The 143,313-nt window shown below is 44.0% G+C and overlaps 4 protein-coding genes across 4 annotated transcripts in view; 3 read left to right on the top strand and 1 right to left on the bottom strand.

Moving 5' to 3' along the window:
• The first annotated feature begins 8,728 nt into the window (after positions 1–8,728).
• On the top strand, positions 8,729–24,674 carry RBP3 (retinol binding protein 3). Its single transcript, XM_075155443.1, has 4 exons — positions 8,729–11,776; positions 19,352–19,542; positions 22,370–22,512; positions 24,346–24,674. Exons 1-4 carry the CDS (start codon positions 8,729–8,731, stop codon positions 24,672–24,674), a joined length of 3,711 nt encoding a protein of 1,236 aa, XP_075011544.1.
• Positions 24,675–32,671: 7,997 nt separating this feature from the next.
• ZNF488 (zinc finger protein 488) lies at positions 32,672–51,475 on the bottom strand. The gene is made up of 4 exons (XM_075155442.1): positions 51,329–51,475; positions 40,382–40,604; positions 36,008–36,236; positions 32,672–34,086 (listed from the first exon to the last, which is right to left on the bottom strand). The coding sequence occupies exons 2-4, from the start codon at positions 40,595–40,597 to the stop codon at positions 32,915–32,917; spliced, it is 1,617 nt and encodes a 538-aa protein (XP_075011543.1). The 5' UTR covers positions 40,598–40,604; positions 51,329–51,475; the 3' UTR covers positions 32,672–32,914.
• Positions 51,476–55,424: 3,949 nt separating this feature from the next.
• On the top strand, positions 55,425–121,207 carry ANTXRL (ANTXR like). Its single transcript, XM_075154597.1, has 18 exons — positions 55,425–55,998; positions 68,197–68,268; positions 68,401–68,472; positions 70,616–70,697; positions 70,801–70,834; positions 73,144–73,223; positions 73,333–73,401; positions 73,605–73,685; positions 73,792–73,852; positions 80,691–80,789; positions 83,092–83,161; positions 84,300–84,378; positions 88,621–88,716; positions 89,436–89,474; positions 92,633–92,731; positions 94,401–94,568; positions 95,681–95,761; positions 116,037–121,207. The coding sequence occupies exons 1-18, from the start codon at positions 55,838–55,840 to the stop codon at positions 116,262–116,264; spliced, it is 1,671 nt and encodes a 556-aa protein (XP_075010698.1). The 5' UTR covers positions 55,425–55,837; the 3' UTR covers positions 116,265–121,207.
• A 13,467-nt stretch (positions 121,208–134,674) lies between these two features.
• LOC142084595 (annexin A8-like protein 1) overlaps positions 134,675–143,313 on the top strand; it is a 14,027-nt gene continuing 5,388 nt past the window's right edge. The window contains exons 1-8 of the mRNA XM_075155441.1: positions 134,675–134,749; positions 134,860–134,906; positions 139,098–139,188; positions 139,454–139,548; positions 140,773–140,886; positions 141,740–141,830; positions 142,462–142,541; positions 143,172–143,231. Coding sequence (XP_075011542.1) covers positions 134,886–134,906; positions 139,098–139,188; positions 139,454–139,548; positions 140,773–140,886; positions 141,740–141,830; positions 142,462–142,541; positions 143,172–143,231 — 552 coding nt within the window. The 5' untranslated portion in view covers positions 134,675–134,749; positions 134,860–134,885. The remainder of the gene's footprint in view (positions 134,750–134,859; positions 134,907–139,097; positions 139,189–139,453; positions 139,549–140,772; positions 140,887–141,739; positions 141,831–142,461; positions 142,542–143,171; positions 143,232–143,313) is intronic.

The raw sequence follows: 143,313 nt of genomic DNA, 5'->3' as shown, positions 1-143,313 counted from the left end.
AATTGTAGCTGTGTGCCCTTAAGTTATCTAAACACAAGGTCCTAGTTATATTTTGACTTCACTGAATATAGGACTTTGTCCATAATTAAATGAAAAAATGGGGAAGGGGAAAGACCAGACCCCACATGCTCACAGACAGAAATTCTCAAGAATCAATTTTTCTTTTTTTTTTTCACATTCTGAAGTCAAACTTTGATCTTTGTTTCCCAAGCTTACTTGGAGGGAAGGAAAAAAAAAAAAAAAAGACCCAAAGCCATTTTTGGCTCAAAAACTCTGATCCTAACTATGCTATCAGAATTCCACAGAAGCTCTACAGATCACATCCCAAAACTGTACTACAAGTCGCTTTTGTATTTAAACCAAAAAAAGCTGCTCTTCCAGCCAGGTTTAACAATCACATTCCCATAGGCTTAATATTTTGGTTGGTACGGAAGTAAAACAAAACATGAATCTTTCCTGATGATCAGGGTCAAGAAGAAAAGAGAACCCAGTAGCGACTACAGATGCTACCTACTGCATGGCTGACGTGTGTGTCAAATTGATGTCGGGTTTTACATTGTAAATTTAGCAACTTGATTTATGTAGTTTTGAACATCTGATTTTAAACAGTTTCTTGAGTTCCCTCACGTTTCAACTGCTTTGGGATGCAACGAATGAGCCAAGTGGCCAAGATGTGCTAGAGAGTATACAGGTTGCAAAGAGCAGGCAAAGCTCCTTGCCCCCTGCTTCAAGCTGCTGCTACTAAGGAGCAGGCTGGGGCTTGTGCACTGTTCTGCAGATGTACAGTTGAAATTAAAACTTTTTTGTTTAACACAAACACGTGGTTGGAGTATGCCCTTGTACTCAGGCCCATTAGCTGTCTGTGTAACAGCCCTGTAGCATCGGAATCACCAGCTGACTCCACAGCCAATTTTAAGGCTACCCTATAGCACTTCAGTCTTAATAGATAAACTTGGTAAGCTGGTGGAAGCTGGTCAGGAGATATAGCTGTTGCTATTTTTATATAGCTTCGCACCTTGTCTGTGTACACAGCAGCTACAATATCCTCTGATCTCATCCACTCCTCTGTGCCATGTCCCAACACAGAAGAAGAGCAGACACAACTTACCACTTAACAACACACCACCAGCCATCACTAAAAGTCTAAAAGATCTCCATCTTCACTATTCTTTTCTACAAGTGAAGAGGCAATGGCCTCATGGGAATCTGGAGGTGTTCAGCTGGTATCTGCTCAGACACCTTTATACTGGAAAGATCCTGACAATATAGAAATGTTAAGCTAGAATTGCCAATTCCTGATATTCAGAATAATAGGTTTTAGACTGCCTCTAAGGAGGCTTATCATTTCAGACACCATTAATTGCTCTAACACAATTAATGCTCCTCCCAGACCACAACTGATTGTTCTCTCCAGTCTCCTCAGAGCCTGGCCATTACCATGTAGGTAATGCACGTAGGTGCATAGCCGTGCACCGTGTAGGTCCACATAGGCACACACTGTGAGCTCCAGGAGGTATCAGTACCTTGCTGTAGCTCCTCATAGACAGCACTGAATCGAAGTTTGTTACCGTGAAGAGCTGAAGGGTACAGATGGGAACACAGAACAAGCTGGCAAAGCCAACATGTAGTAAATAAACAATGTCTGTGAGGCAAGTCGGCATCCTCAAGCAGCGTAACAACAGCTCCACATGCCCTCTGGCTGCTCTGAACAGCTAACAGGACACTGCATCTGACTACTAACCACCTCCCTTCTCCCCGTGTTAACTCCCCAACATACCATTTGTTGTGTGTTTAGCAGAGACAAAAACAGGGCAGGTCCCTCTGAAGTCTCTAGAGAGCGAGGAGCTCAAAGAGCTCTGCCCCTCCGTCTGCAGGGCGGGAGGCTCTAACCGCAGGTGCCTGAGGTGCAGATCTCCTCAGTGCCGCCCCGGGGCTGACCGAGGCCTACAAACCACCTTTGGCCTCTCTTCAGCCTTCAGTGCTTTCTCTAAACCCTGCCTCCATGCTGCCTCGGTGCCATCGTCGGGCTGTGACAGGCGTCCAGGCTGCACCCGCCGCACCATCTCTGGGCTGTGAGGGGCCTCCATGCTGCCTCGGCGCCATCTTCAGGCTGCGTGGTGCTTCTGCGCCAGCTCTGTTCGTTACTCCCTAGCCTTCCTCACCCATTTTCTTACTCTCCCTCACATGGTACCTTAAAATCTCTCAGCTTAAAGGTGCCTCCTGCCGTCTCCCTCTGGGCTGCCCACAGCCTGTTTTGCTCTCTCGGTGCCTTCGAGCTGCCCCACTGCCATGTCTGCAATAGATGCTGCCTCCAGGCTGCCTCAGGAACATGTCATCCCTCCGAGCTGCCTCAGAGCTGCTCCTGTTTCTTTTTTGTCCTCTCCCTTAAAGCTTCTGCTGGACCATCAGTCATAATTTGGCTAAAAGCCTCACAGGAGAATGGCTTCAGTGTAGCCCTGGAAAATGGGGACCCTGAGTCAGTCCCCTCACCGAGGCACGTGGTTTGGCTGGAGCCTGGCAGACCCACTGTTAGCCCTCACAAAAGCCTTGACACTGGCCCAGCACACCAAAAGAGCTGAACGAGCAACGTCCCGGCAGCCTGGGCCTTGGTACTGGGCCTACAACCAAAACTCCTGATCCAGCAACGTGGGAGAAACCTAGTTCTTTACAACAAACTCGATAGCTTAAGATGCCAACAGCTGGCCAGCCAGGACACGCTGGGCGCTTCCATCCTACGTCAGCATGGTGGACAACAGCGCCAGGACATGTTTGAGCCGTCATCAGAGGTGTCAGGCCCTCAGCAGCACAGTCGGTAGGAACTGGATCAGTTTGGTGGCAGCCATTCACGGTGCCTGGCCACTAAACAAAGGCTACCGTGGATGACTGGAGTTCTCACTCTTTCAAATAATAACCTCAGGATAGGAGGGGTCTTGATGCAGTATTTAATATTCACTATTTATTATTGGCTAACTCTGGTGCACTATGCTGAACAAACATGTAAATTTATCAGAAATGTCGGATCTAGAGGATACAGATAATATAATGGAAACACATAATATACCAATTCTGCAAGGACTGCATGCCATTTTCCCCTTTTTGTTGAAAAATTACTTGCCAAAATTCAAAACTATGTTCCTGAATTAGTTCAGGTTGGATAGCTGCAATGCATTTTCCTGAATCTTCTGCTTAACTAGAATATGGCAGTTCATCTGTTCAGCGGAGTTGGTCAATGTGAATTTATCACAGCTGTGCTCTGTGAGCTGTGATGACTCTCCACCCGCTGCTGGCTGAAATGAGAGAGGTTTCAAAACAGGAATATACATTTTCTATCCTCCCACAATCTTTCAATAAAAATATAGATTGTCTTCTCATTCTTTTTTTTCCTTTTCTCTTTCTTGGTTGCTGTAAAAAGAGAGAAGGGAAGGGAAGGGAAGGGAAGGGAAGGGAAGGGAAGGGAAGGGAAGGGAAGGGAAGGGAAGGGAAGGGAAGGAAAAAGGAATATTAACAGAAGAAAATAAAAATCCAACACATTTTGGATTTAATTTTTTCTTATTACAAATGTAATCGTTAAAGAACTCACTTGAAGTGCTATTTCCATTTTCATAAAATGGAAAGCTTTCAATATTAAAAAAAAAGGTGAAAGAAAACTTCCAACAGCTTTAATTTAAATCTATACAGGCTTGTACAGCATAAGAACTGAAAAACTTAGGGACAAAGACTTAACATTACTTCTTTTGGCATGGGAATTACAAAGGAATCTAAGGGTGATATTATTCATTATTTGTATTACTAAGGGGCCTAGAAAGCCTACTCAGGGACAAGGCTTCCTTTGTACCAAACAGTACAAGAACAGAACAGAAAAGACAGTCTTAGACCATACCTATGCAATCCAGTCATGCCTGTCGCAGACAGCCATGAAGTAGCACTGACCCAGACTTGTACATCTATAAAAGGCAGTGAAGGTTTGTCTAGAAATACTTACCAAAATCCTGGAAGCATTAAATATTTCATTAGCATAGTCCTGTGCTTGAGCTAATAAACCCTGCCTCTCAGTATTTAGGAGCCCAATATCACCTTTACATTAATTCTAATTCATACATATAATTTAAAATATGGCTGTATTAGAAGGCCCTACTAAAACCAAAAGTAGTTTATTTCCACATTTCACCTTTATCTTGTTGGCATTTCTGCCAGTGAAAAAACTGCTCGTGCTGCCACCTTCAGATGCGCCTCCTGCCACTGCAGTTCATCAGTGACCAAATGGTCTATCTGGGCCTGATGAGGGAATGGCGAGATCAGCCGCAGATGAGAACCAGGGAGTATTGGAGCGACATATATAAAGCAAAAAGCATATAGCAAAACATTTAATCTTGCTCTTGTGGAAGCTTTTTAGCATGTGATCCGAGTGATGCAGATCGTGCATGCAGACTAGTTTTGGGACAGATAAAAGAAAATACCTCTTCTCAGAGTATGTGGGAATTTCATACCCACAGGAAGTCAGAAAATGAAATACTTGTGGACAGAATTTAAAGGATCATAAAGTTTTATGAGTTATAAAAGCTAGAGCTAGGCCTGAACTATTGAGTTCAGTTCAAAACTAAAATCAAAATAGGAATTTGGCTTGGGTTATATTAGAAATTAGAATTGATGGTAGAGTTACATTTTGGATCTAGGTACTCAGAGTTCAATGAACAGACTTGCATTAAATAACATGTTTGATAAAAATTTAAGCTATGTGTATCAAGAAATGAGTAAGTAAATAGTCATTCTCCAGAGCCTGAAGAATCCATACCACACAAGGAAGGATTCTTACCTTCTAACACCATCTATAAAGAATTACCAACGTAGCAGTGAGCAAGACATGTCATATTGAATTCAGGGCAAGAGAAATAGATCACTGAACAGATCCAGTGTGGAAAAATACTTTTTTCCACCATCCTAGCTTTTAAAGTCATGCATATTGGGAAAAGCATTTATTTTACCTTTACATTGTGAAGTTAGTTTTGTTTCTGTGTGCTAGTGATAAAGCGCATGAGGAAGAATATGTATCTGAACTTGAAGAATAAATTGAGCTGCGGAGTGTTGCCACATCTTGGCTTTTACTGGGTAAAAATAATCAAAATCCTGTATATATTTCTCAAAACCCTAGCTTCATAAAAACCTCAGCTACAGTTTCCAGCCCTTCTGATATGAAAATCTTTAGAACATGATACAATGCACAATAAATGTTAGAAAAACAGAGAAAAATTTTTTTTTTCTTCTTATGATTTTACAACAATCACAGGCAGGAAAGGGCCATTTCATTATTTTTAACCTCTAAATAAGGTCTCATTGGAGAAGAATATTGTGAATCTGTGGAAATACTTCCTTAAACACTAGGAAAAAATGATGCATATCATAGTTTAGCAGTGGATATATAGAACTCATTTAGATATGGAAGGTAATTATCTGGCACATACGCTGATTAAAAATGCTCAGTTACTGTCTGTTACTGTCTCCTTTCTGAGTATGATCTTCATGGCAATTCATCTATGTCTGTTACATTCAGAGTAAGATGAGGTGACTGTTAACACCTCGTATATAACATCTGTAACACCCTATAACACCCTTTGCACAGCAAATTGAAACTGAGGTACTTTGAGTAATGCTTTGTCATCTCAAGTTATATCAATTTATATTGTAAAAGCAGAAAGTGGCAGAGAAGAATAGAGTGAAAAAGAAGGCCCTTCTAAAAAAAAAGTTGGTTTTTAAGACTTGCTGTGATTTAAAGAGCAGAATGAAATTACTTTCAAGAAATTCCAGAAAATATTAATTTCTCTAATTTTTATGGTAAATAATTTAACCTTATTTCCACCATTATCCCGTACTTGGTAAATAGTTTCATATAAATATAAGTGTCTGTTATGTACTATGTACGAAGGATTAAAAAAGAAGGTACTATGTGTACTCCATAAACATGCAATGTCATTCTTTTTTCTGGGATAGAAAGCTGCATGCTTAAAGCTACTGTACAGACAGACAGAAATAGAGATCCATCCTGACATATTCTTAGGGACATGGATTATTGCACTTTTTTTCCCAATTCCTGTCACAATGGATCCATTTTGTAACCCTGCTCCTTGGCTCCTGGGCATGCCTTTCTCCAGCACCCAGCAGGAGTAAAAGGAAGAAAGAAATAAGAAACAAAAAAGGGGACCCATCGAACAACCCAACCCCCTAGCCCAGCAGGCGAAATATCCAACCCTTCCACGTTTACACATTTTTACTTCATTATTTTAGATCAAACGTGTTTTCTTTATCGTTATGCTTTGTTTCCATCATAACAAAGTTAGTTAGTCTATATCTTCCCTTTCAAGTTAATTAAAAGATGTTGGAACACAAAAAAATTGCAAGTAACATTAAAATGTTAAGCACTCCAAAGTGGGAAATGTCAAAATTAAGTTTATCTATGCATCATTCCCTTCTTGGTCGTATGCATTAATTACCCAATCACAGCTCATAATGTTTTTATTTCACATCTCCCCTGCCTCAGTGCACAGAGCCTAGTGCTTAAGAATTTAGTGTACTGAAGTACAGTATCTTGTCTATTGAACTGTTTGTCTTAACGTAAGTGTGTGCAATTATTCCTGTGGTAATAGGAAGAGACACTATCACAGGTTGGAAGTAAAGGTAGGGTACGTTTTAGATATTAATGCAGCAAAAGAGATCCCTTACCCCAAAAACTTTCCAAGCTAGACAGACAGAAGAGCCGTGGGTTAGAAAAGCAATAGAAATCGATTTGCCCAGGATCCTGTCCACTGTATTAGCCACACGAGGAATTAATGCAGCTCTGACAATAAGTCCTGTAGCTCAAAAGTCAATTTCTGGACAAAGTGTGGTTATGCTGGAGAGTTTTTGTTCCAGCTACCTTTGCCCTAGAGTGCTGGATTATTCTTTGCAGGAAGAAAGCAAGAAGAGCAATTCAAACTGGTGATAATGCCCTGGAGTAAGGTCTGTGATGGATGTCACATATTGTCACAATATAAAACAGCCCCCCAAAATTAAGAAGATACAACAGATCCAAATCTCACTGCTTCTTTACCAATAAGGCACACTTGGAGCTTAATTATTTATTTATACAGTATAAACCACAATTTCAACTATATCCTAGGCCTCTCCTTTGGCAAGGGAAGTGGTAACATTTTTTAAACTAGGGTTTTTTACAGATGGTAGCACAGCCTGGTTGCCAGAGATACCTGTGATTATATCATCAAGATTTACAGCTTTTGCCATAGAGCAGTCCTTTCTCTAATGGACTCTGAGAACAAATTAATTGTTCCCTTTGATGGATTTACATTTGTACATCTACATACACACAGATACAAATCAACCATGGGATGAAGTAGTACCTGCATATATAGATGAGGCTATTCCTATATGGACATGTTAAAGGAAGGAACTTCAGAAAACTCCTTTATTGCTACAACTGAATGACCCAGAAAGAGGACTGCACTAAACTTTTCTCGTGTGAGTGGCAGGCTTCACTCACGACACTCACACATGACACTGAGCCAGGGTAGACCATCTTTAGACTCTTCCCTCCACATGTATTCATATGTAGCAACAAGTGACATTTTGAAAGCAATACCAAAACATGCTCTTCCCAGATTCCCTAGTCTATTCTTGCAGCTACCTCCAGCAAGCAGAAATGCTGGGGTAGCAACTAATTTCAGACTTAAAGCCAAGAATCTGTTCTTGTATGTCTTTGGCATGTCATACTGGAGCTCTGAATGTTGACGACTCACATGGGTACAGCCTGCAGCTTCATCCTGCATATTCTGATCCTCTTTCAAACTCTTAATACAATAGGGTCTTGAATACATTGTGAGCAGAAGAAAACAACCCCCCACGTTCTATTTTGGTATATTGAGCCTAAAGTCTATTGGCTGGGAGCTGTCATCAGACATGACCATATGTTACTCAATGGTATTACAAGTAAATCCTAATTGAGTGCAAATTATGAAGATTAAAGTCACCTCAGATTTAGCTGTATTATGTTGAGGCAAATGTATTTCAAAGTCCTGTTTAAAATGCTGGCAATTCTCAGCACAGAAATTAACAGGCTGTCATTACCTTGGATTTTATGAGCTGTTCTAAATGTCTGGAGTTCCTTGTTTGGAGCCCTTAGTCATAGAATGTAAGAACAGTCCTTCGCAGCTCAGATTGAAAAACACCAAAGACAATGTATTGACAACAACTTTTGAAAAAATATTAAATATTGATACAACTAAGTCACTGAAGAATCTCCTGTTATAAGCTTTTCATAAATAATGGTAAAAGACTGGATGACTGCTGCTCTAATTGTGGTTAAAATCAAAGTTTTGCGTTTAAGCAATCCACTGTCAGGATAAGCCAGGACCAGTTTATAAGAGTTAATGCATTACCTTTCGGAAACAATTAACTGCCAGAAAGATCTTCCTTGATGATTGAAGTTTATTACTGTTTCATAAGAGGGCTGTGAAGTAGTAAGAAGCTGAACTTCATCTATTGGTGCACTTCGGATGATGCACTCCATTTTAATGAGATTAAAGGTTTAATGCAGATAAAAGATTTTTATCTGTTCAGTGCACCTGGATTCAACACAGGGATTTCAGTGTGATTCACAGAGAGTCGTCAGAGAGCTGTGTTCATCTTGATCAATAAGAGCTTCTGATTTCTTTCCTTCTTTTCTATTTCATATAGAGACAAAATGATCAGGACACATTTCTTCCTGTTTTCAGCACTGATCATGTGGAGCATACCTGCTGAGGAAATCTTTCAGCCAACTCTAGTGCTGGACATGGCTAAAGTCCTTCTGGATAACTACTGCTATCCTGAAAACCTAGTGGGAATGCAAGAAGCCATTGAACAAGCAATCAAAAGCGGGGAGATCCTGGACATATCAGATCCAAAAATGCTGGCCAGTGTCTTGACAGCTGGAGTGCAGGGTGCTCTGAATGATCCAAGACTGGTGATTTCCTATGAGCCATCACTACATGCAGCTCCCAAACAAGAAGCTGAGGCTTCCCCTACTCGTGAACAACTCCTGAGTCTTATTGAGCATGTGGTCACGTATGACAAGCTGGAGGGCAATGTTGGCTACCTGAGGATTGATTATATCATAGGACAGGAAGTTGTGCAGAAAGTTGGAGCTTTTCTGGTGGACAAAGTGTGGAAGACGCTGATAGAGACATCTGCCCTGGTGATAGATCTTCGTCACAGCACTGGGGGACAGATTTCTGGCCTCCCCTTCATCATCTCATACTTGCATGAAGCAGACAAGATGCTGCATGTTGAGACTGTATACAATCGGCCCTCGAACACCACCACAGAGATATGGACACTGCCAAAGGTGTTGGGAGAGAGGTACAGCAAAGACAAGGATGTAATTGTTTTGATCAGCCACCACACAACAGGAGTGGCTGAAGATGTGGCCTACATCCTCAAGCACATGAACAGGGCTATCACTGTCGGGGAGAAGACAGCTGGGGGCTCACTGGACATCCAGAAGCTGCGTATTGGCCCCTCCAATTTCTATATGATGGTTCCCGTGTCACGATCTGTGAGCCCCTTGAGCGGGGGTGGACAGAGCTGGGAGGTGAGTGGGGTGATGCCATGTGTGGCTACTGAGGCAGAGCAAGCCTTGCAGAAATCCTTGGACATCCTGGCAGTGCGCAGAGCAGTGCCTGGCACCCTAAGCCACCTCACAAACATATTAAAAGACTATTACAGCTTAGTGGAGCGGGTGCCAGCACTTCTGCGGCATCTCGTCACCTCTGACTTCTCTTCTGTGCAATCAGCAGAGGACCTGGCCACCAAGCTCAACACTGAGATGCAGACCTTATCTGAAGACCCCCGCCTGTTAGTCCGAGTCATGATGCCAGGTGAAGCTGCTGCCCCCGCTGCTGAGAAGCCAATTGCAGTTGCAGCCAACTTACCTGACAATGAGCAACTGCTGCATGCCTTGGTGGATACTGTCTTCAAGGTGTCAGTGTTGCCAGGCAATGTTGGCTACATGCGCTTTGATGAGTTTGCAGATGCCTCTGTGCTTGCTAAGCTGGGACCTTACATTGTCCACAAAGTGTGGGAGCCCCTCCAAAATACAGAGAACCTGATCATGGACCTGCGTTACAACCCTGGGAGCCCTTCCTCCTCTGCTGTGCCCGTGCTACTTTCCTACTTCCAAGATCCTGCTGCTGGCCCTGTCCATCTCTTCACAACCTATGACAGGCGCACCAACCACACACAGGAGCACAACAGCCAGGCAGAACTGCTAGGCCAGCCCTATGGGGCTCAGCGTGGCATCTACCTGCTCACCAGCCACCACACTGCTACAGCTGCTGAGGAGTTTGCTTACCTCATGCAGTCCCTAGGCCGTGCCACACTGATTGGTGAGATCACAGCAGGAAGCCTCTCACACACCCGTACCTTCCCTCTGCTGCAGCCTGAGCAGGGAATAACCCATGGCCTAACTGTCACAGTTCCTGTTATCACCTTCATTGACAACCATGGGGAAAGCTGGATGGGCGGAGGAGTTGTGCCTGATGCCATAGTGTTGGCTGAGGATGCACTGGAGAAGGCTGAAGAGGTGCTGGCTTTCCACAAGAACATGGGAGTACTTTTGGAGGGTACCGGGCAACTCCTAGAGGCTCACTATGCCATCCCAGAAGTGGCTAGTAAGGCCAGTGCTATGCTCAGCACCAAACGGGCCCAAGGAGGTTATCGATCAGCTGTAGACTTTGAGACGTTGGCTTCCCAGCTTACCAGTGACTTGCAGGAAGCCTCAGGAGACCATCGGCTTCATGTCTTCCACAGTCATGTGGAACCAACACCAGAAGAACAGCTTCCCAACAAGATTCCCAGCCCTGAGGAGCTGAGCTACATCATTGAGGCACTCTTCAAAATTGAGGTATTGCCAGGCAACCTGGGCTACCTTCGCTTTGATATGATGGCTGAGGCAGAAACAGTGAAGGCCATTGGGCCCCAGCTGGTGCAGATGGTATGGAACAAATTGGTGGACACGGATGCCATGATTATTGACATGAGGTACAACACAGGTGGCTACTCCACTGCCATTCCAATACTTTGTTCCTACTTCTTTGAGCCTGAGCCTCGGCAACACCTCTACACTATCTTCGATCGTAGTACTTCCCGCAGCACAGAGGTGTGGACTCTCCCCCAAGTCACTGGCAAGAGATACGGCTCCCTCAAGGACATCTATATCCTAACAAGCCACATGAGTGGCTCAGCAGCTGAAGCTTTCACTCGCTCTATGAAGGATCTACACCGGGCCACAGTTATTGGTGAGCCCACAATAGGTGGTTCCCTCTCAGTGGGCATTTATCGTGTTGGTAACAGTTCGCTATATGCGTCCATCCCCAGCCAAGTGGTGCTCAGCCCAGTCACTGGCAAAGTATGGAGTGTGTCTGGGGTGGAGCCACACATCACCATCCAGGCCAGTGAAGCCATGGCTGTAGCTCAGCACATTGCCAACCTGCGTGCCCAGGTGCCACAGACACTGCAAACTGTAGGCAAGCTTGTGGCAGATAATTATGCCTTTGTGGACATTGGGACTGTTATAGCATCCAACCTCACCAAGAACATCAACAAAGACAGTTATAAAAGAATTAATACAGAAGAGGAGCTGGCCAGGAAGGTGACTGCCAACTTGCAAGCTCTTTCTGATGATGAGCACCTGAAATTACTCTACATCCCTGAACACGCCAAGGACAGCATCCCAGGGATCACGCCAAAACAGGTACAGTTCTCTTGTACCCAGCTATACTGATGCCAGCTAGAATGGGAGCACAGAGTCAGATATCTTATTTTGTTTCTAGTCTATATCATAAACCCACCAGGATTTACCTGTACCCAGAAGAGAAGCCAGTGCCTGAGTGGGTTTTGGAGGCTGAGCTCTCTCTGACACTAAGGCAAATCAGGGTAGTAACTTGTGGTAGTAGATGGTAGTTCTGGATGCATGCATTTTGGGAACAACATTCAGGCTGTGAATCTCTTTCAGTTGCCATCTGCCACAAGCAAATATGCAGGGCTTCATAGTTAGAGGGAAGATATCTCATTGTCTCTGTGATCGCCTCTCTTTCAGTGCTATAATAAATTCAAGCTGTAATAAATTAATGCAGAAACCCACTGGTTACAAACCAAGTTTGTAATTTAAGAAAAATTTGATTGGACCAGAGTAAATGCATACACCCGCAAAACATGCAGCCACATACTCTTTAATGGATTTTCTATATAAAATTGCTCTACCTGACTTCTATTACACCAGAATAACAAGCAACTCCTTTGGTAGTGACAGTGGAAAGTTGTTCTGATTGTATCTCATGCTCAGCATCAGACAGTTTCCCAGTGACCTAGAAATACTTTGGAAGAAGTATCTGGGTGGAAGTTAGGTGACCCCAGGGAGAAATTGATTTTTAATAATCTACTTTTGCCCTTGCTGTGTGGTTTGCATAACAGTCTGTGCTTTGTTCTGAGCCTGGGTATTTATACATTGGTCTGCCTTGGCAATCTTTCTTGTTCATTGTTGTGCTGGAGGGAGCTCCCAGGAGCACTTGTTAAAATTCCATCTTCAAATTAAAGGGAGGGTTAGGATAACCTGATCCCTTTCTTGGATGGAGTTAGCTCCTTTCTGGCTACTGCTCTAGCATGGCTGTCGGAGACATCTTTTCTCCAGGGACTCATAAAATTACTTTTTGAAGAGAATGCATTTGCCTTTGCAATGAACCAGAGTATACCAAGTGTCAGATAACTATTAAATGTTTCCTGGGGGAGGAAATCTGTGGGCTTCCACCCTCTCAAGTTTTCGGCATGCATGATTTAAAGTGGGCATGACCTTTGTGGTATTATCTCCAACACTAAGGTCAAGGACAAAGTCTAAGCATTGCCAGGGGAGGGTATTTTTTTCAAGTTTGTTAACCAAGAGATGCTGGCCCCATTCTTGCCTCTAAGCTTAAATGGAAATAACTAATTAAAGGATTTTTCTATTCCATCACTCTCTTTTCCTCCTACATTTGTTGAGTGTAGAAAACTTCACTCTAATGATGTTTTTGAGAGAGCTCCCTGCTAAATTATTAACAACATATTGGCAGTGATACATCATAATTTCTCCCCATTCTACGAAGTGGACTCATCTTAAAAATTAGTCACTGTTTTCACTGAAGCCTGTTAATGGATATTGTTGGTTATTTTTACTTGTTCAAGCCTTACTTACTTTATTCAGCCCTTGAATGTTGAGAACAGGATGTACAGGACAAATATCTTATTTGTCACATGATGTGAAATTCTGATCCTGATAGAGCTAGTGAGGAAATGCCATTATACTAATTAGTGCCTCTGTTTACCTCAGTTCTTTGTCAAGCAAAATGATTGGAAGAGGTCAGGGATACATCCATAAGAAGGAAATCACATAAGTGTGGATGAAAATCAGGACAAATGTGAGCTTTCTTTAAGGGGAAATAATGTATAAATAGCAGAGGAGAAACACGGGTCTCGTATAAGGCTAAAATAGTTTCCAAAGATGTATGCATTCCCTCGTAGTGCTTGAGGAAATTGGGAGGCAGAGAGACAAGAGAGCGGTGTTAAGACATTTTAAGGCAAAAGAGGGTGAGTGAACGAAGACACTGAAGTCACTGAAGTAAAGGCTTTTCTTTGTGATAGAGGTAAAAGAAAATTCACCTATTCCACAGAGCACTGGGCAGCAAGAGTACCTTCATTTCCTGCCTTGCTTTTGCAGGGCCAAGAGGGATGCTTTCTGTGGAACATTTCAGGACTACCCCCTACCAATAGCCCAGGAGCAAATGCCTTAAGATTACAGTGAAGCTTACATGATGGCACTAATTGCATTTGTAAATCTTTTTTTTTTTGACAGTCCTGTACATGGACATAGTGGCTTTTTTAATTTGTATCACATTTATTCTTCAAAAACCTAAGAACTAGTTTTTCTCTTGTGCTACCTACTTTCCAAGCCACCCTTTCCCTTGACAGTGGGATTTTCTTGATAATGACCTTGACAGTGAAGCAGATCCAACGCAATTAAATGAAAGTGATGATGAATAACTGCAGGAAGGATAGGATGGGACATAGGAGACAGACAAGTGAAATGCATGTAGACCTCTGCATCTGCTACACTAGAATAGCTGCTGAAGCATAATACAGGGTAGTGGATATGTCTCCTCTATGACAGCAGCAAGGTCAATGCTAGCTGGAGTTGTGCGCTGCATAAATGCCACTTTCCAAAGTCAGACTTCCCAGAGGCAAATGTTGTATATATTGTTTATGATTCAGAAAATAGCATTTTGCTTATAAGGCAGAACTCTGTAAACTTGCTGAAGCGCAGTTCAATAATCCCTACTTTTATTCTTCTCTTTGCCTCTCTCTCCCTCCAGTCATACCTTCCTTTCCATACTGAAACATTTGTGTTCATGAATATCTGAGTATTGTAGACTACCTGTGGAAGAACTGCTGCCTGATTTTGGCAGATATGTTATGCCAATTTTAAGTGACAAGAGTCTCCCTGAGTGACTCTTTTGGCCCTTTGATAATGCCCAAATACTTTTAATGCAGTCTTCACACCTAAGTGAATTTTTCTATTAACGTTTCAGATAAGCAGCTGAAAATGATGATCAGAGTAAAAGACAAAAAGGAATCCTTTATAAAGAGAAATTGTTCCTGCATTTGAAGTCCTCCTTTTCCCAGATAAATAATATGTGTCTATAGCAGAATATTGTACTTGCTGAAGGAGGCAACAGTTACAGATGTTTCAGCAGAAAGGAGTAAATTTTGCTTATGTCCCTTCAATAATGAGTGAAATCAAAATGCTCAGCCTCCAAGTGTTAAGATAGATAATCGAATTGCTGCATCTCTTGCTAACAGGAAAAAAATTGTTGTGCGCCCATATGATGCTAATTTAGATCAACATAACCACAATAAAGTCAGTGGAACTAAACAGGCTTATGCAAGCCAGAAAAATGTCTCGTGTTTAACTCTCATTGACTCTTCACCTGTTGCAATTCATGCTTGCTTCTTGTATTTGGTGCAGAAAAGAATATGACACTTTGTTAATCACTTTTGTTCTTTTTCTAATACCTTTCATCTTCCGGTCCTGATACTCAAGCTCAATGCAGTTACGTTTGCAGTTATAATCCCACCAAAGAGATCTGTTTGTGCTCATTTTTTTCCATTGACATTAATGTTACAGTAGATTTGGCCATTAGTTTTAAGAATTTTCAATGGGTTTTAGATGAAAATCAAAATTTAGCCATGAATCGTGTTTTCAAATTTTTGCTTTCAAGTGTAATCTTCCAGGGCATTGACTAGAAAATAACTGCTCACTGGCTTGCAATGAGTATGTTACAAGCTGTGTATTGTCAGAGCAGGCTTACACACCGCTGTGCAGTGCCGCCCTTTGCGGGGTGAAAGTACAGCTTCTCATTCTGCCCTGCACTCCCTCAATGGGGACTGAGAGCCTTAAATAACCTCTTTTAATCCTTTCCAGAGCATCGTCCCAGAGGCTTTCAGCTTTTGCTTGTGGTAACCCCCCCCATCCTGGCTGTCTTCGTGCGATGGAGGGCAGGATTAGAATTCAAAGCTACAGTTCTGGAAAAACTGGAGAAATGATGTATGAAAAGCAGGATGAGGTTAAATAAGAACACATGCAGGGTTCTTACACAGTTTCTAGGGTGATAGTAATTGACTGTACAGGTCTGGGAGGAAAACAGCTTGTTTAGGGGGAGTCCTGTAAAAAAGTATATGAGTTCTTCAAAATTCATAAACTGAACACATGTCAATAGAGTCAAGTTGTTGCAGTAAAAAATAATCATCATCAAAGTGGAATGGATAAGGAGGAATATAATCAGTAAGACGTGTGAAGTCTCCTGCTACATTCAGCGCTATACTATGCACAGTCTTGGGCAATGCTTTTCTGGAAAGATGTGGCTCAGGTGGGGAGATAGCAGAAAAGAGGAGCAGGAGTAAAGAAAAGACTGAATAAGAGTCATCCTGAAAAAGTTTAAAAGATTTGAGTTGTTTATTCAAGAGAGAAGAAAACTGAGAGGAGACATGAAAACAGTCTTTAGATACGTAAGAGGCTGTTTCAAATATGAAGAGAATAATCTGTTCCCTTGTCCATGGTAAATAGGCCAAGAAGTAATGCACTTAAACTGTAGAAAGTAGTGAACTTAGACTGTTTACACTAGATGTTAAAAACATCTTTGTAATAGTAAGGCTAGTGACATACTAGACTGGATTGCCTGGAAATGACCTAGTGATATGGGTGTTTTTAAGAGCAAGTGAGAATCAGCTGTCAGGGATATAGCTGATCCTGCTCAGTCCTTAAGCTGGTGGACCTACTACGATGGATGGTTCCATTCCAGCCTATGAGGGTACACAAGGAACCCAAATGTTATTCTAAGAAAGAAGGGTGCAACCCCGCCACCCAGCCTCCAAGATCTCATGGTTCCTAAACCAACCAAGGATTTGCAGTGGCACAAGGGTGTTGGCTGATAATATTTTAACAGCTGGCAGTTGACAGCACTAGCAACGTTAATGGAAATTAGAGTTACATTACAATGGTCAGCACAAAATTAGCTAGGAAAATACAGTTTCCATCTAAATAGACAAAACAACTTAGGGGAGAGGTGAAAGGGGAGAAAAGAGGGAAGAGAGGAGCAGTTGGAAAAGTAGTTTGCTCATGATTGGGGTATGTGTCAGTAGCAGAACCAGGGATGAAACTCCATGCACAAGTCCCAGGGCAGCATTTTAGGTCCTATTTTGTGTCACATCACTTGTTCCAGTTAGGCCACTCACGTGTGGAAGGAGACTGCAGAATAGGGCTGGAGACCCTATATAGTTAACAAAAAACAATTCTTCCTTGGCTTAAGTGGTGTTAGCTTGGAGGTCCTTTAGTCTAGCCACATTGCTTATAGTGTGCTTACTAAGGCACCTGAGGATTTATATTTAACATCAAGTCATTTGTATGTAAACATTGCCTGACTGAGCAGCAGGATCTTACTCTCAGCTGCATCCTGTCCCAGCTTGTCCTTGGCCTGCAAACAGAGCCCTGCCTTCCAAAAGAGAGCGTGCTGTTGCTCTCTGAAGCTAGACTTACCTCCTTAGGTACCAGCAGCACATGGCCCATGTGCCAGTGCACTGAACCTGCAGTTTTCCAGGACAGTAACTCCGTGCTGTCAGTCCCAGCCTCCTCCCCTCTTTTGCTTAAAAATTAGGAGGCTTCCCCACCCTCCCAAAATTACATTCTGAGTGTTTTTCATCTGACTTCTGGTCTTAGAGCCTTTAGAATAGATATGTTTTCATACCTTTTCCTGCAGCCATGAAGATGAAGAAGAGTTTCTTTGAGACCCTTGCATATTCATTTTACTGCATGAGTCCTGAGGTTTTAAGACCTACCTGCCCACCTTGAAATCTGTAATGGATTTCCAAGAGTTAGCAACACCGCTAGCAAGTACTGAAGTCCTCAGTGAACAAAGATGTGATGCAGCACAGTAAAAGAACAAGTAGAAAAAAAATTTACCAGACATAGACAGAGAGGTTATTCTTAATCAACATGCTTATGGGTATGCATCTAGCAATTATTGTTGGAGACAGAGCTAACAAATCTGTGTGTTCAGTTAAAATATCATTAGTAAGTGGCTGAGAGTAACACATCAATTTTATTTGTAGATGTTACCAATGAGTGATGATTTTTTTCTCCTGAGGGGACCAGTACCTCTGAACTAGATATAAGCTCTGTCAGAACAATGCAATGCATGCTGGATATATTCTTCAAAACTGTGATTTGTTAATCAAAGTACAGTGGGCAGATCAAGTAGCATTGCTGTCACTGGGAAGTGGATTGGAAATGACAAACTCAGTAGTGCTGGACTGATATGTTTACAGTCCAAATACAGTGGTTATTTTCACAAGGTACAGTGAGAAAGAAGGGTACAGAAAAAGACTCAGTAGAGTTTGCTGTCACCATCAGATCAACAACTAGTGGTCAACAGAGCTTTTAAATTAATGTTTGAAATTTTGGCAATTTTGGCATACAGAAGGCACTGAATGATGAAGCAGCCCAGGGCAGCCAGAAGTGTGATATTGTGGGTAATTTTCCCCCAGGTAAAGGTAAAGTGCTTGAGCTGTGTCAAATACAGCTGCATTCACAGACCTCTGGAAACCCTCTTTCTGCTGTGGCAGACCTGCTTTTAGCAGGAGTGCAACCCAGGCCAGAGCACTACATGTAGAGCAGGAAATTGCCTGACTCCTCTACAGTTGCAGAAAGCCCAAATGCCTCCCAAATTCTGCAGCACATCGTAGGTTGGGGGAGCACCTTTTCGCACATGGCTCACTAATGACTCCTTGTTCTTTTGGGTCTAAAACTATGGATTTTCTGGGGCTGAGCTATCGCAGAGGGCAACTGATTAAAAAGCAAGTATAAAATCATTTTCACAGCAACCCTGAGGAGAAAGGCCAAATTGCTGAAGGTCACATAAGTCATATATATCCCAAAGCCTTATCTCCTTAAGATGAAGGAGAGTCTTCCATTTTCAGACGCATGCAAAACAGAAGTTTGGCAATAGGAGCAGGCTATGTCTTAATCCATGTAGGGGTTACTAGGATAACTTTATTAGTTGGCTACATATTGCTATTAAAAAAATGTCTGCTGTTTAATAACATAAGCTAAACAAAATTAAATTAATCACAGCCTAACACGTGAGACTCGAGGCACATGGCCACTGTATAAGAGATTTAACACATGTCAACCTCATGAGTACCCTAGCACATGCCCAACACATCAGGTTCCTCACTGTCACACGGACTGGCTCATTAAGAGGGGCTGGGGCCAACCTCATCTGTAGCCAGCAGCTGTTTGTCAGCTGAGGCCAATCAAGAGATTATAGAAGTCCCAAGTGCCTTATTTAGAAAGAACTGCTAAAGGAAACAAGTGGGCTTGGGTGGCAGGCCTGGGGTAGTGGCCTATGTTGTAGCCTGGGGGATGGTTCTTGTAGCCTTCTCAGCCTCTTTGGTCCAAGGAAATTCCTGTATCTTTGAAAAATAAACTGAGCCCTGACAAGTAGATGCCTGATCCAGATTCTGGGCATGCTATTGATGCACCTTATGGCAAACAATGCAGCAGCCAATGCTAACCTATGTTTAATATGCAAAAATCTTAATATCATTCGTTATGTTCTTCAAACTTCATCACATTCCTCACATATATCCCACCTGGACTAAACTTGACCCACATAATTCTTTTCAAATCTTGTGCCAGCTATCGGTGCCAGCAAATGATTTGTTTTGTTTTTTCAAACTCTTTCAGATCCCTTCCCCAGAAGTATTTGAAGATCTGATTAAATTTTCATTCCACACAAATGTATTTGAAAACAACATCGGCTATCTGAGATTCGATATGTTTGGAGACTGTGAACTTCTAACCCAGGTGTCCGACCTACTGGTAGAGCATGTTTGGAAGAAAATTGTTCACACAGATGCATTAATCATAGACATGAGGTAAACCTTTGAATGGCAAATAACCAGAACTCTTTCAAAGCAGCATTTTATTTGTAACAGTGAATTAGCTTTACATGGCTTACTGTCCTGTTTACAGGCTAACATTGCTGGGATTAAATGAGAAAAGGAAAACAGCCAAGGAAAACAATAACAGTCTGGAAGTATATCTCAAGATAAATTGTACCATCACTTGAGATGTTTAGAACTAAATAGGCAAATTTAGGGAATATGTTGCATAACGCAATCCTGGATGTCACATCTGTTTCTTTCTCTGATTTCTTTCTAATCTAACTCTGCATGTGCCTTGTATTAATTTTATATATATGTGTATATATATCTGGCTCTTTTACTGCAGGCAGTGGTCAAGTGATTGAACAGTCCAAAAAACAGACCATGCATAAGGATGTGTTACAACATCTAGTTTGCCATATCTGCAGTGCTAAATTATCCTGGGCAATCAGCCCTGTACTGAATGACCCTTTTGCACAGAGCACAAACGTGGCTTAAAGGTACTGTAGCACTCCTAGACCCTGCTGCAGCAAGCTGCAGCATCATATGCCTGCTCTCAACTTAGGATTCTGTTGGACACTCCAGTATGTCAACAGTACTCCAAATCTTATCAGCCATCAGGCATCCATTTATTGCCAGCTATCAAAGCAGATGAATATCACAAATATACATTTCCCATACAATATTTAGGTAAGTCATTCCCTTGTTTTGGTCCAGAGCTAATGTTTGTGAGCCCAGACCATTACGAATATAAACTAAAGAAAAGAAGGCCTTTGTAAGAACTTGGTTTTAATGCTAGAACCACTTATATCCATTGCCATCATGTGTCTCTCAATATTTGGTAATCTTCTTAATATTCTTCTGGTATTTGCAGCATGTGCAAGAAAAGATGAACACGGCAATGAGAGCAGAGAGAGAGATCTCACTACGTGAGCACAGAGGAGGCAGGGCAGCAACCAACAAAACACACCCATGACTGAATTCAAATTCAGCGAAGGCACCACCATCTTCCAATAGACTTGAGATAGGACTAGGACTTTTCTCTTTCTTGCCCCAGTTTTCTCCCAAGCTAAAACTCATATCAGGGCCAGGGGCAATAGAACAGCAAAGACGAAATCATGTCCCAGGTACCAAATGGTGTTCTTTTCTTGGGTTGCTTTGGTTTGTTTATATTTAATGTATTTCCAGCCCTTTGCACACAAAAGACCCAGTCTCTGAAGGCATATAATAGAGAACCCCAAACATTTTTCCTTTTGAAATTCTCCCTAAACCAATCTTATGATTTTAAGGCAAGGATGATAATTTCAATTTTACATGGGATTAAACATAATGAATAATGTTTCTCATCTTACAAGTTTCCCTCACTGCAACAGCTGGGTCACTTCATATTTTGATAATTTCAATTTTGCATGGGATTAACCATAATGCATAATGTCTCTCACCTTAATAGTTCCCCTTCATGGAACAGCTGTGCTGCAGATGAACTTCGTATTTTTAACCTTCACAGCATTGAGAAGAGCCACTGATAAACTAAACAGGTTCCCTAATGTCACACAAGAGGTCTGTAATGAAGGAAGTACTTGCCTCCAAAAGTTAAGCTAAAACTCTAGCAACTGCTCAGTCATTATTACTGACTAAAGTTTCTGCAGTTTCACTGTCTGCAAGAGAGTCCCAGGAAGAGCTCTCCAGCATTGCTTTAACTCACTTCAGCCGTGACGGCAGCTGCGGGAAACTGGGCTCTTCTTGGTCTAGCTGCCTCCTGGGCTGTGCAGCAGCAGCAGGACCTCCTGGCAGCACAGCACTATCCGGGACATACTGAAGAGGTTTATTTCAGTTCTAGCCAGTCACAGTGTGAATCCAGCATACAGCTCCCAAATGCTGCAGGATAAAGAGGTAGCTTCACTCTTTGGGACAGAGGCCTCCTGGATTGTCTAATCCTTTTCTGGAGGTTAAAAAACTTAGTTATGAACTGAACTGAACAAAACTCATTTTCTAGCAGGTTTTTGCTGGAATGTCTGTGCCAGGCACTCCTAACATCACCTACAGGAAAGCACTGTATCTATCTCCTACTAGTGAACAAAGTACAAACATTTCCAGTGCTGTATGTGCACTAGTATTAGTGAAAAGTGACAGACAAAAAATAATTTGGTATTCCATTATGTGTATTCATAGCCTAAGTCTCCAATGACACTTAGGCTCTTCAGTGAATTTAATTTGCAGAGACTGGTATGAAATTAAACTACAACCAAAGTTTTCGAACATGACTGTCTTAAATGAAGCAGCTAACACAATCTTTAGGCACAAAAAGAAATGACCTGATCTTATAAGGTGCCAAACACCAAGTATACTCATTGTGTGCAGCAGGAAATAAGAACACAACAATTCTACAAACATATGTTGCTTAAATTGGGATCTACATTTATATATTAGGGTTTAGGTATTTTCTCATGCTGCCTATGTCAGTAACAGCATCGGTTATTCAGAGTAGAATAACAGGAATCTGATGTTTCTCTGCAGATTAAGAGTCTTTGCTTACTTTCTGAATTTTTTCCAGGTTGAATCAAGAAAAAAATAGACCATTCAGTTTTATGTTTGCTTTTGAAGTCAGTTGTGGGCAATAACAGTCCAAGACTCTTAGACAAGATTTTGTTTCTCTGATAAATGTGCAAATGCTGATAGGGGAGAATGAATGTAAATGTATCAAAATGTAGCCATAAGTCCTTTGAGTACTGATGTTATGGAACAATACTTGGAAGGGAGATTTGCTGTCTGCCACAAATTTTCAATTGTTTCCTTAATATTTTTAATTTTTGAAAAGGTACAATATTGGAGGCTCCACCACTTCCATAGCAATCCTATGCTCATACTTCTTTGATGAAGGACACCAAGTTCTCTTGGACAAAGTTTACGACAGACCCAGTGACTCAGTAAAGGAAATATGGACCCAGCCACAGCTCAAAGGTAAAATGACAATTTCTTTTTAGAGTAGCTTTTCATTTCAGATGTCCCTCCTTGTGTATTTTGTAGTGAGCCATTAGACACCATAACTCATTTGGTGAAAGCACCTGCCATGATTAGCTCAAGCTGTGCAGAGAATGTAAAAACAAAAATGTGTATTTCAGCCACGTCCCTCAATGCCATCTATAAATAACAGTTTATCGCTCCTAGGAATGGGGTATGTTAGGCACGGAGGTTTATAAACGGGTCCCCAGAAGTTTAGCTGAATACTGTGTGCAGCAGTTGTGACTTGTTACTTTTAAAAGTTGCCAAAATTCAAAATAAATCCTGTGCTGTCTAGACCTCTAGTAATACCTCTTCCAATGCTCACACATAGTTTTATATGTAGCTCCTCACTTCCTACCTATTGCAGTAGATGAAAATGCCCACAATAGCCCAGTTTGTCCAGAGAATGCAAGAGAGAAAGAAAAGTACTATATTTTGCCCATGTGAGTGAGTTTGGAGCATTTGGCAATGTATCACACACACACACACACTCTGCCCTGCTGTTCTTGGAAGTTGAAAGAGTACTGCAACATGCAGAAACAGAGGTCTTCAGTGCTCATAAAGTGCAGTTACAGTGCTAAGCCTTAAACATCGGGTTTAATTCTTTTCCCCTTTAAAGCTAAGACAGTACCAAAAAAGGTGTCACAATGATGCCTGCAATTACTGGCTTGGAGCAGTTGAAATGGTTAAACTTTGTCACAGGCTGCAGGGTCCATCTATTTTCCCAGGCAGTCGGAGGTGGGCTGTGCTAAGGGATATGATTGCTATGGACACATTCCAGTTCCCATCAAAGAGAACAGGCAGACTCATATTAACTTCAAAGGAGCTGGATCTGGTCCTGTATTATATATATCTACTGTGAAAAGGGTCTTCTAATGGATATTACGTCTATAGTGAAATGAGAAGAGCAAAGATGGTGTGAAAATTAATTACCATGATATTGGCCCTTCTCTTACAGTGTAGTATGAGAATTATATGTCATACTGTAACTTACTTAAAGAATGACATTTTTAGAGCAGTTTAGAGTAGTTTTCAAGTTATCAGGTCCCAGTTATGACACACTGGCCACTTTTTCAAAGGAACTAAGCTCTCAAAAAGTAGCGTGTTCAGATATATTGAAAATAAGGTGCAAAAAACCTCCTACTCCTGTCAGCTGGTTTATGTAAGAAAATGAGATAACTTGGCTCAGATCCTAATAATAAAGGGGTAATTGTTGAAGGGTTTGGGACAAAGGCCATGCAACAGCTTCCATTTATGGACTATAAAAAGCCTGTGGGAAACCACTATAATTATGATTTCATAAAATGCCGCCTGCATAGTTTGCAGGCCAAGCTCTATGACAGCCATGTTCCTAGAGCAGGGATGAGAGTAAATCTGAAGGTGCTGCTGGCTGAACCTGAGTATTCCTGCTGGAGCAGTGGAAAATGTTGCTTTCCTCACCTGCCTATCCCACTCCTCTGATGGGATCTAGAGCTCCTGTAAAAGTCAAAGCCACAGAAGAGCCAGCAGCAGTAACCATGAGCTGGCCTCCCAGCTGCTGGAGTTCATAACCAGAAACTGATGGCACAAGAGCACCTCATAGGGTGACGGTCTTTTTTACACTATAGAGTCTGGGCTAGTGTAAAAAGTGCTTTAATACCATCATAGGTACAAAGTAAATTTCCAAACTTCTTTGGTTGTTAATAGTAGGTAGGGAATGAAGTGTGTTGTATCTTGGCTTCTCTTGCTCCATTATGGAAATAAATCTCTGAAAATTGATGCATTTCTTATGCTTTTTGTCCTATCCGGCAGGGGAGAGGTATGGCTCTCAGAAGGGGCTAATAATTCTCACCAGTGCTGTGACATCTGGAGCTGCTGAAGAGTTTGTATACATAATGAAGAGACTGGGCAGAGCTCTCATCATAGGGGAACAGACCAGTGGTGGCTGCCATTCCCCACAGACATATCAAGTAAATGATACCAACTTCTACATCATCATCCCCACCTCCAAATCAGTCACCTCTGCAGAAAACACTTCTTGGGAAGGGAAAGGGATACCTCCTCACATGGAAGCACCAGCTGAAACAGCACTCATCAAAGCGAAGGAGCTGCTCAGTGCTCACCTGCACAGCTCTAGATAGCCCAGTGGAGGAAAGTGCCCCTAGTTCTTAGGAAAAGAAAGCTACCTCCCCCAATTTTAAACCCTAGAAAGGAGCGGGAGCTTCATTTCAACCTCTATGCTCAGTGATTGGTTCCCTGTACATAGCTCAAAGTGACTCCCTTTTCAACATGCTGACTTTTTTACCCTGTTCTGTGGAACCTAACTCTTCCTGGGCATGGTTGAGACCAGGAAACTCCATTCACTGGGGTTTCTGGATTCCTATCCTGTGGTCAAGTGTAAACGTTAGTTGTTGCAGTGTCTGTTTTTAAGATTTAGCTCCAAATCACAGATTTCCTTCGGTCCCTTAGAAAATCCCAGCTGTCAGTGTTGAAGGCATGTGAACCACCTCAAAGCATTTATGCAAAGATAGAAGAGGCACCTCTGCACCTTTGGAAATTGTGTACATTCCTATTTATACATCTTAAAGAAGAATTAACAGTAGTTGGGAGAGTCTGTTTTCCGAACTGCAAGAGCTAAATTAAATCTCTTCTCCATTTCATCATTTAAATGTACCAAAAATAACCATTCCCAGTCTGTCAGGGTTGCCCAGACTCCTGGTATTTTGTAGGTACATGCCTGCTTCTCCCCTAGTATCTGGCAGAGGGATGGGGAATGAGCAGGAGAAAGGCAGTACATTGACTCTTTCACCCAGTGCTCAGATCAACAGACTCAGGGAAAAGAATCATATGTTTTTACTTGAGGCTAAAACCAGATTTGCCCCAAAGGCAAGAAGAAAGCAGAGGAATATCCTTTGCACCCTGCTAACAAGCTACTTATTAAGTAATGGTGTATTCCAGGGCAACTAACAGAGTTATTGACATGAGCTTAATCAATGCACAACATTCTTTGTCTTTCTTACAATTCTTATCTAACCATCTGTCTTTGTAATTATTTAGAAATACACGTAACTCTAATCTAGATCTCAAAATTTCTCATCTCTACAAAATGCCATCTGAAAGGTAATTAAGTTAGGAAAATGGTCCCCCGAAATTTAGTCAGTTAAGAGTCTGTAGTAGATACACATTGCTGTTCGCTTGTTCATTTGTAAGTTACTGCTGTTTTTTTTATAAATTGTGTTTAAACATCCGACTGCAGAGAATCTCTTTCAGTATTTACAGGAAAATAATTTTAACAACCAAATAGACTTTCCATCTTTTTTACTACTTGTTTGTCTTACCAACTATACTCAGAGCGTTTGCTAACCTGGACTCTTTTGAGTCATTTTTGTGTTCTGATTTTTATGCACTAGCTAGTTGTTGAACTTCTTAGTGTTGTGGAAAATATTTAAATTAATTAAAACTCATGCAGAATTTTGTGTAAAGTGATATATGTATGAAAAATATTAAAGATTCTTAATATGGAAAAGGCTGGAGTAGTCAATGAATGAGTAAACAACACTGAAGTATTTCTTCTAATGTCTTTTAAGCGTCTTTAATATCTAAGTGATTCAGATATACTGCTTTGTTTTCCTAAACACAATCAGTTGTGCTGTCATGTACAAACAATAGTAGCTGTTAAACCCAACATTTAAAAACTTTAGCCATCCATTCAAGGACCAAAAGCTATTCCATATGGGCACAAATAGCAAATAATTTCTTCCCATAGTAATATGGTAAGTACTTATGAATAAAAAATATGTCTAGAAATTGGAATCCAGTTGGGAAAACAAAGAATGAAGATGCATTTGCTGCTAAGTCCATTTGAAATCAGTAGTCCTGTTAGTTCACTGAAGTGATCAATTTCACTGGAAAATTAATGTGCAACCTTGACAAATTTTATTAATTGACAAAATATTATTTACTATTTCATAGGTCATCTGCTGGCTAATTGGCATTAAAATTATCGGGCTTAACAAAGGCAGTGTGTTAAAAATATTTTTTTTCCTGTCTTCACAAACTGCTATGTCATATTTATTCCCATCTCAATGAGCTTAGAACCTGGACATGGTGTAGTATAAATTGTGTTAGATTGTACTTTTTGCTAAGGTAGGATCACAGGAAACATCTTGTTTGAAGACACTGAAAAGACCAGCTTTCTTATCTCAGAGTGGAGAGATAACAAGCAGGATAGAAGAACTATATCCTACCCTATCTCACTTTAATACAGTGAAGTGAGTGGCATTGTCGACACGCCTGAGGGACGGGATGCCATCCAGAGGGACCTGGACAAGCTCAAGAAGTGGGCCCCTGTGAACCTCATGAGGTTCAACAAGGCCAAGTGCAGGGTCCTGCACCTGGGTCAGGGCAATCCCCGGTATCAATACAGACTGGGGCATGAAGGGATTGAGAGAAGCCCTGCCGAGAAGGACTTGGGGGTACTGGTGGATGAAAAGCTGGACATGAGCCGGCAATGTGCGCTCGCAGTCCAGAAGGCCAAGCGTATCCTGGGTCGCATCAAAAGAAGCGTGGCCAGCAGGTCGAGGGAGGTGATTCTGCCCCTCTACTCTGCTCTGGTGAGACCCCACCTGGAGTACTGCGTCCAGCTCTGGAGTCCTCAGCACAGGAAAGACATGGACCTGTTGGAGCAGGTCCAGAGGAGGGCCACAAAAAGGATCAGGGGGATGGAACGTCTCTCCTATGAAAAAAGGCTGAGAGAGTTGTGGTTGTTCAGCCTGGAGGAGAGAAGGCTCCAGGGAGACCTTATTGCAGCCTTTCAGTACTTAAAGGGGGCTTATAAGAAAGATGGGGACAGACTTTTTAGCAGGGCCTGTTGCGGTGGGACAAGGGGGAATGGTTTTAAACTAAAAGGGAGTAGGTTTAGACTAGATATAAGGAAGAAATTTTTTACAGTGAGGGTGGTGAAACACTGGAACAGGTTGCCCAGAGAGGTGGTAGATGCCCCATTCCTGGAAACATTCAAGGTCAGGTTGGATGGGGCTCTGTGCAACCTGATCTAGTTGATGTCCCTGCCCATGGCAGGGGGGTTGGACTAGATGACATTTAAAGGTCCCTTCCAACCCAAACTGTTCTATGATTCTATGATGACTTGAAAGGAGGTAAATTCAGAAGTGACAAAAAGGAAATACATGTAAAGGCAGAGCCTGCAGGACTCACTGAGGCAAGGGGCACTGAACGTACTGAGATTGTACTGTTTAGAGGTACCAAACATTTCTAGAACATCTGGAATTATGCTAGGTAACAGAACTTTCCCTGAAACCTAAACCTGCACTTTCAGAACTAAAGCAGATCTCTATCATCTATGCAGTCAAGAACCTTCTTTTTTTCCCACAGCTGCTTTCTGCATGGATCTTCTACCTTCTTCTACAGTGTCAAGGAAGACATAGATCCGGAGCTGTATGTCCCACTTTGTATGTATGTCCCCCAGGTTTGGGTCTACCTGGCATTTCTGATGTTTCTAATGACCACTAAAACTGTGAGCTCAAACCAAATCATGACCACAGCACAGTGTGACCAACAGACCTCACAAAACCACAGACAGTAATTGTATAGAAAATTACACTGCATTGAAAGGTTTGAACATCACAAAACTATGAATGAAAATTAGTTATGGATAATCCATGGTTTGTGGTTTAAATGAGAAAGTTAGACAGAAGTTTTCTTCAGGAAGGACAAGCAATTTCGGAAGTGTGCTTCCACAACACAACAGGAAACATGCCGAAACTGCCACCCTTCTCTCTTCTGGTTCCAGACCTGACAGGGACATTCAACAGTTTATAGCACCATTTCCTTACCATCCCACCTAGAATAACTTTCTAAAGTTTAATCCTAATTGTGTTCCTTTTAAAGGCAGGAAGGAAGGAGTTGGTGTATCAGGCCTCCTAGCAGTATGATCTTTCTCCTTTTAGCATTCAGAGAACTCGGACCAAGAAATGGCAGCCAGCTTATTCTTTTTTTTGCCACAAAATGATGCATTCTCACTCTCTGGAGAGTGCTTCTAATGTAGTCTTCCCTGATCATACCACAAAAGCTGTCTTAGTCCAGTGATTTTCAAACTGTGCTCTGTAGACTAATGGGAGCCCACAGACTGCATCGATTAGTGAAAAATTACCCCCCAAAAAGCAAGTAAATATATATTCTTCAAAAGTGTATCTGAGTGCCATTTTGATGGAGAAACACATCTTCACTGGAAGAAGTTCAGGGATCAATAAGTGAACAAATATCCTAATTTGGCATTCCCTATCAGTAAACTCACAACCCACTGCAGAAACACAGCCTGAACAGCTAAGCTTGACAGCATTGTGTTATGTCCCTTTTCACTGGTCCAGAAACAGATGTCGTGAGAACCATAGAATCATAGAATAGTTTGGGTTGGAAGGGACCTTTAAAGGTCATCTAGTCCAAGCGGTGGTTTGATCAAAATGACACAGGCAGTTGCTAGCAAAGACAAGAAAAGAACCAATCAGCTGACTTCAAATTGTCTCCTCGTGTTTTAAAACATTTTAAGATCTTTTTTTTTTTCTTCCAAGCATTTCTACTTGTAGAAAAGACAGCTCCCTGCTGCAAAATCACAGTATTGCACTGGGACAGAATGCAGTCCTTCATGAATTCTTTAAGTCCCTTCATTTCTTCACGAACTCCCTGCTCTAGTGGAGTGCCTTTCCTCCAGCAGGATTTCCTTTCATCTGCACCAATTTAAATGTTCAGACTTCTAGACATAAGGGAAAAAAAGCTTCCAGCATGACTCAATTATAGGAAGTTTGTTTTTCTTTGTCTCGTTAGGCTTCCTTCTGCCTGTGCAATATTTGGTTCACTCAGCTTTAATATGAATATTTTCATTTAAAGAAATAAAATCTGCAAAAATTTTGGATAAGCCCACTGGTTTATGTAACCCATCTTAGATGAGACACTCAGTTAAACTTGAGACACAGAGAAGACATTCCCTCTGCCTGCACAAAACAAGAGCTCGTTTTACACATGGGGAATCAAGTCCTGGTTCTGTTGACATCTATGCTGCTTCGCTCTGAGGTCAGCACAGGTGTAGCAGGCAACAAGAGGTCATATTGGTCAGTTGTGTGTGTAAACAAGTCTTAGTTCACAAAACACTTCAGTCGAGTATAACAAGCAATGTGTTCACTCAATTTTTATGCCAGTGGCCACTTACAAAGGAGCAAGGGCAGTGTTGTACCCATTTGCCTGCAGTGTGATTTCCATGTTGCAAGAGGAAAATCCCCAATCTTTACATGTTAGGACCGAACTGTGTTGCCTCTGCAGCTGGAGGAGGTAAGGAGAGTACCAGAAATAAAGCTGAATAAAAACCTCTCCTCTGCATTTTTGCATTTTGAATCAGCTCTGCCACTTTTCATTGCTGGTCCTTTTGCCTTTCTGTGCACAGAAGGCATTTATACACTGCTTGTCATCACAGTATGTAAATTGCTGTGGCTGAGATGTGCCCACCAAGAAACTGGGTAAGAGTTCTTACCTTTTCTTTTTTTCCCCCAAAGAAAACAACTTCCTGACATAAAGGAAAGCTGTCTCTCCCTGTAGCCTTGCTGCTTGCTTAAGCCTCATACCATAAGCAGAGTGAAGAAGTTTGATTACTAGTGAGACCTCTAAGGATGTAGATCTAACACGGAAGAGGTTTTGAGATTCAGCAGCTGTTTATCAGTGGGTGATTTTCCATGCTTTCTCAAGATCACTTACACCAACACAAAATCAGTGAAAACATGTAACCGGTTAGATTCGGTACTGCTTTGTTCTGATCTAAATGATACGCCAGGTGTAGCGCACTGGAAAAACAGGCCCTTGGAGCAGGGTAATGTCGAAGCGATGCGCCAACATAATACTGGGGAGCATTACACAGCTGGTCTTGTCTTTTTCTGGAAGAAATCTGAAGCTAGGTTTCTAACCGCAAAACTGTTAAGAAAACATGGCATCTTCCAGTAAGTACAGAAGAGAACATTTTGCAGCAATGGTACCAAAAAATCTTTAGTCTTATTTATACTGGGCCAAGCTGATCTTAAAGTAATTGATGTAAATCAGGAGTAGCAACACGGAATTATTCTGGATTTGCACTGGAATAAATGAGATCACAATCTGGCCTAAACTACTAATGGGAACTATAACCCTAACCACATATGAATGCAGTTACACCATGGAGTCCTTCATTACGCTTTATGGACACTGACTTCACAGTAAACTGGCTGGCACCCAGATAAAACCAGATGGAGTGAAATTTGGCCCATTAAACCTTGCCATAAATATATTCCTTACACAGTAAATGTTATTGGACACAAAAAAGAGATGGAAAGATTAGAAGGAAACCACATCATCCCCTACTCAATGCAAGGTTGTTCCCTGTGCTCCATGTTTCAAAGCTTTTGTTCATTTTGGTTTTTAATGACTCCAGTGAAAGAGCTTCCACCACTGACCTTGGAAAGCTGTGTTACAATCCAACCAGACCTCCAGTCTCAATTTATGTCTTCTGAACTCAAAGGCATAATGTAACAGTTTAATCACTTTATGTTGGGAAAATAAAGCCGGGGTGCACAGCCAGTGGTTGGCCTGCAATAAGTCAAATGTTTATGTTAATAGGAAACAGCCATGTATTAATATTCAACAGCAATATATTGGGAAGAATACAGCCTCCTGACTTATAGAAATCTCCCACGAGAGGACAATGAGTGTAATATGTTGATCCCAACTGACAACCTAAGACTCTCAGGCTGTCTTTTATCACTCAGATGTGTTTACTTGCTGATACTTGCATTTTCAGCCTAGGCGTCATCACAGGCACTCAAAGAAAACTTCTGTCCAGTGTGCAGCAGGCAAACGCTGGACTATATCATCAGTATGGTGGAAAATAATAAGGAGCATATTGCAATGTCCTTTACTCTTAGCTGGGAAATGAGTGGTTTCTGATCATTCCCTCTCTGAAAGGGAATAACAGCAGATGAGGCTCAGAGACAGGCCACAAAAACATCAGACAAGCTGAAAAAATACTACACGAGAGAAAGATAAATGCTTGCTTGAAGAACACGTTGTCATAAGCTGTCAAAAGCAAGCCCCTAAATGGATTTTAAAAGTAATGAAAGGTTAATTAGATGAGCTGCAGTAACAACAGACAGGATTGTTGCTTCCCCCCCACACCCAGAGCAGTATAAACTCATCTGCTTCTGAGACTACGCAGAGCTCAAACAAAAGTAGGCAAGAGGAAAATGTCTCATATGGACAAACTGTAGAGAGAATTCAGCACTTTCTTTAAAAAAAGGTGTAACTGGCCCATGTAGAAACCAGAGGATAGACAAGCTGGTCTAATGCAATGCAATTCATGCATGCCTGTGTCATTTTGTGAAGGACATTCCTCTTCTAGCTGTCAGCAGAACAGAGCCTATCATCCACAATTAAAGTGTGCAGATTCTATCAGTAGCTAATAGTAACTCAAATACCCTACTTGCTTCCTTTAGTATATCCAAAACCTGAAAACTACAGGCCAAACTCTACCCCCATCAGATCTGTACACCTACTAAAGTCACACAGATCTTGCAAGCACACATTAGGGCAGAATTTGTGCTCCCTGTCTACACAATAACATTGACAACAGGTCACATTTTGATACAGATCCAGGTTGATTTGACTTTGTAAAAGATATTTCAAAAGTGGCAGAGCCTAGAACACAACTCAGATATGCTGATTTACAAGTCACACCCTCTTTGGCAGTCTATTGGTCAGTGGCTGACGACCACAAATTTCAGACGAGTCTTAACTTCAAGTCCCTTTCAAAGCCAAGGAGACAGTAAGATACAAGTTTTTTACTCAGACTCACAAATCTGATAAGAGAGCTGATTCAGCTAACATAAAGGAGTAAGAGTCCACCAGAGCTGCTAGAAACAATAACTTCTTTTCTTTTAGCATATAAGCTCTGATTTTTTTAGTGCTTAAAGATTCCTCATTCAATGAGATGGTTGTAACTTCTGTATTTACCTTGTACTGCACAGACACCAGCAAAGAAAACTCTGTTTGCAAAACAATAATTTTGTTCCCAACTGTTTGCAAATTAATACTGCATGTGCATTCATTTCACTATTTTATTTCCTCAAAAATAGATTGACAAGGGCTAGCTTGAGTTTTCAAAACTTACAAACCACTCAGACTCTTGTAAACATTTTATTTTTTTTTGCAAAACATCTATTATAAATTATTGTAAACAGTGATTTCCTGTAAGAAATTAATGTAAACTCAAAAAGAAATGGATACAAGTGAACTATGTTCCCCTTCTTTACCCAACCTGCCCAGACCCTTGGTGAGATCTGTCTACACAGCTCTAATTATGAGAAGTCATGTGCCGGGATAAATGATGGCGTTCTCGGAAGTACTCATGACAAATGGGACATGTTAGCTTCTCCTCTCGTCTCCTCTTGCACTGGGATTCAGTTGAGGAGTATTCTTTTTTGTGATGAGACCGCATGTGGAAGACTAAATCGGATGTCATGCGAAAAGACAGGTTGCATTTGGCACACCAGTTCTGGGCAGCCACTCCAAAGGACGTGAAGGTGGGAGGAAGAAGAGTCAAGGAAGAGGAGGAGGAGGAGGAAGAAGAAGTGGTGGTTGTGTTTTGTAACTGTCCTCCTGCTTGTTTGGGCCACGGTTCTGAGGTATATGGGAAAACATTGCTCCGAGTGACGCTTGTCTGCAGCATCTGAGCATTACACAAATCACTGACAAAGAACTTGGAATTGAGAAGAGTGCTGCAGCACATGATGTCTGTGGTGGCAATGAAGCCAGACAGCTCCCCCAGGCTCTTTGGTGACTCACTCATGGGATGAGAAGAATTTATTGCAGCTCTTTCTGTTAGACATTTACTGGGTTTGCTGAAAGCACTCTTCTGTTCTCCTCGGGCTCTGGTGGGCCACACAAAGGAGAATGCACTACCAGAGGAGTTCAGCAACACTTCCTTTGATACCTGCTCTTTACCAAGTGGGACCATACCATCCTCCTGTTCTGGCTCCTTTGGTCTCTCATTCCTCAGCTTCTCCTTCATCCTCCTGACCTCAGTGAAAGCGCTCTGCTTCTGCTCTAAAGCATCCTTCCTAGCTGACTGCCTCCCTGAACCAAGCTTCCAGAAAGAACCAGCCAATGCATGCTCTCCCCCAATCTCTTCCTTGCCCCCACAGTTATGTTCCTCACTCAGATTATTGGTTTTCTCCAACAACACTGTTTTCCTGCTCCTGTTGTTCTCAGCCTCTTCAGATTTTGCTCTCTTTTCTCCTGTGAGACCATGGGCGTCATCTTTACAGGCTGCCATTTTGACCTCTAGATCCCTTGCCAGACTGTGGAAATTCGTGGTCTGCTCAGCTAAGTTGCTCTTTTCAGTCTTAGGGTTCTGGAAGTTTCTCCATAGCAGGGCACTCTTCTCTGGGACACATAGGAAGCGGACATGGGAGAGATAGGAATGCTCACATTTAAAGACTCGGTCACATTCTTGACATCTCAACTCTGCAGAAACAGACAACAGATGATGAGTTTTGCAAAGTTAGAATCACAGGCAGATCCTGATTCTGCCATTGACACAAACAAAAACCCAGAAACATTTATTGTGTCATACAAGATTACACATGGTAAAGCTAATGCCAGTGCAGAATCAGGCCCCTTGCTGCTTCGGAGAATGATTCACCCATATTTGCCTCCGTGCGCTACTTGCAAAAATGCTTTCCTTTGGACTCTCAAGCCAAGTTTGTGTTATGTAAAATGGCCAGTACACAATGGTCTAGATAAAACCATATGGACTTTATGGCAACTTGAAGTCTGAACCCAGATTTGGGTCTACATTTCCTAAGTCACTGGCTTTAATGCAGGCTGAATGTTAAATTCTATATACCCAAGTAATAATGTATTTTAGACCTGGACTCAAAGATTTTGGCATGAGCCTCTATTTTCTGCATAGGATACTCTGGAGGTTTAATACTTTTCACAAATCACCTGATGATAATACCTGAAGCCTTTACTCATGCTCATTTGGCAAACTCAAGGCACACATGCCTGTGGCACAGAAAATAATGTTCGAAGTGAAACAATGCCAGTGATGAGCAGGAGGAATGGGGAACATGCATTGGCATGACACTGTTTCCTTCTGGCCTTCAGATGTACTGCATCTCTGGTTCATTGGGATGATTGATTGCCCATGAACAGACGGTACATAATTCAGTGACCAAGACACGTATGGCACATCTTAACCTTTATAAACAGTATCCATGCTACATTATTTCACAACACACAGCAGTTTTTAAATGCAAATTATGCCAGACAGCACCTGAAGCCTGGGAAATGTAGGGAAGATCATACATTGGTTGGGTAGAACTACAAACCCCTAATTTGTAGGCTCGGTACAGGTTAGATCCCTTCCCAAACTACAGAAACTGAACTTTTTAGAAGAAAATAAGGCCACTGATTTGGGTGGAACATTATTCCAGCTAGTTTAAAGTCTTGAGTCTAGATATAGTGTTTCTTGTGTAGATAACACTTTGGCCTGGTAAGTTCATAGGACTGACAGTGTGTCTACACAGAAGCTAACAGAATACGCTGAGATCAGTTAAAACAATTTAGTGGGTTCCTGCTATGATTGTGTCTACATTAATTTAATATTAATTTACAGGCAAGTACATTATCATATAAATTTACCAACTCATGCCTTTACCAACCTACACCTTTACTAACCAAGCTATATCAACTCTGTTTAAATCAACCAAAGGGAACGTAGAAAGGATTTTGTTCCAGTCTAACTAGATCAAAGTTTGGAGCAAATGACAGGTGGAGTCAATCTTGGCATGGACCTGACAGTGATTTGCTCAGTCTCTCCATAATATAGATTTTTACTTTTTTCAACAACTGCCAACTCAATTTCTTTTAGAGCAATAAGTTCCTAGCAATATCTCAGAATGAAAATCATGCCCTTTTCTTTGCTCCCACTGTGTCCCAAGCTAAATAGGCAGACTGTGCTGTATGCAGTACTGTTTGGGATGTTGCGTATTTTTTATAGCCCTGCTCATTTACAAGATTAAAGCTGAACACTTGCCTATACCTGATTCCTCAATGAGCTAAAAAAGGCCAATTGATATTTTAGGGTTTTAGGATTCCAAGGTAGTCAGGTGCATAGACACCCATTACACAGCTCAAAAATTTCAGCATTAATCCCTAGTGCACCATTCTCTGCTGGAAAGTAGCAATGAAAATGGCATTGAGAACTGTAAATTTGTTCTTGCTGTACGCCTCCAGCTCAATACCCAAAGCAGGTCTTTTCTTTTAGCTAAAGGATTTAGACAGGTTTTATCTCCTGTATTACAAGATCACCACATACTAAAGAAGTTGCAGACTCACTTTAGTCCTCAGTGACCCCTGCAGTCAACAATTCAGTACTTACCATTCTGGGGACTCTGAGCTTTTATCTCATTGAAACCCAAGAGGCTGGAAAGCTCCTCATCATACCAGACAAGCAGCTCCTCATTTTTGTTGATTTTCCTGGTAGAGCGATAATATAACTGACTGTTTTCTAAGTAAGCTTCCAAGTTCTGCTCCTTGCTATTGGCAGCTGCTTGTACAAGTCTCATCCAAGGCAGTCCTGTGGGACTGTGCACAGACGTAACGTCTACCTGTGAGACAGGACACAAAAAAGGGAAGTTTCATGTCTTGGGACCCAAAATAGATTTCCATCAAATTCAAGAACAACGCCTGTCTTCTGCCTCACGCAGAGCCAGTATGCCAAGCTGTGAGCCCAATTCATACGCCAGTGTCACCAAATCCAAAGTCATCATAGGGAGAAGGCTTCCCCGCTGTGAGTGCTGAGAGCTCTGGGAATACAGCTGCATGGAGGGGAGAAGGAGACACCGATGTTCACAGGTAACCTCTCATAGCAATGCCAGGGCTGGTACGCTGGTTGATCTCTAGCCCACTCATGACAAGGATGATGTCCTCTGTCTGATGCAGGTTGTCCCACGGGACTGTGTCGGGTGCGGATCACGGAGGTACAGCAGATGTGCTCCTCTGTAAGTAGGGGTCGCAATCCCATGGGAAAATGTGAAATGAGTCAGGAGAGGTGCGAGTGCTGTGGCCTGGGGGGTGTGAGATGTGCAGACCCCCGGATCAGTGCAGTGAGCCCGAAATGAACACACACTCTGGGCAGTTGCATGTGGAGTTTTTCACTGACATAAAAGGATATGAGTCAGGAGGTGTAAGAATAATCTTGGTTTTTTGATTCAACACCCCAAGGAGACAACATCTGCATATATAACTGTTTGGCTAGATTACACAAAAATTAGATTCTAATGGATACAACTAAGAAGCACTTATATGATCTCTTTTCTTTTTCAGAAATAAAATGTTATATTCCTATTCCTGCCTTTGATAAATTGATTAAATTCATTTCAAAGTATCTACACAGATAAAAACTCATCAGATGAATATTTTTCATTAAATTATTTCTGAGAGTTGCGAGGGGTTGATTTACTTTCAGTATGTGTGCATTCAGAAATACTAAACAGATTAAGTTAAAAAATGTTGCTTAGGTTGCAAGGTCAGGCACTCAGAAATTAAAAAAGTAATATTAAGTCTACTGCTCAAATTAAATTTCCCTCCTGTGTGTATATTACAGCATAGTCCTCAGTCACATATACGCTTTTCTTCACAGGACTTCTGAGTCATTTATTCACAGGTTGACCATGCTCTGGAAAGAATATAATTATAAAACATTTGGCTTTGTCTTCCTCATTCAGTGTGTGGCTCCCATCTTAGTTACTTTATTGCATTTGCTCTGAATGATTTATTTATTTATAGGTTTTTTCCTTGGTGTTTACCACAGCAGATCTATGTCCTCTGCAGTATTTGAAAGATGAGGAAGATTTTCATAGCTTGGAGGCTGAAACACAGGGCGATCAAGGGCAACATTTACACGCATAAAAAGCCTCAACTAATTTTTGAAGCACTAAGTCATTGTTTAGAAAGGAAGAAGTTTGGAAATGAAAAATGTCTAATGACAAGTATGATCTAAATTTCACCCCAAGCAATGTATAGCTCTTTGTTTCCCACTAATTGCAGGGCAGCTATTCATTGGTGTTTGGTATCAGAAACATAATTTTGGCTATTTCTTTCTCTGTTTTTAACTCTCTCTGACTATTCCCTACAATGAAAAGTATGACAGCATTAGTAGCTTGAATACAAGAATGAAACATTAAGGGACCATTAGGATAAGAGTTAATTAGTATAAGAGAGAAAATAAATTAGCATGCCCTGTAATTGGTTCTCTCTAAATGCCATAGGAATTAGCAATGATTGAGAAATACAAAAGTCTGACAGCGACACAAGCACACCCACCCACACACAGTGGTTGTAACTAATAGCTATGACAGAGGCTGTCATTTATTAGTTTCTGTGTTTCAGAAATACCGAGCATCCACCCGGCGCTCTGAGCAAAGTCAAAGGGAGCACAGCTCCTCCAGGAACCAGGCCTCCAGGGAAAGAGCTGAGAGAGCTTAAAGAAGGTGGGGAGGAGTGAAGGACAGAACATAAGATCTGGGTGCTGCCAACTAGAAGCATGCACCAGCTTTAGTTTTTCCATGTGTTTAGAGACACTACAAACCCTGCAAGTCCCCCTCTTCTGGAGATGGCAATCCCTCAGATGAATCCTTTGCACCCATATATGAGGTAAAGGCTTCACAGCCCAACAGGCTCAAGCACAGTTGGGCTATGGAGACAATGTGGCTTCCTTGATAGAGGCTGGAGGAAAAGGGAGACAATAAGACTCTTCCTTGGAACCCACAAGAAGCTGTAAGGGGCAGAGGAACTCAGTGGGACAGCTTTGTAAGGGGATGGTTTTCTTTGCTGGGGTAAATGATTGGCTGGAAAGAACCACCTGTGCCAGTGGTTGCCAAGGCATTTTCTTTGCCCAAGCACACACATTGGCCCAAGGAGCTCAAATTAGGGTCTCTAAGAGGATGAGAGAAAAAACACAGAGCTCCCTTTTGGACTAAACATAAAAGCCCAAGATGAGGAAACCCTTGTTAGAAATAATATTCCCCAAAGTCTTGGAGGAGTGCTGCCGAACTATGATGAACATGAACCCCAGCTGCGAAGAATCCACCTTGCCAAATCATTCCTGTGTGTATTCTGTTTGTACCAGCCAGCATATCAGAACCCATTTCTTGTTTTGCACCTCAGTGCCATAACAACATAGTATCATGATTGAATTGTTAATTAATTGTCTGCACACAGAGTTAGGAGCTTAACAATAGTTCCTGATTTCTGGAAGGTTTACTTTTAATTATGAGTAGCTAACAGGATATGGGACCACCGATTGCATCTGAAACAGCTACTTGCGCAGAATTTGATGCCAGAAGACAGAGATCTGAGCCAACTCAGGCATCCAATTTCATGGCTGCATAACAGTTACTTAGCTCAAATATAGCAGAACACTAAAGCCATCCCTCTGGAGGGCTCTTCCAACGTAGAAACTCTTTGAGGCTCTTTCTTGAGTCTCCAGTCATTCCAAAACTCCCAGGAGAAATACAGAAATATTCCATAAATAAAGCCTTGTTTCAGGAGAGATCTTTCTCCAAAGAGCTTACAGTTCTCCTGGAGTACTGATAACACTGTCCAAGCAAGCAAACTTGTGCCAGAGACTCAAACAAATAGTCAGAAAAACCCTGAAGCCTCTTCTTCTCTTTCTTAATTTGTTTAAAGCAAAAGTGTGGAATAGGTATCTCCCAACAGCTGCATCTTCCATATCACATATACTCCCTGTGGTTTCTCTCCTCCAGAGCACAGAAATCTTAGGAGAAACTGGATCTCTCCCAGATCCATCCATGCCATAGCATGTGGAAAATTTGCTTGCCTCACATTGTAAAACTACCTCCCTGTCTTCATCTAGACCAATGGTGACTGAAATGCACTCCAAGATCCAGAAAACCAAGGTAAGAGGCCAGCGTGAGAAATATGCATTGTTCAAATGAAAATGTTATGACAAACAGTGGCTAGGGAACAAAAAAATTTGGGAACTAGAGGTGGAGAGTTAATACTCCATCACAGTCCTGGGGTTTCTGACTTTCCCTACATGACAATTCCTTTTCTTTCACAGATGTGTCTCTGTGGCTTCTCTACAGTGATTGAAAAGTGCATCTGTACACAGACAGACGTATCTAAGGTAACTTCAGGAGGTCCATGTACTAACAGCAAAAAGTTGTGGCTGCCTGAAGATTGTGTGGACTAGTTGCCTGACTGATGTCTTCCACAGTTCATACAGCCTGTGCTGAGATCACTGCCACTGTGATTTACTGTATGGATAACTGAACAAACTGGGTTAATGCTTGCTCAGATCCATCAATAAATGCTGCAAATATACCACCTGCACGAATCAGTGCAATGCCACAGTCTTCCCTCTCTGCTCTCACAGGGCTGTCACACCTCCTGATAAGCTTCCGTTGTCCTTTGTAAGGACGAAACCTGAGCATGAAATTTCTAAACTATTCGTCCCTCTTTCCTCCTATTCCCGGTCAGTGCTGACGCAGGTCATCAGTCGTCAGCATAGGAGTGGGACTTTGTATTCTTCCTGCAAAGGAAACAGTTTTCACCGAGGTCCCTCCAGCCTACAGCTCATAAATCAGAAATGCACTGGCTACTTCTCCCCTTTGAAGGAGCTGTTAGTTGTGCTGAACAAAACAAAAATCTACCCCTTGGCAAAGTTACCTTCTCAGGGATAGTGTAACCCTTTTCAATATGACTAACATTAAATGCTGATTTCTCCTACCTTAAATACATAATGGATGTTCCGTCTGTCAGAACACTTGAGAGCAATAAACGCTACAGTGTCCAGCAGGGTGTTCTGGAGCATGCATGGTCCAAAAACAACTTCTTCAGGAATGTCTTGTGTGGTATGAACAGTAGCCAATATGTCCGGAAAATGGTGATGCAGCAGTTTGTTGTCACTTGCCCAAAGGAATTTAGGCAAAGATGTAAGTTCCATCACAAAACTGTAAAATAAACAAGAAATCACATTTGGAATAGAGATGGAAATGGAAGGGGTCATCACTACTAACAATTTAAAGCCTTCTAGGAGCTGTAGGTGAATTGTAAGAGTATGCCAGAACATTGTTGGTTATGGAGTTTACAGCTTTATTAACAGCCTGTTCGGAAAGAGAAAAATTACTTTGCACTAAACCAAAATCTTAGGTGTAAACAAGTGAGTTACTCTTTTCTGGAATAGCCAGACACTCCAAGAGTTCAACTCCTGCTACACTGCTACTCTCTACAGCCAGGAATAAGAAGCTTTGGGAACAGTAAGCAAAATTTTCAGTGAGTGGAACTCAGCATATTCTTGTTCAGCATATTCTCAGATATCCTTCTCATTTATTAGTAGTTAGTAGTTTGTTGAAGTGTGACGAAAGGTAGAGAAGAACAACAAAAAAGCCCTGAGCACTTTTTGAAACACATTTTGAAAAAGCTGTGCTTTTTGATTTGGAAGTGCATCAGTCCAGTTTCTGGTTAAACCGGTACAAAACCAGGAACAACCTGAGTCCCGAGTCTATCCAACCCGAATGCACAAAATCTGTGGAGATTGACAAAAAGATTATTTTCATCCCATCTCAAAATATATGTGAGATCTTACTTATCTGCTGCTGTTGGGAAGATCGAATCAGATTACGACTCTTTGTATGGTGATACTCTTAGCATAATGTTAGTAGAGATTGCTGTCTTCAGAGGATGAATTTTCCTGCCCTGAATGTAGAATATCACATTTTTCAGAGCAGCGACTATTTCTGCAATATGAGCCACAATCTGAGAACTCTGTATGCAGTGAGGAGGCAGATTTGAGTTATTTGTCATTCTAAGCTTCTCTAGATTTTTAATAAAGATATTGCCATCTCCAGCTCCCAGCTGGAGGTCATGGAAAAACCCTCATTTATGCCATCAAGAGCTGGATCAGGTCTGTTAGGCAGGGAAAATTAAAGAGAACAGCAACAAGCCCTGAAGAGGCCTTAGCCTAATAAATACTAAGATGGAAGGGCTGAAGATCCAGTCTAATCTTTCTCACTCTCTGCCAACAGAATTGATTTGTTGCTCACTGACTCATGACTTAAACTGAAGTGATATAAAGTGCTCAGGAGAGTTGCACTGATTTAACTAAATCAGTTTCTAAATCAGTATAGTTAATTCAGTATAATTTCTTCCTGGTAGGCAAGGTCTAAGGCCCAACCTTGAAAATATTAAAATACATGGTTACATATGCAGTAAGTAGTAAACAACTGAAAGATGAAGGCCTAAACCAGACAACCAAGGCAAAGAGTGGGAGGTAAAGGGGTAAAAAACGGGTCGGATGGTTTGCCAGAGATTAGTCGCTAAAAGGAGGATAGAATAGGTCTCTGCTCTTTGGTAATGATGAGTTTCACTGCCTGGTTTCCCAGTAATCTCCTAAAGTTACTATTCGTGTGAGAACAAAATGATGGGGACTATGCATACGTTCGTACAATATATAGGATCTACCTAGTTACATACAACATATTCATATGTATGTGTGTGTTTCCATTTAAACTATACCAATTTTTAATAAATGGAAACAGTCAAGGCATATTTATTTTAAATAATACCAAAAAAAAAAGTTCCAAACCATCACAAAATAAATTTGAGATCTAAAGCGCTTAAAAGTTTCTCTAAATAAGTTTAGAAATAAATTATAACCTGAGCCAGTTCCTTTTTGAAAGAATTCACATTCAGGAAATTCTTAATCTCTTCTGACATTATTATGCTTATCCACTTATGACCCTAGAAGGCAACTCCTCTTACTAAGATTTCCCTTTCTGTGAAATTAATCTGAATTTCTCCATATAAACCAGGAGAGTGCTGTGCCTTGGCGCACTGCTATCACTCCAGAGGAAACAGAAATCCAGGGCCCTCAAAGCTGAGTTTTCAGTGGGGAAGGATGCTGGATTTGAGCACACGCACTTCTCCTGGGAAGAGGGTGGGTGCTACCTGTGTGCTGCCAGTCTCTTCCTCCAGAAATCTCACCCAAAGCAGATACGAGGGTCTGAAGAAGCTACACTCCCTTCCAGCTAGCTCCTGCTCCTGCGGGCTACTTTCCTCTGTTTCAGCAGCTTTTCAAAGAGCTACTGTAAACGCAACCCTAGCAGGAGCCATTTCTCCAAAGACTGAAAATGTATGGATACCAAGAGTAAGTGCAAGAATTACATGTAACAGCACCACCTAATGATTGCTGCCGTAATGTACGTCCCAAAGAAAGATTCACAAAGTGGCAGGACGTGTTTTAGTACTCTTTTTGTTACCTGCAAGATGGATCTGCAACCATCAGCTCCCAGAGCACACCCGCCGCCTGCACCTCCAACCCGGACAGCTCTTCTGAGCTCCTTGGTGGAAGTGTCAACAGTTCCCAGCAACGCGTGTGCTGCTTGCTGTGCTGCCTACTCCCCTGCCCCGAATCCTGAGTACAGAAGGGCTTCCACACATCCAAAGGGAAGGGCAGGAACTAATCCCCTGGACGTAGGAGTCTCTGCCTGTACACTCTGTCCCACAGGCCTGCCTGCAGGCTAATCCTCCCTTCTGGGGAGGGGAAGGGAAGCCATCACTCCTCATTAAAAGCACTGCCCTATGGCAAAGGTATCTGGCCATGGGGCAAATAAATCAATATTTATTCTCCAGCAAATAAATCGGTATGTGCACATCTTCAGTTCCATTTAATTCACCTAGATTGATGGGATATGGGAAATGCAAGTTAATAAGGAGTATCAGATATTTTCTAACAGATCTTTCCTCTATCCAAACCCAAGCATCCCTCAAACTCAATATGCCATTACAGTTTGCTTGTTCCTAAGTGACTTGTGAATTGTCAAAGATCTGTGATGAGCAAAAAAATCCCCCAAACCTACAGGCATAAATGCTAAAGTCTCAAAGCGCTGCTTTGGTAGCTGTGGGTCGCATTCAAGTCTTGCATGGAAGGGTCAACTTTGTGAAAAGTTATGAAAAGGCTGTACTGTGTGTACACAGCAAATGGGCTTGTTGTGGTCAACCTTGTGCCAAAAGCTTTTGGCATGGGAAGACCAATCTCTTCAAATAATTTGTCAACTGCACCATCTAGTGTAACATCTCATTATAACACAGAATCCCAAGACAAAGCGACAGCAGGACGTCCTTGGTGGTGTTAGCCTGTTGCATCACCGCAGCTTGTGAGCACCCTGTCAGGCATGTCACGCTTCTCTCATGAGTGGGTCATTCTCTCTGCCACGCTCTGCTCGAACAGGAGGTTAGGGGCCTCCAAAGGTACTGGGTTTTATAGGGCCTGGTCAGGGTTATGTCAGGTAGGGAGTGTAATTTAAATTTACAGTGTTCTCTTTTTGAAACAGAGAAGGTAGGGTGAAGATGTGCTGCTGGTATTCGGAGTGGACAGTGGTGATACTCCGCAACATTGAAAAACGGTGAATCTTTTTTCTACAGTCTCCAAATAGCAAGAGAAAGCTCTTCCCTCTGCATGGACAAGCTTTCAGCTTGTGTTACAGAGGCAACTTCATCAGCTGAGGAGTAACAGCGAGCAAGCATGACTGCACTGCTTTCGAAAATGAGCTGCTACTTCTGCAAAGGGATGCGTTGCAGCCTGTGGGCTTTCCGATCTGGGCCAGCACTCGCTCAGAGGTCTCCATTGCAAAGTGCAGGTTCATCCACAGCACAGTACTGGAACAAGTCCTGCCTCCTGCACAGGTGAGGGGTGGTAGGGGGTTCTCTGGTCGCCACAGCCCTTATCTTGGAGAACTGAAATACTGACCTCCTCAAAAGTAAAGACCAAGTCTTGAAACATGACTTGAGAGGAGAGAGAGAAGTTGAACTGATTTACTTTCTGAACATTCTGGTGGAGCAAAGGAAACACAACAGAGGAGCTGAAGGGAGTTAAAAGGACCATGGACAACAGGAGTAAGAGGTGAAAAGGAGCTTAGTGTCTATAAAAGCTTTACAGGCATCACTGCAATATTATGGCTGGATTGTGCAACTCAACAGCTGCAACATAGAAGAGGGTACCCCCACACACACAGACAACCTAGGCAATGTATTTCTACATTGCAGACTTTTTTAAATCACTTTTTAATGGTTGTTGCTGTTAAAGAAATTTGTCAGGCTGCATGGCACTTTTTAAGAAAGTTTGCTAACATAGATTTTACTTTTGTCCCATGAGTTGGAGGATGGTAGTGTCTGCAAAACACACAGAGAGGTGCCTTTTCAGCAAAGCTCAGGGAAGTTTAGCAGAATCCCAAGCCTAAATCCAGCCAGTGCTCTTCCTCTAGTAAGTCCAGTAAAGTACTCATTGACACTTTACAGAAGTAAATCTCAACAGGCTATGGGCATGAGATCGCTCAGGGCCCTAATCAGCTCTGCTCTTTTCAGTCCTGCCACCACTCATTGCAAACCCAGAGATAGCCGAGGAATGACTCTGTGCAAGGTCAGGTCCGACTGCTGCCAGAAGGGCATCTGCTGGATTCTCCGCGGGGGTCAGCAGGTGCGTGACTACACTATGGCAGCATGCAGTGCAGAAGGCTTGCTGCATAACGGTCAATGCAACCTCATAGCTTGAGAGCACCAGCAGGTAGCTTAGCATTGCTGAAATATAGCAGCACCCCCTGCAGCGCTTAAAACAGATGACAGAAATGAGCTAGAACAAAGTAAGATCACGTGTAAGTAGGCCAGAATATAAATCTGAAATACCTCTCAATTTGGATGGAAGTTTGATTTGGATCTAGACTAACCTCTACATGTTCTTCATCCGGTTATAATCCAAAGCCAAAACTTTGGCCGCAACTGAGAATGCTTGTTTTTTGCAAAACTTTCCTTAGTTTTCAGGAACCTCAGAATTGAACCTGAATGAAAATTCTACACCAACCCATGAACCCAGTACTTGAGCTCTTGTTTAATTCTAAATCCGGTCTCAATGCAAATCTCACATCTTTGCCAATAGTCTTCACAGTCTAAGGAAAGTCATACTTATTAAGAATCTACAAATGCAGTCATAATGAGAAATGGACAAAGTATACTAGAATGCCTGGCATTTTTCTTCGATGGGCTGAAGTGGGTGAATTGCTCACATTCTTCACAGTGAGTGAAGGATAGGAAAAATGATCATAACAGAGAATTCTCCAAGACTTCACCTAACCGATTACTCTTGTCTTCTGTGATTGATTTCCACATTTTGGCTACCTCCTTTAAGGAGGAATATTTCTGCTATGCTCTCATTTCTTACAGATTCGCTAGCTGTCGTACATCTAATTCACTCTTCTTCTACTATATAGCAAAGTTTACAGAACGCTGTCATAAGCCTCTTTGTGAAGGTCATATCTTCAGCTCCGTATCATGCAGGCAATGATATGCTTGCCTCAAACTGCCAATGGTGGGAGTGTCATTGCCTCCCAGGGACATGATCCCCCTCATGCAACATAATCCTGCTGTTCTCACTCATGTTCTGCATAAGCAGCTCGTATCCCTCTGGGCTCAGCCACACACATGTCTCTGAAAGGGTGAAATAAAATGAATATTAATAGTGCTTTAGTAGCACATTAGAGTCAGATCACCTGTTAGACGATGGGTACTCTCCATATTCTATCTGTCACAGATACGAATTCTTCATATGGATGAGTTTAGGGACTTGCTGTTTAATGGACTCTTCATCCCCCAGAGAGTATCCAATACACATATACCATGTCCCTGAGTGATGGATTTTGCATCTTGATTTCTGAGAAGTATGACAGATCTGTCAAACAACAAGTACCTATGGGCAGGCAGCTCCCTATGGATTATGCAATTGTGGATGTTCCATCAAAAAGCACAAGAAATAGATGGTGCTCACAGCAACTGCTGCCAGCCTGCTTGCTTCCCGAAGCAGCACACAAACTGCTGGTCATCTTTTGGTTTCCTGAATGCTCTTCCAAGCTGGAACCCTGCAGATAGCCTTCTCCTCCTCTCTCCCCATCTCCTAGTACTTGCATATCATCCCATTAACTAACTAGGGTTACAACTTTTGCCTTCCTGAAAAATTTTTACATAGCTCCTTCACTTCATGAGAAAAATATGTTTCTAGAGAGGGGAAGCGAGACAAGGGCATAGGAACAGTTCTGAGCTAATTTTCAGATCCCTGATTTTCTACTATATGGCCTTCAGATGTCACTGCAAGCTCTTCTAAGAAATGTCTGGAAATGCTCAAATCTAGAAAGACCAATTTGAGCAAGGACTCCCCTGCCTCCTATTTTCATAGGATTTGGCCCAATTCTTCTTGCCACAGTGACAATGTTGAATTGTAGCATCACCTGGAGTTTCCTGGTGGTCATAACAGCACTGGTAGCCTTGCTTAATATTATGATCAACTGCAAGCATGAAGGAAACAAATGAATCACCTTTGCAAGAGGTGAACCTTTTCAGCCAGAACATAATTAACTAGTTCAGCTCTTCACAATCATAAATGGAAGGAGATAATAAAAATTGTTTCTCTTAAATTAATTTGATTTTTAAAAAATTTCAATAGCTTCTTCTATTTCACCTTTACATTCCATTTTAACTGTGGATTAATTTCCAAATAGCGATATCACTTTCAAAGCAATTACCCTAGTTGGAAAAAACAACAGCACAGAAGTTACTCTTAAAAACTAATGAAAGTATTTGATCCTGGAAAGCATCATTCCATGGTGTCCCCAACCATTTTTACATCTACTCCAGACCTTCTCCAGAGCAGGGATTAACATACACAGTATAGCTCTGCATTTGCCATGTCAACAAAACTGAAAGGAAAAAAAAAAAGAAATATTAAATACTGGAACCATCATTTCCTTCACCTTTTAACTCACTCCTCTCTACTCAAAAGTGTGACGGTGTTTTCCCTGAAGCGCGTAACCTGTGACTTCATGCCAATGCACTCTTGTGGGCGCTGCCAAAACTGCCTTTGATTTCAATAGGAGGTCTGTCAGTCTGAGGAATCCATGATCAGACATGCAGTGTCATGCACAATAAACTACAGATATTAAAGGAATTGAGCTGATGCAGACAGAGTGCTTCTGTCTGCAGCATTTATTATTCTCTGTTGTTATAAGGAACTGAGGATTCTTAACACATGAAGGGAATTCCAAGGCAATCAGAGATGGAAAAGCAAGAAAATCCACTTCTTGGGTTTTATACATTTGCTTTCCTTCTGTGCAAGGTTTTCCTTTCTTTTTATTCAAGTTGTGAACTGCAAAGGAGAAGAATCAAAACTAAAACTGGCAGGAAATCGAAGAAAGGAATGGAGAATTCTTGTTTTAAAAGACGAAATAAGTAATTCCAGAACCCACAAAATAAATCCTGAAAGAAACTGCAACCTGTTTTCTAAATCTATTAAATTACAAGCTGAGAAGGTCCTTTCAAAGCATGAAAACTCTAAACAAGTAATTTCTTTTAGCCCACTGCTGCTGCAAGACAGAGCTTCTGTGCTTCAGCTTGGGTGCAGGTCTGGGAGCTGTTTCTTTCTGGGCATGAAGTGGTTCCTTCATACCTCTACTGCTGAAAATCCCACATACATGAAGAAAATTGTAAAAGTGTGCATGGAGAGGACAGACAGATATAGCTATGTGCTGCCATTCCCAGCCTGTTTGGAATGAACAAAGCCAGCTGTGGGCTTGCTACCCTTCAGACAGCCATTATATCCCAAGCAGAGTATACAGAAGTCTTGGATTACCTTAAAAAGAAAAGAATTGCTGTTGATTTTATGAAAGAAAACTTGTCATGTGTCATTGATTTCTGAGTCTCAAGTTTAGTAACCTGTCCATCTTTGAGAAACAGCCCATAGACAATATTCCTTGAATTTCTGAGCTCTAAGTATGCTCTTTCATCCTCCCATTTTCACTGGTGGCAAATTTGGATCCCAGCAATGATTCTGCGTAGAAGCAAGGGGGCAGGTGATCCAAAGAGGGCCCCTTCCTGCCAGCGACCACTTCCCATCCATGCGTTAAGAACAACCCAATCTGCGCTGATAAAGTAACTGAGATAATGATAATAAAAGCTGTAGAGACTGGAATTATTTTACTGTCCAGGGGAAGGGGAACAGAGAAGGCAACTATTCATCTGTCAACATAGTGTAAGAAAGTTACTTGTCACACAGATGTGTGTATCCACTTTCAGCAAAATCCTTGTTTGATTCACGTAAATAGGAGCCCCGATGGTGGCAACTTGTGCTAACACCTTTGTTCTCACACAGATTTGTGCGTTTGTTCCTTCACCCAGGCATCCATGCAGACAAAACCACCATTCCCTATGTGTAGCCACAGAAAACGGAGAAACAAGCAGCCAACCAATCAACCAACCAACCAACACAATCCAAACACAACCAGACTGAACCACAGACAGACTGAACCAAAATGTGTAACTTGTGAAACCAGTCACAAATCATCTTCCCTCTCTCTTCATACAGTTCACATTCATGTCTCCTTTTCACAAATTAAAAGAAATCACATTACCTGATTGATGTTCCAGATATATAAGATACGTTCTTGTTTAACAGTCCTGCTATTTATTTTTGGTAGCTCTCGGTTTTAAAAAATGTTATATATGTTCAAATGTTTCTTTCTGACAGGAAACTAATATATCAGTGTGTAAGCATATACATATATATATGTACGCATATATATACACACGTATATGCATTCACAACTATACATACAGCTATACATACAACTATATAATCTTTTGTGATTTTGCATGTTCATCTGTATTTGAAGAGAAATATTTTAAAACTAAGCAGTCACTTTCACATGGATAATACTGCAGATTTCTTCAACAGTACTAAGTAACATTAACTTACATTAATCTTATTTACATTAATGCTAAACTTACTACATTATGTCAACTCCAATAACAGCAAGTAACTGAGCTGAAGAACACTATGTATTGTGAAATTGTGGGGAACAACATAAACAACTTATTTACAATGAAGCAAAGAAAACTTTTACTGGAAAGTGAATTTTGCAAATTAAAATAATTTGTTTCCCAACAAAATACTTTATTCTTTGACCTGGTGTTTATTAATAGCATCTGCAAGTAACATCTGACTGTCCTGTAGGAAAATTATATTAACTGATTCACGGCATTACAGACATGGAAATATTCACATATAACATACTAGGATTTAGCAAAGTAATTTCTTCTGTAAAATCTTCCGTACAATCTATAATTCTTTACACAGAATGTATTTTTGTACTTTCTCATCCAGTTATATTATGGTCAGATAATAGAAGCTAAAGTAATATTTTAACTTTACATTACTATTTCTATGGCTATAAAGCTATTTTTTTCAATAAGTTAATATCTCTATAGAGTTCTATAAGGCAGCTCTACTTTGCTTTGAAATACTGGAAGATGCTTAAATACCAAATAAATTTGCTTTCTCGAAGAGCAGCTTAAGCTTTGGTGTAGTTTTACACATTAAAATAAATAAATCTTAAAGGTAATCTCCAGTCTTCCTATTGCCTAAATAAATCCCTCTCTCTAGTACCAATTATATTTAATAAATGGTAACAACAGCTGCCAAGCGCTACATTTTGCATTTTTAAAAGCCAAAAATAAGGGATAGCTCCTGAGCAATAATTTATTATCAAATTCCGAATTTCATGCATGAGTGCAACCTCTTTTTTATTTAAGAGCAACTATATTAAAAATATAAAACTATTTACAAATCATGTCTTCCATCAAGTTTTTATTGACATTTCTTCCAACTAGTACCTGTCAGATCACAGAATAAAGTCATTAAAATGCTTCAAGCATTTCTAGTGGGCTGAATTCCTACAGAAACCTTTTCGTGGAAGGATTTGCAAATGTGAAGATCAATGTGACATTTTAAAGTGACAACAATAGCAGCTTCTGACTTACTTAACCAGCAGGAAATTTCTACTAAGGAACGTGGATATCCTTATATTAGATACAAACAGAGAATAACAATATGAGCTATTCCAAAGAAAGTTCATCAATTTCTTAAAAGCAATTAGACCCTACGTAAGTACCTAAAACCGCCACGATGCTCGGATCACCTGTCGAAGTTGGAAGGATGAGGAGAGCTGCAACCAATAAAAAGGGCAACTGATGCTCCAGAGGTCTCGGCGAGAGAAGAGGAGCCGGGAGGGAGGAAAAGGGCTGCTACCTTCGGGGTTGCCGCGGGGGGCCGCCTTCCCCCCCGCCCTGAGCCGCCTCCGTATCGCCCCCCGGCAGCCCAGGGGCGGCACCCGCCGCCCGGGGGGCTCTCCTCGGGGCCGCACTGAAGCGGGCGGTGACAAGGTCGGGGTTAAGCACTAGTCAACAAGGGGCACCCCCGTGCCCTCGCCTGCTCCCCGACAAACGCCCCCCGGGGCAGCCCTGCCACGGGCACGGCAGGTCCCGGCGCTGCGGCAGCGCCCGGGCTGGTCGAGGACCCCCTCGGGCCGCCTCTCCGCCCCTGCCGCCCCCTCGGTGCGCACCGGCCGCCGGCACGACCCGAGACGCCGCGGCTCCTGCCGCCGCCCTTACCCGCTCCGGGAGCGCAGCGCAGCGCTCCGCGGCCGCGCAGCCTGGGCGGGAGGGACGGCGCGGCGCTGCCCGCTTCGCCACGCGCTGCCCGCGCTCTGCCGGCGGCGGGGCGGCCTCCCCGGCCCGCCCCGCCGGGCCCTCCCGCCGGGCTGCCCCCCCCCGCGGCCCCCTCTGTCCCCGCGCCGCTCACCTGGGGGCCCCGCTGCGACCCCTCCGCAGAGAGGGGCTCTCCGGCACCGGGGTGCCCGCCGTGCCCCCTTCCCGGCGCGCAGGGCGCTGCCAGGATCCCGCTACTGCCGCGTCCCCGCAGAGCCCTCACCCCGCCGCCGGGGCCGCCCGGCCCCCCAAGAGCCGCGCCGGCAGCCCCCCGCCGCCGCACCGCCCCAGCACGGCGGCATCCTCCTCCCCCGCCACGGCTCCCCGCCCAGAGCAGACCCCGGGAAACGCCTACCGCAGCGCGCCTGCCCCTGGCCCCCCCGCCGGCACCGAGCCGTCCCCCTCCCCCGGGACCCGCTGCCACCCCCGCCCAGCCGGAGGCGCGGAGCCCTTCCGCAGCAGAAGCCATCCCGGGAGCGGCTGCGAACTGCGAGGGGGGTGAGGGGGGTGGACGGGACTCCCCCTCGTAACGGTACTTTAAAAAGAGGAGTTTCTTTTAAAGTTGGGGGGAAAAGCAAACAAAACCAAACCACCTCCAAAGCCTTCTTGCCAGTTGTCCTTCAGAGCATCTGACAACGCGTTTGAATATGAGGCTATTCTGGGAGCTGCAGGTAGTGACAAGAATGGCTTGAAATGAAAACTACTGCTTCATAGAAAGTACTCGCAGGATACAAAATTAGGAATTTGTCTGAGGTATGAAACGATTTGTGGCACAGCTGGTATGTAAAATAAAACCATCAAACGTCTTGTCATAATCAAATATTCCCTAAATTCGGACTAGCGACATTGCTTTTGAAAGATGTCGTTCCATATAAATGCCTTTAACGCCTGGTAGAAAATTCTTATGAACATGTTGACAAATGAAATAACCCGGGTTATTTGATTAGTGTCCATGTAATCTGAATATTGGCTTGTATTCGGTAAAGAAACGTCAATCCTTTAATGCTTTTGAAAGGATGGATTTTCGCTGCAATTAAAGAGTAATCTTATACCAATAGAGAGAGAATCACGCTCTACGTGTTCTGTGCTACAGGGATTAAAGAGGATGAAGTCAAGAGTTTGTGTTTTCTTCTAAAATTCAGCTCAGGCAGAACGAACAACGATGTTACAGGGTGTAACGGGGGGTTGGTAGCTGACCCACCACTGTGGGAAGATCTGCATCCTCCCACCCTCTCAGCGACGGGTTTATGTGCCAGTGGCATCTCTTAATACTTCTTTGGAAACACTTTCTGATTTGGGGTGCAGACATCAGGAAACCAAGATGAACGATTCCCACTGCACTTCGTACCGCAAGAGTTTGTATTTTTGCAGCCTTTATGCACATAGCTACAGAAGGCGTAGGGAGGGATAATTAGACGTTGTCACCTGCCTTACGGAGCTTGAATCACTGTGAGACAGTGCGCTGGGGTAACCTGTGTCCCAGGGTAAGATCCGCATCTTACGGTCAGCTCCGCTGACGATTGGTTTGGTTTTCCTTCGAGCAACACGCGAGCAAACGAGCCCGGGCGCCCGGGTCACCGGCAGCCCCGGGGCTGCACCCCCGGCTCGGCCCGCCCAGCCTCCCTTGGGCAAAAACACCAACCCCCGCCCCCCCACCTCCCTGCGGTTTCGGGCCCGCCAGGACGGCCCAGTGCAAGTGACAGCCGCTGGCGGGTCTTACGCAGGCGGGAAGACCGGTGCTGTTGGCGGCGGGAGGCTGCGGCGCCGGGAGGCGGCCCCGCAGAGGCGGCCTGGGCGGCTGGGCGGGCAGGGAAGGGGCGCTGGCAGAGCGCTAGCCCCACGCTCCCCAGCATTTTGTCGGTTCAGCACTCATGGTGGCGGTCGCTACAAGCGCTGATCGCGGTGGTATCACCGCGGTCGCTAAAACATGTCCCCCTCTCCGGGACCGCATACCCTTCGGAGAAGGCAGGTCAGGCAGCCTGTCCTCTTTGCAGAGTAAGGTGACCTACTAGTGATCAGAGGAGGGCAATGCACGTTGTCAGAAAATAGCGACAGCCACATTTTTCCTCGTAGTGCCTTACCATTCTGCTTTGGAGGCTGCCTTGAAAGTCTGCCACGTTATTTTACGAAACAATCAGATATTCACGAAGCACCGAGGGAATCTGAAGCTATTAGCATTTTTATTTCGTTTTGAAAGGCCGCAGTGGCTGCGGAGGAGGACGGCTGCTTCGGGCAGGGGGTAGCGAGGGCGGGCGGGATGCGTGCCGGGGCTGCGGCTCCCGCGGACCGTGCAGGCTGCGGACGCTAGTGGGCACCGTCGAGGTCGAAGCCCGGCGGAGCGGGAGGAAGGGGGATTCCTGCTGCCCAGCAGCCGCTTGCTCATTTTTTGTGAATGTCACCAGGGAGGATGTGGGTTTCTTGTATTTCTCCATGATCTAAGTAATCGCTGGGTCTCAACTGGCCAGTGCACAAAAACCTTTAAAGTGGTTAGCTCAAGCAGTGCATTCAACTTCTAGCTGCGCGTAGTTAAAACTGGGCGAGCGGCTGAAAACCGGTGGACCCTCTAATCTTTTCTTGATAAGTCCCCGACCGCCGCCGCGGTTGGACGTGTCTGAACTCGGTCCAGCATCCCAGAATCAAGGAACTGAAACCGAGATGCTTTTCCCGCAGTGCAAACTTCATTTCGGACTTGCGGGCGGCAACCTACACCGCACAAAACACGCGAGGGGCTGCTGGAGGAGTCCCACCGGGTCCGACGGGGAAGGGGCCCTGCGCGGCGAGGGCAGGCGCGCCGCGTCCTCGCGTGGCCTTGTCAGGCGCAGAGAGAAAGGGCCCGCCGGCTGCGTGGGGGCAGCCCGTCGCCTCCCGACGGAGCCGCACACCTACTGCGGAGCCGGCCGGGCCCCGGACAGAGCTGCCGTGTGCTGCGGGGAAACACCCCACAGGCGCACGCCCACACCCCGCAGCCCTTCCAGCACCTCCCCGCAGGGCAGCGGGCGGAGCCCCGCCCGGGTGGGCCCTGCGGCCCCTGGGCTACCAGCTTTGTCGGGGGAGGAGATGTCACTTTTGCTGTTGGCACCTAAAAGCGGCTCTGGGCTGGAGCGTTATCGCTCGCTTCCCGGGTGAAGAGGCCCCCAGCGAAGCGCTGGGTGTTTGGGGAGCAGTACCGATGGGGGAGCGCGCCAACACCCCTCAGGGGATGGATTCCCTCGACCTTGACTCCCGTTCAAAGGCCTCCTCCCAAGAAAAAGCGAGAAACGTCTAGTCCCAACTCTGTCATGCAAAGTGACTCTGCTCCCATCCCTCCCCGTGGCTCTTTTCATTAATTAGGGGCTGCAACGGGCGTGGGGGAGGGGGAAGCGGCTGGAAGCCGCTAATTATTCAAACTTTGGAGACAGCATCCAAATGAGCTGGGTCAGCTCTTTAGGGCAGTGCTTTGTAACCTGCGTGTATCAGGCGGGGAGTGATTATGCCACCGTGCAAAGCCTCCATTAAGAGATTTCGTTTCATCATAACTCACTGCCTGCAAGATGTGTGCAGACTCCAGTGTCAGTAAACTAAGGTTTTTTACAACGGAAAAGAAACAATTTGCTGTGGCACGAGAGAGTCGTGAAAACCTGTCCTTACGCCTACCCCCAGGCAATAACCTTTTTCACTGAACTCATCTCCTGCAACTCAATTTTTCACAAGTGCCCCCTCACGTCGCCTGCCCCCCACTCCCGGTTTGTCACAGGTTTTTGCAATGACACCCATCATTTCTACAGCAACTTCTTTCCGCCCCGGCGGCTAATGCCCTTCAGCCCCAGCCGCCTCAGGACCCCCGTCCTTCCCAGAGTCCGCGGGCGAGAGGCAGAGCAAGATCCGCAGCGATGCCCTGGAGTACAGCCAGGCTGCCCCTGCCCTCGGCCGGGCTCCCCTCCCGCCGGTGGCGGAGCCCCCGCTACCCCTCTCCCCCCTGCCCTGCCCCGAGGGCGGCCGGCGCGGAGCTGCCTCCGCGGGGCAACGCGCACGGGCGGCGGGGGCGGCTGCGCTCCCTTCCCCGCTGCGGCTGCCAAGCGCCCCGCGGGCAGCCCGAGAGGGAAGGAGGGAGGGACGCCCGCCCTGCGCCCGCGGGGGGCGCGGAGAGGCGGCGGGGCTGGGGCGCAGCGGTCCCTAACCTCGGTCCCCCTCTCGCAGCAGCCTTTCCCACCTCTGTATCCCGGAACAGGAAAGTCCCAGTTCAGCTTTCCCCCATAAGATCCTGTCTCCCCCCTCCCTCTGCCCTTTCCTGCCTCTGGCCCTTGCCAGAGGAGCCGCTTCTCTCCGTGCGGGACGGGGCTGAGCAGCTCGGGGCAGCCACTGGGGCGGCGGGGCATGGGGACGGGGCTCTGGGGACCATCCGGCCGGGCTCAGCCCCCAGCCCTGAGCCAGCAGTCCGGTGCCTGGCGGGCAGGGCTGCCTTGAGCACGCAGGGTTGAGCCGAGAGCCTGAAGTTAGTGATTTTTTTTTTTTTTTTTCCTCTTCTTCCTTCCCCCTCGGCCCCCCCGGAGCTTCCGAAGAGCCCGTAAGGTCTGCAGCGAGAGAGAGAGACTGGGGGAGGAGAAAGAATTAAGGAAGGGAAAAGATGGCGAGTTGCAGGAGCAGCGTGGAGAAAGCAGCGTTTTTGTGCTGCTTCTTGCTGGCAATGGGGAGCCTAACCTCCTGCGCCCGGCCGGAGGAGGAGGAAGAGCAAGAAGAGCAGCGCTCTTGTCACGGTGCCTTTGATCTCTACTTCGTCCTGGATAAGTAAGTGACAGTCGCATTTAAAAACGTTTATTCACCCTTCAGTGCCTCCTTGCAGCAGCAGGGACGTTGTTTCCCCTGTCTCCCCGGGTGCCTTTCCCCACCTCCCCTGGTGCCAAACGTGATGTGTGGGTCAGGATCCTTATTTTTGCTCCCCAAAACTTGGATGTTTCCCAAGTGGAGCATTTAGGAGAGCACTGTGCTTTATCCTGGGTTAGCCGCACGTGCAAACCTGGGAAATTGGGTGGCCTTCAGGTTGTGGTGCATGGGCTGTGAGCGTTGGATTTGAGGGGATGTTGGTCAGTGTCCCCAGCACTCCTGGAGTTTGGTGTCAAGCCTTGGGCTAAGCGCTGAGATGTCACCTGTGGGATTTAGCAGTGCGAGGGTTGTGCAGACCTACCTAAAGTTAAGACTAGACTGCTTATATGTAGTGGTCGCTTTTTTACAGACTCACTGTAAGGTTTTATAAAGCTTGTTTCTGCTCAACTTCTTTGTAATTGTCTAAACCTGTGTTTGAGTTACGTCTATTAAAATAGGTTGGCAAATACTTTTCCTTAATACCATAGCCCAATTTAGGTATGGCCAGAGGGTATGGTTAAGCTCACATTCATAGGCATGTTATAGCAAGCACTAGCAAAGTGAGTGGTAAACTGGTGCACCCACAGGTGTTTCTCAGAAGGCACAAATTTCTGTTTCTCATGGTGCACTGCTCTGGCTTGACAGCCAAGGGTTAAACTCAAGGAATAAATTGTTAGTCTCCCACATATGCTCAGTGTGATGGTTATGTTATCTAATACATCCTGGACTACATATGTGACATGATATTATGAAAGACTGAAGCCTTTTCTTCATGATTCTTACCCATAAGCCAGGTATGAAGGCTGCATTGTGCTGTTTCCTGGCTGGGAGAACTGTTCAGTCCATCAGGCCTTCTGCACAGCCTGCATGAGGCAAAAAGCCACCATCGCTCAGGAGCCACTATATTCCCATATTCAAGAAGAAGAAAAAAAGTGTCATTAAGTAGTGATTCTGTTTTTAGAGCAAAAGGATATGAAGAGCAAAGGCATTCTGCCTTTCTAAAAGATGCACTAACACACCATGTGGTCATTGTTTTGTTTTCTTTCACTAAGAACTTGTTCCTGAAGTGTTCCTGCATGTCTAGAAAGAGCTCTGTGGGGGGCTAGTGTTAGTTCTCAAATTCATTCTCACCAGGCTTTCAAGAAGTGACTGGTACTGTTGTTATGCTCACTTCCTGTATTGAATTCCCTCTAACAACAAATGTTGGTGATCGCAATATGGGTTCTCTCTGTGACGTGGTATCTGTCTTCCACAGTGCGATTTCCTTCTCTAAACTGGCATTGTGTACCCCTAGCAATCACCACGCTGCGCTCCTATGCTACTTTTCATGTGTAGCTCAGAAAGCACTTTATTGGTGTGATCGCTGTAATCACTCATGTTGTATTTGGGGCAATCAAGGCAGAGAAGAGAGTTATTTGCTCAGAATTACTGATACATCAAGCAGTAGAAAGTTGGTTGTGTAAGCAACTTCTTCTGCAGCATTGTGGACATGAGATCATAAATTTTCTTCTGGCACCCTACAGGTCTTGTATCTTGGCTCAGGTGATACCTGCTCGGTACATTGGTCCACTGGAGACTGGATCTGATTCTGGTTGAAGTAAAAGTCATGCACTTTGGTTCCAGTGGGAAAATTCTCTTTGACTTCAGTCACAAACAGAGTCTTTATACCATTTGAGAGGCTGAAAGAGGAACTCTTTGGTAAAAAGCTGCAGTAAAAGTTACTTGGGCCCCTGGATGGTTTTAGAATCCATCCCTTCTCCTACCGAGTCAGTGGCAATGCAGTGGCAAAGCTGCTTTTGGCCTCAATGAGATTGCATTACAGTCCATATGGGTAATATTAGAGTGCCAGATCTGACGAGCTATAGGTCCCATGCTGCCTTCCTGCTGTAACCAAATGCATGTGGTACTTGGCCGGAGGGGATGGAGGATGTGTGTGCTGGCTGAGGGGGTATTTAGTCCCAGCTGTATTCTGTGACATCTGGCACAGCACAGGGAGCTTTATGGAGGCAGGGAGGGTTGACTGAGTGGATAGACTCTGGGTCTTGGGACACTTCATCAGGAGGGAACTAGATAATCCTTTAGTGTTGGGAAGGGTCGGGGTATTCCTGGTAAGGAGAAGGTTGGAAGCCAGTCAGAAGCAGCTGGTCAAATCTGAAAAAGCAGTGGACACTTCTTTTTTTTTTTTTTAGAATTGGATCCATGCTGATACATATCTGGGAAGAATTCTGGCTTTAACTTCTAATGGGAGAATCCCCAGAAAAACCCAGCCCTATACACCACAGAGTATCCCCACATGGCCTGGGGATTGCCTCCCTTCATTGGTGTCTTGCCAGTCTGGAGTTAGATGCATTCAGTCTTAATTAGCTGTCTAACAATGGGATTGAAGCATTGGCTCTGTGAAAACTCCAGGCTTTAATCCTGCAACCCTGTAGCGCTCTTTAGCTGAATGACAGGCCCTGTCTCTGAAGTCAGCCTGGGTGAACCAAAATTACTTTAAATCTGCTTTGCTTTGGTTCCCCACAGAAAGATGTAATCTTGCATCAGTAGGAGGCAAATTGGAAGAAGACAACAAACCTTTCTCCTTATGCATGTAAGCACTGTGTGTTACTGCAATGACTTTATTGGGGCATGATTTTTCCTTTTCATTCTGCCAGGCAAAGTCTGTGGGGATTTAATCGTGCAGGCAACAACCATCAGATGGAAAAGATCATCTGCTGGTGAAGTTATTGGTATAATATATATGCTGCCAATTAGAAAAAGAAACTCACTGATTTCCTACAGTTTTTCTCTGCCTGTAGTTGATCGCAGCCCTTTATGCTAACAACATGGGATAAGCAAGATCAGAGCAGTGGAACTAAGCCTTGGATGTCCAAGAAGCTGGCATGGTGGAAGGGAAAAGCAGCATGTGTGGGAGGGAGACCTGCCACCATCCTCCTCAGGATTGTCTGACTGCGCCAGAGCCACATTAGGACTGCCTTGTCTCTGGGGATGTTTAGATGAGCAAATCTCTTGAAGCTACGAGAACTGGACATTTGCTGGCTGCAGAGATGGCTGCCCAGAGTCTGCAATCTTGTGCTGTCTGTATGTCATACTTTTTGAGTTATGCAGGCTTGAGCTTATTTGGAGGTGTAGAGGGAGACTTTAAAGTATCATACTGAAGCAGCGGAAATTTTTCTGTTTGCAACTAAGTTACTCCCTTTGCATGAGGTAAGGCAGTATACTGTGCAGTTGGCATACCCATCTCTCCTATGGCATGTGGTAAGATCAAGTCACATGTGATATCAAAAATCTCGTGTTTACCTTTAAACAAGCATAGCTCTTAAACCCAACATAATGGATACCTCAGTACTTCTCACTTGCTTTGGTTGCTTCATTTGCTTTGGTTGTCTAGGTGCATGAAGAACTTGTTTCAGTCCCATCCCAAACTGCCAAGGACAGGTCCTCTTAGGGATTGGACTGCCTGACTATTCAGGCCTTGTAATGACATCCTCATGCTTGAGTGTGTAAATAACTCTCTCTCATCCCTGCCTTGCTGTTGACATCCAGCTGTTGTTTGTAATCATCTTGAAATGCACTTGCAAGCAGAAGGGATGACTGACCTCTAGTGTTTTCTAGTTATAACAGTGCCTGATAGCATTGTTATGATTGTTTCTTAGTGCAACAAACAGAAACCCTTTTAAAGTAAGGACTTCTAACTGCCATAAATACTTGCTCCTGGTGATGCTTGACATGGCAGATCTGAGCTGCAGAGCTGTCTGTATTTTGTATTTACCAAGTATGAAGAAATTTTTTTGATTATTTTTTGACTGTAGGACAGGATGGGAAGTGGGGAGGAAAAAGAATGTGAGATAGTTGAAAGTATTTTCTCATTTTTCCTGCTGGGATGTTTGCTAAGAAATTGTTTGGATTTTGAGGAAAAATGAGCTGCACAGCCTTGGGAAAATGTTTTCTTTTTCCACAGCACAGACCATGGCAGTGCAGATGTCTGAAGTAAGGCCCTGGCTGATTTATTTTTAGAGCAGTGATTCTAACTCTTTTTGGGGGGGCTTGCCTAACTACCCTTTTTCCACTCCTCATCTTCCCCCTGAACTTCTGGGTAAGCCCTCTTCATGGTACTCCTGTCTCTTGGGCCCACAACAATATTGCCTTTCACATCAGTTTTGCTTTGTCTCCTGTGCTCCCAAGAGCATCCCTGTCAACAGCAATTTTGGTGAAGCCATGAGTACAATGTGGCCAGTCAAGCCTTCTCGCTTGTAATCCATTTTCCAGCTGCCTCCCTTTAAACTTGGTATGCCTCACTCCAGAGGTGAATATCACAGGTAGGGAGCTGGTGGGGAAAAGCACAACCTCTGATCAGGTGGGAAATTAGCTACCCTGTGCCATCTCCTTCCTGGTTTTGGCTTTTGGGTCTGTTCCCCCAACCTCCCCTTGAAAAGCCAGCTTTGTGGGGTGGGAAACAGGTTGATACTTCCTAACTCACTTCAGGCAAGCCAAAAAGCCATCAGAACAAAAGGCGTTTCAGTAGCTGCTATTCTGTGCCAGCTTTTATCGTTTTAAGCAACTATAGTGAATTGCTGATGTCCACATACCTTATTTTTTCACAATATGCCATATTTTAAGTGAATAAATAAGAGTTTAGTAAAGGCATTTTGTGTCCCCCTTCCCTCTCCCACATGATTTCCTTGCCAATGATTTGAATTAATTTAGCAGTCATGGATTACAAGTACTAGTGAGAGCAAGTATTTTTGGCCTTAGGCTCTCACTGTAGCCCTTTGCCTTTCTTCCTGCATCCACATAGTCCCAGTCCAAGAGTGTTAGGTCAGAGCTGGACCTCTGGGAACTTCTGCAGCTTCTCTCTCCGTGCCATCTCAGTCCGATGCTGTTCTGTGTGCTGGTTTTACGCAGTGCGTGAGAAGAGTGTAGCTAGCAATGTTGTTGTGGTTGGAAATTGGACTGCTGGCAGAGTGCGAGAACACATGTTCTGACACCTAATTTAATTGCATTTGAAAATCTCATATTGACTGACTTAAAGTACTGCTGAACTCCCTTTTCTGTAAGCAAGAATATCTACCTACTGCAGCCAGACTTCAGTTCATCAGAAGATGTAGGACCTGACGCAGGTCAGCTGCCTATTGAGATTGAGAGGACTTGCTGTCTGAACAAAAGTATCAGCTCTGTTCCTTAGATGGCATTGATTACAATACACGTATATCTAAAAATGGTTGTGTCTATCTGTCTTCCTCTTTTTCTGTCTGACATCCCCTTCTGCCCCGTATAATGTAACCACATCATCTGCATGACACCTCTCATATTCTCCAACTGCCCGAAAGCAATATCTTTATTGCTTTCAAAACATAATCTGTTGGTATTTTGCCTTTGTATCTTTCTTTGTTGTGGTTATATCACAGCCAGTGCTGTGATTTTCTTACAACCAGGTATAATTGCTTGGAATGTTCCAAAGCAAATTTTTATTCAGCTTCAGACATACCTATGTTATTGGAACCAGGTTTTATTTGTTTGTATTTTGTCTGATATGATTCTGCCAGATTTGCCTTTTGGCAGGAAAAAAATATTCAGGAAAACCAATTCTCCTCCCCTCTGCCCCAAGAAAAAAATTCTTTATAAAACACAAGGCAAAGCTAATGGGTACTGGTTATTTGACATAAAACGTGTACAGTTAATGGGAAGAAAAAGCTGTGGCAGCTTGTCATTTGCAGTCTATTTATGCATGTAACTAAATCTGATTTATTTGGGGCTTGAGCCAAGGAAGTAAACAGCAAGATTCCCACTGACCTAGGATTTTGGTTTGTGTGCGCTCAGTGATTGAGAATTTCATTACTTTTGTCTGAGCTTGCAGGCCAAACGCTGGTATGAATTGCGATTTGAGTTTGTATGAGATGTAGTAAGGCTGAACCTTTTCATCTCAAATGTGGAGAAGATGCATTGACTCCTGTGAGTTATTAACAGCGCAAGAGCTGTATCTCCCTGGTCCTGGTTATCATTTGCACCTTATTAAGTGTGTTGTGGTGTGACTGGGATTGAGCACCCTGCTTCACTCCCCATGTTGTGCTGAGGAGGACCGGGATGCTGAAGGTGGGTCTTCCAGGCCTGGTGCTGTTCAGAACAGCTCTGGAGCTTTGCAGGGAGATCTGAAGTGGTTGGATACAGTCTTGAGCCTGGCTTCTGAATTTCACTTTCTGCTCTTATGGTGGCTGGGTATGCAGCAAGAGCTATAGCACCAGGTGGATAGGACTTGTGGATTATTGTAGGAGCAATGGTCAATGTTTTGAGGGCTGACTTATAGAAGTCAGTAATGTTGCTGCAGATTTTCTCAGTAGTTTTACAGGAGAAAAGCTATCTAAAAAATTAATGGGTTTTGTCATGAAACCTTTTGGATTCAAGTAGTTTGGGTCCTGTGCTTGGGGTGCTGGCCTAGGACTAAGAAATCCATTTTCCAGTCACTTCTCTGTATCTTCCCCTCCCCATTCCAGCCCTTGTCTTGTCCATTAATGTTACGAATACTTTGAAGCGAGGGCTGTCTCAGAATAGCTGTCTCCACCAGTGTTTCTAATTGCCTTTGGAGCATATAATATAAACTAGTCCTTCCTTGCCTGAATGAATCACCCAGTCAAGGTCCCTTCCCTGCTTGCAAGAAGCATTGTTTGGAAGAGGAGGATTCTTGTCACTTTGAATGCTCTGCTGGCTCAGAAGGGAGCAGAGGGGTGGATGAACACGCGCGTGCATGTCTGAAACCACAACAAACTAGATGCCCCAGGGTTTGCTTTTATTGCAGAGCTGTTATTAGCCATGTGTAAGAATTCTGTTGTCTACAGTGTGGTTGTGGCCACAAAGAGCTCTCCAAATAACAACAACAAAGTGCCACGTTTCTGAGCAACGGGCCATATACAGGGCCACCATTAGCTCAAGGGGATAGAGGCTTACAAGGACCTGCAAACTCAATGGGTGTTGTACTCGCCTGACACCATGCTCAAACTGAACCCAACATCAGTAATAATAGGTCTGTTTCTTGCTCCAGGATCTCTGGAATTGCTGCCTTCAGCCAATCTGTAACAGAGGTAAATGTGCATGGCGGGGGAATAGGACGAGGGGCAGCTCTGTATCTTCAAGAGGTTGCACTTTCTCACTTTCAGTAGGGAGGAAAGGCTTTGGGTCCTGCTGCCTTCTCTCTGTGTACATGTGGTAATAAAAATATTTACTGTTTGGGTAGTGCTGGGGTATTAACTTTCACTGCTAAGCTGCAGGTCTGATGTATATTGTTGATCTGTGTAGGTTCCTGACAGTGAATTTAGCTGTAGCTGTGAATCACACATGTCCTAGGACAGACACCTTACAACTGACCCCCCTGGTTTTTCCCTGCTGAAGTAGCTGGGCTGGAAGTGGCACCCCATGTGTTGGGGTTGGGCTGCTTGATTTGCCTGGGCTCCAGCTTCCACTGCCTCTGGGAGCCTGTTAGGAAAGAGGAGGAGTTTCCAGCCTGTCTCGCGCTTTGTTGTCTTCTCAAACAGCAGTGAGGCAGATAGGACTCTCACATGCTTGCTGTTCTTATACTGACAGAGAGCTCTGCCAAGCTAGAAGGAGTCACTCCAAAGTAAGCAGGAGCAGAATCGAGCCTTGCAATCACATCACTTCCTTCTATCCCCAGAATATACCCGCTGACCTCCTCTTTTCCCCTCCCATTGAGCGGTAGCAATGTGAAATTCAGGAAAACGGCGGAAGAAGGAGCTGCAGCAGCAGCAGCTGCTCCTCCGAGCTGAGTCCCGATGAGGCCGGGAGCACATTCCTTCCTATGTTGTGGTTTGCTGACTCTTCTCTTTGTCTCGTGTGTAATGGGAACAGAGCTGGTGGAGCAGGGAGCACGCTCACAACAAACGGCTCCTGTGGGTTTTTTCACTTCGCTTGGGCCTACTTCTGATGCCAATTGCGTAGGTATGGACCTGGGGAAATTCTGCTGTTTCTCTGCACCCGCTCCAGGTTCACCCCGGTGGAACCGGCAGCAGAAACAGGCCCTGAAATATTTTCTGCGGTGCTCCAGCTGCCCGCAGCAGCTGTTTATTGCTTTGCGTTTTCCTTCGCCATGAGAATCATGTAACCTCTGAGGGCTGAAACCTCACTGTCCCGCTTGACTCAGAAAGGCACACGACCTGCTTGTAAGCTGTGGGTCACTATCCACAGAGGTCTTTGGCTTGCGGGGCTTGGTACATTGCAGAGAACATCAGGCTCACTGGGCTTCTTCAGCAGGGAGAGTGCAGGGAGGAAGCCCGGCGCCCGGCTGGGTGGCGGTGGCCGCTTTGATTGATGTGAGGAGTTGAACCAGGTTGCTGATGACCTGAAAAGCAGAAAATCTCTAAGGCAAGAGCCAAAAAGACAGGTCAGGCTGTAACATCGTCTGTCTTTGCAGACAGCCACAGCACTGGCTTGGTGGATCCACTGGTACAAACCTCCACAGCAGGATATGTAGGGTTCCCTGGCTGCATCGCTTCCCTATGTCTTCCCCCAGTTACTGCTGAGGGTGGACGAGTGTGTGCCTCGCACCCAGTGATTTTTCTGCACAGTGCTGCTTTTTTTTGGTGCTTCATTTATTCTTTCCTCATTATTTGCAATTCTTCACAGTTCCTCTGAAATCTTACAGGAGTGTATCATTTGATGGCCAAACAGGCCAGACGAGGAATCTGTTAGTGATTATTTACTGATGGCAATTCAAGACAACATGCCAGCTTTGTCTGAGGCTCCTATTAGCACAGGTATGCCGGTTCAGGAGTTGTTTGTTCTTAGTTATTGCAAGGTTCTAAGGGAAACAACAAAAGCACTGAAACTGCTGTAACAATCATGCTGTGCACATGTCCAAGAATAACCTGTGGTGTAGAGCATCACTGACAGACCTTGTGCTTTCTCTAGGCTTGTTAACTGTGGACTTAAAGAAACGAGTATGGCTTTCAAGCGTTGGCCATGGTCGTAAAGGAGCTTAGGGTATGCTTGGAGCCTCCCACTTGCCGTGGGAAACCAAGGCAAAAACCTCCTAGTCTGATCTAGCCATGAAGGGCAGCAAGTTAGTTTATGCTGCCAGCAAAAGTGATTCTGCAGTATGAAAGATAAGATCCCAAAAGCAGTGAAATGCCTCAGTATTTTCAATAGTGTTGGGCAGCTTCTCTTTGTCAGTGCTGGGAGTAATGTTTGACAGCATTTGGCAACTTAGTACATAGTTTAGCAAACATTTTATTATTGTAAATTTTTGTTTAATCTGCCATTAAAACTGCCGTTGGTGGTTTTGTGGGTTCAGCCCTCTGGGGCAACAGATGAAACTATATCAGGGCAAACCCCAGAAGCCTCCAAAACATACATACGCCCACACCAGCAAATAAATAGACTTTACAAACAGGGATATCTAGAGGCGAGTTTGGGGGAAGGGGTGGGAAATCAGGTTCTTCTATAAGCCAGGCCACCCCCACTGGTGTTCATGAGGGGTTGGATGTGACTACCGTCTGTGGCACTTGGGCATCATTTGCAGTGGGAGGTGACACACCTGGTCTTTTGAGGGATGTGGTGGGGCAAGTGATTAAGTGCTGACCACTGGTACTCTTTATATGAGATTTTGAAACAGTACGATTTTCTTGCTAGTATGGCTTGTCTGGCTTGCTTGCCTGGCCTTGACACTTCCCAGCTGATAAGCAACATGTGGGTGCAGGATTCCTCCTAGGGGAGAAGGGGACCTGCCGCCATGCTGAAGTTCCTCTGCTCCACAGGGTTGTAGCTCAGTGATGTCGATCCAGGTGCTCTGGGAGCACAGTATGCTTCCTGTGAGGACCAGCCCATGGCAGAGACCTCCCTAGCTTTTCAGAGGTGGGCATCTATAGATTTATTACAGCCAATTCTAGTTACTCTTGGTCTCACTGGCTGTATCCTTTCCAAGAAGGGGTGTTTCATTCTAGTCAGAGTACATGGAAGTGCACAGTATGAAGTTTATCTGTGCATTTTCACTTCAAAAGTCTTCATGTTTTTCCACTATTAGTGGCTTATAATTTTCTTGAATTTTCAATGTCTAGGCTGTTTTGCCAAGCTGTTCTTTGCTAAAAGAAAGGGGTCAGGGGCGGGGGGAGTAATTCTGACAGTCCTAGGAAGGTACTGGAAATGATGATTTGTTGCTGTTATAAAGAAAATTCGTTGCTACTTTCTTTTTTGGATTGCATCAGTGCCTCTGCAGCTGGCAGTAGAAATTCGATACCTCATCCAAAATAGGTCAGTCTTTTCCAAGTAAGAAGCTGTGGCTATTCTATGTAGGGAAGTGACTCCATTGGAAATTGCAAGAATTGGACTTAAGTGAGATGGCAAGCTCAGAATGAAACTGAAAGTGTCAACTCCAGGGGGGAAACAATTAAAAAAAAAAATTAAAAAAAAATTGGGAGCTGTAAATCTGTCTTGCATAGATTAAAGGAAAATCTGAGTTTAGCAGGCTTAGACATTTAGACTGGGACTTTCAGAATTATAGGTGTTGGACTGCCTCAGGTCCCTTCTAGAAAAGCAGTGCTTAAAGTACCTACCTCACATCTGCATGGATTATTTTTTAATGATGTGAAAAGGGCTCATTTGCTAATAGTGCCAGCACCTTTCATTGGTGCTGTTCACAAATATATAATCGTCTGATCCGTTGCCTAGCACATATAAATTGGAGACTGCAGAGGATCCAGATCCTTGGTTCAAGCAGTCCCTAGTGCTTTGTTGTCCTCCCTCAGTGCCTGGCAATTTCTTCATTCTTTGATAACCAGTTTGTTATGTGAATGAATCACCAGCTCTCCAGAAGAGCAGCGTGAAAGCACAGGGTTGCACAAGCCAAGCTTATTCTGGCTTATGTACTTCAGGGGTCTCTTTTCGGTCCTTGTCCCTTTATCTTTGCTCTTCTCCTCCACTCCACCAGCACCGTTGCAGGGCAGGCAGTGCCATATTATGTGGGCTTCTGTATGCTGAACTGTAGCTCACGTACAGGGGCAGAAGTGACTGGCATAGGGTCACTTGGAAAGCCCATAGTAGAACTAAGAATCGTAACACGGGATCATTTTCTCCCCCTTTTTTTAATCCATTTACACAGAAAAATGTCTAACAGCAGTTAGAGGAAACCTGTGCTTTAGAATAGTTAAATTTCAGGAATTTTTTTAGTTCTTCCGTGTCTCAGCCCTTGCGATCCTTCTGTATGTGCTGTTGTTTTATTTATCTTTCTGCCTAAGACACCCGAGTTTGCCTGGCAAGGAAAGCGAATGAGCCGTTCTCTCATAAACACCACAGTCCTAGGAAGGGCTTTTAAAATCGTCAACTTCTCATGCTTTGTAGCCTTTTTAAAAGCTTGAAAGTGTATGGCATAGATCCACATGGTAGAAATCACCTGTCATTTACTGTAGCGTTGCTGCATGCAAGGCTCTGTTTGAGGTCTGAGTCCCACCAGACTGTGGGGGTCCCCGAGCAGAAAAAAAGCCAGGGAGTGCCAGTAATGCAGTTTTATATATTGGGAACAGCAGCACGAATGTGTAAGTTTGTGCATGTAACTAAGTTGCCCAAGTTTTCACAAGAAATCTGTAACGGAGCCAGGGATTGACTGTCCAGAATGCTAGTCCGAATTACTTCAAAAGCTTTCCCTCTTGAAACAAACAGTAATTCATGGAAACATTCTCCCACGCGTTCTGGGAGAATAGGAGATCAGTCAAGACTTTTTGTGTGGCTGCAAGGGCAGAGCTGTGCTCTAGGAAAGTAAATAATCTGCTAGCAGATGATTTAGTGAAGTCAAATAAAATGAATCAAACTAGAAGAAAATACTTATATTTTATGTTATAAAAGGAACAAAAGCAGATGGAAGAGTTACTGAACTTGTTTCAAAATCGTATGGTAAACCATTTCAGACCTTTGAGTCAGTGGGTTTTGTCGTGATGGTTCCTGTTACAGCTTCCAACACAACTGCTGTAGAAGCCTCAACAGAGTTAGCTGCCTCATCTCCATAGACATTTAGGGACGTTGTGTCCCTAACCACCATTGGAGTAGCCCAGGCTTAAAATTCAGAGTGGAACAGGGAATTTTTGCTGTGAAATAAGATGAATGTAATCAATTATGTTTTGTGTGCAGGTCTGGAAGTGTCAGAAATCATTGGACGGAGATTTACTCTTTTGTGGAAAGCCTAGCTGAGAAGTTCATAAGGTAAAGTTTTCTTACGATGATATTTTGATTTGCTATATATATCATTTATTTTTTCATTCACTGCTTCTTGACAAATGAAAATCTGCTGAATGTGTGTCTGTGACGTGGATCTGGCTTGTTATTCTGTTTCAGTCCAATGTTGCGGATGTCTTTCATCGTTTTTTCTTCACGAGGCACTACGGTCATGAAACTAACAGAAAACAGGCAAGTATTCCACAGCTTTCATCCAGAAATACCCTCCGTCCCTCCTCTCAAGCAACGAGTGGCCCCAAAACCAGAATTCAGACCTCTGTCTCGGCCCTCGGTGTGGCACCAACTGAAATCTTTTCCACCATTCCCAACTGGAAGAGGGCTTAGAAGGCCTTTGGGTCTCCCATTACCATTTTTTCAGCGTTATAAGAGAAAGGCAGCACCAGACTGTCTGTTCTTTCTCGCAGTGTTTCAGGGAGAAACTGTGTTTCCAGTCAAGGATTCATGTACATCCTTGCTGTCCTCAACTACCCAAATAAGGGCAGTTTTTGTGTAAGAGATCTCAGACCCTGAGTTGATGACCAAAAGACTGTATGGAAGGTCCCACAGTGCCCTCTGAAGTGGCCTGAAGCCCTGAATTTTATGCCAGCAGCCGATCGTAGCCAGTGCTGGAGCACTGCCTCTCCAGGCTATCGCACCCCTCTCCTGGGCTGCCTTCAGATAGCACCCGTGCCAGAGGTGGTTTGCGCAGCCGAGTGACAGACTTCTTAAGAAAAAGAGAGTCTGAGGCTGGAGCAAAATTTTGGTGCCACCTTCACAACCAAATCCTCTTTTAAAAAAAAACCAAAACAAAACCAAAAAAAACCACCAAAAAAACAAAACCAACAAGAACAACAAGAACTCCCCAAACCCGAGAAACTCACCAAAAAAAACCCACCCCAAAAACCAAAACAAAAACCCCAAATAATTTTGGGTGTAATTTGCCTCACACATGGAAATCCCTGTCATGGAGGTGTTTCTAAGTATTTTCTTTCATTTCAGCTTAAAGCCCTTGCTTTTGCTACTGTTTCTGTCTGTGTGAGAGGGCCTCAGTAGCACAGTGCACCCTATAAATAAAGGGGGCTCTGGAGCAGTCTTGAAAGAACAACCCTCCCCCTCCATTTTATATTCCAGGGCTTCATCCAAAGCCAGGGGTCTTGCATTTCTGCTGAGTTTTGGCTCAGGTCTCCATCTTGTACCTTGGTGACAGAGCTCAAACTTGCTTACTTCTCCCAGGTAGATTTGCTCTTTGCAAGGTGGAAAGCAGACAGGAACCCTGTGGGAATATGTTGAACATGGTATTAGAATGTTCCCTCTCCTAAACTCCTGTTCGCTGTATGGATCACCATGTGTGAGCCTTTTCAGCTCATTTTATGCTTTGAAAGGGTAAAAATGTGCTTTTTGCCCTAAGGACGTCTCCAATCCCAGCTCCTGATTTTATCTTCATCCCACATAGACTCCTGTTTCCTCTGTAATTGGGGTTGTGCCACCTAAAATGCCCAGTTGCAAAATGGAGCTTAGAGAGACTCTCACTATCTTTTTAAAAAAAGGGGTGCCCCATAGCATCTGGATGTTTGGACTTCCTACATCTTGTCTGTTGAATATTTGTTTTGTGATTTGGCCTTATTTGTGTTCCATTAATACATGAAAACTTTGCTAAGGATCAGGGTCTTTTAGTGATCAGGGATCAATTAAATTATTAATTTCCCTGAGCGATCCTCTTGGTTAACACGTATGTGTTTATGGAGCAAGAAGCTATGCAACAGGGGCCATGGTATCAAAGTCCGTCTCTTCCCAGGGAGCAATCTGTGCCTCAGGAACGTTGATCAGTCCCTGCTCTAGGATAGGAAATTCTCATCATTCCCATCCCGTTCTCTTATCTTTTGGCCTCGGTCTTTATAATGGAAAAGTCCTAATCCCAACTGTCCTGATAATTGATTGAATATGGAGTTTTTATTTGTCCCATTTTCATGACAGGGTCATAAGTTTTTAAATTCTCATTCCATCTGCAGTTTGTCAGAGTTTAATATCTGGCACTTGTTTTAATTCAATCTTATCCTGCCTGACAGTGTACCAGAATGAGGGAGCAGGGACAGAATTGCACCTTTAAAATGTTAGCCCTAACATTGTATCATATGTCCAGTTTTGTGCTCCCAGGGGTGTTTGGCTGAAAAATTGTGGTTTTTGAAAAATCTTGGGTTTACCAAGGTTTTAGCTGGTGTGTGTGCACTTTGTGCAGTGTACTGACGGGGTGCATAATCTGGCTGTAGTAGAAGAATATCTCAAGAAAACAAAACTTTTAATAAAATTATTTTCCCCTGTTTTTTCTTATCCAAAGGGAAGCCATAAGACGAGGGCTTGACATTCTTCAGTATGAAGTGCCTGGAGGAGACACGTTCATGCATGAAGGATTTAAAAGGGTACACATCACAGTACCTCCTTTCTTTGATTTATATGTATAAACTTTGCTTTGCTTGCTGCTGCTGTACTTGAGAGCTAACAATGTTCTACACCTCGTTGCAGGCAAACGAGCAGATTTACCACGAAACCTATGGAGGTAGGCATTGTTTATCACTAATATTATATTGAAAAGACAGGGATGATAGTTCTTTATATGACCTGCAGTAAACCCGCCGAGAGAAGTGTTGGAGAAGGAATTGGTGTTACACAATCACTACATTCCATTTTGACTACAGCTCTACTTTTAAATGCATGATTCATGGTTTATTAAGACCAGAGGAGACCAGTATTATCACAGATCTGACCCAGTGCAGAATACAGACCAAAGCATTACAGCCAGAACTGCCTGTCCTGCACCCAGAGGATAGGAATACCCAGATTCTCCTGCACTCTTCTGTCCTGATGCACTCAGCCCCGTCTGCCTCGTGTGCCCAAGTCCTCGTTCTTATTAGTGTAGGTATGAATGCAATCAGCTAAGATTTTTGTATCACTGTGAATGATTTGGGATCAGATTCTGAGTTCCTAAAATGTAAATTTTCACTAAATCTTAAGAGGAAAATGTATTTATGTCTTTTTTTCTGTGCTGAAAAAAGGCCTAATTAGTTAAACTGAACACTCTTGCCTGGTTTGTACCCTGGTTTGAGGTTGTTCTCATTTGTGGGCTGATGGTCTCTTTGGAAGATGGAGAAATGAGTCAGTGCCTTTTTAATAACATAGGCTGTGAGTGTAGAGTCTTCAGCAGCAACTCTGTGTGGCTTCTCAGACACTTCTGCCAGTGAAATCAAGAGTCCTGAAGAGTCCAACTGAAAACTGTTTTATCTCTTCATAACATATAGCTAAGAACTAATCAACTATTAGTTTTTGCTCTTTGCAAGGTGGAAAGCAGACAGGAACCCTGTGGCAATGTGTTGAACATGGTATTAGAATGTTCCCTCTCCTAAACTCCTGTTCTCTGTATGGATCACCATGTGTGAGCCTTTTCAGCTCATTTTATGCTTTGAAAGGGTAAAAAATGTGCTTTTTGCCCTAAGGACGTCTCCAATCCCAGCTCCTGATTTTATCTTCATCCCACATAGACTCCTGTTTCCTCTGTAATTGGGGTTGTGCCACCTAAAATGCCCAGTTGCAAAATGGAGCTTAGAGAGACTCTCACTATCTTTTTAAAAAACTTGGATTTGTTCTGGTTTATGCTAGCAATTCACTTGCTGTGTTTTTGTCTACGTAAGTTGATTAGGAAGGAAAAAGGAGTAGATGAGATCTGGATTTATAAGCTAAAATATCAGGGGAGAAACAAGTGTTCAAAACAAGATCTACAATTTTTCAGCCTTTTTGAAGCATGCTGGGCAGAAAAAAAATACGGGAATCCAAGCTATTTCCCCCCCCCCCCAAGTTTCAGGTCATTTTTTTAAGATTCATGTCTGTGTCTGACATGACATGGGAAGGACTGCATGGCATAAGAAACCTGTCAGAACTAATCAGTCTTTAATTTCAGACAGTATGAGGAAAGACACTTGAAATTGTAATAGATTATTTTTAAAAAATAACAAATACTTTCCTGAAAGTAACATGTATGTGTATTAGTTCCTTTAAGAACTATGGATGCAGAATTGTTGATTGAACCGTAGTTTGCACATTAATTTGGTTTAATTTTGTTAACATGTTGCATTTTTCTAGGTAATATTGTATTCTATACTGCATTACATATATAGCTATCCAAAGTCTATGCAACATTTTCACTTAAGCTCGTGTGCGATATGAAATGTCTTATCACAAGACATGAATTTTCTCCAGTTGACCTGATCTTAAGGTTTTCACTCACGCTCAGAATTCCTATGAACTTCACTGACAGCTCGTGTTGCTTGAGAAGTGTAGGACTGAACCCCCTGTAGAAGCACATTTTGTGCCATGTTCAGTGGGGTTCTCTTTGAAAGTCTGCTGGAGGGGAAGGTAGGATGGCAGAAAAGCTCCTTTAGCAGAGGTATCTCTTACCACAGTCTCTGGGAAAGATTTGTGTAGACGTCTCTGTCAAGAGAAGAGAGGAAACCTCTCCCTCTCTGTGGATCCATTTTGCCACTTCTCCAGAGGAAAGGTCTAGATGTAATCTCGGTAGGTGCTATATTTTACGCAGAACAGAGAAGTTTGTGCATGGACCTTGTTAGAGCAGCAGTCTCCTTTCAGAGATGCTTGCGGTATGAAGGCGCACAGGTTTTGGCTTATTGCGGCCTATTATGCATCTGACCTTCAGCTGATATATCTCCAATAAAATCCATACAAATTAGGCTGAGAGTCTGGCCTTACGATTTGGTATTTATTTGTCAGCAAAAAGGAATGCCTCACTTCAAACTTTCTTTTCATTGCTGAATCTTCTGTCATATGTATGCAATCTGTTAACTATTCTCCATGTAGGAGTTCGGACCGCTAGTGTGATTATTGCTCTGACGGATGGAGAATTGCAAGACGTTCAGTTTTATTATGCAGAACAAGAAGTAAGTCACCTTCACGTTTACCCAAACTACCTTATGTCAAACCTGTAGGCATTTACTGTTAGCTCCACTGATTATATGGCTTTGCATTTAATGACTTTTTTTTTTTTAGGCCAACAGAGCCAGAAGCTTTGGAGCTATTGTTTATTGTGTTGGAGTGAAAGATTTCAATGAAACTCAGGTAACCTTGCTTGCTTTCTTCTTGTTTTGTTTTTCTGTTATACTACTGCACAAGTAACAGCATCAGATGAAGGCATTTATTTAATTATTTGAGGCATAAATCATTTTGTGTCTGTATGATGTCTTTTAGCAAGTATGAAAGGGCCCAGTTTTGTTCACTGTAATTTTGTTTTCTTCATGATTTATGATTGTCTTTCTTTGCAGCTGTCAACAATTGCTGACAGCATCGATCATGTTTTTCCAGTTACGGGAGGCTTTTATGCCCTAAGAGGAACAATTGATTCAGTAAGTTGGGTATTCTGAAACCCAGAAAAGGGCACCCTTTTCTTTATTAATAAAGCATAGATAAAAATGATTGATTACCAAAAATGCTGTTATCTAAATCTTTTAGATTCTCAAGAAATCTTGCATTGAGATCCTAGCGGCTGAACCATCGAGTGTTTGTGCAGGAGGTAAGTTTCCACAAGAACAGTGTGATAAGGCAAATGAATGACAATGATGAAATGTCAGTAACTACCTAATGTGGTATCGGAGCTGAAGCCCGCGGATGTGTTAGAGCCTCCCCTCGGGCCGTGGCTAAAGCCCCGTGTGCGCCTTCTCAGCTTGAGAAAAAAAATTGTGCCGATAAACACATAGCTGCTGCGGCTGAATGCCAGCTTGGAGAGTTGGCTGAGGTAGCACTTGGGGAACTGGGGATACTGCTTTTTAAAATAGCTGAGAGAAGGAGGAGACAAAAGTGATATAAAGTCAGACTGCCAGAGGTATTTTAGGGTCTAAAGGCGACGTCTCACAAATTTCTGGAAAGACTGCGTTCCTGGGATCTGCTGGGACTCGTCAGCAGTTAGAACAAGATTTTGCAAAACGTTCACAGAAATTTTAGGTTTATTGAACCAGATATAATTAACTGCATAGGCCAGGATACCTGATGTGTTTTCCGAAGTACTAATGTTTTACTTATTTGCAATGAAAGAACTGTTAGTATATATGGTAAACGTGAAGAATTCCCAGAGGAGCTGTTGATAATTTCATGCCTTCATGTCTAGTATATTTAACTTGGATTTGTTCTGGTTTATGCTAGCAATTCACTTGCTGTGGTTTTGCCTACGTAAAAGGCTATTGCAGCAGAGTAAGAGTGACACCGTAAGTTTGCTGGAAGGTACAGTTTTACAGCATGGTTATTTAGATCTGATGTTACTGTCTTGTGTTCATTTCCTTATTCACTGTAAAAATGAGCACATAAAAATAAAATGGCAATGATGCATGAAAGCTGACCTTGAAAACAGATAAAAATAGGAAACTCGGGGAAAAATCTAATAAATATCACAGAGAAAATAAATTGTTCACTCTTCATTTCCACATGTCGATCATGATATGATCTTGCCCAGAGTATTTCAACTTAAAATGAAATATCCTTGTATCTTTTGAACTATTCCTAAATATATAATTGTGGACTAGACGTTTGTGATAAAATCTTGTCTGTGGAAAAATTAAAGGAATGATTTTGCTTTTAAAAATCATCTTCTGGAGTTGATAAAAAACAATTTTAAAGCTTTGACGTTTCAAAGCTTTTTTTATTTCGTAGTGATAAATCCTTTCTTTTTTTGCTTGCTTATTGTATACCAGGCAATTTTTTGTGCAACAGCTTATTGCAAGCTTTCCTGTTCAACAAAAATTGTATTTAGCTACATGAAAATGTGAGTGTTCCAATAGGAGGGATTTCAGTAGTATTCTTGTAATTGTTTGGAACAATGTTAAGAATATTGGAAAGTTGAAACTGAAACCATTTTTTCAAATGGAAATTTGAAAATATTTTTCTAAAGTATTTAAGAAAATGAATTTTCAAGGAAAGATTTGCTTTTCAAAAATGGATATATTTCAGCAAAAAGAGTAAAACTTCTTTTTTTCAAAAGGAATCCATTTGATTCCTGATTCATGAGTTCAAACCACTTCATTTTTTGCCAAGCTTGCTAGGTAACTAGTTTATCGCAAATGTGATTAAAAATACACAGGTACACTTAAAAATAGTTTGTCCTCCTTTTAAAAAAGAAAAAAAAAATTGTTGCATTACTTGCATCTGTAAAAGTTTTTTCTTGTCTTTGTGGCTTTCAAATAAGACCAATATAAATCAGGCAGAACCAGTTTCTGTGTATTTCTGCTGATTCAGCAAAATACCACCACTCGTTTCACTTAAATTCTGAGGTTTGTTCTGCCCCTTTGTTGACAAAGCCGTCCAGCAAAGGCTGGCACTGGTGAAGTGTGGTACTGAATCACCAGGGCATGAAGACTTGGATCTCATGTGCTTGAAGGTTTGCTTATAGCAGCAAGGAACTTGAAGATAAGAGGAAGCCAAAACTGCAGCTGCAAGTGGTGCATACTGTCGTGTTAAATGGTCTTTAGCGCCAAGAATCAGGCCTGTAATAGCTTTTATTATGAGTCTAGTCCTGCAAGCCTTAGCTGAAATGAACTCTTGCAAGAGATTTTACAGCATGAGGCTGCAAATATTTACACTTGTGCTTGGCTTTATTATCTTTTATTATCCCACTTACTTCAACATAGCCAGAGGTTCATCTTTATAGCTGTGTGCACCACCGTCTCCTGGAGGGAATCTCCTGGGATTGAACAACATTTTTCATGGTAGTGTGAATCCATATTCTGAGTCCAGTTCACTGGACGGTCAGATATAGTTCTACTCTATGTAATGTGACTTACTTTTTTTCATGTACTTTATTTGGACTTTAACGCAAAAAATACTGAAGCCTATGAAGTCATCTCAGAATTTTAATGCATTTTAAATTTAGGTAATTACTAATGTAGTTTACTGATAATATATAGGTAAGATATATAGCCATTGAATCCTATATAAAAATATATATACACCTGCATTTAGAACTGGCTGAAAATTAGAACATAACATTTTCTAGAAATGCAACATTCCTCCTCGTTTTTTCTAAGGTAGGAATTTTATTTGTTTTTTTTTTTTTAAAATGAGTAATTGAAATTTGCATTTCAAAATTTTGACTGAAGAATAGTAGACCTTTTGAAAGAGTGCAAGATATTATCACATTCTCCAGCAAAGAAGCTTGGTTGTTTACAGCCTTGAAGTGTGGCTCTGTCCATGCTTTTTGTATGAAACTTATCTTTTGTATGAAAGTATGAGTGAGTATGAGTATGAGTATTTTGTATGAAAGTATGAGTGAGGAGTGGTAATCAGTTTGGCTTTTATTTAGCATTATTACTAATTTTTAGAATCTGGTATGAGATCATGAGGGCTTTGTGTTGCTCAGTGGAAGCCAGTTGTGAAAAGGGCTTAGAGCAGACTCTGACCCACTCCTTGTAACCGTTCTTGCAACTCCTAATTACCACTGTGTTGGTGATTACTGATGATCTTGGCTTCATTTTTGACTTGCCAGAGGTTTAGTAAATTGCCAATGAAACGATTTCCGTGTGGGACTCTGTGACGAAGCTATCTGGCAAGTCCATTTACAAACTGATCTTGTCCTGTTATGACAGCTATCTGATGCTTAATGTTTTTTGACCCTGCAAATTTATCGTCCTCGATGTGGAGAAATGTAGTTGGGTCCTTCCCATTCCCTCTGATTTAAAGTGACCAAGACATGCAGCCTGTAAACAGGCTATCAGTGCAGAATTGGAGGTGCCTCATATCCTGTTTGACAGCATCATTGCTTTGATTATGCTTACGGTACGCAGATATGATTGAAAGGGTTTGTTGGATGTGGCATCCTACTGGCCACATCAACTACCAGGTGTGGATGCAAGCCGTCAGCTTCTCATCAGAGTCACAGAAGTGAAGCCGACAGCGCAGCCAGCGCACACCAGCTTCAACCTACCATCTCGCTGCCAGCGCCGCCTGGTTATTTCAGTGCTGACCTTTTTCCCTTCGCTGTCTTGTCAAAAGCTACAATCTACAATCTGACAGTAACTAAGGAAGAAAAGGACGCAGTCAGAGCCAGGGTGCAAAATTAAATGGAATTAGCCATTTCAACAGACCATCATCCAGAACACGTTAATCCTCCAGAGCATCCGAAGGGGCAGACGACTTAACAGCAACAACCAAATCCAGTACCAGCTGTTTACATTTCCATGCAAGCCTGGTATTGAGACTATATTGTCAGCTTGTGTCGGTGGACAGGTTACTACTGAGGCAGTTATTCACGACTGACTGTGCAGAGTGGCAGTGGTGGTGGAAAGAAGGGCAGGAGAGGTAAACTATCTTGACAAGTCTAAACTTCTAGATGTAGCTTTTACCTTCGATGTTTTGTGTTGCAAGTCTCTTACTTGCTGCCTCTTTTTAAAGCCACTGCAATAGCCATCAATTAAGCCTTTGTGGTTGCTGCTTTTTAAGACCATCCGTTCAGGAGAGGGGAAAAAAAATTTATTGCAGTTTTATTTCAGCAAGCTACTTTTATAATATAAAATTGAGAGACAAAAAAGTTATCTTAGCTGGGTGTTCAGGTCACTCTGGAGTGGACTGGCTACAAGCAAGTCTGGGGTAGTGCGTGGTCCCAGGCAGGTGGTTGTGGCGGGTGGGCAGAGGCCCAGTTGCCCTCAGAGCTGGCCGTGACTGTCAGCTCTGCTGGCAAAAAATGGATGTTCATCAAGAATAACTCCCAGCATCAGCTGGGTTAAATGTGGAGTGGCTGAAGGCATGAATCAGACTTAGAGTAACAGACTTAGAGATTCTTACTGGAGTAAGAAGCAGCTGAATCTGCCCTACAGTCCATTTTTATTTGTTTAAAGTGCTCTCTGCCCCCAGTGAGAACCAGGAGGTATAACCCTTCCCCTAAAAAAGAGGCCAAATTCTGATGCTGGCTCTGTGTGTGTTTGGCTCTTGATGTGTTCAGTGAGGTCTCAAATTTGATCATCTTTCTTCAGCCAAGTGCCAAAAATGTGTTTCACTTTAATATGCACTCCAGTAGATATTTTCTTTTTCCCCTCCCAAAATATCTTCTGATTCCCATGTTCCTAGCAGCCTGTGTCAATTCAGAGCACTGCTCTAAGGGAAGGTTACCATGAGGAAAACCAGAGTGTGGGTTTCCAGAGCTTGATCGTAACTTGTCCATGCCCTTGTCCAATTCACCCAGAGCTGCGTTAGACCTCAGTGTAGTGAGAATGTGTTTTTGGCCAGAACAAGCTGTTTGTACAGAAAAGTTAAAGCACTCCACATCCTCATGCTAGCTTGCCTTGCAGTAACTTGATAGTGAAGAGCAGGCAGACTAAGCTGAATATGTATTTCAGCCACTTTTGGACCTCATGTAGTGTTATCCAATAACAAGTCCTTCCTCCAAAGCATACGAATAACATGGCAGTGCATCATATGAAATGTTATCGAAAGCCAGATCTCGTATCACTAAAAATTGGGTACCACTCCCCTCAATCCTATCAACATTGTTTTCCTCTCATTTTTAGTATATTAGTCAAACTATAATTGATAACGCATGTGGACTTGTTCATCGTTTTACTTGCTGCTAGTGGGAAACTTCTATGCAGTTTATTCTTATTTTTCGATGTGTAGCTTGAAGGTTATTTGGTCCTGTGTTGTGCTGGTATCCCCCTAGTATTGGGCTGGTCTCAAATGCTGCTCAGTGGCCGGTATAAGCAAGCTCCGTGGAGGATTCAGCTAAAGTAGGAGATTTATGTGTGAAAGTGCAGATTCTGGGCTTTCCCTCGCTGTGTGCTGTGGGTCTCTGCTGTCAGCTGGCTTCTTGCGTGTAGCATCAAAAGGAATTTCAAAAATATATTTGGCATGGAACAAATTTGCAGTGTCTCTTCACCTGCCTCCGTTAAAGATGTTACCTCTGTGGTCAGTGTAGCAGGTACAGTGCATTTTGTGACCTAGAGGGAAGCTTCCCTTGCCACTTTCCCGCCTGGTGCATCTTGTGCCTAGCTTGGCAATTCAGGCTGGCCCCAAGAGGAAGGAGACTCTGGCTCAGTGTCGGGCTCCACCTGTGTAAAGTAAGAGGGAAGGGAGAGCAAGAGACAGTTGTGTTTTGCTGTTACAGAGCTCCGAGAAGTGCTACCCATGTAGCTTACTAAGAAATAATTGTAAAAGCTTGCTGTGGAGAAGCTGAGAAATGAAAACAGGCTTCTTAATACATTCTTTCTCAAATTACCTTTCCTGTTTCTGACTGTCCTGGGTACACTGACGAGAGGCGGTTTCATGATAGACGTGAACTCACCTGATGCTACCACCACTTGTCTGTTCCTTCCCTTCTCCTGCACACTTCTATTCCCAGCAGATGCTCAGCCAGGTAGATCACCTTACTGATGTCTCTGGCAACAAACAGAGGGTTATTTTTCAGGTGTGTGAGGAAACTCAGTGCACTGCAACATGATCAGTGGTGCCAACAGTGGAGGGCCTGTGCAGCTGGGATGGCGCATCTGACAGCAGCCTTCCTAGGTTGGCTTTACTCAGATGTGAAACTGCTCTATCAGTAAAAAGACCATTGAAAGGTTGGCTGAAAAAACTGACAACGCTTTTCCTGCTTGAATGAACAAATCAGTTGCTTATCACAGTAATGACAAAAATCACAGGTGCCCTCCCCATCAGGACTGAAGCAACAGAGAGCAGCTGAAGGGCAGGTTTAGGGGTGCTTGCTCTGGCCAGCAGACTGTGTCTGATGTGGCAGGTCTCTTCTTGTGCCACTGGTGGTTTCTGCTGCTGGGGCAGGGGTGTGGGGGAAGAGCATAAAGAAAATTGCAGCACCTGGGTCTTTAGTTATTCCCATGCACAGCAGATGCTAATGGGGCTGTGCACAGGCCCAGTTCTTGTATGGACTGAAAGATTGTATTTTTCCAGGACTTCTACCAGATGCAAAGCTTCCTCTCTGATTCACAGTGGGATTATGAGGGGAGTCCTGTTTATCTGCATCTGTCTGAACAGAGCTGCTGCTGAAAGCCCCCTGCAGTCTGCTGTGGAGATAGGAGGAAGGACTGGTGCTTATGATTAGCAAAGGTGTCTGGCCCAAAAGCCATGGAGGAACCATGAGATACCATCAGCCATGTCAGGCTCACAGTATTACTGTGGCACCTTAATTAAGGCATTGGGAGTCAGTGGGATGCTTGTGGGAGTAATCTTGAGACAAATGTTGCCTGTGAAGCACCAGTGCCACTCTTGACCATTGCTGCTGAATATTGAGAGTGTCAGTGTGAATGTTTTGTTTCATGCATAGGGCAGAGAACAGCCATTGTCATGTTGTAATTCAGATCACTCTGGAAGAAAATGCTGTATTTGAGCTATTTTTCATTACTCTTCTGTATTTTTACTTACAGAATCATTTCAAGTTGTGGTAAGAGGCAACGGCTTTTATCATGCAAGAAATATCGACCAGGTACTCTGCAGCTTCAAGCTCAACGACAGCCTTACTATCAGTAAGTCTGCAGGCTGGTGGATTCCAGTGCCCCTTGTGGCTGTGTCACCTCATGAGTGACAGAAATGACACAGCCCACCTCTCGTCCACACTGGGGGGGTCCTTGCAGTGAATGTGGGGGGAGCTGAGTAGGGATCTGCACCTAACAGAAGCTTGAAATACATCTTTAGTCAATCCTGTGACCTGTGGGCATTGATTCACGAAGGCTTACATGGGGTGTGCTGGTGCACAATGAATTTCAGCATCATTGTAGTGGTGCACGTGGGTGATGCATACAGCCAGCGAGGACTGGGTATCAGGTTTTAAGAGGGAGAAATAAAATTGCTCCCTCTTCCCTTGTTCATCACCAGTAAAAAGAAATAATGCTACCTTGATCCTCTTCAGGCTCTGTATTCAGGAAACACTCACCATAAAGCAGGGCCCTCCCAGGCCTGCTCTGTTCCTCTCTGACGCCGGTTGCTGGTCTCATCACAGCGAGCGTGTAACGTGGAAACTCCCTGTCATCGCTGTGCTAAACAGAGTCTTTTGTTTGCTGTCTCAGCAGCCAGGCAAAGGACTGAATGGCCAAAAAAGATTGAGTGTTGGGTTTCTCAGCAGTCCTCTCTTATTCCTGAGAAGCAGTGTATGTCTGGCAGGGTGAAGCACAGCGTGGGGAGGGGAGCTTTGCTCCTTTTCTGTATATGCTACCCTTGTTGGCTGAGCACAGTAGAGGCTTTCATATCCTGTCGTGGTCAGACTGGTGCCTTCCCTAGCAGTGAATTCACTTACAAGAAGGAGCACATGAATTGCTCCTTCATTTCCCATCCTAGTTGCCTACGTGGAGGCTGCATTTAAATAAACTCTGGTGGTCTCGCTCTCATTCCACTTACAGATGCCCTTTGCCAGGGATTTGTTTCCTGTGGTTTACCGGGTAGACAGACTTTTGGTTTTTTCTTCCTTGTCCCTAATGTACTGGCACCTTGACTGGACTTCACACAGTGAGTGCTGACCCGGGCCTGGAAGTACACAGGAGGAAAACTACCCTAATTCCACATCTCCTCTGTGCTGTGTTCTCCTTGCGTTAGGTCTGCATCATCTCTTGTGATGAGATACTGATCTATGCTGGCTGGCTTTTCTCCCCTCAGCCTGGCCCTGAAACATATCACTATAATTTCCATGGTCTCATCTCTGCCAAAGCAGGGAAATGAGCTTGGTCTTCAGGTGTGCTTGGGGTGGGTGAAGCATGAAAGAACAACTCTCATATGTTGTTGCTCGAGTTAATTTTTTTTCCTAGGTAGAAAGAGTAATCAAGCCTCTAAGGTTTAAATAAGCTGGCAGCTTTTACCAGCCCCTAATTCACTTGGGTCGGACTTTTGCGAACCAGTCTTTGTCTGGACTAGCACCTTAGCTGCTTTGGGCCGTTCAGAGCTAAGGTGGGGTCACAGCAGTGATTTGTCTGCTCTTGTGCCTCAGCTTACGCACGTTTAGTGGAGTGGCATTGCAGGATTACTGCTGGGCCTCCTCTCTGCATTCATGGGACTTGGCTTTCTGGATGTGGCTTTTGAAAGCAACAGGATTAGCACTGCTGACTCTTGGAGCAGTAGAGTGCAGGGAGGCAGAAAAACACCCATGGCCTTGCTTTTGACTCTGCCTGCACCAGACCTCTATAAACATGAGCTGTTTCTGGATGCCGCTGCCACAGAGGGGAGGTTGGGGACAGGAAAAGCAGCAGCTGGTGCAGGACAGGTCCTCACAGTAACATCAGTCATGGGCCCTCTCTGCCTGTCCCCTGTGTATGACCAACCATGGGTGGTTTTGTTTTTTTTTTCCCTCTGGTGTCTCCACTTCAGCTCCACCCCATCTCTGTTCTTCCTTTTCCCTGGGCTTAAACAGTGCAGCCTTGGTTTCCCCTGTGTGTGTGTTTGGAAGTGGGTAGGCAAAAATTGAACCCTATGCTTTTGACCCCTTGAGTAACTTGTGGGGTCAGAGTATTCAGTATGAGTAGAGTTTGCATGCACTTCTCAGATAGACAAGATGAAGATTGCTCAAAGCTGGCTTCAAAATGGCTGATCACTGCTGTCAGGAACAGAGATGTACTTCCATTTCTTAGCTGTGGTATCTCTAGCCTGATAACATCATATCAGCATCAACAAGAATGGTCATCCTAGTACTTGGCTTTGTAATCAGTACCACTGGGGAATATTGGTACTTGCAAATATACTGAATTTGTCTGTGGCTCTCGTTGTCAACGCTTCTCCAGGGGATAGCCTGCTTAGGACATTTTCTTTTTTTCATCCCTGACAATTATATTCATTTCTTTTCAGATGAAAAGCCGACCCTTGTTCACGATACTTACTTACTTTGTCCTGCACCGGTGATAGAAGATGCTGGACAGTAAGTATTGCTTTCCAGCACGTGTCAAGAGAGAGGGTACTTCTGGATGAGGATGTCATTACTGAGCCAAGGGCTCAGAATTTTGCTCGAAGTGCCAAGCTAATAAATTTGTGTGTGTGTGTGGCAGGATTACCTCCACCCCTTTGTGCCAAATGCTAGTGCCAATGCCTAGTATGAGCCAGCATAGCTCTATTCAATGTTGGATCTTTAGCACAGCTTAACCAAAGGCCTTGTTGGACCATGGTCCCATATCATAGAATCATAGAATGGTGATTTCTCCTCTGTTTCTATATCCTGTTTTTTCAGACTGAAAGGTAATTGAATTCCAGGCAAACTTTTCATTTTGTTTGAAAAGAGATGCTTGTTTTGAATTCCTTTGCTGCTGTTGTAGATGATGCTTCCCGTGTTTTGCCCTGCTCTGGCTGGTGTTGGTACTTTTCAGCTGTTGTAATCCTGCAGGCTCCTGGGAGACATGGCACAAGGCCCTGCCTTCCCCCTGGGTGATCTTGTGTGTGCTTAAATACTGTACTGGTGAGGGGGAATGCCTCCTTCCCCTTTCCTATTTGTAGGTGAGGGAAAGCTGTTTGGTGGGTTTTTGTGGGTTATCTTGTTTGGTTGGGTTTTTTCCCTTGAACGCTTTCTCTGATATTGGAGAATGGCTAGAGCCAGATTATTCTTTAATTTCACTGTCATTTCAGTGTTTTTACCCCTTGACCTCAGTGCAGGTTTTCTGCATTTAATTGGATATAAAAGAAAACACATTCTGGCTCTTTAAGCTGCAGAAGGGGTTTAAAAAAAAAAGCCTTGAAGTTTCTTGTGCTATCTAGGGTAGTATTGCAAATGTCTGAGACTTTGTTATGACTCACTGTCCTAGTGCCCTTTGCCCCAGGTGGGATGGAGGTTTTTTAATAAAGAGCATATGCCCCAACTCAATTAAGCCAACATGAAAAGGGTAGCTCCAGGGCAAGCAGAGACACAAATGCAGGTAAGCACCTGAAGCCATGACAATGCCTTGACTCAGCAGGGTATTTTATCCCTGCGTGTTCATGAGCCAATGGCTAAAACACAGCCAGAATAAAGGGAACAATGGGTATAGAGATGACACTAAAAAAAAAAAGTGATCTGTTTTGTGCTTTAGGGTGGTTTTCCTACAAGTCAGCATGAACAACGGGCTAACGTTCATCTCCAGCTCTGTCAGCATCACCAGCACGCAGTGTGTAAGTAATTGCAATGGGGCTTGACAGAGAAACGATGAGACCTTGGAGATGGTGGCTCTTCAGGCAAAGCCTCCTTGAGTGAGCACGAGCTCTCTACAGCTTCTGCATCACGGTTATTGACTGGATCCCAGCAGTTCTTTGAAAAATAATCGGGGCTAGTTAAGATTAAATTGTTATTGATGATGCATAGGTCATGATAGATTTACTGAATAAAAAATTACAACAAAAGGCACCCTGCCCATTCCTACCCCAGGAAAGAGAGATCCTCAAAGCTAGGATCTGACTAGAAGGGAATCTGGGAAAATGAGGGAAGGAGCATCAGGAAGCATCACCCTGTTGAGCTTTGGTATCCCTTATGGGATCTGGGGTGAAAGGTGCAACTGCCAGGACTTGGATCTGGAAGGGCCACAGTGTGGAAGGTCCTCTAAATTTACATGGTTATTTTTTTGGTTGGAGCTTACAGCATTTGTTCTTAGACCACCACAATTTGCCCTTACTAGTTCAGGATTCACTAAGGCATTTTTACAGTTTTAGTGACAGGAGCTGGTTGCTCTTCTCTTGGTGTCACAGGGGATGACCAGAAGGAGATAGTAGCCTCAGATCCTGGGATGAGCTTCTTGATAAAAGGCTGCTGCTCAGCCCAGCCGAGGGAGAATGTGCCGCTGCGGGACAGCGATGGCTGTGCTATGAGCATCTCCTGGTCAAAAAGACCACCTATTCCCAGGTGGAGTGTCAGGGACCAACAGCTAGAAGTGATCCTTTATCAAAATCTGATTTTAGAATCAAACAATCAAAATGAGGATAAGCCATCTTCTTCCTTGCCTTGGAGTAAAAATAGTTAATGTCCATAGATGGTGCAAGCAAGTACAGTAGCTAACGATTTGGCCTTGTGCTTGTGGACTAAACAAAGTTTGCTGAAGTACCTGGTAGCAAACACTTTGATACAAAGTTGAGCTTTATTGTTATTAGTGTCAAAAGGACTTTTATAGCCTACGCCAAATGCTGTCATGTTGGTTTGTAATCATTGTTGGCCTTTTTGACAGCTGCAGAACTGAAGGGCAGGAATGAAGATAGAGGCAGTGACTGGAACTTGAAAATCTGATTTTCTGATGTTTTCAGCAATAAAGCTGGGAAATCTCACACCAGATTGCTGGAACAATCCAGGTGCAGGGACTCAGAACTTAGCAGAGATGTGTTTGCTGCTTCACCTGATTATTTTTCCAAAACTTTCCTCCAAATTTTCTACACTGAAGACTGATATTTTCACATTTTATTCCTCGCTTCTACCTCAGAGACAATAAAACCTTTTGAATCTGCAATGAAACACAAGCGTTAACTGGTGCATTTAGTTGCCTATATGTAGTTTATTTCTGATGAAGACTGAAGTCTTAGCCCCTAGCTGGGCTTCCTACAGGCCAGAACATGGACGGAGGAAGCTTTCCTCTCAGTAGCCTTAGGATAAAGAGAGGAATCCAATCTCCAGTCCTGTCAATCTGACAATTTTTTACCAGCCTCTTGCAGATTGAATGTGAAGGAGGCAGGGAGCCTGATTCTCAGCTGGTACAAAAAAAGGCTGTCTCACTCCAGTTACATCCCATAAGCAGGGAGGCTGGCAGTTCAGTTTCCAACTTTGTCTTAATTTCATGCATTTCACTCTTCTCGTTTTAGAGACTCCCTCCATTTCCTTTCCTCTCCCGTTTCCTTTTCTGTGGGTGGCAGTTAGCTGGCCTGCTCAGCTCTCCTCCCCAGCTGGCCCTTCTGTCCTTTCTGTACAGTAAGTATCTTCACTTTACTCCTAAAGCCTCTGTGTGATCCCTGTGCTTATTTCTGTTCAGCTGCATGAAGCCTGCTATATCCTTTTCAAAGTCCAGCTTCACTACGATGCTTTGTATATTTAATCATTAAAGAGAACTCTTTAGCTTCTTGCTGCCAGCAGCTCCTGAGCTGCTGCTGGCAAATGTCTCGGCGATTTATATGAGCACTTAGCATGGGAAAAGCAACGCCTGGGAACAAAGGCTACAAAACAAGGAGGTAATGTGTGTTTGGAGTAACAGTAGCAGTGGTATGTGCATCTGTGGCTCATGCACTGTGTTGGTGCTGTGCTTGGATTTGTTTTTAAGGAGTGCAGCCATACCTCTTAAAGTTACGCCTGACTTTTACTCGTCCTTTTCTCAGCAAACTGACTTCACTGGGAATTCATGCCACCCAAGTGTCCGCTTTCCAGATGCGTTAGTGCTACATGGGGCCATAGCAGGGCCAGAGAGGGGGGCTGCAGCACTGAACTGCAGCTGGGTAGTGTATCTTCTAACAGGACTCCTTTGAGCGGGGGGTCTGGCACATGTTGGAGCACTCCACCTTGACTTTCAGCTGCTCCCTGACCAAATGAATGAGGTAAGCTAAATAGTGTATCCCAAAACCGGTCAATTTGTTGCATCTGTAACAAGAAGCCACAGAGCAGTGGAGGGAAGGTGATGCTGTGACACAGAGATATGGGATACTGGGCTACCTGTCTAAACGCATGGAGTAGGAGCCATGATTAGGTTAGTCCCATCTTGAACATGTCAGTCCTGACAGCTCTAGGATTTGGCCTGAGAAAGAACTAGACACCACCCAAGTCAGCCACTCAGGATCTCACCCAGACTTTGCAAAGCTCTTATCAGCTGGTACTTTCTTTTCCACCCTCAGCCTTTTCATTGTCCAAGGGGTAAACAAACCCACTTGGAGCAGTGAAGGGAACTCCTGTTGTCAGAAGGGGCTAAGCATCAGTTTCTGGTGTCATGGGAATTCAGCAAGTAGTTTCAAATTTAATAAGGTGAATCTCATGGACTTTATCCTCCATAAATCATCTTTGGAATTTGCTTTCTTTCCACGTATCCTCCCTCCTATCCTTCTTTGAAAATCTCTACAGCTTCCTCTCTAGCCAGCTCCTATTCCCTCAGCCTGATTCACAAATCTTTCTTCAAGCTCTTTTCACATCTTCCTAGTCCCAAGCTCTTCTCTAGATTGCTGCCAGGTTTTGCCTGTTCTCTGGTACCTCTGTTGCTGGTGAATTGAACCTCTTCTCAAATTCAGAAAATCTACCATTGAAGGGGTTTCTTTTCCCAGTATAGAAGAAATGGCTGGAACACCAGAGCTAATCTTAACTCATCCCAGAGCCCAGTGCAGTCCAAGGAAATAGCACGTCCCAGCATGCCACTGCCTGTCTGCAACAAATGTTTAATTTCCAAAAAGCCATGTGCTCTGTATGTTCTGCAGGGGCCAAGCAGCATATGAAGACCTGCTTTCCTATAGTTACCAGAGCAATACACAGAGTTAATACTCTTCTGAACACACTGACATGAAATGCTCCGAGTGCAAAGAATCCATCAAGATTTAACCAGGAAAATCAGAGCTGTGATTCTCTTTAGTTGCCTGGCTGCTCTGAAAAGCTCTGAATGTTTTGGATTCTAGTAACTTTAAAGAAAATGTAACTTTGATTTTGAATGTAGACCCTTAGCCATCCAGCCCCAGAGCTCCACTGTTCTCTGAAGAGAAATAGATGGAATGTAAGAATCGGAAACGCTTAAGATCATGATTACAGCATCTCATTAAAAAAAGTCAAACCAGCCCTCGGAAGCATACGAAGAACCAACAGCATTAAGGACTAGTTTGCATAATCACTCAGGCTGGGATTGTGTGTGCAGTTTGAGTCAAGAGGCCATACAGGCAGGCTTGGGAGCTGATGAGACTGAGCAAGTAAGCTGTGCTCTATTCTGTGATGTTGACATGTGAACAGTTACCCTTAAGCTCTTAGCTCCAATATTCCCATTCTTTAAATATCAGTATTTGCATATTCAGCATCTCTAGTGATAAAAGGTTACTCTGCACACCTGAGAGTCTGTGGTCATGTAGCTTGCAATGCCCCTCTGATAGTATTAAGGGACCTGTCAGCACAGATTTGGGAATAGTTTATATATGAGTTTAACACCCTTGAATCTAGTGGACTGTAAACATACCATAAATTTATACATAAATTATACATATACACCCCACAAACACAGGGTGCTTCCCTGAACCATGACTTCAAATACAGATTTGTCACACCAAATACTGACGTGACCCTATGATTGACTGCACAATCTACCTGAGACCTGGTAGTGAGGGAAACCTGGCTCATTTTGCCCAGTCTAATTGTGTAACTTCAGGGCTCCTGCCTTGTTTGTGACACGCGCAAATAACAAGAAGTAATCATCTTGTCTGCAGCTGACTGGGACCATCCTTTTCATTGCTCTCCTGATTCTCTTTCTGCTGCTGGCTCTGGCTCTTCTATGGTGGTTCTGGCCCCTTTGCTGCACGGTGGTAAGTACAGGTTTTTATTCTTTTGACTTGGTTTCATCTCTTCTCTGCGAAAGCACAGAGTTAAAGTGTTGGAGTGGGTGGTTAACTGTTGAATCAGGGCCTTACAAACCTGGCAGCATTTTTCTTAAACAAATTGCTTAGAGTGCTTGTTGAAGTCACTCTGGTCTGGATTTTTGAATGTTGCAAGGTCTACATGATTTGGACACTGAATGAGAAGTTTAAGTGAGCTCATGGACATGGCCCAAGTTTCTGTAGGGATCAAGACCTCCTTAGAACAAGATTTGAAACCTGCTGCAGAAAAGTGTAATGGAACTGATTTACTAATATGTGCATAACCTGTTATGGTCCTTTTTAAAGACAAGAGTTAGGCTTTCTTTTTTATTCTGAGGAGCTGCAGATTCTGAGTGAATATTTTGCACTAGTTTGGTAATTATATGACATTCTTAGGGAAGAACTACTAGAATATGGATCTGTATTATGAGTTACTTAACAGGCCACTTCTTGACTAATCAGATAGTTCGATATGATGGATTTAGCTTCTCATCTGCATTGATTTTATGCCTGCTGAAAAGCAATGAGGCTAATGAGAGGATTGAGTGTGGGGGAATGGAGCAGGGCGACCCGTCTGTGATACGAGCAAGAAAGCAGAGAGGACATAGCATTGAGATGGATGAACCCTACCATTATCTCCGATTTCTCCCATTGTTTATATATTCCAGGTGATCAAGGAGCCACCGCCACCACCACCTCCAGAGCCTGTAAGTATGCTATTTTTGAGCTGTTGCACTATCTGCAGCCACTGTAGTGTATTGTGCTGCCCAGGAACGTCAGCCCTGTAGGTGTCTTAATGACACCTTGAAGGCTGTGAGAGGAAATCTCTTGGGTGAGGACAGTTATTTCTGCTTTCTGGCCTCTATATACATACAGCAAGATTATTTCCATCCACACAGAAAATAATTGCATAACTCAGAAGTCCACAGACCAACAGTTCCTATGGTATTTTTTTCCTTTTGCTGCACATCAAACAGACGTGTAGGCAAATCTTTGCTTCTCAAGCTGTGCTGAAAGCTGTCCCTCCTCCAGTAAAGCTGCCATTGCTCTCAGCAGGAGTTTAGCCCAGATTGGCAGTAAGGAACAAAGTCTGGCAGCTGGAAGAAAGGACAGCGAAGGCTACGTTCTCGTGGCTTTGCTACAGGAGAGGGAGACAAGAGCCTGCCCTGGCTGTGGCTCTGCTGCAGAGTGACCTTTGGAAGGACATTTAGCCTTTCTCCATTTAGGTTGTGAGCTGTTTGAGGCCGGGTTGTATTTAGCTCTTTTTGGGACAGTAACACACTGACCCTGACCTCACTGACCCTGACCTCAGCTTAGTTTCACTATACTAATTTCATGAAAACAATAGTAACAAATAAAAGTATCTCCAGAGAAAACTCATGCCTGCCTTTATTTCTTTCCTAGGCATAGACAGTTAAATGATGGAAAAATACTTGCCTAACCCACAAGAGAAGCTTACAGTTTGCTGCTAACTTGCTGTAACTTGGCATGAATATCAGGAGGCAACCACAGCTGCTGTTTTGAGGTTGCCAGAGGCCATCATTACTGTGTATGTGATCCTGTTGCTTGTCCTGGGTAGCAGCACTGTGACATTTTAACTTTAGAATATGCACCAAAAATCATGCTGGTTTTAGGGTGATTAGTGTTGTCATGAAGCATGCAATTGCAGCCGTGCTGTGTTTGAAGGAGGTTTCAGAGAGCATTGCACCCCTGCAGCAGAGTTCCCAGATGCTTTGTGATTATTCTGATCAGCAGAGATTTTAAATGCAATCAAGGAGACTGTGAGCTGATGTAAGCCTCCAGGAATAACACAGAATACAGATGTTATCCATCCCTTTACTTGGCCTTGTCTTTATACAGTGTGTATTGTTGTTTCGTTATACTTAGCACTAGCCTCCCTAGGTATGGTGACCTGCCCTTTAGCTGATGTAGTCTGGTATTGCTGCTATTAAACTGAATATTGTTATCTAAAATGTGTTCTAAACTGCAAGCATTAGATTTCCATTACTTTTCAAAATGTGTATGGTAGCTGTTGATGTTGCTTTGCTATGTGTTCAGTGTAGGGGATATTTGGTATAAATCCTTTATCAGCTGGAGAAGTATCAGCCATCACTATTAACTGTTTCCTGCTAATGTCAGGCTTGCCAGCAATAAGGGTTGTTAGACATGAAGACTTGAAATCTGTGTTACATCCCATGGAAGAGGCAGGATATTTTATATAGTGCTCAAGTTCACAATGAAATCAAATATAAATTAATTAAAACTGCTGATGTGGTTCACTGGGTACTGTTTTACATGTGGCATGAAATGGGATAAAATTTGTTTGTGTATTTGTTATACTATTCAAAAAAAAAAACAAACCCCAAACCAAAACAACAAAACCCAACACCGAACCACAGTGCCTTCCTTGTATATTTTTCCCTGACTTAGGATAAAAACAAAACAACAACAGAAAACCCCAACCAAAAAAAAAAAAAGTCAAACCCAAACCCCCTTACTAATTAATGGAAATGTCATCTCTAGTCTTGCCTGGCCATACTAATGAATTTGTTGGAGGAACTGACCCATGAACCATAGCTGAGAGATCAGATGTCACTGAATAACTGATGGGAATACCTTTCTCCAAGGCATAACCTGAGAGTTAAATATGAACAAACAAATATTAAGGCATGTTTTTTAAAAGCTGTTGTTGGCTTGTCGGCTTTTGGACTCTCAATTCCTTTTACATTCCAATAGAAACATGTAGGATAATTTTGAGAAAATGTCACCTAGTAATCTGGCAATAATTTGTGTCCTTCTCTAGTATTGGATTTCACTTGTTTGGTTTTTTTTTTTTTTAGTAAAAACTAAGTCCACAAAGTGTTTCTAGAAACGTACTGATGAAAATTAGCAGAGAGCACTGTGCATGGCCAGTCCAAGAGCAGCATGCACATCTGCATATCAGCATGAGGTGTAGTTATTTGTCTTTATTAAAGAGTGTGAGGAATGAAGATGGTCTTTTAGGAGGCTTGTTGGGCCCTTTCCTCAATTATGTGTGTACTTGGAGAGTGTTGTGGTGTGACTTTCAGCTGCCTCGACTCAGCGTAGTGATAGGGAGTCTGAGAAATCCCAGTGACTTCTATTGGCTCAAGATGAGAGCTGGAGATGTGTTCCCAGGGTTGTCGAACCAGAAACATTTGCCAGCTTTTAGCTAAGCAAGAACAGAACAATGAACCTGAAGTAAAACCCTGATTCAGACTCTCCCACGTTCCAGAAAAATAATCTGCAGTCTTTATAATTGCAGGTCAAAAACTCTGGATCTGAGCTTCCTGACAATTTGGAGACGCTCCAGTCCGAGTCCTGGTTCCAAACTGTACAGCTTGAGCCAGACTCTACAAAGAATCAAGCAATGTAGAATAACTGGTTACAGCTGCCATCAGAAAAGGGTCTGATGCACATGTTAGAAAACTCACAGTGGTAGCTCTTTTCCCCTGTTAGGTGACATTAAGTTCTAAAAGCGCAATTAATAAATGATTTCTTTAGGCTAACTGATTGCTGCATTTTCTGCATAGCATAGTGGCAAGCCAGTATAATGTACGATTCATCTCCACTTTGCCTTCCCTTACAAGTCAGTTGTGATTTTGAAGCTCAATGCATATTTGACTAAATAAAAGCTGCCTGGAGAGAGGAATAGGCAATCCTCTTTGGCTTCCCTAGTTAAAATTGCAGCTGCAGAGACAAGAGACTTTTTTGTTTTTTGTCAGCAAGTGAGTATAACACACAAAGCCAGATATCCAAGGATTGGACCATAGGATGTTCAGTTGTTTTCCATAGTTTATGCTGATTATGTGAGAACAGCAGCAATATCTCCCTGTCTTTCCCATAGGAATCAGATGATGAAGATGGATTGCCAAAGAAAAAGTGGCCAACCGTGGATGCATCTTATTATGGAGGTCGAGGTGTTGGTGGGATTAAGAGGATGGAGGTATTTGGCTTGTTCTTTAGTGTTGTAAAAATCAGCACATTTAATTATACATTGTAGCAATATGTTTTTATGTGATTTTTAAAAGGCTACCTTGGTGGACTAGAGATTGGGATTTAATTAGGGTTTGTCCACCTGATTGCACCTGCTGTCCAAGCAGCAGACATCAAGCTGTTGTCATTCGCATGAATAATTAAACGAATCTAGCATTATAAGTCAGAGAAAATTTGCAGGTTAAGAAATGGGATAAGCACCAAAAGGAAGTTTAATTTACTGAATCAAACCCTTCAGTGCAATTGGGTCCAGTTCTCTTGCCTCAGGCAGAGTTACACTGGTTTTGAGTATTTGAGGGTGCCATCTACACTGTGCCTGGCTGGCTGGAAGCAGTTGGTTTGGTGAATTTAAAACAGTGATTTTTCTTTTTTTTTTTCTCTCTCTTTTTTTCTTCTTTTGGGTTTGTTGGTTGTTTTGGTGGGTTGTGGTTTTTTTTTTCAGTTAAGCATTAACTCCTAATGCACAAAAACAGATCTGTGTTGAAATTGGCCAATGAATCAAATCCTGCCCTGGGATTCATGCACAAGCCAGGCTGGATGTGTAAAGTGAGGTGTTACTGTGGAAGAAATTTGCCTTGTGCTGTCCTATGGCATGCACGTCCCGGGGAGTCAGTGGATAATGCTGTGATCAGCTGCTAACTCCTGTAAATAACCATGTTAGTGAAATCAATTCAATATTCCTAACCATGGATAATATAAGGCAGGGAATTGTCACTCACCTGTATCAGCTGAGGGCCTAATAATGACTTTTAGGGATGCCACACCAGAAACTCCCACTAGATTTAATTGGTAGCTGAGGGAGATAGGCTAATGTAAGGCAGCTGAGGATCTGCACCAAACTAGGGCTAACAGAATGAAAGCAATGGCTTCTCAGCAAGCCCCTGCAAGTCTGCAGTTGCAGTATTGCATCTTAATATCCTTAACCATTTCTCTCAGGAGAATTTTATCCTTGATGCTGAGTAACCCTATGGATCATATATTGCCCTTGAATGCAGCGTTACATTTCTGTTTGAGGCAAGTCAGGCAACAAAATCAGAATTTCAGCTTGGAATAAGTAGTGTATAGTATGTGAAGATAAAGTTGCTGACCTCTCTTGTGACTGTGCAAGGTCATCTTTGGAAGAGCTGGTTTTAGTAGTAGCTGCACAAGTTTGAGGGCTGATGCTCTTAAACCATTCGCATACTTGTCACTTTTTAACTGAGGAACAGGAGCTGCTTAGGGCTAGCTGTAAAGACTGCCTACCTTCAGCTGGTGCCGCTGCCTGCTTTTTGCATGAGGCAATGGGAAGCATATTACACCTGTGTCCTAGCAGAGCTGGCAGAGTGCTTCAGATTTCACTTGGAAATGGGTTAATCTGCCCTGGATGCTGTGAATTCCCACACCCCCTTAGGTTACTGGAAGGTGCAAAGGCTAGTAGTTCAAGCAGCTTTTGAGTGAGACTGTTTGACTCTTAAATGTGTATTTCTGATTACAGTGGGTGTTTGGTGCCTTCATAAATTTGGCCTCATGTCTGGTGGCATTGGGCCATCTGATGGGAACCAGATTAATGTCTGTGAAAACCACCTGCTGGTGGGGACTGCTGAAGTGTCTCTACTTACAGTGTGCTCTCCTGACTTCAGGTGCGATGGGGAGACAAGGGGTCAACAGAGGAAGGAGCAAAATTGGAGAAGCCCAAAAATGCTATTATTAAGTTGCCAGAACAGGAGTATGAGCCATGGGAACCCAAGCCGAAAAAGACCCATGTGAGAAAACCACCTTCCCAGCGGAAATGGTACACTCCGATCAAGGTAATGGGTCTGCCCCTCAGTTTTACCAAGTCTCTTCCGTCATGCATGTTATACATCCCGCTGCCTTAGTGCAGCTTTTCTTACGGCGAAGCTGGGAGAGCCTATTTAGAAAAGTGGTCAGTAACCCTTAACTTTGCCCATTTCTTGGAATGTGCATTTCACCTGACACTATGTTGCCATAGTTTTTTGAGGAAGAGTTGGAGGGCATGAGCAGAGATCTTCCCTCCCTCAGCTCACATCTTCTTTTCAGGTACTTTTGCATAGCCTGGATTGCAACAGCAGATATCTCAGCTCGGGGGGGGCGGTTGCTGTTTTGTGCCATCTCAAGGCAGCATTCAAAGAGGATCAGATAAAGTGCACGGTCCTTGCTTTGGTTGCGCTGTGGCTAAGGCCTTGGGTTGGGATTCAGCTCTGTTCCCCTCTAGTTCAGCCACAAGACGTAGTGTTTGATTTTGGGCAAGTCGCTCAGTCTCTCCATGCTTTCATCCCCATTTCTCCTGTGTCATTATAGTATCTGATGTCTCCTGTCTTTTAATGTATGTATCCTCACACAACCCTTGGGGCAGGGCAGAGCTGTTATCTCCGCTTACAGAGAAGGAAGCTGGAGGGCTAGCGCAGACCAAGGAGCCATGTCCCAAACCAGTGCTTTGTGGGATGAGGTCCCCCCTCCCCACCATGCTCACAGATCAGTTTAACAGTGCTTGAATTTATTATCTGGAAAGTACCTGTGAATTTTAAAGCCTGCCTAGGTAGGTAGTCTTCTGGCTGTTTATCCATGCTCCATCAGTATACTACTTTTGTTGTTCTGCCTTTTGTTAATGTAACACCTGTCTAATTGTGCTTCTTAAGGGAGTTGTTCACATTAAACCACAGTCATCCTCAGTGAGTTTCGAGCAGGCTGAATTTGGCCCATTGCATATTGGGTACATTACCCTGTTGAGGTTTCTTTTCTGGCTCCATATAAGTAATATACAGAGGGCAAAGACACAGGAGCAATGTTTGTGCAGACAGTTTAATACAGAAAGGCTGGATCAACTCACCTGTAGTTTAAACACATGCTGTTTTCCCAAAATTTCTTGGTCATGTCTTTTTTTTTTTTTTTTTAATTCCAGGGCAAACTTGATGCACTGTGGGCTTTGGTTCGACGAGGCTATGATCAAGTCTCTCTTATGAGACCGCAGCCAGGGGATAAGGTAAGGTGTCACAAACACACTGGCATGTTACTTCTCTGTTAGCAGCAGCAATGGTCTTGTATGGATACTTTATTGAAAACTTAAAATGGCCCTAACTCGTTTTACCTTACTTCATTCTGGAAGTAAATGAAGTCATTGAATGCCATTTCAGCTCTAAGGAGGGGCGTCCAGCTTTAGATTTGATCCTATTTACATTGAGACTATCCAAAATTCGTGCCTTTAATTCAGATGGAGCTTTGTCTCCGCAGGGTCACAGGGTTTCTTGCCAGCCCTGAACAGGGACATTGCGCTGAAGTGAGCTCGTATTGAAACAAGGTTGCAAGAAAGAGCTCCCAACCATCCCATCTTTCCCCCCCACTTCTTTTTTTTTTTTTTTTTTTTTTTTTGTGAGCTTGTCTCTTTTCACGTTACCCTAAGGCTAAAAATTTGTCACAAGAACCAGAGATTTCAGAATGAGCTAAAATGTTTGCTGTGGCATCTATTTAAAAGTATTGCCCCAAAAGGTCAACAGCAATGTCTCCACTGTGATGATTTGAGCAGACTGGAAGAAGCTGGCCGGCCACAGTGGTATATGAGACCTTTTTCAGCCATATAAATTCTTAGTCTTTTTTTCTGGGCACACGTGTTGAAGTCAAAGGATAGATTCTTTGTGGGTGCTGGGGGACTGCTCATTTTGAATTTAATATGCAGTAGTCATTCTACAACAGTAATTATCCTTCCTACACAACTTCATAAAAATGCTTCTCAGATTTAGTAATAGAGTTAAGTGATTAATGAGAGAAATGATGAACTGTGCAGGTGATGAAGAAACAAATTATAGCAAAGTTAATAAAGTTTCTGTAGAAATCTCTGCAAAGACACATTTCTCAGTCATATCCTATATGTAGGCAGAGAGTATCTCCTGCCTTGATAAAGTCTATTGGCCAAACATAGGTCAGGAGTAGATTCCTCCTGGGAGGAAGCAGGGAGTTTGTGCCTTTCAGGGCCACAGAAATGTCTGTGTGCTGCCCCTGGGTCACTTGGGATAGCTTAGTTCAGAGCTCTCACAATTTCCCTATGAGAGCCAGGCACCATTATGGTTGTCTCTATCTTATTCTGGGGGGACAACTCCGTAAGAATTGAGTGCTGCTGCTTTGGGCTGTTGCACCTTCAGATTTGTCTTTCTGCGGTGGCACTTTGAAACATGAGAACTGAGCAGAGACGATAGCATCCTTCTCCCTGCTGTGGCCCTTCTCTGGCCAGAGTCCATATATTTCATCACCTTTGCTCTCAAGGGAGGGGGTTATAGAGTTACAGCAGTAGGGGCCGTAAAGTGCTTTTCTGGGGTAAGAGTGGTGCAGAGGCCCTTGTGCTGGGCTTGTTTGCCTGGGTGACTTTCACACCTAATAACAGACTTTAAAAGTAGCCCTAATTTGCATCACCTAGGGCAAATAAGTTGCATTTGGCAAAATACCGTTATGGCATTTGTCTAGTTATTAACCAAACATGCAACTTCAGTATTTAAAGTTTAGTCTCTTCCATTTTTCTTTTGGTGCATAAGGAAACAAAGAGAACATACTCAGCTTCTTATGCTACTTTGTAAAATGGTCTTAACTGTTTCACTAAGCTGCATTTTCAAGGCAGCTGTGCTCGAGACACCTTATTTACTTTTTGAGCACGATCTAGAGCTTCTGAATAGGCTCTTTAGGCCCAGCTGTATTTTGATAGCACTAACATTGTATAATATGAATCTATCCTCTGCCTTTCACTCCCTTGGTTGGTACATTTCTATCAGCGCAGAGCACAACAGAGCCTCTGTTAGCCGGCACGGTCAAGAAACATGCAGGGGGCTGGCTCCGAACAGGGATCCTCAGTTCCTTGCCTTCCAGCTCTGCTGCAGGGAGGACAAGGGGCTCAAAAGAGGCAATGTAAAACAGAGCGAGCTGAAGGATTATTGTATCAGGGAGAACATTAGAAAAATCAAACGTACATCTGGGAAGTAGGGTGGAAAGAATCCTATTGAGCCAGATTCAGTGGAAGAATAGGATCATCTCTCCCCTGGCCTGTGAAGTTAACTAAAGCTGAAGAATATTGAAAGCGAAACAAGAAAATGACTCGACATCCTTCTGCTGGTTAAAAAGACATCACAGGCCTGTATTTCATGGAGAAAGCTAGCACAGAAAAGAGTAATGTTGTTGTTTATTGTTTGGTTGACTTTTCTAGTAGCAATACCTTGAATTGAGAATTAGCTCCTTACGAGTTAGGCTTTTGGGGGGGGGGCAGTGCATAAACATACATGTATGTACACAAAGTATATATGAGTATACACACACGTGCACACTTACTTTGTGGCTGAAGAATGGGGAGATCAAGTCAGTGCTATGAGTGACCGGCAGCGTGGAGAGCCTGGTGCTCTGGGTGCAGAGCTGGAGGAGCCCGGCAGCCCCAGCAGCAAGCCCACAGCTCTGCTCAACCCAGCCCAGGCGGGGACAAGGTCGCTCCGGTACAGGTGCGCTGACAGCAGTCCATGGATTTTGGTTTACTGTGGGGTAGACATGAAAGTACAGCCTGACGTGCCTCAGTGCATGGTGCTCTTCCAGCCTGCACCATCCAGCGGCCTGTGTGGTGATCTTGGAGGGAGGGATTGCTTTGCTTTGTGGGGTTTTGAGGGATTTGGTGGGGCAGAGGGAAGAGTTCTTGGTTTTTTGGTTTGCCTTTTTTTAATTTTTTTTTTTTTAAGGCAATTTCATAGTTGTCTTGGTTGTTCAGGAAAACTTAATGCTCAGAAAGCGAAAGGAACACAATTTAACTGTTTTGGGAATGGCATTTGGATTCATAACTCAGAAAATTCCTATCTCTGAATTTCCCAGAATCAGTCAAATTATTATCTTTACATTTTCAGGGATTACCAGAGATATAGGTTGCTTCCCACTGGAACAAGATAACTCACTGAAGTTACATTTTCTGAATTTCTGTTTCACAGTTTACCTCCACTGAAAAAAAAAAAAAGTTTTCATTTTCCATTTTTATTGCTTCAGTTGGGCATATGTTTGCTTTTTGCATGGGGAGAAATTATAGCAAACCACGTTTTTCTGCGTAATGAAAATACTAATTATAGAGAAGAGAACATCCACAGTACAGGGAGAAAAATAGTTTTCACAAGGCTTTTGGGACAGGGGGAAGATGACAAAGGAGAATTTTTTTACATTAAAACATTCTTTAAAAACTCTTTTGAAGAGGGTAATTTCTTTCATCATTTGAAAATGAGTACTGTGGTTTGGGAGCTTTTCTCCCCAAAAAATCTGAAAAATAATTGTAGAAAAAAATCTTTCTGCGATAGTTTGGTGGAAAACAAAATATGTTAATGTTTTTGGTATATTCACCGATGTATCTGGTTTTGTCACAGAGAAGCAAAAGTCTGTTAGACATTTTTTCAGAGCTGCTCAGCATCTTCCCCCGCAACACAGCCCTCTTTTCTTTGACTCTGCAAACCATACAGCAAAGGCAGTATTGCTACTCCGGGTTTTCAAATCATGACTTCTCCCCCACTCACATCACAGAATGACTAAGGTTGGAAAAGACCTCTAAGATCATTGAGTCCAACTGTCAACCCAACACCACCATGCCCACTCAATGAAGTGAAGTTAAAAATGGCACTATATTTTTTGAGTCTTCATGTGGTGAAGCCCATTCCAGAGTGTGTGTGAGAGCCTTGCAGTGGAAATTCAGGCTGAAGCATGTGTGCAGGAATACAGGGCTGACTGCTGCAGGGGACGTTCCGTTGTCCTTTGCTCTGGGTGGTCAGGACTGCTGTCTATCCATCCTCAATTTCTTCCTTCATCATGATCCTGTTGCCTTTCCCAAACCACCTGCTCTTTTCCTTACCTGTGCCCCCCTTGGACTCCTACCCTAGACATTTCCTTCCATTTCCTTCTGTGGTTTCTTCCTCTTTGTGCTGTCTCTCTCTCAGTCTTCTTTTCCTTGCATCTCCCCTTGATAAGACAGACTGGTGCCCTGCAGTCCTGCCCCCTGGGAGCAATGGGCTGGTGACCAGCCTCCTTCCCCTGTTCCTCTCACGCTGCAGGAATGCTGCTGGTAGCAGCATGCCCTGGGTTACAGCCTCGCTGAAGAGCTGGCTGAGGCTCCTGAGAGCTCCCTGCCCTGGCTCGTGCCTTCCACGAACTTATCAAGAAAAGGATCTCAGGATGGATGACCTGTCAGTATTAGGCAGAATTGTATTAATAGGACTGGCTGTGAAAATCACAGGCACTTTTCAGAACTGCCTATTTAAAAACCAGCCAAGCACAAGCTCTGATGCCCCTTCTCCCGGGAGCTGTGCCCACAGTGTTTGGCTTGGCTCTGCAGGCAGGTCCTCCTCTTGATCTCTATTCAAGATCATGTCACAGCACCACTGCTGAAATTGGTTATTAGTTTGGCAAGTACCTCAGTAAAGGGTCACAGGACCCTGCTCACTCGACTTCTGCAGGTCACCCCTAGCAGGAGCTTCTGTTGCACCAGGATGGGACGGCAAGGGATAAACACACTTAGCTCTACCCCATCATTAGCAGATAGGCTGCTATTTGTGGGATGGCTTTTTGCTGAGCTCTCAGACAGCATCAGCAGAGGAGCGAAGAGACGAAAAAGGGTAGCGGCTCTGCTGCGGATTGCTGGGCTTTCTTCCTTACAGTAATGTACAAAGGTGAAGTCTTCATAGGCATTTGTGCTGCTGCTGCAGTGATGGATCCCTTAGAGCTAGGCTGCTATTCTTCTCTTCCTCCCCCAGAAATTTGGCACTTAGAGGACCGGCAGTCACTCTTTTGGCCCAAGAAAGGGATTGACAGCTTTGAGGTGGGGACACTGCTCATCCAGCGACAGGGAGCATGTCAGAGTGGGCACATGTGAGCTCTGTGTTGCTCAAGATACTCAGGCTGCCTTAAGGACTTCCCCATCACTGTGTTGGTGTCCTCCTGAGCTTGCAGGGGGCTGCTATGAGGATTGGAGTTTGGGAAATACTAATGTCTAGCTATCCTGAAGTATCTCATAGAAACCACAGTAGCTGGTGGTGCAGGTTGTCAGTAGTCTCTCCAAAAGGGAACTTCCAAGCTCTTCCCCTTGGCCTCATGGATCAAAAGTGGGGCTGTTACCAACGCCAGCAAGTAAACGTTAAAAGCCCCAATATGTGCAGAGAGGAAGGTGAGATAAGCCCCAATATGTGCAGAGAGGAAGGTGAGATAAGCCCCAATATGTGCAGAGAGGAAGGTGAGATATTTCTTTCAAACGGTCTGCTTAGTTGCTGCTTTCAGCAGATCCATTCCATTTTGCATTTCAGCACATGCTCTCACAGGAAATTCTCAGAGGCTCGGTTTACCGAAAACCTCAACTAAAAAAAAAACATTTTTCCCCTCAGGCAGAATTACTTTTGTTTACTTTAAAGCTTTAGAAAGTGATCTCATTTTTGTTGCTGAAAATTACCTGCAACTGAGAGTGAGGGTGTAGACTGGATTTTGCTGTCACCATCACCCTTGTATACTGGTGGGACTTAGAAAAAAGCAATGCTTTAGCAGTACTACCCTGTGGTTTGCACACGCAAAGCCCTTTCCTGGGGAAGGGGACTAGAAGCAGGCTGTTGTACAAAAAGCTGAAAACCTTTTTTCCTTCTTTGTTCCATAAAACTGAAGGTAAAAAGGCTGCTGTGCAGCCAAAAATTTCACAAACTATGAGCTGCTGGTCATATTGGAAGCCAGGACTTCTGGGTCCTTCCAAGTTCTCACCATTGAGTTACTGTGTGACTTTGAATAAGGCACAGCAGCTGGAATTTTAAACACCAGAGAACAGGAGTATTTGGGTTCCTTATTCTGTGGGTCCCTTTCAAAGTGCTCACTCTTAAGCTGATAGGTTTGTTAAAGCTCAGAAGGTCTGATTACCCTCAAATTTTGAGTGATTCCTTGTAATGCTGACCATGACATCTATGTTCCTTAGTTCTCCCAACTGCAAAATAATCATGAGAACACAGTATTTACCTTCCTTACAGCTATGAGGTTTAGTTAAGTCCTGCCAGGCACGTGGGACTCCTCAGATCAATGGTGGGACACCAAACCTATGGATTATTAACAACTAGTAATTACTTTCTGGCTGCTACCTACAAGTGGTCAGCAGTTTGAATGCAGCCCACGGGGATGGCAGCACCCGCCTGTCACTCCACGCTAGCTGCCCACGTACCAGTGCTACTTGGAGCTCATTCTAATTACTTCTTTTCAAGACCCAGTAATGGCCTTTAACAGGCTTCCCTGCCACTTGCTTGGAGATGTGTTGTAATTGCCCAAGTAGTGATTGGCAGAGCTACAGGGGGTGCTGGAAAAGCAGCACTGAGCTCCTTCAGACTGTATTCATCAGCGACTGCTGCCTGCTTCTGGGGCTTTTCTCCCTTTGCTTAACCTTTGTGGAGCCAATTACCTTCATAAGCTGCTGAAAAATTAAAGAGACGGGGACATCGCCTGCCACAGTAGGTGATCTCACTGTGTCACTTTCAATGAAAACGTGACACACGTAGCTCCCATTTTACTTATTTATTTTCTTTTTGCAAAGGACACCAATATCTGTAAGGTTCATTCCTGCAGTAGCAGGCATGGCATGGGAGAAAAAAGCTCCCTGGTGTGGGACCAATGTCCTAATGCACAGTTCCCAGGATGTGCTGAGCACTGCAGCTGGAAACATGTAATCAGTGACTAATGATTTTCTTGTCCTGCAAGAAGCCCACATACTTGTGCCAGGATCATGTTAGATCAGAAGAATTCACAAATAGGCTTTGGGGATAGATGCTGCCTGTCTGGCCCCAGGTGGAACTAGTGGTCTGTCCATGTGGTCTGTCCACATCTTTGGGAGCCAGAGGCACGCTCAGTAACCACAACCACAGGAGGCTCTCCTGAAGGGTGGGTACAAATCCCAGCACTGGTGCCACTTAGCACACAACAGGATGAAGAAGGATTGGCCTTGTGGTTAAGACACTGAGATGTGACTTTGGAGACCCTGGTTGTAGCTGATGTAAGTTACTTCATTTCTGTTGTACTGTAGTTCCACAGTGATAAACAAGACGAACAGTAAATTCTAGGAGGGTGAGACCATGTTCCTAACAGCACTTTGAGCAGTTCATAGATGGACTCCGTTAGGTGGACAGGGGGCTCTTCGGCTACTCTTAAAGCATGTGTAACACTTTGATATTTCTTTGATATTTATGGTAAAGGAACAGGTTCATCACAGGTCTGATTCTCAGTTTTTTATAGGGAATGTGACTTTGGTATAAGAACTGGTGACTTAGTCCCTTGTTAACTGCAACTCTGACATGTCTGCCTTGGGGGAATCATAGAATCATTAAGGTTGGAAAAGACCTCTAAGATCATCGAGTCCAACCGTCAACTCAACACCACCATGCCCACTACACCATGTCCCTAAGCGCCTCATCTACACGTCTTTTAAATACTTCCAGGGATGGGGACTCAACCACTTCCCTGGGCAGCCTGTTCCAAGGCCTGACCACTCGTTCAGTGAAGAAATTTCTCCTAATGTCCAGTCTAAACCTCCCTTGGCACAACTTGAGGCCATTTCCTCTCGTCCTATCGCTTGTCACTTGGGAGAAGAGACCAACACCCACCTCGCTACAACCTCCTTTCAGGTACTTGTAGAGCACGATGAGGTCTCCCCTCAGCCTCCTCTTCTCCAGGCTAAACAGTCCCAGTTCCCTCAGCCGCTCCTCATAAGACTTGTGCTCCAGGCCCTTCACCAGCTTCGTTGCCCTTCTCTGGACACGCTCCAGCACCTCCATGTCCTTCTTGTAGTGAGGGGCCCAAAACTGAACACAGTATTCGAGGTGCGGCCTCACCAGTGCCGAGTACAGGGGCACGATCACCTCCTTGCTCCTGCTGGCCACACTATTTCTGATACAGGCCAGGATGCCGTTGGCCTTCTTGGCCACCTGGGCACACTGCCAGCTCATGTTCAGCCGGCTGTCAACCAGCACCTCCAGGTCCTTTTCCTCTGGGCAGCTTTCCAGCCACTCTTCCCCAAGCCTGTAGCGTTGCCTGGGGTTGTTGTGGCCGAAGTGCAGGACCTGGCACTTGGCCTTGTTGAACCTCATACAGTTGGCCTCGGCCCATCGATCCAGCCTGTCCAGGTCCCTCTGCAGAGCCTTCCTACCCTCGAGCAGATCAACACTCCCACCCAACTTGGTGTCATCTGCAAACTTACTGAGGGAGCACTCGATCCCCTCATCCAGATCATTGATAAAGATATTGAACAAGACCGGCCCCAGTACTGAGCCCTGGGGAACACCGCTCGTGACCGGCCGCCAACTGGATTTCACTCTGTTGACCACAACTCTCTGGGCTCGGCCGTCCAGCCAGTTTTTTACCCAGCGAAGAGTGCACCTGTCTAAGCCGTGAGCCGCCAGCTTCTCTAGGAGAATGCTGTGGGAGACAGTGTCAAAGGCTTTACTGAAGTCCAGGTAGACCACATCCACAGCCTTTCGCTCATCCACTAGGCGAGTCACCCAGTCATAGAAGTCATAGAAGGAGATCAGGACCTGCCTTCCATGAATCCGTGCTGGCTGGGCCTGATCCCCTGGTTGTCCCGGACATGGCTCATGAGCACCCTCAAAACGAACCGCTCCATAATCTTCCCTGGCACCGAGGTCAGGCTGACCGGCCTGTGGTTCCCCGGATCCTCCTTCCGGCCCTTCTTGTAGATGGGCTTCACATTGGCAAGCCTCCAGTCGTCCGGGACCTCCCCAGTTAACCAGGACTGCTGGTAAATGATGTAGAGTGGCTTGGCAAGCTCCTCCGCCAGCTCCCTCAGTACCCTCGGGTGGATCCCATCTGGCCCCATAGACTTGTGAGTGTCCAGGTGGCACAGCAGGTCATTAACTGCTTCCTCTTGGATTATGGGGGGTTTATCCTGCTCGCCATCCCTGTCTTCCAGCTCAGGGGGCTGAGCAGCCTGAGGATAACTGCTCTGACTATTAAAGACTGAGGCAAAGAAGGCGTTAAGTACCTCAGCCTTATCCTCGTCCTTGGTGGCAACGTTCCCCCCCGCATCCAATAAAGGATGGAGATTCTGCTTGGCTCTCCTTTTGTCATTAATATACTTGTAAAAGCATTTTTTGTTGTCTCTCACGACAGTGGCCAGGTTGAGTTCTAGCTGGGCTTTTGCCTTTCTAATTTCCACTCTGCACGACCTAACGAGAATAGGCTCTTGCGTGTCATTATCACAGTTTTCCAGCAGCACTTCACTGATGCTCCACAATTGTACTTAGAGTACAGTGTGTCTAAGCTGTACAGGCCTGGCTTGGACTCAGGTGAGTATCCTGGGGCTTAGGAGGAAGCCCACAACTGAAGGTACATCTTTTTGGAGAAGACAGGTGCACAAATGCCCATGCAGTTGCTTACTAGGACTGCATGTACAGATCCACGATTTGCACATGTAAATGAACGGATATGCTGCGGCCAATATGTTTATTTGTTTCTTGGCAGCACCCCTAGATCAATGCTGAACCCCATGTTACCTTGTTTCAGTTGGATTGCTGGGAGCTGTGCATTTCTCATTGTCTTCTGAGTTGGGTAACAGTCCAGAAATTAACCTACCCAACCTTCCTTAGCTCTCTGCTTACATACTTCCAGTAACTATGGAGGAATCTGTTTGCTCTTATGCAGAATGAGTAATGCTGTGACCTTCCTCTGAAGGTGTTTGAGCTCTAGAAATAAAAAACACTGTGTAAGATAGTGTATTAATACTATTATTAATACTGAAGTTATTGTACAGAGCGATAACTGAAAACCAAAAGGTATTGCATCATTACTTTCTACAGAGGAGCTGTAGTTCTGGATGCCTCTGTTCTTGTATGAACTACTGTGGTTCATGTTGTGGTACCAGAAGAAAACCCAAATCACTGCGTCTGCCATTGTATGAGTAACAAAGATACTACACAACCTGAAGAGCTTATGATTCTTAATCTTAACTTAATCTTGCTTTGAACATAAACATCAGGTTAGTAATAAAATCCTCCAGTTCTATATGCCAGTTTTAGTCTCAGATAGGAAGTGTTCCTGGAACAAGACTGCAAATGCTTTCTGCTCTTTGCAGCAACACCGGCGGTTTCTGTAGCGTTTTAAGATCTTTCTGCTTTTTTTCTTTTTTTTCTTTTTTTTTTTTTTTTTTTTGGCACGTGAAGGTATCCCTTCTTTTCCCCTTCTTTTTGAGTTTCTTCTAGGGAACATAATTACTCAAGTAGACACCTCAGTCTTCACTGGCTGATAACTTTAAGGAATGGGATATACAGAAACTTTGAAGCAAAGCCTACCAAGAGCAGTGTCCCTTCTTGTAATGCTAAGGGCCAGGCACTCTGAGTGGAGCAGAGCATTGAATAATGAGAGGAGGTGTACCCGGGTTTTTTCTACTGTTGAGGGACAGGCCACGGTCTATGATAAGTTGAGACCAGGGTGTATAACAGAGTTTGTATGAGAGAGGTGGCAATGGGGTGCTCATGGAAAAGAGTAACTTCAAAATGCATAGCTGGTACTTGATAGACTGGTCAAAGCCACATAGGGGAAACATGGCAGGGGTATATTTGTATAGAGTGTTAGGTCTGTACAGCATAGCTGAAATGGGAAGGAGAGTTCCATGTCAGGACTTTGTACTTGAGTTGTTTCCCTGGTGTGTTCATTCCTAGAAATAATAAGGTGATTGTGTTCCCAGGAGCTCTTCCATCCAACTTAACATAGGAGCTTTTGGGGGAGCAGAGGCTTTCTGTGCTTTGTAAATATGCCAGCACTGATAATGAACTGTATGAGTCTCATCCCAGGAGAATAAAGTCCTTCCCCAGTCCCAGAGGAACCTGGGAACTGTGGGTTTATCATCTGCTTGCTCTAGGTAGCAGCAGAGCTATTTAAGGGCTGGTTACCCAGAGATGGGCTGGGGATACTTGTATCTGTTTCCAGACTCTAAACAAAGAGGCAGCTTGTCTGTGTGGTGGGTCAGGATCTTACATTTTTGGCTGAGGCAAGGAAAAATAATAACCATTTTCACCAGAAATCTCTCTGAGTCTCCAGCATTATCCTATACCCTAAGCAGGGTAAAGATCACTGTGCTCTTCCTCTGTGCCCACCATAATCCCAGCTTGCTCCTGAAGAGACAATCAAATAATTCACTCTGGAAAGCACGATGACACTTAATTACAGTTTGAGCAAGACCAGTTATGGTTCTTTGTGGCCTAATTTGCTCTTCCGCAAGCTGCCAATACCTCAAGGCTGAGCCTGTGGCACCCAGCAAATGTTTGTTGCTCTTGTTGCTATGCTGCAAAGCCCTCCCCATTCTAGGTGATGGACAAATGCAATCTCCTTTTCCCTGAAAACGCCAAAGGAAAGAGAAAAATCTTTTGCAAACCAACCACTGTTGTTTTTTTCTTGAACCACATTCTAGTCTGGTCAGCATTCAAGTGTGGAAATGTGTGGTGCTGTGGTTAAAACAAGGGATGTGAGTCACGAGTCCCGAACTTGTAAATACCAGGTTTTTTCCCCCGAAGCTGCTGCATAACCTTGGGTAGATGACATGACCTGACAGTGGCTCTCCTCACTTCCTCCACTCCGGGAGCCTCATCCATAAAAGCTGTCAGAAAAGAGGAAGGCAGTAAATTGTGCGTTGTGAGTGCAGGTCTAGGTTAAGATATTTCTCTCAGGTTTCAGTGGGATTTGGTCTGTACTTTGAGATCGGTACTGAATATAAAGTATGCCTGATAGACCTTAGCTTTGATTATGCCCAGTGTTAGCCTTTTCTGTTCCCTTTGCCACTTCAGATTTTTTAGGGCTCAGAATCAACAGGCTGTTATGGATCTGCACTGTGCATTACTTCAGCCACAACCTCAGCAAGGTCCAAGACATGTGATGTTTTGTGCATTCCTGCAAGATATCTTGTGACTGTGGCCATTCTTTCAGGAGGTGTCTGTAGCCCATTGCGGCATTTTCCTGCTAAGGCAGGGCTGGAAACAACATGCAGCTCCCTGCTGAATGGAGTGTGATAGAAATTATTTGAATAGCCCTGTCTTCAATACTGGGATGGGTTCTCCATGTCACCTGTTCCATGTCTCCATGGCACTTTCCTTGTGTGCCTAAGCTGGAAAAGTGGTATCTGGCATGCAAGAGCTGGATGCTGGGGATGTGTTCAGCACAAAGTTTATTTTGCTGAAGGGTCCTCGTCCTAGCTTAAAGGCCAGTTTCTGTGGCTGAGCTATTCCTCCCTCAGATTCCTCATTATTGGCTGGTTTCTCCAGGGGTAAATTGGAAGTAGCCCCCTTCTCTTCAGTGTACTCCTGCACTGGTCTTCGAACTAACTGAATAGACTGCTCCCAGAGGACCCATCCCTGGTTTCAAGCAGTGCCATGCACAGTTGGGACTGTGAACTGGGGAGTAGTGCTTGCAGACGTGCGTGTCTTGGAACCTCTCAGTACTTGATTGTATTCAACTCTCGGTATTCTGATTAAAGAAGCTACAATAGCCTGGGATATTGCAGCTATTAATCTCACTGCAAAACAGTTCCTATCTGTATCTTAATTCCCTGGTAGATCTGGACACTATTTTCCACATGAATCTCTCTGTTTTGGCTAAAAACTACTTCTTTAGATTGTCTGTAAATATTTTTGCATGTTAGTAGAATTAGCTGAAGTGGAAAAAATACCCTTGAAAAAGTCTTAATATTTTCAATTTTTGTTTCAAAACAACTTTTCTGTCCGAAACTCTGTCCGAAAGAAAAGATGTTTTGAATTGAACAACATATGTGTTTCAAGCCCAAGTGAAACTTATTTTGACATATTTCTTTTACCTGAAAAATGAAGACTTTTGGTTGTTGTTGACTTTTCCCTTGGCCAGCAAGTGAACCAAAAGATGACTTTTATTGCCGCTGCTATGTGCGGTGCATGCCATGGGCTTGTTTGTGAGTTTGCCCTGGCAACCTACCTCCCTCGGCCCCTGGGGGATCCCCTGGATCCCCTACCACACACTTGGTGTCAAAAGAAGAGCTCCTATGCTCTCTCCTCCCTTCCCCACCCCATAAATCCTCCTTTGTCAGCTATTTGGCTCCCATAGCCAGGGTGTCCGAGGGCATGCTGGGCTTCTGAAGGATTTCTTCTCCCAGCCCTTTTACAAAGCAAGGCTGGTCCCCCTTCGCCTCTGTGAGAGGGGCTCAGGCATCTTGGCTCTCGCCCGGGCCTTCTGGGCAGCAATGTGCCTTGGCTAAGCCAGCAGGTTTTATTCTGAATGTGTCAGTAGCTCAGGGCATTGCTTAGCTGTGTCTCACTGTCACCGTGCGCTCTCCTCCTGGCCCGTATGCAGCTATCTTCTCGTTTGTGGCTCAGGCATTAGACTTTCTGAAGTAGGGATTACCTTTCTGTGCTGTGTCTCCCTGGTGCTGCACCAGTGAGCCAGTGACTGCGGCTTGTGGGTGGTTTAGTTTGGTTGCTAAAAAGTAAGAGAAAAGGTGCAAAATTTGCTTATAAGAGTGTCTTTGTGGACTGTGTGAAGGATCCGCACGTGCCTCAGCTGCTTTTAAATATCGCTGCCCCTTCCTGGGTCAGGACCTGTGCCCTGTTTAAAGTTGTGTTACCTCCCACCTCTTAAAGCTCAGTCTAATTCCTTTTGCGGTGTGAAGCACATTGAGTGAGCCCAGTAGGTTACACCTCTTGGCAGCACCACCTCGCCACGCTGTGCTGTAAACAGAGTTTGCTGCTGCTGCTTAGATCATCCTTGTGCATTTGCATTCATCATTTTGTAATTTTCAATTTGAATTTATCTGATGTACCTAAGGCCATTATAGGGTCTTCACCGTTACAATATGAGTGATTCACAATCCACAATGCAGCGATTTCCTTCCCCTCCAATAACCCCATCACAGAAGGAAGGAGCAGAAGGGGTAATCAGTTTACTTATAAAGAGGCCAGATAATACACTGGATGAAGAATGGGCTGAACTGATTCTCCTTTTTAAAAGCAGCACTAAAGAAAATAGTAATTATATTCTCATTGTTGGACACTGCCACTTTACTGGACCTTACTTTTAAAATCCTCCTCTCTTCAGTCAACCCCATTTTCTCTTATCTTACTATGGATTACCACCGTTTTAGGCATCAGTGCTGAGCCACCAAATAGATCCCCAGAAAATTGTTATTGACAAGAGAGGACTTACTAAACTGGAAGATATTTAAAGAGTCAGATTCTCATGCAAACAAATATTTTATGTTAATGATATTTAATGTTTTGATTTGAGACCTAATAACTTAAAATGGCTACATATAAAAATTAATTGCAAGTTAATAAATTAATTGTTAACGATTAATGCAATAACCACAGTATAATTAATGGTGATGATTAAAATTTAATTGTTAAATAATATAATTAGAAATTAATTATAAATTACATATTTATTGACGTGAAAGCATGATCTGCCACCAAACCGCTGATATGGCAATCTCTGACATTTCCAAACTTCATTTTTCACCACAAAAACAGTATCTGAGTCCCAAATGTAGGAGTAGTAGTTAGTAAAAGTTATTTGAATATGTCTGAAAACCAGGCAGGCTTAGGTTTTATGTGACAAACTGTTTCAGTGGCTCACTAATTTCTAGCCTGTATGCTGCAGGGTAATCAGTGCAATTCCCAGGAAATCCGTGAAGGTTTTAACGAGCCGTGACATGTTCAGTGCACAGTCAGCATGAAGCAGTGCAGTGTGAGGAAGTTTTTGGCAAAGGCTGATGCGCATAGATCCTGGCTCCTGAGAAGCCAGCTGCTAATCCTGACACTTGCCCAGGGACCTCAAATAGTGGGAACTCTGTACCACTTCGGTTCAGCTCTTTCTCTGTAACATTACTGTATCCATAATCTACCTCATTCATAAATGCATTTGCTAAACACGTTTCCCATACTGTTGCTGTTTTAGGATACTTGATGTAGGTGCTTCTGCTAGAACACTTTTGTTCTTTATTTTTCCAATTTTTTTTTCTGATTTTTCCAAGATTTAACTTTTGCAAAAGTCACTGGTCTTAAACGTATATATCCCATTGGTTTCTGGGTGTGTGGATAGAAACCTTCACTTAGTTAACGTGATTCTGACTTTTTGCAGATGCTCGCTCTTGTGGTTTTGTAGGTAGCATAAAAACCTGAATCTATTCTTTTGAGTTTGAGAGCTCCACTTTTATACTGAACTATCGGTAGATATTTAGGAAGTGAAGCTACATGCTGATGAACCACGTCCATAGCAAGCTGGCAGAGTCATCCCAGTGAAATCTGTAAACAAAATTGGGGAGAAAGGTGACTACTCATTTGAGCCCAAGGAAATTACGTTCATTTCAGATTTCAGCATCCTGACTGGGAGCTACTTTATTTTTTTTAATTTGGTGGTCCAGTGTTTTGGATTGCTATACTCAAACTTTAAAGGAATGATTTTATTTTAATCCATTCTAAAATATAAAGCCAAGTATCATATTCTTACAAAGTCAAAGACCAAGACATTTCAATAAACATTTAAGTGAAGCCAACTCTTCCTCAGTCAGATACCCCCCTCTCCTAGCCAGAATTGCAGCACCGAGACTCCATAAGCAAAACCAAGAGTGAATGAAAACTCAAGCAAAATTTGTAACAGGAAAGATATCTTTTATTAGGTCAACTAATGCAGCTAAAAATAAGAAACAGACATACTTTTGTGTACACAAACACTCTGGCATGCACAGAGATGAAACTGGATTTGATTTTTGTTAAATAAACTCCAATGTGTGTATTAAAATGAACAGAGAAAAGGGACGGCTACTGGCAGATGGGGCGGATTTTTTAAATTCTTTTTGCTGAAGTGCTCTTAGTATCATGGGTGAAGAGACTTGCCCATGGCACTCTTTGAATTGCCTGGATCCTTTTAACAGTTGTTCTTTTCCATTGAAAACTTGCTGAGTAGTAGCTACATATTCTTGGGGAACAAGCGCTGGGGAATGATGTACTGAGCACTGTGATGAAAGTAGCCCAGAAACAAGATGCGGTGGCTTTCAAGAGGTTCCTCCCTTCCTTCCCCCCCTTAAACCACACACAAAAACACATCCTAGGTGGTCGAGGAGGCATTGCCTAGAAGTACAAAGTGCCTGAATTGCACATGTGATTGTTACACTGGGATAAAAGCTGGAGTCAGGACAAGGGCAGATCCCGCTGCTTCAGTATTTGTACTTTTTTAAAAGCCAATTTGGCAAGCAGCATAACAAGAGCCTAACAAGTGGATGGACATATGGGGAGGCAAAATAATTGTGCATTAGGAAGACTGTGCAGATGTGAGCTGAAGTAAGGGCGTAACTCCATATGGCGCATTGCTGACCTTCAGTTGGTGCCTGAATGACAGTACGCGGTGTGGGTCGCACCATCTGAGGGATGCTGTACTGGGAGCAGGGCTGAAACCAGACAGAACTGGATTTACGCAGATCGTCTGCTTCCTAGAAAACAATAAAGCAGCTACCGACAGCTGTTGTGCCTGAGATCACCATGGTATGACTGCCCCTTGCAACTCTGACACCTTCCCTAAAACACTTAGTGTACACCATGCTTCAGGGAAAAAAATACTGCTACCACTGCTAAAGTGATGGTGGCTCTTAATCCCTGTTAATCCCCTGTGCAGGGAGAGCGTAGGTGAGTGTGCAGGGTACCTGATTTCTGTCCATGTTCTCTATGGTTTAAAAGCCTTTATATGCCTTTGGAGAGGAAATTACTTAATCCTTTCAAACACAGAATGTTAAAAACCCTGTAGTTAGCATGTTTATTTGAGAAACATCATGGATTTTTTTATAAACTAACCCCAGAGGGATGTGCATGTTAGGTGGAATAGCTGTGGCCCCCTGTTATTAGGAAAGTGTGATGAGTGGAGGGCTCAATTCTTCAACCTAGAAATCCTTTGATGAAATACATTTGATAAATCCAAACTATGACTTATGATTTATTTGTTCCTCCCTTTCCCTTTCGGCTGTTAATCCTAACACTGGCTAAGAGTTCGGCCTCATTTTATCAATGGCTGCTTGAAGTGCTTAGGAGGATTTGCTCCAGTATTCACCAGAAGTCTTTGATATATGAGATTGTAGGCTAACGCCGATAATCTTTTGTGAGGAAGTGTCACAATGCATACATCGATCATCCAAGCCTCTATCTGTCAGACTCTCCCAACCCAACCGTATTTTTCATGACACAATGCGGCGCATGGCCTTTAAATTACCCATCTGTCTGACAAGTCAGTGAGTGTGGCAGAAACTGGCAGCAGTTTGACGTCGCCTATCACTTTAACTGAAGTGAAAGTAATGCAAACAGATTTATGGGATCCCCTTTGATTATAGACTATGAATATATTTGGAATTGATGTTTGGGAGAGAGACACAACAGAGGGGCAGGAAAGGCTTGTAGGCAAAAGCACTAGTGTTGGGTTTGAAGCTCTGCATTTACTATGAGGGAGATTGTTCTGTTCTTAATTTTTTCCCTCCGCATGTGTTGCATTTCAACTGAATACCTCTGACTTTTTTTCTCTTTTTTTTTTTTTTTTTTTTTTGTCCTGGGTGATTATTTAGCTGTTCTAAATTCATAACTTTATAAATATCAAAGCTGAGTTTTCTTAAATGTATTTACTAAAATAGTACAGCTATCAAATATATCTGTAATGTTCACTGCATAGCAGTAAATATTGCTGAATTTCCAAGTGTGTTCTGAATACAACAGAGCACAGCACAATACAAATGGCTGTTGTAAGCTGACAAGGATGGCTGCTTGCTGCAATGCTGGTGAGGACTTGGGTTCTCTGATGGAGTAGAGCAAAGCACTGACTTTGGTTTTTTTGATCTAATGGTTTATCTTTGTTGCAGAAGTAACCGAGACCTTGGCTTTTGCCCTTTGATACCTCCATGCAGAGGCTCTGGCCCTAGAATAGTATTGCCTTGAATCTGGTTCATAACCAAAGTCTGCTGTAACAAGCCTGCTTTTTTAGTAAGGGGATTTTATCCTACTATTGAGGCTGTTGTTTAAGTGTAGTGGTGAATTTGTGATGGTGAAAGCTGGGACTGAGAACTACTGAGTATGTCTCATGTACAGGCAACAACACGCCCATTCAAACAACTCTTGGCTGCAGCTGAGCTCTTGAAGCCCTGAGCCATCCAATCCAAGTGAGTGGTAGGGTGGTACCCTTTGGGCGTTAGTACATTTGTTGAATCATTTTCTGAGCTCTCTGGAGCTTACACAAGCTTCTTTTTATACTCCGCTTGACTTTCTTCAGAGAAGCCATAGACTTAAGTGATTCCCTTCTTTTTAAAGGAATAGTTTTCATGAATGAAGGTGCAGGCATTGGAAGTCACTTAACAAAACAGATGGGTGTGATTCAGTTGTGATGGCTTTTGCCTGGATTCCAGTGGAAATTGGGATTTGTGGGGTTGCCACAGAAACACAGCCCATTCCCTAAACACCTTCAGAGTTTCCTCATGCCAGGCAGTACTGAGCTAGCAGCGATCTGTTGCTGGTGTGGGTTCCTGTATTCCCCTGTTATCACAGCCATTGGTAGCTGTGGGGATCGTGATCTACAGCTGCTTAGCTCTGAGAAAAACTTTTCTAAATCTGGAGTCCTTCTCCTGAATTTTGCTTGGGGGATGTTGGCATAACCTTGAGCTGAATTTGGTTTGATTTGGTTTGTTGATTCCAGTGTATACCCTAAACCTCCGGCTGGGCGTTGTGGCTCTGTCGGTCTTTCAAAACAATGGAGGGAAGATGCCTTCTGGGGCAGATATTTTCTAAGCAAACCAAACAGTTTTTTTCCTTTTCCCCCAGATAGCGTTTGCCTTGGAAAGAGAGAAAACGGTAACTTTGCCCTCTGTGCAAAACTGTAGAGGCCATTTTCGTTAGGATTATTGCTACATGGAACAAAACAGGCCTGCTGCACAAAGGAAAAGGTGCTGGCAAATGGAGTTCATCACTGGTGGGATGGGTACTTTCCAGCCCACAGTTACTTATTTGGAAACCACATCCCAGCTCCTGTAAATGGGCTGTTGGCAGTGTCACTCCTGCATTTTCAGGCAGTCTTCATCTCCAGCCTTTGTACGTGATGATAAGAGGCCTTTTTGACTTCCAGGTGCAGGCTTCTGCCAAGCTTGTGGCAGATGGGTTCTTGCATAAGCATCTCCTCCCACCTCCCTAGGCGAGGAGGTGGAGACAGTGATGCCAAGTGTTGCATCTCCTCACACAAAGTTGTGTCTGCAGGATTTCATGAGGCCTCCACAGAAATAGTGGGGCAGTTTGTAACAAAACTTAGGGGTCATGGGGAGGAACAAGTACAGAGACAGCAGAGATCTTGGTGTCTGACTGAGGTTGTCATGTAGGTTTTGAAGTGCCTGGGAGCCTCTGGCTGCTCCCCACAGGGAAGGCTAGGTGGTCTTTGGGGTCTGTCTGTCTGTCTTCCTGTCTGGAAGTTGGTTAATGGGAACCTATGCAAAGCTTTACTTTGGCTAAAGGAAACCCTGACATATTTGCATTTAGCCCCTAGCAGACTAGGACATCTGCAGTGCTTGCTGTTTTTTCAAACCCAAGCTACTCCTGTTTTAAATCTCCAGCCACAGTTTTCCCATCAGGTCCTGCCTGCCTGCATCCCACATCCATTCTGGAAACACACTCATTGGAGAGCCCTTTGTGCAAGTCCCACACCTTGTTGATGTTTGTGAGGGAAGCCACATCTACATTTGGAGCACAGAAGACAGATGTACTATCCCAGTGTAGCGTTCAAAGCATGGACACCAGCTAGGCTAGCACCACAGTGAAAAGGAAAGCTACAGATGGTGTCTTTGCTAAGGTTGTTCCTCTGGTATAATCCTGTCTCTGCTATAAGCTTTTTTCAAGCACGGCTTTGTCAGTCAGGGATCTCACCAAGGCAGGCATGACTTGGTGGAGCTGTGGCTTTAGGCGTGTTCTGCATAGCTCTAGTAGCAAAGCAGAGGGCATGTGTGAGTAAAGTCATACCGTGGTCCCTTTGGTTTAAACCAGTCCTAGGCTATTCTCTGTAGGCAGGAGCTCTGAAACCCAAGGAAAGCATTGGTTTCTAGTGCTGACCTTCAGTACAGCATGGTCTGAATGTCATGTCTAGGACCCAGTGAATGATACTGGATGAAGATCTCTAAGTGCAGCCTGGCCCCTCTGCTTATAGTCCCTTTGGCTAGCTGCTGATGAGTCAAAACACCTGCTTTTTATGAGTAATGAATTTTTCTTTACCTCTAGGGAAGATGCATAAACTTCACTCGGGTGAAATCAGATGGAACCTCTGCCCCTTACAGCCCACCACCGAAGCTGCCGCGGCGCGACGATGTTCCTCTCAACAACGCCCCAAGGAATCCTTCTCCTGTGTCTCTGCAGCCCCCTTCCAGGCAGCCACCTCCTGGACCACCCCCATCCCGAGCCCCTCCTGGACCTCCTCCTTCGCGTCCACCCCCACAGCCCATGGCTTAGAGTGCAGCAAAACCCTGATCGACAAAACATGTCTCTTTGCTGAACACGGCATATTTATTGAGTATTGGTTTACAGTTAAAGATATCAGAATTTGTTGCTGGTCAGCAAAAAAAGAAGAAAGAAAAAAAAAAGAAAAATTGCCAAGTGTCAATTTTAGTGTATGAATATATTTATACCACACGTGCTGAGTAAACATTCAGTGGATAGATTCAGAGCTATGGGGTATAGAAACAAACCAAAATGATCATCTAGGTACAGTAGCAGCTTTTGTATGTATACATTTGAAGATCTATTTACATATGACATTTGTCTGACTTGGTATGTCAGATCATTCATTAATAACTTTAGCCGGTACACGTGCATCAGTTGTTTTGATAGCTGCCACCTGCAAGTTGGTTAAACATAGTTCATTGAGGAATTTGCTTTCTTTTCCCCAACGGTACTGCATCCAGATGGTAATGTGGAACAATAACTGCAAAGATAACTTTCTGCCTTTGGTTCTGCAGGTGGAATTTCCATGAAAGTTTATAAGAAGGCTGTAACGATAATGAGGTAAGATGAGACTATGTGCCAATAATCTAGCAACAGTAATCTAGCATAGAAGAGAGGTATCATTTTCTTCTGCGAAAATCAGTTTTGAGCCTGCCATCTCTGCGTATGTTTAGACTTGGTTGCATAGGATAGACACTGAAGGCCAGATATTGGTTCTAGAAATCCAAACCTTGAACAAGACCTGGGTTCAGATTTGTCCAAAGTTCAGAGGAATTTTGAGAAACACATTTTGGCTAGTTGTTTAGTTTTCATTTACAGAAAACATGGTCCAAAATGGAGCAAATATAAATGCAATTTGAGCATGAATGCTGTAATATGCAAACAGCATGTGTTATTTATATCAGCATTGAGGGACTGATTCCATTGCTATTTAATTAGATAAATTTCCTTTTGATCTTACTGCCAAGCAGAACTAGATCCTCTTGTGATTCAAACATGAATTCCTCTATGAGTAGCTCTTTCTTTAGACAGCCCAGATCTCACTAATATGTAACCTTGCAGTCTACCTGTGGTTGAGAGGCATGGCATGATGGGTCAGTATGAGCTTTTATTCCTGTTTTATATAACGTTTGGCTAGAGGATTTCCCAAACATTGTGACTGCTCGCCCATGACCTCAATTCTGTGTGTCATCAGAAAGTGATGTGAGCACCCACACAGAGGTGGGAATTTATGACGCGGGACTGTGGGACAGCCCATGAATAGTGTTCACTAAGCAATACCTGAGTGGGTTGTGCCCAGATCATTCCCTAGTGAATCAAAATAACACCTGAGCTTGCTTTTTCTCCACCACTACCTATCATATTGTATTGGAGAGGGTGGCTGCAAATTCCTTTGCTGGTTCGCTTTGACACTGGCTGTGTTATTAGGGTAGTTGTAGAAATAATGTTTATGTTGCATTATGACACAGCGTATACCTATCTCTCCATCTGCGTGTAGGTGTGGGAGTGTAGCACACCACAGTAGTTATTGGCACATAAGTCCAAGATAAAACACTAACTGTATCATGCAGTTACTCCAGATTTAAGGCCTCTTCATGCAGTTGTCAACAGGCATATAAAGTTGCACTGGTACAAATAGAAATCAGGCTTACTATTTCCAGTGGAAGTCCCACTTGCAGAACACCATACCAAGCTCTCATCAGTCTATGCTGATCACTGTGACATGCCGTGTGTATGCAGCTGAGGCTGTCGAAGATAAACTCAGAAGAACCACAGAGCCTCTTTCTCCTCTTGCACTGCTCTGCTCTCTTGAGTTATGCTCTTACCTCATGTATATTGGTGCAGGTAGTGGAATCACACTCGTGGGTGCCAGCTGGCCTTGGAGCTGTTCTTAATTTAGGCCTGAGCCAGCAAAGCACTTCTGCATGCATTAAAATGTCCTGCAGGTCAAGAGGAACATCCTTATGCCCAAGTACTTTCCTGACCTGTGACTTCATTGTGATCAGAAAGGAGAATTGGGATGCACTCAACCTTATCCTCATTCTTTTTAGTCACTTGAATAGGGTCTGCATAATTTGGTCTATAAGAATGGATTTCTGTTTGGAGGAGAGAGAAGTGTGTGTGTATGTGTGTGCGTGTGTCTGTGTTTGTGTGTGGGAACTGTGTAGGTTTTTTGTTTGGTTTCTCTTCCTTTACAAAAATTGCTTGGAGAGTAGCACTCCTATGAATAGAAAGGCCTTTTGCAGCCAGTGCGACACGCAGTCATCACTTACTTACTTATCTCCATTTTTTTCAGCTGAAAGGTGAAACTAAAACATGTCCAATTTTCTACTGCAGTTCTGGTGAAGCTCCACTTTTGACACTTGTGAAAGGAACTGGATGACTGCAGTGAGGAGGAAGGGACCTGGATGTGGGGGAAGGTGCTTTACAAGCAGAGATCATTGGCTGACATTATTTTGGACATATGGAAGCCTATGTGAAATAAACTTGCTGAGTCTAAGACCAGTTGTAATGTGTACGTACAGTTGAACCTAACAGTCTCCCATGTTGGCTGTCTAAGAATAATTAGCCAACAAATGCTAACCAGGAATTGAAATGGCAGAGGGTAATAAATCCGATTCCCCTGCCAGGACAAAACATGGCATTTGAGGTTTAGCGCACGTAGGAGTGGGGCGCACCACTGCTTTGTAGATGCCAGGTCTCTTATCAGTAGGTGATGAGATTGAAACAACGGTGGAGCTCACAAATGATGTAATAATAAAAGGGAAAACTTGCTTACAGGATTAGTATCTGCTAATAAAGTTGAATATTTTGGTCAGGAGTAAACTTTAGCTAACTAAAAAGCCTAGGAGCCAGATTTTGTATTGTCTTGTACTTGTACGGATCTTGAGAGGGGTCAGTAGAGTTGTTGCAGATTTGCATTGATGTTAATGTTGGTAGAATTTGACTCATTTCCAGTGGGAATGGAGATGTTGGCTTATGGGGGGCTTCTCAAAAACACACATCCATCCTGTTGTTTGCAGTTGAGGGGAATATTCTTCTTTGCTGGAATAGCCAGTCTTGTGGAGATAACAGATACTAACAATTTCTGCATAATTTGCAATTGCAGCGAGGATAGGAGTGGTTTGGGCTTCCAGGTGATCAGATCCATATATGATAAAGCAGGAAGCACCATGAATTTGAAAATTAGATTCAGCATAAATGGCATTCCCAGCATTTTCACTATATAAAATTAAGCATTTGGTGTGTAACTCAAGTTTTGGCTGCAGCTTCTGTAATGGGAGCACTGCAGGTTTAGTTTGCCGGTAAAGCGGGAAGAAGAGAAAGTGAACCTGGACTGAATTGCCTTTGCAAGGGTGGGGGCAGTGAAGATGCTGCACTGGCTACAGAAAGGCCTTTTGGTTGTGTAGAAATGTACCCATTTGCAGTGATCTCAGGCACTACAACAATGCAGTAGGAGAAACTGGTTGGTATTTTACCGTCTGTTGAGCTTGATCCTTACCTGGTGTAAATCAACATAGGCCAACTGAAATCAAGGCAGTAATACTGCTGTCTGTCAGCTGAGGGCTGGCTCAAAATAAATGAAGGGACAAAATCCCTCTAACTGGCTTGATATTCCAAAGTTTGTTTCATATGCTTGTATGTCAGTTGTGATTACAGTAGTTACACTGCTCAGAAATGTTCTCATGTGGGATGATTCCCCTGTATTTTCCAGCATATAGCATCGTTTGAAACTTGCAAAAAGTGAGTATCTAATGCTTCCCCAAATCCAAGAGAAAAATGTGGATTCGGGGGACCTTTGGCTCACACTTAGGACAGATGTGAAATGACACAAGGTGCAAAGCAGCGGGGAGGGAAACCCCATGTGTTTAAAGCTGATACAGAACCACATTGATCAAAGCATATTTATGGCCATCTTTCAACCTCAGTGCATGTATTGCCATCTGTGGGAGTAGCCTGCAGAGCAGACGGTCCTAAATGTAAAAAGGAAAAAAAAGAAAGGAAAAGAATCAGCTCCTCATCTGAATGAGCGAGCATAACAATGAGTGACATTATTTCATGAACTGTACCAGTTCAAATGCATGTGCACCTGGTGCTCCTAATGCTTTTTTCTCCTGTTGGTCTTTAGACAACATGATCAGTAATATGCTTTCTCTCTTAAATCGTTTGCTGTTTTTATTGTTGTTATTTTGTTTTGTTTTTTAAAAAAACACATTTCACTGAGAAAACAGCCCTACTTCTGTAAATATAGAGTTTAATTTGGAGGAGACAGCACACTTCTGGATGTTACTGCTGGACAGTTATTTATTAAAAGGGGCTTAAGGTGAATAAATACAGGTGGCTCAGGATACATGCATGCAAGTGTGATAATGCAGTATAGCATTTTCAGTTCTCTGTATTTTTGGGGGAAGGGGAATTTTTGGGTCATCCTAGTTTGTTTAGAAGTTTGTTACTGATCTGATACTTTTGAATAATGCAATAGAGATTCCTAACATATAACAGTGCTTGAACAGATGTGTAGATTACGATAGATTTTTCATTTGGGGGGGAGGGGGTAGTGAAGGAGAAATGTTTTAGTTTTTAAGAGAAAAAATGTACTGTACTAAACTTTTTATAGAAAAAGATGTGTGTTTTCAGAAACAGTGGGGATGTGGGCATGGAGATGAGGGACAGAGGAAGCAGTTGGATTTTTGAGGGACAAAGAAGTTTTACATGGGGTTGTGGGTTTGTTACTGGTACATGTGGTACAAATTTCTGTAACTGACATGCTGCTTCCATGTTATAATCATATAACCTTTATGCATTTTATGCGCCTGCTCCATTTTTCTGAGAAAAACTTGCAAATGTAATGCCTACATGCAAATGTGGGAGATGTAGCCAAAGTCTTATAATCCAACATAATGTAGTCTTAATGGATTCAAAATCAACAATAAAAGTGCTTACTGGTTAAACACTACAGAGAATTTCATTGCAGGGTTATTTTAAGAGGGGATAAGCTTGTCTGTACCTGGTTTCTAATCAGCTCAGCCATCTACTGGTCAGGAGGAGAACGAGGGGTTGGGCTGTCAGAATTCCCATCCCCAAGTTGCTACTGATTCATTATTTGACTAGAGACAAGGGTATGTTCTGTGCCTCAGTTTCCTGTTTCTAGCCTGAGTATTTCAATCTTTGCCTAATTCAAAGGTAAGCCGTCGTTTGTTGGAAACCCTTTTAGATCTCAGGTAGCAGGGTAGAAATGCTGAGTAAATTCCACTGGAGTCAGTGCTCAAACATTGATTGACACATGGGGTAGGATCTGAACTTATTGTTGCTATTTGAAGATAAGTCATCTAACGCGCAGAAACAACAAAGTAAAAGCCATGCAAGGTAAGATGCTAAAGCTCAAGACTTCAGCAAAGAGAAATTCTATGGCAAATCCTACACCTATGAAAACACTGGAGGCACCAGGCTTCAAACACAACTACTGGTTTTTAGGAGTCTTGCCTGAAGGATGCAGGACTGGATCATAAGACCTCTTCTCCCTCCCTGTATCTGAAGCTAGTTTTTTCTTCCCTCCCTGCTGCTAATGCCTCTGTATCTCTTCGAGCCCCATTGAGGATTGGGGGGGCGAGGCCGGTGGGAAACATAAGACAGGCAAGAAGGTCAACAGGGGTAGGCCACAAAAATCTCCAACCCCAGCAGGCTGCAATTATGGGCAATCAAGGCTGCTGCAAAGCTGCTGAGCTGTGCTACGCACTCAATCTGCCCAGCATAGCACCCACAGCCCTGTGTGCAATGGGAAATGAACCTGGTCCTTGCACACATGCAGCCCCCTGAGCCCATATGAGCCTCATCTGCAAAAATGGTGGGCACTGATTTTTGGGGTCTGGTAGCCACATGAAGTCATCGTGGCAAAGCAGGTGGGAGCTGCACGGTGGCTGAGCCAGGCACCCCCCTCCCTCTGGCAGCTCCAACTGCTGCTAATGGGAGCCGAAATCCTTTGCCTGGAGCTGTGCTCCTCCCTCGTGGAGTCAGGGGCTCTGACAAAGAGCCCGGCTTGCTCTCGCTCTGCTCCCCAAGCTGGCAAGACAATGCTCACCCGGAATGGTTTTGTGGCCTTCGCTCTTTTTTGTTCCTCCATCTGCTTCTTACGTGAAAGGCAGGCTCGGGCTCTCGAAAGAGATCAGATAAACAAAAGCAGTCCTGGAGCCAAGGCTCTGGGCATTTTTGTTCTGCATTACAAAAACCCAACACTGGCTGCAGCTGTGGCTGGTTAGGTTTATGCATGCCTGAGACAACAAAATTCAGATTTGACCTGAACTTCCCCAGAGACTGGGAATGTGCAGATCCAGGGCTTTGGTTACAGACTTTTCTATAAATAGCCTCTAATGCTGATTTAGCATCTTTCATCAAACATACCTCACAGTCTCAGAGTGGCATTTACATGTGAACAGACACCAGCATACCCTATTTGGCTGCATGGAAGTCAGCAGCAAGAATTTTACTGGCTTCAGCAATCTGAGGCAGGAACTGAAAAAAATGCCCTTTCCCCCTATCCTCCCGTTCCTTAAGAAACCACAGGCAGAGCATGTTGCCTGTGCTGGAAGTTGTCTGATCTTTACTCTGTGAATGTGCTTTGCCCTTTGGGTTAGGACTCATCTCGAGCTTCGTTGGTTTCTGCAGCGAAGTTCCCCCCTCCCTGCACATTGAGGACCCCCCTTTTCACTGCAAGGGAGGGTACACTGGAAGTTTCCTCACCAGGTATTACTCTGCTTTCTGACTGCAGCTCAGGAGAACTGTGAGACGATGAAATGAGATGAAAGAGTTCCCTGAAAGAAAGGGAACATCCTGCTGAAAGGTTTTGCCTGACATAGATTGCGAAATGTTTCCTTTTAAGCTTTCAGAGATGCAGGATTGTTGTGCATGGATAAATATTTCACTGAAGGTCCTTAGATAACCCCATCTGTGTCTCTGCCACAGAGTTCACTGAAATGAGCTCTCCTCATGCCAGCCTATCACTGCCATGTAGCAGCTGAGTTGCCCTTCGTCCATGCTGGTGTCCTCCTGCATTCTGCTGAGCCCCTGGGCCATGATTCTTGGGCAGAAACAGACTGTCTGTTTCTTCATGATAGAAATAGGGGCCCTGCAGAAATGTCCTAGGTCCTGTGACCTAGAACAGCTCACATTGGAGGTACTTTTCCCTCTGATGGCAGAAGGATATGGATTTAGAGCATGAGTCTTCCCAGAGGGCACAGGGCAACATAGCAGTCAAGACATCCACATGTAATAAACACGCATGCGTTTGACACAGGTTACTAAATAAAGCGACTCTTTCCTTATTGATCATAGCTCATGCACTGTTAAGGTAAAATACTAAGTGCCCTCAAATGTTTTCTAGTCTCTATTTTTTTAAGTATGTAGGAAGATGTTTTGAGCTGAAAACAGGAGTCCCAAGATTCCCCTTCATCATCAAAGGCATATTTGGCCAACTAAAACCAATGGGAAAATATGGCAAGCATATGTGGCAGCTCATCCTTCAAAAACACAACTGTGGCTGCTTTGTGCCTCTCTTTCCTTGTGCATCAGGAATAGCTTAGTTAAAAGTGAACATGCCTACATGTAGGGGTTAGTCCTTGTCAGCTTTAGGGTTTTTTCCTATTCTTTTCTGGATTTCTGATCCACCTGTGTAAGGTGTGTTGGGATCTTCAGCACTAAGGGGATGCCAGTGCAGTGGTGATGCTGTTGGGCATGGTGCCAGTTGGGAAATGCTGCAATGTCCTCAGCACACAGGTGCCTTCAGAAGGTAGTTAACAACCCTTAGAAGCCATCACCATGATGACGGTAGACTTGGGTCTACCATACGTCACCAGGAACCACCTGCTCCAGGAGTGCATGCAGCCCATGTCTGAGACACCATGAGTGACAGCCTGTCCACCAGAACAGTCACAGAGACCCTGGTGGGGTCTATCTCTTCCCAGGCTAGCAGGTACAGCCAGGTACTACTGGTGCCTTGAGCACTTGTCTTTCTCTAGGGAAAAAAGTGGGCAGGGAGAAACTGCAGCTCTCTGCAGGCTCTGGGGTTTCCTGGCTCTCTTCTATTCTTGCCAATACTAATGGTTTCTGCATCGCTGAAGTGACTCACAGGTCAAAATAGGAAATCGTTCATTTCCCTCCTGGACACATGCAGGAGTGAAGGAGCAGGTCTGCCTCCAACTCAGGCCAGCCGGACCCTGCCCCGGGAAGAGCAGGCAGAATGCTTCCCAGGTGGCCTCAGACAGCAGCTCTGCCATAGTCTCCTGGAAGATGTATCTAGAGGGTGAGTTTTCTGCATCCCCCATGAATCCTGTTGTTCTCCTTTTCCTGGGCCATGCACAGGCAGTGGTTGTCTGCTCTCCGGGGGCCTGCGCTGCAGCCTGTTGCTGACAAGAGGGGCTCCGAGGAGTTGACGCAGCGCCCTTGCGTTCACCAACTCTGCAGAGTCATTTTTGTGGGGTGGCACAGCCAGCAGTAAGCCTTTCCTTCCCTCCTGTGATGCTACTGCAGGCAAATCAGGCTATGGCTGTTTCTCTGCCCTCCATTTTGTGCCTCAGTTTCCCTTGCTGTAAGGACAGAGCCCAGCTCTGGCTGTTCGAACTGTACAGCTCAGCACTCCTGGCCAGGCAGTTTCTGCAGCTGTAGCTATGGTGGCTCCTCTCAGATTCAGTAGCTGCCAGCTTTCCTCTTCGGGTACCTTTGCAGCTCCCTGGGGCAGAGAGAAGAGGCGGGAGAGGCTCCTGGTGCTGGCCATGTGCATGACTCACATCCGGCATTCCGGTATTTTTGGTAGTTCAGGAGCAGCCCCAACTCAACAGCAGGAAATAAGTGAAAATAGCCTGTCAGTGTGCTTGCAGCCAAGCGAAGTGCATGACGTCTCTCTGCCAGGATCCGGCCCCAGCAGCCCCTTTCCTGACCAGCTCTTGGGGAGCTGCATGCAGAGGACAAGCTGTGGAGAAGCACTTGCCCCTGGAAGTCTGCTGCTGCTCAGACAGCAGGCTGAGGGCAAATATCAGCCCCCCAGAGCCTGTTGGCTCGTTACTGTAGGGGTGCCTGTGAGCCCCAAGATGCTCTGTCACTGCCTGTCTTTCAGCACAACAACGAGGGAGGTGACTGAAGCTGCCGTGGAGGCCGTGCTCTGAGCAGAGCTCTTCCATGGCCCGGGGAAAAGAGGCCGTAAGCAATCACAGCTTCACCGTACCCATCACCCTGGCTAGGTGTCACTTCGGGAGGTGGGGACTGGAGTCCCAGCGAGGCCCCCGGCTGCCCCAACCTCCCCTGGCTGCCCCAACCTCCCCTGCCCCTCTGCTGAGGGGGGAATCCTCCCCCAGCGCTTCCTCCTGCCTCATCGATGGGCCTGGCAACACCGCATTTCCCCCTCCTCCTCGCCGGTGCAATCCTGGCCCTCCGGCTGCACACAGCAAGGAAATAGTCAGCGTGTGTTTGTCCCGTGAGGGCTGACGGAGCATTTCCCAGCAGGGATGCCACGAGACCCGAACCAACGCCAGCCAGGGGATGCTCCTTGGCAGGGCTACCACCTGCAGAAGGGAGGCCACCGCACACAGGCGCAGGGACATTATGGCACATGGCGCCACCCCAGAGTGGCCGTTTGGGCTGCGGCCTGCTGACAGCGCTCGGTGCTCTGGTAAGGGCAGCGCAGGGCTCTCCGGGGCTGAGGAAGGGGACGGTGGCCATGGTGGTCGGGCAGGCAGGCCTGGCCGGACTGCCGCTGGAGGGCAGGGCTCGACAGCCTATTTCCCGCAGCGGAGCAGCCTGCTCGGACTTCTCCGGAGCAGAGTGGCAAGTCGGCATTGCTTTAAAACAAAAAAAATCTGTTTCAAGCTGGTTTTGCTGTGGAAACCCTGCTTAAACCGGCAGTTCAAGCTCCAGCAACAGCCTCTTCTACCACCCACAAAGTGAACATGCTGTCCAGGTGCTCTCTGTTTGTCTGTCCTGCCATGGAGCAACTCCCTGGCTGTAAAACCTGTGGGCCACGTCGCTGCCATTCTCTCTCTGGTCCTGCTCACCTTCACCACCGACCAGCATCCTTCTGAGCCACCATGAGCGTGAGGGCCACATGCTCAGCGGGGGCTTGCACAGTTACTAAAGCAGGGAGCAGCTTGCTGCTGGAAATACGTGATCACCCTGGTAGATCAGGTTGCTTTTGTCCATAGTGTTGCATGCTTGTAATCTTAGGAGGGAGTTAATGCAGATACATATCTATATGATTGACCTGCTTCATGTAGACACATGCGCACACGCTCACATCAGGAGAGAGAACTGCCTTTTGCTAGAAATGGAAATTGGAAATGGGAATTGTAAAAGTCCCCCGGGATAAGAGTTTTTATTTGTTTTGCAGTTACCATCAACTTGTGATGCAATGCAGTACTTTTCCTGCTTATACAGGAAATGCCCAAATCTCTGTTGAGATTCCCAAAAGCTCATAGGACCAGAAACAGACATGCTGACCTAACAAAAGCAATCCTCCAGACATCACACAGCTTCTGCAGCGATGTGGTGCTTTCCCTAATGCCCAGCATTGGAGAAGATGACCATCTCCTAAGCCAACAGCATCTATTGTTATGCATCTTGCACCAAACTAGATCTCTGCAATTAAAAATGGTTTGATGGCTAAAGGCTTCCACTGAGTTTCAGTTCTTGGACTGGGAAGGGTTCAGCATTTCTGGGCCATTCAATAGCAGAACTGCAGCTAGGTAACTGTAGCCTGGTAATCCCACTGCTCAGTGCTCTCTCTTTCCACGGCAGGCTGACCCATGAAGGAAGCTTGGGGCAGGCCTTGGGGCTGCCACCTTTCCTCCTTCCAGCACTGATAGTCCTCTGCCATAACCCGGTCCCTCCTCAGCTCCTTCCATGGTCAGTCTCTCTTTCCAGGCTCTTTCCTTCAGAGCCACTCCTTCCTTGGCCATAGCCCTGCCTCTTGCAGCCTCATGCAGAGCCAAACTGGTAATGTGGCAGCGTGCATGAGCCCGTGCTGTGTTTTCAACACTGCGCTTCATACAGGCACACTCACTGGTGAGCTGTGACCTGGTTGCTATGTCACTATCAAAGAGACACAGATCAACCCTGAAATGTGCTGAGTAAAATCCTCCAGGTGAATGAGTCCTGACTATCAGTCCTCTTCTGTTCTTGCACCTAACTGAGCTGATCTATGAGCTGGTGACGATTCCGTATCTGAAATGTTCAGCCCCCATTTATCACCTTTGTGACAAAAATTGGTGCTGAAAATAACTCACCATTTGGGACACAAGGTCGTCTGTTGAGGCATGAATGAATACTTCCTGCCATTCTGCAGTCGAGACACTGTGGTACTGTGAGTCTGGCTCTTGGGAGAGCTTGTTTTGATTTCTTGGTCTCTCCATGACCCTGAACACATCCTCTCTGGTTTGACCCAGTGGACTCTTATCACCTCAGTATCACAGAGTGGCTGGTCTCAGATCACCCACCCATATCTGGCAGAAGTCTCCAAGAAAAATCTTGAACACTTGGAAGATTTTCAACTAACACAGCTAGACCACAGCCCTCAGCTTAAGGAGAGCTGGCTGTTTTAACAGCACTATTGCTATTTTTAGTGCCTTTAATGCAAAAGTCTTCTCTAAGATTATTTGCCCTGTTTTCTGTTCTTGTTACTACAAAAACAGTTTGTGAAATATGTTGGTTTCTCTTAGAAAGCAACAGCCGTTGGGTAGGCACACAATAAAATACAAAACCAAACAATTCCCCCACACACATTCCCAGTAGCTGTGAATTCTTCAGGGTCCTAGAAGCTGGCATTCCAGTGAAGGGAAGGATGTGTAAGTGTCCACATTGTTGTGAGATCTGGCTCAGCGACCTGTCTATACCTTGTATGACAAATTAGTACAGGCAGACCCATTTATCAAAGCCTTGCTCCTGCCCATGAGCACAACTGAGTGCTCATGTAAACTGTCCCCAATGGTCTGCTTAGGTGATGAAGATCATAGGTACTTGAGTAGAGACTGAACACCATGTCCCAAGAGAGGAAAGCAATATTTCATGTCTCTTTGCCTCTGTTTTCCTTTGTCAAGATTTTGCTGTGTCCACCGAGAGATCTGAGCGTACACAAATAGAGGCCTGGATACCAATTGCAGTGTTACTAGTGCAACTGGCATGGCCACATGGTCTTCAGTAGTGTCACTGCAATTCTGCAGCAGTAGGAGGGGAACCAAAGTCAACCAAAAGGCCATGGGTCTGGCTAAGCGCTCACTGAAATCATTGGGAGACTTTCCAATGGTTTTATAGGTGACAGAGGAACACAGAGAAACATCTGCACCTGATGGGAAAGTTCCTCCTAGTTATCAATCCTCTACCTGTTTCTTTCGATGACGATGTCATGATAACATCTTACCCTAATAGTCTGTTAGCTCTTTAAACCACCTCTTTGGCTCCCTACTTCTTCAAACTCAACAGGGCCATGGTCTGAAGTGAAGAGTTTTGGGCCCTTGGTACTAGCACCCAGACATGGTACTACTATGCAGCGTTCCCAGGCTGTGCCACTGAGCAATTACAAGCCATCATTCCTAGCCTAGCTGAACTAGTAGCATCTCAAGGAGCCTGCGCCAGGATGCTCTTTTCAGTGTAGCCAGCTCTGGGCTGGAATATGGCCACTTGAAAGCTCAAGGCAAATCTAGCTGTAGAGAAGAATGTGAAAAAGAACACTAAATGCAATCAAAATGAGATATACAAGCAGACAAGGAGTCAATGCCAAAGCTGGATATTCCCTGAAGCGCTAGTATTACCTCTAATTTTACCAGGAAATCAGAAGTGACACCATGATCTCTTGTTTTTTAACCTTAAACTCCTTCAGCACAGATCACTCCACAATGCTTGAACTCTGTAGATCTCAAGTCATCCAGCTGCAGCTGCTGCTTTTGGGGCAGTACTGCATGATCAGCACCAGGGTGAGCCTGTGACAGGGGCTGCTGGCTCAATTCCTGCTGCAGAGTAGTCAGGGCTGCAAGTCAGTAGGGGCTACAAAGGATGGCATCAGATGGTGGCCCCTTGTCCCAGCTGTGTCCAGCCTACCCTAGCCCCCAGCAGGACAGCAGGGTTTCTGATGAGTTGTTATTGTCTCCTGCCCCTAACCAAAGGCTTCTTTCTCCTCTCTGAGCTAGGTAGTGTGTGATTTGAGGCTCTTGGCCATATAATGATATTGGTAAACACCTTGGCTGATCAGGAAGGCTGGACACCTACCTTTTACACCATGCTAGCAGTGTAGCAAACCTGCTATTTTTCTACCTTTAGTAAAAGTAATTTATGTCTCCATCACTACTAATATGTCTGTAAAAGCTGGAGAAAAGCCTATCTTACCAAGAAAGGCTGTCCGACATGCCAGTCAATGCAAGCAGTGAAGGGTATGTTGCTGCCTTACTACAAACAGCTGGACTTCAGAGACATCCAGGGACTTTTTCTTTTCTCCCTTAGGCTGCTTTGTATAAGTCTGTCTCCATCGCAGGGTCATTTCAAGCAGCAGGGCTGTCTTTAATTGTGTACAGACGCCTGTACTTATTCCATCAAGGACTACACAAAAAACAATCCCCGTAGAGGTAGGTGGGGACATGCACAAAATATTTCACATGTAAGCATCCAAAGGCTTCCCAAATGCTGCCTACCACCCGCTACTGGCATGTGAACTCCTGGCATCTGTCATGTCCCCATCAGACATGTGAGCTGCCTTTGCCCATTTTTATTCAGATGGTGCTTTTTTTGTTGGCCTTTGGGGTTAAACAAGAGCAGCAATTGCCTGCTTTGTGTGCAGAACGGTTGTTAGGGTGACTGGGAGGAATTCCTTGGCACCAGTGCTAGCGCAAGAAAGGAATGAGCAGAAAAATGCTCAGCCAGAGTCAGCCAGAAGCAGAGCAGCGCCAGAGCAAGCCAAGGGGACGTGCTCTGCTGTGTTTGTGTTAGTGCCTCACCCTGGCTCTCCCACCGGCAGCAGAGCGGCCCTGCGCAGCAAAGGTGCTCTGGAGAGGCGAAGTCGACGCACCCTGCACGAACCTGTGCAAACCTCTGTGCAGAGTCCCCTGCTGTCCCCCCGACCCCAGGGCTCGTCCACCTGAGCTATGAAGGTGCTGAGGGGAATCAAGCCCTGAGTTTTTACTCTATTGCTGCTTCTGTGACTGAACACCTCCCACAACATATATAGACATGGATTTTCTCTTACGGTACTTGGCACAAAGCTGCTTGCAGTAATAAAGGAAACTTGGAAAATTAAGTGCGGTAATGATTTTCAAATGGAAATAATCCTATTTTGAGGTCATTTTCACTATGAAAGATGGTTCAAAGGCACAAGAGGAAAGGGCAGGGTGAGCACTGAGCTGCCAGATATGTGATTTTTAGGCTTTAGTGACTTTATTTTTGTATTGCAGATGCTCTCCTTACTCAAAACTGGTGCCTTCCCCATCTGCTAGTTTTCCCCAGCTCACACCTCTTCCATAAACAGACAATAACTTTTTGTTTGGATTGGCTTGCTGGCAAATTTACACAGCTCTCCCATATAATGATCTGATTCCAGGTGATGGTGAGCTGATTAGTAGATGTAAGGGCATTTGCTCTAAGAATTGTGAGAGCATTCAGCTGCTTGTATCTATTTAAGTAGTGATAAACAGGAAGAAAAGGAAAAAAAGGGAGCAGTGGAAGCAGAAGAAGGTGGTAGTGCCCGGTCTTTGGACTTTTTTGCACAGTGGCTTAAAATCAGCAGGATGAAACTAGTGTAGTTTGCACAGTGAGAGAGCGCAAGCCTGTTTGCAAACACAGCAACTGCTGGGGCAAGAGACTCGTGTAATCACTGGAAGGTAGAGCAAAGTGTTGTTAATAATGGGTGTAGAGCTAAAAGACTTGTAAGCAAGGGGAGTATGTCCAGACCTGGAAAGCATAGTACTGCATGAGTTTGGTAATTTCTTTTATGTATAAAAGAAAATTCTGCAGTTTGCTGAATTGTCTCCTCATCAGAGCTACAGTTCTACATGGTCTGGATTGGAGAAAGTTATTAAGCTTTTAGCCTTGTAACAGAATACCTCTTTCCTGTTTGGTCTGAGAGGTGAGCTCTGATTTCCTCAAATTTAAGTAGTTATGTTATACGATTCATCAGATTATCGCTTTGCCTAAAAGTATCTCTGTGTGTTTGGTCTGTTGTTTCCAGAATGATTCCACTTGATTTCCAAGTTCCTGCCTGGGGAAAAAAAAAAAAAAAAAAAAAAAAACAACGAACTTTGGGGTAAAATTCCCAATGGGCTATGCTGTTCTTGTTAGGCTTGAAAAAGTTCTAACAGAAGTGAAAGCCATGGAGTAAGTGAAGTTGCTGAGCAGTTGAGAACCTTGTTTCCATAAGCTTTCGTGTTCTAAAGCAGTCTGCTCCTGTCCTGAAACTTTTCAGGCACAGGGCCAGAATTTACAAACCTGCAGATGGAAAAGGGGGCTGCCTCTGTACCCTAGAAGACTTTAGTCACCCTCAATCTAAATCAGAGTATCCTTTAGACTGCTCTCATTTGACCTAAAACAGAGCAGTCGGAACTTAATGGGTGGTAAAAGCTTCTTGAGACGATGCCAGTAATGCACTGTTCTAAGGCTATCAGCACCTTTACTTCATGCCTTAAATATTTTTGGGGTTTGAAAAAGGTTGAGCAAAATCCTGCTTGTGATTTCTTTTATACCTTTCCTTACACTGGTTGAGTATATACCAGGGGCAGCTCCAATGTCACTGATTCAAGCTTGGAAAGTCCCAAGGGCAGAGTTAAGTAAAGCGAAGTACCCTGGTAGCTTCTTCATTTTGTCTAGCTGCAAGGTGATTTGGACCAAATGGCTTAAAATCTCACAAACCAAACCTCGTTATGGTGCATGTGCTTCTTCTGCGAGAGGTTTCTGCCCTGGGTTTCAGCCTGGCTGCCTGATGGCTGTGCCGGGCTACTGGCAGGAGCAGGGACTCTCTGAAAGCCTAGAGGAGGCCTGTGAATGAGGCTTGAGAAAGATTGACTGTGGAGACACTTTACGGGTGTCTGTACCCACAGCACAATTGACCCACTGCCCAGGTAACCATCTTGCAGATAGCTGAGAGATGACTGTATTTCATGGGGTACCACAGTACCCCACAATACAAGCAAACAGGATCACTGTCTGAGTCAAATTCTAACCACCTTAAATATGATGTTGGGCAGAGTTTCTACTGACAGCCTTGTTAGTACATTTGGAGTTCACTTTCCAAAAAGGAGTATTACCTGAGAGGCAAAAATGGGGTGGGGGTGAGATGGGGGGGTGTGAGACAGTGAGGTTTGGGAGAACCCGTGCATCATCTTCTGCCCCTTTTCTGAAGTTTTGTATCTTCCTGAGGGTAATCACTGAGCTATATGTGAGGTTGTGCCTTACATAGCTTACTGGTGCTGTAAAACGTCTCTCTGGTACACAGTAGTGAAGTGCATGAACCTTGGATATGCTCACTCACACACACAGCATATGTGTTAAGGGAGGGACAAGAAATGTAGTGAAGATAAGTCTGTTCATGTTTAAAGCTGCTCAGTTTAACAGCATCTGCGCAAGCAAAAGGGATATTGGACTGTAGTGTCTGCCTCCCGCTCCACTGGCCTGCGAGTGCCGACTGCTCTGGTCTGTATTAAGACTGTGCAGTGCTGCTCTGAGTCTTGCTGCAGGGTTCAGGTTCTCCAGACCTTTCCTAGCCCATCCATATTGATTTCTTAAAATCTGGCTAGTGTTTCTCTCCATTAAAATCCCCTCTTGTGTCCCTTTACAGCCTTTTTAGTTCATGCTGGCAAGAATGACCACTTGGGCTTTTTCCCATTTTCTGCCTGGTTTGGTCTCTGCTCCCCTCTGTGACCTACAGCTGTTTGCTGTGACTCTGTGATTTTCTGTCTAGAAGGGCTTCTTTGTCCTCGGAGTCCTCAAGGAAGCTGACCTCCATGGCAAGCTGACCCAATTAAATCCCAACACAGGGAAAAGGCATATGTAGCCAGCCAGGCACAGCCTTGGGATCCAGCAAAAGCAAATCCACCTGCTTGCGAATCCACCTTACCCTCAGGAGGAGGAGCAATGAAGGCCCACTCGTGAGCTCTCCTTGCTGTGTGCTGTTGATGAACCTGCCTCTCAAACGTGGCTAGAAACCAAGCCAGTGCAGACCCTAGCAGCATGCTTATTACGCCAAGCAATGGCAATGCCTCCTCCTTCACGACTTCCCCTCACCATATGATGGATGTGTTTGAGGCAGGAGCAGCTGGCACAGCTGGTTCTTTTGGGAATAGCCAGGGCAGCTTCCCAGGCCATGGGGGACCTTGCTGGGTTAAGTGAAATAGCAGTGTGTGGGAAGGAAATAAAAGAGGTCCATAGTTTGGTGTTTACCCAGCATCCCATGTGGGTCTGTAAATGTGAGAGAGGAGAAAACTCCTACATAGCAAGGGTTAAGATATAACTGGTGGGAACGTTTCCATCAGGGCAGCTTTCCATTTACAATAAATAAATAAATGCTGGCACGGGTGGATTCTGACAAAAGTCTAGACAGGAAAATATTGCTACAACCATAACATATTTCAGCTGATTTCACAGAAAAATTTCTCCAAATTAAAGCATTAAGAGCTGTTCAGCTCTTTTTAAAACAAACACAAAAAGGAAAAAAAAATAACATTTCACACTCCACTCCTAAGCCTTAATGTGCCACAGCAGCTAGTGCAAGCCCTATGACAGGTTTGCTGGGGCTGGCATTACCGAAAGTTGTTAGCCTTAAATGTGCTGGTCCTATGTTAGCCTAGAGACGCTTCTTGACTGATGCCATGCAAGTCTAGGTATGGGACAGGGGGACCTCCTGAGTCTCTGTACAGTCTGCTGCTTTATTGAGCTTTACTGTAAGATGTAGGACATGTATGGTGTGGGTGTGGCTGTGTCTGTTGGTTTTTTGTTTTGGGTTGTTTTTTGTTTTTTTTTTTTTAAAAAGCTTTTTTGAAGGAAGGGAGGTAGAGGAGGGTTTGTTAAATTTCTAGAATCCTGTTTTGCTGTGTTCCAGATTGGTAGAGATAGAAAGAGTTGTTATTATGAGGGGCTTATTCTGTTGTAGCAGAACCCGCCAAGTATCAATGGAGTTTTACACTGAGAAATTACCTGGTTGTAATTTGCATGTCGTGTTGGTGCCAGAGGCCAAAAAGTTAGTGGGGAAGGGTGTGTGTGTGGGCAGAAGCAGTGGAAAAATTACAATGAGCTTTAGTCAACGGGGTTGAATGTAGGGCTCCTCACAAGGGAAGCCTCATTTATTAAGCAACTTGATCTCTCCCTGTGAGATCATATGTGAAAAAACAGGTTGAGTCACGTCTGAGGGCGTTGCCCCATGGAATTTGTAGATATGGATGGTTTATACCTGCGTGTTCCCAGCACAGAGAGGCCAGTTACATTCTGCAGCTTCCAGAGGGAATAAGCCTCCTGAGGAGTACAGTTATTCCAATTTCCTCGTGGTAAGTTTATTGAAAATAACTTTTCTTTCTTTCTCTTCTCCCTCCACCCCCTTCAAATCTCTGTTTCCCTAACCATGAGGTGTGACACGTTTGGTTTTCTTCACCAACAGACCCAGGTATCACTACTGAGACTGCAATGGCATGGTGGAAGGCCTGGGTAAGTAGAGGAAATACTGAAGTAAGACACCTTGACTTCTAAGTTGTTGATAAGATCAGACACTGTGTGGGAATGAAATGTTTCCCTTTAAAAAACAGCCAGACCTATTTACTTATTTTTCTGACTATGAAATAGCTTTCAGCACTTCCAAAACCTTGATTAAGGAAGGTGTTAACATGGTTGCTGGCTTTAAGAAGAGGAGCAGACTTTCCCTGGTCCTTCAGTTGAGAGCGGTGCAGGGGTGTTTGTGTGCATGGGGAGACAGTACCGGGGAGCAGCAAAGCAACACAGCTGAGGTCTGCATTAGTTCTGAAAGCTGCAGGCTCTTCATCTGCTCCCTTCTCTTGTGGCAGTGAATTCAGGGCACTGGCCTGTCCTCGTTTTGGTCCCCAGTTGTGCTGGCAGGCTGTGGTCATGGAGGGAGATGTGGTCAAGCCGCAGTGTCTTTTTCCTTGGTGGGTTTTTGATCTTGCAACAACGATGTGGACTTGGACACCCTGTCTGTCTGCTAGGAGCCAGAAATGCTGTGTATGTTCTCTTTTAAACTCCTGTGGCTTTGAAGGGAATGTGGCAGGATGGGGGGCTGCTTGTGGGGTGTGCTGAGGTGGCCTCCAGGGTACGGCTCAGGCCAGGCGGGAGGCAGCTCTGCTGATGTGCGTAGCTCTGTGGCCATCGATGGCAGTTCTCCCATTAGCCTATGTGGAAGGCCAGGTTTACCCCCAGACTTTATCTCCAGATACCTATAAGCCATGGCCTGGAAGAGACCTGCTGGAGACATGCAAGGCAGGAATACTGGTAGAGAAGTCTTCTTCCCCAGCCCAGTCCCCTGCCCAGCACCACTGCTGGTAGTGCACAGGCTTTCTCTCGATTGCTTTTGTGTCGTCTTTGGAAAGATTTGTGTCCCCCCTCCACGTTGCTGTGAAGAAGGCTTCATGTTTCAGCAGCCTGTGCAAAGGGTGAGCTGAGCAGGGGCCTCTGCTGCCATGTGCCAGCAAAGGTGCCCGGGAAGCGTAGGAGAGCTGCCTTGCAGTGTAGTGTATTACCTCAGGTGCAACACATCACCAAGGAGTGAGAAACCACTTTGCATGGACATGACCATTTTTCAGGTTCTCAGCTACGATTTTGCAACAGAGGGGTGGGAACTGGAGAAACAAAACAAAACAACAAAACACCTTGGGGGTTGGGGAATATCCAGCTAATTCCTACTTTCCTTTAGATAGGCAGCTTTCCTGATCTCAGAACATAGCATGTTTTTTTTCCCCCCAGAAAGATTAAAATTGTAATCTTCCTTTCTGCTGATCTCCCTCTGCCTCCCTATTTCCTTTTGGAAGTTTAGTACAGTAAAACAGACTTTTCCCAAAGCTCGGAGTAGCTCTGACTTTATTTTTTCCCTTTCTGCTGATCTGTTCCACCCCACCCCCCCAAGCTGGAAATCTTTTGAAAACTTAGAGTGAGAAAAGCCCTTGAAAGCTCCAGTGATCTTTTACCTGTTGGTATTGTAGGGGGTGGAGGCATGAAGAGAAGGTGAGAGGGCAAAGAAAGGATGGTAGAAAATTGTTTCCATTTTCCAAACCCTTCATAAAAAATAGAGTTCAAAAGCAAGAGTGTGAAAAAATGTGAAACTTTTTCAGAAACATACCACTGAAAAAAAGACCAGTAACCCCACCTGTCCCCAAATTCCAGCTTTTCAATAAACTACTGTTTAGGTTTGAAAATATTTTAGTAGAAAAATTTGTAATTCCCTTCCCCTTCATTTACAGGTAAAACTTTTCAGAGCATCAGCTGTAAGGTACACTGGTTCCATTGCTTTCGTGCCAATTATTCATCTTCACATGAGCGTTACACAGATGCCTTGAGTAGTTTCAGTTAGGTAATTGTAGGATCAATTAATCTTGGAAACAAGACCAAACTGAACAGGGTTACTGTGGAAACCTGTTGTGATTGTACCTGTACTGGAACAATTAAACACACAGCGAATGAGGTGTATGAGTGAGTCACGAGTGTGCTACTTGAGCCAGGATGGGCTGCAAATGTTTATTGGAATTAGTACCAAAAAAAAGACTATTGTTTAAGTTGTTTCCGTTGCCTCCAAATGAAAGCTCAGCTTTGCACTCCCTCTTTCTCTGAGTCACCAGGCACAGGTCCAAAGTGTTTCTTTCATATGAGCCCTTGTATGCAGGTAGAGAGGTTTGTCCATCTTTTTCAGAACAAAATCAGACGGTTGAGTGTAACCTGCTTTCCAGGGCAGTTGTGATGGTGCTGGCTGACTTCAAAGGGGAGCAGAAAAGGAGCACTTGCAATGGTCCTACCAGCTCAGCCAAACCTCCAGCTTGTTCCAGACTGATGACAAACCTTCGGGGGTGGCAATGCTTTAGTCTATCATTGCTCTTTCTGCAGTGACAGCTTCGCCACCGCCTTAAATTTGCTGCTCAGTAGTTATTGGGACTCAAAGCTGCATCTAGTGAGAAGTTTCCTGTTGACACTGTCCGCTCTGCAGCTGCTCTCCCTGCTGGGAGCAGGGCGCGGTAGCACAAGAGTCTGTCTCTGTGCTGGCTGTAAACAAACTTCTGCAAACTGAAGACCTCTTCCAGATCTTCCTGACTGATGGACATACTGCCTCTCTTGATACTCATCATTGCCTCTTGCTTGCTTGTCACTGCTCCCAGAGCTTGGCTGGCAAAGGGGCCAGCATGCAAACATGTGCAAGCTGTATCTACCGGTAAAGTACTCAACAAGGACACCTGAGCTGGTTTGCCCAGAGCCAGCCCAAGCATCTGCGCAGCACAGTGAGGGTATGCTTCAGCTGTGGCACTAGGTTAAACCTCGCATTTGTTGACAGGTACTCCTGAGCATGCAGCCATTAATCTTCCAGCCTCTCGTTAAAAACCAGGAATGCAGGTCCTGAAGGGAATTTCCACAAGCTTTTTTACCTGGCAAGGATCGCTTGAAGGCATTTTGTCTGGAGAGGACTTGGATGAGACTCTAGGAGAAGAGGGCTAGAGCCCGCTTTAGCACAGGAGATAAGAGCAGAAGGGATTTGTGCCATAGCAGGAGGCTGCTGGGTGGCACTTGGTGGTCTGTGTTATGCAAGTCAGATGGGACAACCCATAGTGATTCCTTCTAGTCTGTAAGCTCTGATTTGAAGGTGCTTTTTATCTAGCTCTGAGGCCACCCCCATTGAAAAATCCATCAAGTCATACTGATATCATTAGTTCAATATTAATCATATCCCTGCAAGTAAATTTATTACAATACAGTAGTTTACCGGGGCAACTTAAATCTCTCTGCTGCTAAGGAAGAGAAAATTCTGTCCATTATTGGAATAAAGTGGTGATGACTCTCTCTGACTAACCACTCAGGTACTCCCCTGTTGATAGGACCTTATTGTTAGAGATGCGTCAATATATTCAAGCCAGTCCCTTGACTAACAGCTTTTGTTAAATTCAAGCTCTTAAGCCTGGGTTCTGGTTGATGGCTCCACTACCTTGTGGTGACTGGAATAAATCTCAGCATGTCTTTCTGCCCTGGGACTCTAGCACTGGCAGTGCCTTAGCGGGCTGTCTGGAGGATTCCTGTGTAGTTGGCCCTTGGTTCAGGGAAGAACATCAAACCTGCACTTCTCCAGTGGATCTGTTCCTTCAAAGTAGTCTCTCGGCTCAAATCCTTCCAGCGGAGGTACTTCTGTCTTGAAATCAGCTGTGCACAAGTGAAGCAGGAGAATAAAGCTGCTACCTAGAAAAATGGTCTGTGAGAGCATGACTATTCCATGAAATCAAAAAACTATGGGTAAAAACTACCCTGCACTAAACCACCAAGAAATGCAGTTCCTAATAGCAGTATAATATGATAACATACATATTATGAGGTATTGTATTTAACAGGTGAATAAGAAAGTCTAGCCTACTCAGCTTTTTCTACCAGACTCCTGCACCTAATGACTGTTGCAGCAGTGTCAGTCACGCGTTGCACTTCATGTTTCGGCCAGGCGCCGAAGGCTGGTAGAGGCAGTTGGAGGCAGGAAACTTGTGTTCTCTTTGGAGCTCTGCTGAGACACTTTGAACCAACCCCTCCACTCTTCTGTCCTTCCCCGTGTGTAGGCAATGAATAATACTAATTTACTTTCCAAAATACTTTTTCTTCAGCTGATGAAAAGCAGTGGTGAAAAGTCCCGTATTTTTCTTCTTCTTTCAGAGCGAAGCAGAGGGCAAGTCCGTGACAGGTGCTTTAAACTTTGACCCCACACCTGATGCTCAGACTCTGTACAAGGCCATGAAAGGGCTTGGTGAGTTTACTCCAACCACATGTGTAAATTCTATGTTCTGCTTATAACTGCCTGGTTGAAAGCCATTCCTTAAAAAAATTGCAGCCAGAGATACCATTTTTTAACGTGGAAAATTAGAAATTAAAGTTTCCTCAATACATACTTAAACTTCTACATTTTGAAGGCAATGAACTAGGAAGGTTGCCTGAATACGTGAGTTGGGATTTTGGACTAGTCTCAACTTATTCTGTGCACTGTGTTTATGGCTTATTGTTGCTCCCCACAGGGACTGATGAACAAGCTATAATTGATGTCCTAACCAAGAGGAGCAATATGCAGCGTCAACAGATTGCCAAATCCTTCAAAGGACAGTTTGGAAAGGTACTTCCAAAACAAAGCCATATTCAGTCACTGTTTCACTGCATGCAGAATGTAGTAAATGGGTGTACAGTTCAGCCTGCAAGCATGGTGTAAACAATATGCAGGTCTTATGCAAATAAGTAGATTAATATTTATTTATAAGGCCTGGGGTGAATGTGTGAAATTAATTTTTGGTCAGAAAAACTGGTTTTCCCCCAAAGATTGTAATTTTTTTGGTAAAATACATTTTTGACCAGAAATATTTTTTTAAAATCTATTTTAACTTAAAGTGTAACTTCTTATTGTTTTCAAAGCTATAACAAAAATTGATACCTTTCTAAGTGGCATCTTGAGTAAAATATTGGTTTGGTTTGGGGCCCTTTTAAATGTCAAAGAAAGTTCAATTTAAAGACTAATTACATTTGTTTGGAAATTCTGAAAATGAAAATGAACTGCTGTTCTTGACAACAATGTTTTTCTGTGGCTATTTTTCTGTCTTTGATAAAATCTTACTTCTATCGGGAAAACTCTTCCACCAGCAAACTCTTCCACCAGCCGTACTCTGGAGCCAGTTATCTGAGGGTCACAGTTAAAGAGGGGGAAAGAAGGAAATGTATTGGGAAAGAGCAATATAGGCTCATGGGTCAGCAGAGAAACAGGAGTCTCCAGTGACCCTTGCTGGAAGGGGGACTGCCATGCAAGGGCCTAAGAAAGGGAAGCACATATTGGGGGGGGCGAGTATGGGACAATGAATAGAGTGCTTGCATCCCACTAAAACATGGCGAGTCATACCCTAAAAAACCTGCATTATAGTGAAAGGAAAGTTTGAAGTCTGTCTTCAGACAGATTGCATGCCCGATTCTGCAAAAGTCTTGGGTGCATGTTTATGTGCAGGCTTTGGGAGTTGGCTCTGTCTGAAGCTACATCCCTTGCTCAATTCAAGGCCTTCAGCTGCCGGGTTCTGCTGGCTGAGTAAAGCAGGGTGGAGGAAGTTTTATCTTCCCTGCTCTGCTGCAGAATTAATTAGTACCTGAGTAATGGGACAACAGGGAATGTGGAAGGACTTAGACAAATCCCTTTTTGGAGTTAGGTGCCTTTTTCAGTCCCAGAACCTTTTCTAATAAATTATCAACACAATATTGTCATTCAGCTTCATTGCTGTAGGCTACGGGGATGGAAACAGCGCTAGGCAGTAAAGAGATTCACTGAGGCTTTTTATGTAACTGTGTGGTGCATGTTTAACAGGACCTGATTGAAAGCCTGAGGTCTGAACTGAGTGGCAACTTTGAGAGGCTCATTGTAGCTCTCATGTACTCCCCGTTCAAGTATGATGCCAAGGAGCTCCATGATGCCATGAAGGTAAGTGAATTGCATGCTGATACTTAAGTAGCAGCACGGATCCAAAGTTAATTTCCTGTAACTGTGCTTATTAATGCAAGTGATAGTAACTGGACTGTTACATGATTACGTTTGTTATTAGCAGTAGCCTATGAGAAATAGTTAATTGTGCTATTAATGCATAATGCATGGTGGAAAATGCTGCTTTAATATTTAGGGGTGTATGAGAGTTTCTGTACATACATGTCTCATAAAGCCTGGGGAAGGCAACAGCAAAACTAAGCTCAGCTTTGGCAAGGAATGGACATCCACAGATGATGGTTTTCAGTTAAACATCTCTTCGCTGCTTTCTGCAGTGCCTCTCCTGGATGGAGCTCAATGACACAAAGCTGATGCCCTGATGACCCACCTGAAACGTGAAACCTTTAAGAAATCAAGGAATGGTGGTGCGAGGGCCAGGCTGGGGTTGGCTGGGATCCTACCTATTGATACAGTACCTTTTCAAGTTTCAGATGCAGAGAGGTCTATTAAAATGGTGCAAAGATGGACTGACAGGGCAAGCATTGGTCTCCTCAGATCCCTCTAACACCGTCTGTCATCAATTATTCAGGTCCAGAAACGTATTGCAGAAGTGCAGGCTTATATAAAATCATCTTTTACGAATTAGGCACCTCAGTAAAAGAAACCATGTTCAAATCAAATGTGCTTTGTGTCTCCAGCTTTCATCCTGACAGTTTCTCACAGCTCAGCGTACAGCCTAACACTTTGCTGCTCTCCAACTCTTCACTTGACCATACTTCTCTAGCAATAAATTATACTCCATGACTAGATGCCTTTCTCCACCTTTATTTCTCCACTGTGTTTCCTGTTAAAGGGTGTAGGAACAAGTGAAGGTGTTATCATAGAGATCCTCGCATCCCGGACAAAAGCTCAGATCAAAGAGATAATCAAGGCGTACAAAGAAGGTAAAGCGCTTGGGGCTCTGATTTGTAAGGTCAGAGCAATGTGTGACTGCCTGATTGCACAGCAGGAATGGTGTTACCAACTAGCACTGTCAGCAGGAAAACGAGATTTTTAAAAGCAAGAAGGTGCAACCTAACTCTGCTTTCAGTCTGGCAAACAGAACATGGCTGTGCTGAGAGAATTTAAAAATCCCTTTTTGACTCTCCATCCAGCTAGGGGAAAAGGTCAGCAAATCACAAATTTGGTTCAGCTTGACTACACAGGCTATTGTCAGAACGAAAACAAAGCTATAGCTATACATTTGGCTTTTTCTCCCCATTAATTACACTCTAGGTGGGAGTTTATGAAATATGTATTTGTAAATATATGGTATCTCTTTGGTCCTTAAACTATATCTCTAACATTAGCTCTGTGTTTATGCCTTGGACATCACTGGAGCTAGTGACTCAGTCGGATGCGAATGCCGACCTGGGTATCGCTGAGGGTGTGAGCTGATCTCAGCCCTGTTTTTTTTCCCTAGCGACCTTCTTGACTAGTGTCAGAGTATGGTGTGTCCTTAGGTGACTGGTAATATCCCGACTGTATCACCCAAATAACAAACCCTTCCCTTGTCCTTCTCTTTCCCTTGGGTAGAATACGGTTCTGATCTGGAAGAAGACATAAAATCGGAAACAAGTGGCTACTTTGAACAGATTCTGGTTTGCCTTCTTCAGGTAATGCTAGAGAAGAGAAATGAGAGTATAAAGATCTTCACATTTTTCTCTTCGTTTTTGTAGAAGACATGCAATAGAAGAGGCAATACAGTCATGATCACCAGACAAACTGCAGAGACAAACATGTCACAGAGGACTGGATCTGTGTTTCAGCTTCAGTGTGACTGAAGCAGGGGAACCCCCTCCCTTAGCAGCACTGAGAGAGCTGGGAACTTACAGTCAGCCCTGCTGTAGGGAGACACCTCACTTTTACATATGCATAAAGCCATTGCACTCTACAAAGGTCTTAAAAAACAACGCCCCTCAACTGATTCACCACTCTTCCAGGGTCTGTCCCCTCAATGCTGAGTGCCTTCGGATGCATTTATCCTATCACGTTTTCCGAATTTTCCTGCCTAGCAGCAGAATAACTTAGCAATTGTTTGGCTCTGCTTCATATGACTGATTTCAGTGCCTGTCAGTGAAGGAGTTAGCACTTGTGCTGTCTGAAACATCACTGCTTGAGTAGTCTGCAGAAATAGATATCCAAGAAGGATAATTGATCTTTGCCCAGAATGTACGCTGTGATCCTTACATATATGGAAGAATCTTCATGAGACAAAATGGTTACCTTTCTTTTTCTTCTTATAGGGTGAGAGGGACAATGCCACTCTCTACGTGGACACAGCACTGGCTCTCCAGGATGCAGAGGTATACTCTCAAATGCCTGTGATCAGTGATATGCCTGCATCCCACCTGTCTTGAACTTCAGAGTGCTTCACTGAGCAGCAGA

Source organism: Calonectris borealis, chromosome 7 (genome assembly GCF_964195595.1).
Source record: "Calonectris borealis chromosome 7, bCalBor7.hap1.2, whole genome shotgun sequence".
NCBI lineage: Eukaryota > Metazoa > Chordata > Aves > Procellariiformes > Procellariidae > Calonectris > Calonectris borealis.
The sequence above is the reverse complement of the archived record's forward strand: the minus strand, read 5'-3'. Positions and strand labels throughout refer to the sequence as shown.

Bases quoted from the DNA above. Each gene is read 5' to 3' on its own strand.
- RBP3 (XM_075155443.1), top strand. From the start codon at position 8,729: ATGATCAGGACACATTTCTTCCTGTTTTCAGCACTGATCATGTGGAGC. The intron at 11,777-19,351 runs GTACAGTTCTCT...AAACTCTTTCAG, and splicing joins CAGGGATCACGCCAAAACAG to ATCCCTTCCCCAGAAGTATT. The intron at 19,543-22,369 runs GTAAACCTTTGA...ATTTTTGAAAAG, and splicing joins GCATTAATCATAGACATGAG to GTACAATATTGGAGGCTCCA.
- ZNF488 (XM_075155442.1), bottom strand. From the start codon at position 40,597: ATGGAACTTACATCTTTGCCTAAATTCCTTTGGGCAAGTGACAACAAA. The intron at 36,237-40,381 runs GTAGGAGAAATC...CCTGTCTCACAG, and splicing joins ACATCCATTATGTATTTAAG to GTAGACGTTACGTCTGTGCA. The intron at 34,087-36,007 runs GTAAGTACTGAA...CTGTTTCTGCAG, and splicing joins AGCTCAGAGTCCCCAGAATG to AGTTGAGATGTCAAGAATGT.
- ANTXRL (XM_075154597.1), top strand. From the start codon at position 55,838: ATGGCGAGTTGCAGGAGCAGCGTGGAGAAAGCAGCGTTTTTGTGCTGC. The intron at 55,999-68,196 runs GTAAGTGACAGT...TTTTGTGTGCAG, and splicing joins CTCTACTTCGTCCTGGATAA to GTCTGGAAGTGTCAGAAATC. The intron at 95,762-116,036 runs GTAAGGTGTCAC...CTTTACCTCTAG, and splicing joins GACCGCAGCCAGGGGATAAG to GGAAGATGCATAAACTTCAC.